This window comes from Oppia nitens, unplaced genomic scaffold (genome assembly GCF_028296485.1).
Source record: "Oppia nitens isolate AA-2021 unplaced genomic scaffold, nextdenovo-longstitch-racon4-pilon3 scaffold14_pilon_pilon_pilon, whole genome shotgun sequence".
Classification (NCBI taxonomy): Eukaryota; Metazoa; Arthropoda; class Arachnida; order Sarcoptiformes; family Oppiidae; genus Oppia; species Oppia nitens.
Window position 1 is genome coordinate 2,155,197 of NW_026533193.1, and position 144,179 is coordinate 2,299,375.

Here is a 144,179-nt window from a genome sequence, read left to right on the forward strand (position 1 = left end):
TGTAAGTAGTTTATTTTACAAAAAATAAAATGTACGATATTTTAAAAAAATAAAACAAAATACAATCTAGTGTTTTAGTTGATCGAAAAATTTAATAATTTATTATTATTATTATTATTATTATTATTAATATATACAATTGAATAGTATTACACTTAACTTCTACTAATAGTCAAATCTAATTTTGTATTTGATTTTCTTATTCATTAAGTTTATAATTAATATTTTCTTAAATACTATTAATTTTAAAAATGATTTTTAAATAATATATACATTTTTATTATTGATTCATATTATAGAAAAATATATAATTTGTTTATTATTATTTTTTTATAGTAATTATATGCAAAAACTAAATAAATTTTATAAAAAATGAATTTTATTAATGTTATATAATTTATTTACCAATTGATTTGTTATAAATAATTTCCAACAATAAAAATCCTATTATTTTTAGTTTTTATAATTAAATTATATTTAATATATAATATATTCTTTAATTAATAAATAATTTGTTGTGTCAATTTGTTTTTTACGTTTATATTATTTAATTATAATTTTATATTTTATAATCTAATATTTTAGGCACCAATTAATTTAATCTATGCTATGCTAACTTCTACTTGTTTTAACTCTAGTATAAGATTTACTGTTATTTAATTTTTTTTCAGAAAAAAAATAGTTTTCATAAAAATAAAATGTTTTTTTAATTCAAATAAATAAGTTTTAAATATTATTTCAATAAATATCAACAATTGTATTTAGAGTCTAATCTATACATTAAAATTTTTGAAAATATTTTTTGAAAAATTTACAATTATAATACTAAACAATAAACATTAACATAATTAATTATAACTTTACATGCTATTTAAAAAACTGCTATCAATTTTATAAGTTTTTATTATTAAAATGAAATTATTATTATTATTGATAATAATTCATAATTATTATTAATGGAAAAAATATTTACTGTATTATAAGTAAAAACAAAATAATAATTATAATAATAAATGCTTTCAATAATAGTTATAATATCGACAAAATAATTATTATAACTATTTTCGTCTATTTTTCAATATAAAATATTGATAATATATTATATTTAATAATTAGAAATAATAATAATTAAAAAGTATTATGCTTATTATTTTTTTAAAGTATAAGTATTAATTGTTTTTCAATAATTATACTAATATAGAAACTAATTAGTTTAATTAATAATTGTAAAGTATTCAAAAAATAGTTTATTAATTATTAGTTATAAATATACCGAGTATATTGTAATTTTATTATAATACATATGATGTTATTTGAATTTGAAAATTTATTCATAAATTTTAGAAACTAAAATATTTTATTTTAGTAAAAAAAATTTTAAAACAATGAAAATAAAAACATATGATATCCTATTGTATTTATTGGGCGAAAATTGTTATCGATTAGGATATCCTAAATATAATCCATACTATAAACATATATCAAATAGTAGTTCAAATATTATCTACAATTTATCGATATGTTTGGAATTTATGAAAATTTTATCATTTTATTTTATCGATAATCATAAATATCATATTTACCTTGGTGATTGGAGTAATACAATACAATTCAAGTTAATTAAATTGTGTCTACTATTTACATTGATATTTGTCTTAATTATAAAATATGATAGCAATTATAAGTTCAATAGATTTACAAATAATTTTAAAAAACTATTATATAATACTGATATTTGTATACCTAATCTATATGATTATAATTGTACTAGATACTATATGATAATTTCTAGACTAATAATAATATTTATCTATACATTATGTGGTTTATTACCATTCACTGGTATGTTATTATATTATTCATCATGGATTCAATTGATAACAATTGGCATAATTTGGTGTCTACTATATGTCAAACTATATGGTATCTCATCGATAGCTCAAATATATTATATGTTATATTTTACTATTATTTGTTTGTATCAAAACTATGATATACTAATACTTAATAGAAAAATCAAACAATTATTATTATTATTATTAGACAATAATAATAAAAAGTTTTCAAGATTAGCTATAACCAGAAAATTGCTATATTTTCATCAATTTTATAGTTTAATATTTATGAAAAATTTTACATTAAACCAGTTATGGTCGACAACATTGCTATTTAATTGCGTTTATTGTCTAATAGTTATTTCATGTGTTTTCATAACATTCATAAAATCTATGGATGATTATCAATATTTATCAATTGTATTGATCGGTATTTTTATAGTTTATGTCCTAATATTGACCGCATTGGTACAGTTTGCCAGTACTGTCCAAACCAGTGCTAAACAAACATATAAATTAATGTATAATTTAAATACAAAATTATTAAAACATAATTGTCAACAATTTTCCATAGTTAAAAAATTAAAGGTAATAATTATATTTAATATTTATAATATTTAAAAATTATTATATTATTCAATATATATATATATTTAAAATATTTAAAGTTTAATACATTGATTGAATTGACTGCAAAACCCCGAATTGGTTTCTATTGTTGGAAATTATTTATAATAAATCAATTCACTTATCAATTGGTAATTAAATTATATTAAAATATTTACAAAGAAAAATAATTATTAATAACAATTTTTTTTTTTATATATTTCTAGTTTCTGCAAATAATAACCAAAATTATATTTAAATTATATTTAATGTTGTAGTATACTGTATATATTAATAAATTAATAATTATCATAATATAACCAATTTATAATAAATTTAATAATAACCAATTTTTCATATATCAAATATAACAATATTTATTATTATTATTATTATTATAAAGTTTATTACAAAATTACTGATTAATAATAATAATACAAAACAAAAATTATGGCTTTACATGACTAATGAAAAACTGAGACATAGATAGATAGATAGATAGAGAGAGAGAGAGAGAGAGAGCGATAAATCAATTATTATTTACACATTATATCAAATTAAATACATTGAATTAAGACAATATTAATTAATTAACTAAAATAAAATAACTATTTACACGAAAAAAATTATTTTTTTAAAAACAGTATATAAATATGATATCAAATATAATTTGTTAATTATATATATATATATATATATACTATACAAGTATTAATAACGGCTAAGTATTAAACAGTGATTACAATAACTGTAACACAATTACAAATACAAGTTTATATACCGTATATATTATATATCCTATACATTAAACCCCCGCCACCGCCCCCACCAAAACCACCCCTCCCCGCACCCGGCATCAGGATCTTCATCAGGTGTTCATCAGTTGAGGCCAGTTATCTTCGTAGATAATATCGGTGGCCGTATTGTAGGCCATTATATCCAATTTCGGACCAAAATATTTGATAACATAGTGGGAACCGTCGGCCGGGCCGACAATTTGCAGTGCAATCAATATAATATCGACCAATTGGCCCAAAAACAGGAACCCGAGGGTACAAAACTTGAGTAGTCCGAGTCCGGGATAGCCTAAATAAAACCGATCGGCACCGAACATACCCAAAAAAATGGACAACAATAGTGCCGTTTCGTGCGAATAGCCGTTAGTATGTCGGCAGTCGATTGGCTGTTCAAACTCTGGCCGACCAGTTGCCCGGCATACCAGTCCATCAACTAGCGTACAATTAACGTATGCCCGATCGGATCGATTGCACGATACTGGCTGTTGAGTGTCCACATCAATCACCGGCGGCTTACAATCGTATTGGCCGATCATCAGCTGATTACAGTCGACGGCTATTACAGACAACATGTTATCTAAAAAAAGTGTTTGTCTTTAACTGGTATTACAAAATATAATACACTATTGATTGCATCAAATAAACTGTTAAACTGTAATAAAACACATATAATATATAAATTAATAAACTGTTTGTTTGTTTGTTTGTATTTTGAATGCAAATAAATATAATAATAATAATAAAATAAAGTATATGTAATGTGAGAAAAAAAAAATTATTTTTACATAAAGTACGTAAACTTTATATATTAATAAAATGTATAATGTACAAAATACATTTTTTTTAGTTTTTTTTTAAATTGTTGTTAAAATATACTGTTTTTTCTATATTTAAAAAATAGGTTTTTTAAACAGCTTTTTGTTTGTTTTAAAAAATATTAATAATAATAAAATAGAGGAGATAGTCATATAGATAAACAATTTTTACTGGTATTACAATAGTATTATTATTATTTATTAGTATTTTAATAAATATAAATTAATCATATATAATGATATACACAATGTAATTTGTTTAATATTTTATATTCAATAAATTTATTATTTAAAAAAAACTGTAATACTATAGTTAGCAAAAAGTAATAGAGCATTAATTTATACATATTTATATAATTAATAATAATTTTTAAAATAAAAATAAATTTTGACATTATCTATGAGTATCATAATCATACATACATACTGTACAAAAAATCTTTAAAAATATAGATAACATTTAGATTTATTAACTTTAGATTTGTATTAAATTATAATATTAAATATAAATTATTGTTTAAATAAATAAAACAAAAAATAATTGCTAACTTTTTGTTTAACTCATAATTATTTGCATTAATAAATTAGTTTAAATGTCAATGTATAGTACTTACCAAAATTTTTTTTTATAGTTTTATTATTAAAATAAGATAATAATAAAATATTTATTATAATCAATAATAATCAATAATAACAAAATTTATAATAAACAATATATTATTTATACAATATAACAAAATTATATTAATAATATATTAATATTATTAAATAATAGTATTTTTTTATTTAACAACAAAAAATATTGTTAGAAAATAATAATATGTCACAATTTCTATCATAAAAATAAATAAATTTTATTTTATTTTATTTTATTAAAATATTTTAATAATTAACACATATATAAATTATATATATATATATCTATACAATATAATTGAGCAACAAATAGAGTACATTGACACTTTTGAAAATAGACAAAAATAAATAAACTATTATTATTATTATTATTTTTTATACATTTTATTTTATTTTTTTGTTGATAAAATGTTAAGATAAGAAACTTTTATTTTTTTAATTTTATTTTTTTATATATATATATACAGTATAATTTTTTTTTGTAAAATCATGATGACATTTAATTATTATTATTATTATTTATACTTAAAGTATTACTTAAATTATTATTATTATTATTATTATTATTATTATTATTATTTATATTATAGCGATTTCTGCGATATAGTGCAGTAATTTCGTTCATACGAAATGAATAGATAAATGGGTCGATAATTGCCTTAAATATAATCAATGCATTGACAGTAAAGCCAATTAGTATACGGGTGTCGTCGGCCAGCGATAGTAGCGGAAATGGACAACCGTCCAGACAGGTCAGGGCCAGATAGGCAACTCCCGGCATCCAACATATAACATAAGTACCTGTTTTTTAATACAGTATTAAAAATGCAATAATAACAATAAAAACTAAAATTAATAAAAAAAAATTTTTTTTTTGGTTTAACTTATTCATACCTAATATAGACAGTGTTGTGACTACTGTTTTGCTTGAATATCGGCGCCGATGACCACTTAGCGACCGATTTGGCGATCGCCTAATGGCTAGTGTTTGTCGGCTTTTGACTATATGTAGGGATTTTCGGCTAACAATCTGGTCGTCGACATCAGCACTGCAGCCGATATCTAGCAAAACGTTACGATTAATGACTGCACCGATACTGTTGGTCGTCACTGAGGTCGTAGTAGTAGTAGTAGTTGAACCGGCGGCCCGACGGCGGCGGCAATGTATGATTGAAAATATACGCCAATACAGGACAGACATTACCAGCAGTGGTGCCAAAAAAATTACGGTCACTGTTGTCCTCAAGCGAAACGATAGCATAAAAATGTAGTCACAGTTTGCCGATTGAAAAGCTAATTAAATTGCAAACAAACAAAAAAACACACAATTTTTATCATATGTGGGATGAAATTGAATGAATTTAATAACTACAGCTATTTTTGTTATATTATACTATATTTATATCATATTAATAGTAATAATAATAATCTTAAATTTTATTTTAGATTTAATGTATTTTTCATTTCAATATTATTAGTAGTATCTTTATTAATAAAAAAATATTTTCATAAAACATAAGACAAGCTTATATAGACTTATATAATTTATAGTTTATTTTTTTGCAATTTATTATTATTATCGTTAAATAAGATGAAATTATTATGATAAAATAAAATAATAATAAAAAATTTATTTATTTATCTAGAATAAAAAATATATTAATATTAGTCTCTATATAATAGTATTTATGTTAACACCTAAATTATATCTATTTTTAGAGATTTAAAAAAATAAAATAAAATAATACTATTATATTAGTATTATATCATATTATTATATTGAATTTTGTGGAAAAAATTAAGGTTTATATATATATATATCATTTACTTAAATAATATCAGTATTATATTATACAACATATTTGTGTACTACAATACCGTATTATGAATCAGTGATTTGCGTCAAATAAATGAAAAATAAAAATTATTTTTATTTTTCTTGTAATTTTATATACAATATATATATATAATATATATTTAAAAATATAAAATATCTTTATTATATAAAATATTTCGTGATTTTTAAGACTATAAATATACTGTATGAAAAATTGTATGAAAACAATATAAAATAAAAATAAAAATAAAATTACATTTTGTTAATATTTTAATAATATAAGTAATTATAAGAGTATTGAAATAAATATTATGCAGAGTATTCACAATAGATTTTAAGTGTGATATAAATTATATAATAATAATAATATAAATTTTTTCAAAAAATATACTTTAAATATAGTCTATTAGATAAATATTTTAAATCCTCTATATATGACAAATTAATGAAATATTAAAATATAAATATAATACATATACATAATTTTTATATTTTTAGGCAAAATTACATACAAAAATATTATTATTTTTTAAAAATAAATAATTAAATAGCATTTATTTAATAAATGCTTCAATAAATAATCTAAAAAGATAAAAGATATATCAGTATCTGTAATATAGGTTTAAAACAAAATTCAATTTTGAATTTAATTTTTGAATATTATTAAATAAATGTAATCTTATTAATCTTATTATGACATAACTATTGAAACAATATATATATATATATAAACTGTATATACAGTATTTAAATACAGTATATTGTGATGTTTTTTAAAAAAAATTTTAACTAAATTAAAAATATTATTTGATATTCTTTTACAAAAAAAATCAAAAATGTTTGAAAATAATATATTTTTAAAGTTTGTCTATTTAAAAAAAAAAAAAAGATAACCCCAGAGTATAAAACAAATCAATATTTAAATATATTATATATTTTCCGTACAATATGTTGTTTTTTAAAAATGTAAAACACAAATGTTGTAATATTTGGTTACTATGCATTTTTTGGAAAATAATAATAATAATAAAGTTATATATTTGAACAAATTTTTGAATTTAATATTATACAATATCATAATACAGTACGTATTAGTTTATATTTTATATACTGTACTCTACTGTACAATAAAATGATAAATTATAAACTGAACTTCATTTGATGATTCAAAATGATGATTAAAATATAAATAAAAATAATAAATAATAATAATAATAATAATAGATCCGTGAATATGATATTTGCTATTTTTAATCATAAGTAGTAGTAAAGTTTATGTTTCATAATTAATTAGGTTTTTATATTATTTAATTTTAAGTTATTAAATAGATTTTTATAAATATATATACATTTATATATATATATACATTTATATATATATATATATATATAAATTTTAAAAATTATAAGCCTCTTATATGTAAAAATCCACTTGTTTAAAAGTAATTATTAATATAATACTATTTAATTGTTAGATTAGTTTTAAAATGTAAAAAGTAAAAAATTAATTTAATTTTTTTATCAATTATTTAATGAAGAGACTATTAACATAATATATAAATTGTCATAAATAACAACAATTTTTTATTTTAATAATATTATTCATAATGATTATATATGTATATAATTTATACTAATTAATAATTTAATTGTAAATCATATTGCTTGATGTATTAGTACAATCATTATTTAAATTATTTGGTTTTTTAAATATCTAAATAATTTAAATCAAATATATTAAATACCACTACTATTTCTATTATACTACTATAAATAATACTATTAACTAATCATTATTATAATATGTTGAATAGAGAAAAATATTTTATTTATTTTTTTAAATAAAAAATATTTGTACAATTCTATTGTAAAATAACTATTGAAACAATTTGCAATGTACATAAAAAATAAGTAAATTAACATAAATTATCTATTGATTTTTTTTTTATTTTCTCAGTTTAGTAAATTATTTTTCTATATAAATGCATTTTATTTACTTATCACCTTGTTAAAATCTAAAATTATTTTATTTTATTTTTTTCTAGTAATCAGATTATGTCACGTTTTCTCTCTCTCTCTCTCTCTCTTTCTTTCTCTCTCTCAATTTATTTATTTATTTATTTATTGACAATCTATTGTATAAAGCATTTACTATTGTATAGTGTTTTTTTTATTATTATTATTTTTTATGCTAAAAAAATTATAGTACACACAAAATCCTATATATTTATGTATTATATATAACTTATAATACTTATAATAACTATATATATATATATATAGAGTATTGTGGAAAAAAAGAAAGTTTAATATTTGACACTAAATTCTTTATCTATATTATATAAAAAATAGTTTTTATTACGGCTAACAAATTGTTCACTATTTGTTAAGTATCTATTTTTTATATTGATTTATTTTCTGATCATTAAATATAGTCCTATAAAAATGTGTTATATATTTTTTAACAAAAATATTCTGACACACATACACATACACACACTCGCAAACACACACACACACACACACATACACATACATACATACATACTATACAACACCTAAAATAATAAAATTTTTATATACAGTATAATTATGTCTATCAGTTGATGATTGTAACATTAAAACTAATTTTTAATATATATATATATCTAACATGACATTTTAATATCAAATTAATTGACAAATTTTGTTTAGATTTAAATATTTTCATACAAAATTTTTATTATTATAATAATAAAAATTAATTATTAATTTTTATCATAAAATTTTATAGAAATTTTCTAAAAATATTTATGTTTCTGATATAGTTACTGTTTCATAATAATAATAATAATTGATTATTATTATTATTATTATTATAGTCAAAATTTAATTTCATTTAAAATTTTTAAAATATATATTACATAATATATACTATTGATATCTATATATATATATATAATTTTATTAAAATACACATACCTTGACACGGGATACTGAAAAAATATAGACTAAATATTAGGACAGGTATTGTCCAACACATTAATGATACCAAATATAGACTACGCTTGAGATGTGTTGAACAAAATATAGTAAACCTTTTAAAAAAAAATAATTTTAAAAAAAATTTCAATTAAATAATTCAAATTTAAATAACATGTTTTACTTTCAAATTTTTTTTATTTTAATTAACTATACCTGTAATGCAATGGTTTGGTAACACCTCTGTAGTAGATGAAAGCCATAGCTAACAGATGCAGTGCCGATGCGACCAACGATGACAACCGAAATATTTCCAACACCAGTATTGTACAGTTGTTGCTGATGGACACGTTGAACACACGGGGCAAATAGGAGTTGACAAATAGGCCGGTTCCCACTATCAAGCTATTGACGGCATCGGTAGCCGCCAAGTTTAACGACAATCGGAAAATTGGCGACTGATTGCGACACCGCATGTTTGCAACAATTAGCAACAGTGTGTTCAATATGAGTCCAATAAAACAACCTGGATATAATTATTTTTTTTTTATTTAAATAGATAGCATTTATTATATACTGTAAATAGTATTTACTGTATATACATAGTATAATATAGCATAATATTTTTTAATGTAAATATTGTATTTAGCTATTATTAATAACTTGTTAGTCTAATGTTAATATAATAACCAAAAAAAAATCTAATCTGGGCAAATTATTAAACTAATATTTGATTTGATTTTATTTTTTATAAAAAAAAATCTACTGTGTCTACAATAAAAAAAATTTTTTAATAATTAATAAATTATTCTAAAAAATTATTTAATATAAATAGTTTATTACAACAAACAAACCAACAAAAAATTTATATTACCTATTAATAATATTGGAGTTAGATATTGATATAGATATGTAATGTTTTTATCATTAACAACACTACTATTGTTGATTTTGATTAAAAATTTATCGACAAAATTTTTGTCACAATAATTCATTATTTATAAATTTTATAATTATAACAATAAAATAAATAAATAACTGTTTGCATATACAATATTACAGGCTAGATTTTATTATTATTATTATTATTAGAAAATAAACATAGTTTAAATATTTATTTCAAATTTATATATTAGTATTTACAATATAGTATATAACTTTTTTTTTCAATCAAATAAAATAACAAAAAATTTCAGCTTTTTTTTAAAAAAAACTTATTGATATTTTTATTCAAACTATGAAAAAATCACTATATAGTTATATACCGACAAAATCACTGATACATAATATAAATATATATATTTAAAAATAAAATAAAAATCTTTTTTAACACAATGTATGCGATTATTTTATTTCTAGTAATATACAGTTTGATTCTATCTTTTATGTACAAAAATTCCGATTCTGCGCTAATTTTTATTACTATATTATAGTTGTATTGTATATAATGTATAAACAATATATACCGATATATATATATATACTATTAAAATACTATATATTAAAATATATACTACATTTGTATACAGAATATTCTGTAGTTATATATATATATATTCTGTAATATACATTATTCTAAAATTAAATATATAAATAGATGTGTGTGTGTGTGGAAATTAGATTATAAATTAGTTAATAGTTTTAATTAAACAAAACTCATTAAACATATACATTGTATACCTTATTATACAGTATGTTTAATTATGTTAACATTAAATTAGCTACACTGTATATATTGTATTATTTATTTATTTATTTATAAGCATTAATGTATTGACCTTTAATTCCAATATATCTTATAAATAATTAATATTTTTTGTAGTATTATTACTACTATTACCTAAAAAAGTACTATAAATAATTATTTTATTTTTGTATGTGTGTATGTGTGTATGTGTGTATGTGTGTATGTGTGTATGTGTGTATGTGTGTATGTGTGTATGTGTGTATGTGTGTATGTGTGTATGTGTGTATGTGTGTATGTGTGTATGTGTGTATGTGTGTATGTGTGTATGTGTGTATGTGTGTATGTGTGTATGTGTGTATGTGTGTATGTGTGTATGTGTGTATGTGTGTATGTGTGTATGTGTGTATGTGTGTATGTGTGTATGTGTGTATGTGTGTATGTGTGTATGTGTGTATGTGTGTATGTGTGTATGTGTGTATGTGTGTATGTGTGTATGTGTGTATGTGTGTATGTGTGTATGTGTGTATGTGTGTATGTGTGTATGTGTGTATGTGTGTATGTGTGTATGTGTGTATGTGTGTATGTGTGTATGTGTGTATGTGTGTATGTGTGTATATGTGTATGTGTGTATGTGTGTATGTGTGTATGTGTGTATGTGTGTATGTGTGTATGTGTGTATGTGTGTATGTGTGTATGTGTGTATGTGTGTATGTGTGTATGTGTGTRTGTGTGTATGTATGTATGTGTGTGTGTGTGTGTGTGTGTATGTATATATGATTATTATACTTGTACTAACAAGCAGTTTATATAATATATTGAATAATAGTAAAAATAATTGTATAATTTATTAATATATACACAGTATAATATAATCTGATAACTCAATAATAATTATCATATATAAACAACAACTCTATTATTTAATAATTTTTTTTAAATTTGAATAATTTTAAATATATAAATTAATTAATATTTTTCGTTATGTTATCTATGATATAATATACATGTATATACTCGTATATGAATTATTGTAGTTGACATTTACATACAGTATATCTTATAGTAAAAATTATATAATTATTTTAAACATAATTCACGTACCGATAATCATATATAAATAAATCATAAATTCTTAAATTACAGTAAATTAATTAAATTATGTTTTTTAAAAAAATAAATATATTAATATATTATATTTAATTTTCTACATTCCATAACAATTATATTGCACAATTATTTTATGGTAAATAACTATTATAATTTTTTTTAAAAAACTGTTTAATATTAAATAATTAATATAAGATAAAAAATTATTTATGTAAAAATTATTATTTTTTTAATTTATGTAACTTTATATTTTTACATTATGCAAATTATATAGTTTTATAGAGAAAAATAATCAATTTTATTGATATTTGATTACACAATACTGTTTTTTTACTAATATTGTTTGAAATAATATGTTTTAAACTATAATTTATCTTTTTTTTGAATATTTATAAAAAATTTTCAAAATTGCGAAATATGTCCTCTGGTTATGTTTTTTTTGGTGAACTTATAAAATACTGTATTAAATTTAACAATAACTTATAGTGTAGTGTATTTAAATATATATATATATATATATATATATATATATATATATATATATGATATATTTATTATAATTGAGTTATTTTTAATGTAAAAAAATACATTTTCCAACTAAACAGAAAATTTACTTATTATTACCGGTAATTAAAATGTTTTATTTATTTATTTTTTTTCGAATAATATATAATAATTAATATTTACTTAAAATAATATATACCCGTACAATAAGTCAATTAATTTATACATTTTATTATTGCCTGTATTTATTTATATATATACAGTATAATATGCTAATTATATCTACAGAAAAATATATTTACAATTGTTTTTTATTGCTAACAAATTTCAATAATTTTTTGTTTCAATTCAAACAAATGTAGATCTGGTGACCGATAGTCGGCATGTAATTCATCACTGGATATCTCATTAACAATAAATTTTGATTTAATTAACTAAAAAAAAAACAAATTAAAACAAACAAACAAAATAATTAACAAAACACACAAACAATTAGTGCTAACAAATCAAAAAATAAAAAAAACAAACTTTAAAAAACTTGTCGACCAGTGGCCGCTTGTCATCCCTGTCCTCGTATGACATCAAAACAGTTGCTCCCTTTGATGACAACCAGTCGACCGTATCGTACAGTTGTCTAACACTCTGTTAGTAATTTTAAAAAAAGTGATTTATTATTAGTAGTATTACAACAATAATAAAAAAAATTAAAGTTATTTATTTGACATACCTGTGCATAGTATAGACAATCGGAGATCAATATGTAGTTAATTTCGGTGATATTGTGACCAAAAAACAACTGTTCATCGGCTAGTTGTTGGTCACCACCAGCGGTTTGGGCCCAATCGTACTCGTGAACGGCTACCCGATCGCCGATTAGCAGGCGATTTTTGTTAACATTTCTGACCATTAGATCTACACAATCGGCCAGATCGGTAATAACGGCACGGGCGCCGAGTGCTGCAGCGCATAGGCCACAAAATCCGGTACCGGCGCCCAATTCGACCACCAGTGCTGGCCGACGTAGGCCAAGTCGACTGGATTGACGGTCCAAGTATTTGGCCAGAACTAGTGCCGCGTCCCATACAACACAGCCGACGTCGCCGATAAAGCGCTGGTCAACGGTCAGGTCAACAACGGTGGCGGTATCGGCGGCGGCGGCCAAACAATTGTCCAGTGATAGGTCGCGCGTAAAATATTGTTTTTCATTGACGGCCTCAGTGGCCGCCGCGTCATCGGTGGCCACAACAACAACAACACTGTCGCCGCCGGTAAATGACATAACAGTTAGTAATAATAATAATAATTAAAAAATAAAAAATAATTTTTTAAATAATAAAACAATATTTTATTTAAAACATTGTCATTCAATGGGTCATTCATAAACAAAGTGACGTTTATTTAGTATTATCGTAATATAAAATAAAGGGGTGTTTAATAAATAAATATATTGTAATTTTTTTTTTTAGTACAGTATATCAATGGGTGGAAAAGGGGAACATTTACTAATAATTAAATTATTTGTGTGTAACATTCTATTTGATACTTTTCTCACACTAATATGTACTGTAGAAAAATAAATTGATCAATGTAAGTTTTGTTTCTATTTAATTTTTTTAAATAATAATAAAATGTACATTGTATAAAGTATAATAATAATAATAATTTTATCAAATAGCCTTGATACTAATTATGTAATTGTTATGTATATAATAATATATATATATACTGTATATGCAATAATTAATTGTTTTATAATACTTTTTAGATATTGGGGGGTTACGCCACTTATGCACAGACAGTACTGTTTGTACAAAGTTTGTATGTGTTTGTACTACCGGTAGATACACTTATACATACTTAGACATACATACCTACACACATACACATACCTACACAGACACACACACACATACATACACACACACACACACACACACACACACACACACACACACACACACACACACATACATACACACATACATACACACACACATACATACACACATATACATACACACACACACATACACACACATACATACACACACACACACACACATACACACACACACACACACACACACACACACACAYACACACACACACACACACACACACACACACACACACACACACACACACACACACACACACACACACACACACACACATACATACACACACACACATACATACACACACATACATACACACACATACATACACACACACACACACACACATACACACACACATACATACACACACATACATACACACACACATACATACACACACACACACATACATACACACACACACATACATACACACACATACATACACACACACACACATACATACACACACACACATACATACACACACATACATACATACATACATACACACACAYACATACACACACACACACACACACACACACACATACATACACACACACACATATACATACACACACACACATACATATACACACACGTCTGTATAGTGTGACAGTCGTGTCGTTTAAGTATTGGCCACAAAACATATATATTAGTTATTAGTTGTTGGCTTTACTGTATGGCCACTGTATTAATATAAACTACAGTACAGTATTAATACAGTATATTATAATAACAACAACAATATCATATTATAATTATTAATAGTATTATTAATTTAAATACTATTTATTTACCAATAGTTTATTATATAACATATGTGTGTATAAATTGAATACATACTGTATTATTAATAATAATATATCATACAATATATATATATATACAATATATTCATTGACTAACTGACTGACTGGGCTTTACACTGAAGCCAACACAACAGGTGTTCAAACATTTTCAATACATTATTTACTGTACTGTCTATGTGTTTGTTTTAAACTACAGTATGTTTTTTATATACATTAGACATAAAAAAATAAAAACTATACACGTGTTTCACTAACAAAAATATTGTGTGATTTTACAAATAAAAATTTTATTATTTATTTTTTTTAAAACAAATTTAATTTAATTGTAATTTAGTGTAACAACTATTTGCTGCAATACAGACAGTCAGACATAGACACACACACACAATGGTTTCGATAATGGACACACTCGGTATCACCGAACTGACCAAAATGAACAAACGACAGGTATGAATATGAATGGCCAACAAAAAAATAATTATCATATAATTAAAACTTTTATTTACCGATCCAACCAACCCCCAACCCCCGTCCCCCACCAACTGGACACTGCAGTTGCTATACCAGGCCCTCAACTTCGGTATGATAGTGGCCACTGCCCTAATGATATGGAAAGGCCTGATCGTAATGACCGGCAGCGAGTCGCCCATTGTTGTAGTGCTCAGGTATGTACATCATTATATGGCACCCGTTTTAATGTCTAACCTAATCTACCCCCCAATCATACTATATATATCATCCATCTATACACCCGTCCATCCATCCATCCATTACAAAAACAGTGGTAGTATGGAGCCGGCCTTCTACCGTGGCGATCTACTATTTCTGACCAACAATCGCGAAGATCCCATACGTGTCGGCGATATTGTCGTATTCAAGATCAAAGACCGGGAGATACCTATTGTTCATCGGGTTCTCAATTTGCACGAAAAGTATATTGATTTCAGTATTTAAAAAAATGTTTTTTTTATACTTACCGTCTCTCTCTCTCTCTCTCTCTCCATCCCCGCGACCCAACACCCGATAGAGCCGACGGATCCATCAAAGTGTTGACCAAAGGCGACAACAATCAGGCCCACGACCGGGGCCTCTACGCTCCCGGTCAGCACTGGCTCGAACACAAAGATATCATCGGCAGAGCCAAAGGGTTAGTTAAGTCAAAGATAATAATAATGAAGTTTTTTTTGTTGAGATAAAATGTGAAACTTTTTTTTTTATTACTAAACATAGATACTGTCCATACGTTGGCTACGTTACGATACTGATGAATGATTATCCGAAACTCAAGGTATGTCTACTACTACCAAACAGTACATACCAGTGCTTATTATATATATATATATATATATATACTTTTGTTTATTTAGTATGCTGTCCTAGGATGTCTTGGATTGTTTGTTTTGGTGCACAGGGAGGGATAGTTGTAGCGGTGGTAATAATGATGATGATGTGGCGCTTATGTGGTTTGGCTAACAAAAATCAGCCAACAGTTTGCAACAATCACTCTCTCTCTCTCTCTCTATACTTGTTAACTGAAAACTAAATTAATTAATTTTATTTAATTTATTATAATTTTTATTTGTTATATATATCGTAAGTTTTATTTTCCGGGTGATCACTATATATAGATATCACTATATAAGTGAATCAAATTTGATTGTATTGTAATTTTTTTTAATCCCCCAAACCGTTTAACCCCCCCAAACAAAACACAAAGTCATTCCTCTCACTATATATTGTCTATACTTTTCCATTAAAAATAAATATATATATATATATAATATTACCGTAAATAGTATTTTCTAATAATTTTGTTTTGTTTTTAAAATTTAAATTTTTTTAAATAATTTATTTATATATATATATATACCGTATTTTTGTGACCCTATTTAAAAAAGAAGTGTAAAACCAATTTAATATTAGTGAAAATTTATTGTAATTTTTATATATTCAATATATATAGATATATATCATATTTCAAGCTATAAAACATTTTAAATATATATATAAATTTATATATTTTTCTATATAAAGTCTATTTCGTACAGTTTACTACTATATAGTATATTAATAATATTATTAAACAAAAATTTTTTAATAATTATTATTTAAAGTATTTTTTTGTTGAAAAAAAATTAATTGTATTAGAAAACGACATTTTTTTGTATGTATGTAACAATATTACAAGTTATTTGTATGCAATTTTTTCCCATGTATAAACAATTTTTTTCAAATATTTATCTAGTCTATTTTTAAATAAATAAATAAATAGTAAAAAAATAATTTACTGAAATGTTTTTTTTTTAAAGTTTTGTTTTGTTTTATTATCAATTAAGTGTTTGTAAAATTATGGTATATTATATAATCTGTATTAATAAACAATAATTAATATATTAATTAATATTGTGCACTAAAAAAATATTCTTTGAAAAAATTAATTACTAACTAAAACAGCTAAAAAAAGTTTTTAAAAAATTTAAAAATTATCAAAAATGTTAAAAAATTAATTGTAGCATAATACATTTAGATTTGTTAAAATTATTTTTTTTATTAAGTAAATTATTTATCAATTAACAAAATGAGACAAAAAAATCTATAATTGATTAGATTTTTTTCAACTAAAAACGTTAACTTAATTTTTTCACTCAAAAAAAACATGATAAAACTAATTAATTTTTAATTTATTATTTAATTTAGCATGTTAATTAAAAAAATTATATTTAAAATATTTAATTGTTGACGTACTTTATTGTATTACATCAGTTATAATAATAATTTTTAAAAAAAACTTGTTGTCCCGTGTGCCAATTTTGAATTTGGCTCGCATGGCCTAACATAAATTACGTTCATCGGGGGTGGGGTAGTAGCGTAGGGGATGAATAAAATTTTATATAATAAACTTAGAAAATAATAATAATAAATAAAAACATTGTATGACATTATTTATGTTTTATAATAATAAACTTTTATGGCATCACTTAAAAATACATTGAATACTACAGTATATTATTAATACATGTATTAATAATACATTTATTTTAGTGTATAGTAGTATGTATTCCCTCTCTATATTGATGTCAATACAGTATTACATAAGTGTTTGTATAATACAGTCTATTGTAGTGTTTATTGTATTTACTATTATTGTGTGCATTGTGTGTGTTGTCTATCGGTTGCGCACACAATATGACCAGCAATTTATCGGCACATCAACCGCCGACTGCGGCCAAACTTGCCACACACCCACTGTTGCCCGACTACGTACAGATCTATCGGCGACCAAAGTCAACAACAACAACGACGGCCACCACCACCACAAGCAACTGTGTTAGCGATGTCCCGAAGCTGATCGCATTGACCAATACGACACCGTCGGACCTGACACTGGCCGACCGCAAATTGCGCCGTTTCTACAAGTGTAGCAAATTCAATTTGCGATTAGGTCCGGCCAGTGGCCAACAATGTTTTGCCACCTATAACAGCGATATGGCTTTTGCCAGACACTGTCTGAATTGTCATCCGAAACAACTCGTCCACTGTATCTATTGCTACCCGAAGGCCAATCAGGACGATAATAAGGTACGTAGTGTTTGTCTGTTTATCGGTTAAAAAAAATCGGTCAAATCATTATCTGAGTTAATATTTATTTGTATTTTTTTCCCCACATTTACCGATAGATACTCGACAAGCGATTGCCCGACGATCTCATCGATCACATGCTGGCCGAACACTGTGGCCGCCAATATCAATGCAATCTATGCCTCTATCGGGCCATAACAGCCGATCATGTCTACGTTCATCAGTCGCTAATGCATCGGGACGTCTACGACTATACCGTACGAAATCGTCGCGAACTCAATGGCAAGCTATGCAAAGTCATTGAATGCGTACCACCCGTACGGGTGACCGCAACCGGCAAGTTGGCCACTGTTAGCGATGCCTATCAGCACTACGCAGCCCATCGATGGGAACGTCTCAATAATTCCGATCCGAAACATTCGCGCGACTATCAGTGCCTGTACTGCGACTACATGAGTCCCTACGGTAAACAAGTGGTCAGTCACTGTTGTCACGAACATCCCGATCGTCATATACTATACTATAAGGCATCGGTGGCTACGTCGACGGCACCTCCCGAACGAAAGACTCCCAAACTATTACAGGAGGTTAATATGTTTAAGACAAACAGTGGTCCGAGAGTTAGTAGGATAACCACAGAGAAACAGTTGAAACAGGCAACCGGATTGGCCAATCAGGCGGGCGGTCCTCGCAATGTTTGTCGCGGTGTACCGAATGTCCGGACGGCTACGAATGCATCGCGTACAGCGTTGGCACCGAAACCGGCCAATTGGCGACCAAATCAGGCAAAACCGTTGTCAAAGAGGACAGAAAATGATAGTTTGTTGGCCGATAGGTTGGAAATGGATCGCCGACTACAGGACCGAAGCGATAGGGAAACGCGCGGCTATGTATCCGAAGATAATTCGTCCGATGATGATATGCACGCCGCCAGTAGAGGAGGTCTTGGCCACTCACGGGATGAATTGTTTCGTAAACTAGAGCAACAAAAGACTGGAAGTTCAGCCAATGGACCAAATTATAGTAATAACAGTAATAATAATAATAGGTTACCATTAAAACAATTGTCATCAACTGGTCAACAACGAGGAGTACAGTCAAAATTAGTTCATAAACCCTCAAATCCCAGACCACTGTTCAAACCAAAGTCAACGACAACTGCCGGTCTCAGACATCCGACTGGACTAACACAGCGAAGCCTAGAAATGATGAAACGAATGAAATCGCGGACCAATTCGTCTGCACCGATGAGACCGAAATCATTATCTATAACTTCCTCACGTCTGGCGTCGTCGTCATCAAAGCCGTTACCAAAAGTATTACCAATGAGTCGTCAAAACTCGACACAACAACAACAACAACAAACTAAACCATCGCTGAAGAGACCATTACTGACAATGCTTGACGATAATGATTATCAAGAAATTTATAATATAAATAAACAACGAAAGCTTAGTGATGCGGCAGCGGCAGCAGCGACTACCAGCTATTCTTCGTCATCTTATTCAAAGACCAAGCCATCGACCGCTACTAGTGGTGGCCAGACTTCGTCTAAACAAAGTCTGGCCGATCAAAAACATAGTAAATATTTTGCAAAACGCAAATCACGGGACACTAGCGATAGCGATCAGTCCGATGTTGTTGTCGATGATGAGGATGACGAGCAGGAAGAGGAGGACCGATACAAATCAAGACGACAGGCCGCCAACAGTACTCCGGTATCGAAACCGCCGACACAGACCTCTTCGGAAAAGAAACGTTTGACGACAACCATCGAGAAGTTTATACCCGAATCGGATAACGACGACGACATTCAAGAAGTGCCAAAAGCCAGTCAACTGTTTGTCTGTCTGTTCTGCGACAGTGTTTCGGATAGCGAACGGTCGACAATGGACCACATGATGGTCCACTTTGACGATATCACTACGTGTTCCGATGACTACAACGTCACCCGTCCCATACACAAGTGGAGCAAACATTTTGTTGCCAAACAAATGGATCTGTTTCGACGGCGCACTACCGGCGACAACGATAACTATCGCTACGAGTGTCCTATTTGTGTTCGTATTGGACGCGCCAATCGATTGCGATCGAAAGGTTACAAAGAATTTTGGGCACTGAAGTCACACTTTTACGAACACAGTATGTGGACACCGGTCAGCTGTCGGCTTTGTCGACCGGAAACCGATTTACCAAACAATGACCACTTGATTGCCAATCATATGAACTCCCGACACTACAGCGATATACTGGATACTGATAATGACTATATCAACGAACTGATTGGCAATAAAGTGAAAAACGGTTTTTCGGCCGAACAACGAAAAGCATTGATACGTCTGGAGTTTGTTGTCTACAATCGATACGAACTGATTGACAAACATATTGAACAATGTCTGCAACAGATACGCAACGAAAATGAATATAATTTGGCCGAAGAGTTTGGCGTTTCGCCGTCAAAAGTATTGGTTCCCCGATTGCCGCCGATTAACTACGATGACGACCAAATGGTCGGCCATGTGTTGAACGAATTTCCCACTAGCGTTGGCAGTCTAAACAATTGGCGACATAGACAACGGGAACGACCTAATGGTCAGTTGATTGATACGCTTGTGTTGACCAGCGATGATGACGAGGAGGAGGAGACGGCGGAAGAAGAGATAGTGGAGGACAGCAATGGTAGCGGTGATGGCCCACAAAAGATGAATAATAATAATAATAAGTCAACAAAAAGAAAACGTATAGCTTTTATGGATGAAGTCGATGACAGTGATAGTGATAATTAATGCCAGACAATGAGTAGGAGGGGGAGGACAGGGATGTCGATGTCTCTCATTTTGATGATCTAAATAACAAAAATATGTTTCATTAACAAACAAAAAAGCATTTATTTCATAAAACTATTTCATTACTTAAAGATTTTTTTTTTAATTTTATTTGTTGTTAAATAATAATAATAATAAATATGTTATTAATTGTTTTTTATATATATATATTAAATTTATTATTATAAATCCAAAAAATGTCATTTGATAATACTATTTATAGTACGATAATAATAATAATAATAATAATAATAATAATAATAATAATAATAATAATAATAATAATAATAATAATAATAATAATTATGATAGCCATATTTAATGTAAATTATTGTAATATTTTTTTATAAGACAAAAATATTGTATAATACAGTATTTTTCATATTTATATAAATGCTATATTTTAAATGCATTTTAAAAGATTACTATTTATTATTATTATTATTATTATTATTATTAAAAAGTAGACTTATTTATAACACAATTAATTAATAAAATAAAGTTTAAAATATTTTTTCACTATTAATTAAATATTTGTAATTTTTTTACACTAAATTAGTGTTATTTGTAATAGATTTTATATTACTGTAAATGTGATTTAATTTTGAGTAATTATTGAGATTAATATTCAGATAATTAAAACTTAAGACTAAAAAAATAAATACTCTCATTAAGTAATGTATAATTTAAATATGAATTTATAAAAATTTAGTCAATTATTTTTTGTTTTTCAGATCCAATAGAAAATATATTTTATTTTTTTCAGATATTATTAATTAACTCTTTGTTTTTTCAACTGAAAAACCGATACCACTTTGACTGAAATGATAGGCATATCAATAGAGAAATCCTTCGTTTGTTCCCGACTTTGGTTTCTGGATTCGCTTCAGATTTTTGACAATCAGGTCATGAATTTGTAGATAATAGTTGCGAATCGATGCCAATATATAACAGAGTTGTTTGTGAAACAATTGATCCCTTTGGCCGATAGCCCGACGATAGTCATCACTGTCGGGATGTTTTGCAAGTTTGACGACCAGATCGGCTCGAATCGAGTAATAGCTATGAATTAAATTCATGCGACCAATCATTTCTTCCTCAACAGTAGTCAACAGTTCCAACACATCCTGTTGTACTTCGACACCAAAGTTGTTGCCATCTTCTATCTGAGGAATCATCAGATGAATGCCAGTCTTCAATGTCAGCACATCTGTGGTAAACTCGTCGAGTAGTGGTCTGACAATTGCCGTAAATTCAGTCAAAGTCGGGTTGCATTCAACGGTTCCGTTGGAAAACAAAACCACTTTCCTGTGGTTGGAGTTGTTGTCATCACTTGGGCTGTTGTATAGTATAGCTGCCACTTGTTGTTCACGCGATTAATATTTAATACAATTTTAAAGTTAAATATACGAATATCGCGTTAATTACAATAGATTTTATTAAATATAAATATATTATTATGAAATAATATTTTACATTGCAAATTAATATATATATACCTGTATATACTGTAATTAAAATTACATTAAAGGGTTGTATAATTGTTTTATACAATCAATAAAAAAAATAAAATTATCTAAATTGTTGTGAAGTACGTGTCGGCGCCAAAGATATTCGGCTAAATGTAGATAAAGGTTATCTTGTGGTATACCCCCTCTTAAAAGATTGCGTTTCATAGCTCTCCATTGAGATTCAATGGTCTGTGTGTTTGCACCGGTATGTGAATTGACAAACTCTTTCGAATGATTCACAGTAAAATGGACAAAACCTAAAAATTAAAAAATTAATTAACTTAATAATATGTTTTATCTATCATTTATACCATTGTCTGTTAGTCTATAATATCCAGCCCAACAGTCAGACACAATAGTTGTCCCAATTTTTACATGCTTACGTATCAAAGGTAAAAGAGTGTCGGCATCTCTTTTATTTAGGGGACATATTTCTAAACGAAATCTACCTCCACGTCGACAATTAGCTCCTATTTGAATCTCAACTAAACCTAAAATCCACGTCCCATCAACTAGTCGACCTCTATTGTACTTTCTTTTACCAACTTTTGTTTCGTCAATTTCTACGACAACTCCTGAATTAAAAGTTATCAAAATATTATCATTATAATTAGGTTTAGGTTGCGGTCGGAACTCCAGGTTAGGTAACAGAGCAAACACTAATACACTATCAGTTTGGTATTACCATTATAATTAGGTTTAGGTTGCGGTCGGAACTCCAGGTTAGGTAACAGAGCAAACACTAATACACTATCAGTTTGGTATTTCCATTATAATTAGGTTTAGGTTGCGGTCGGAACTCCAGGTTAGGTAACAGAGCAAACACTAATACACTATGAGTTTGGTATTACCATTATAATTAGGTTTAGGTTGCGGTCGGAACTCCAGGTTAGGTAACAGAGCAAACACTAATACACTATCAGTTTGGTATTACCATTATAATTAGGTTTAGGTTGCGGTCGGAACTCCAGGTTAGGTAACAGAGCAAACACTAATACACTATCAGTTTGGTATTACCATTATAATTAGGTTTAGGTTGCGGTCGGAACTCCAGGTTAGGTAACAGAGCAAACACTAATACACTATCAGTTTGGTATTACCATTATAATTAGGTTTAGGTAACGTGCATAATTAAATATGTATCATATACTACCTTCTCCTCCTAAGAGATCAACTGATTGATATTTTTCGACCCAATCAAATACCACTTCTCGACAAAAGTTAAGCCAATCACTTATAGTGTTATGAGATGTTGTTTTAGTTAAATCACTTGTTTCTCGTTTAATGTCCTCATATTTTGTTGTGCCGACCGAAAACAGGTACGTCAAGATTATTATGTTTTCAATGCTAAACTTTGATCCAGAAAACCACGTATTATTCAAAGCACTTAGTCTATAATCATGAGGTTGTCCATGCTTTTGGTGGCACCGGTACGATAATTGTTTGACAATTATCTTCTACGAAAATAATTTTTTAATGTATTTTTTTGCAAATTAATTATTTACCATTTCGTTGTCACAAATGGGACACTTTTTAGTTGCTAATAATAAACCCATTGTTATACACCAGTTAATCATTGTCTCCTGTGAGACAAGTATTAGTCTAAATAATGTCTTTAGATTAATCATTTTGTTCACTAAATTTAAGTCATAGCTTTCAAAAGAAACATAACTTTCAAGAAAAACTTAACAAAGAAAATATTCTCTAATTTACAATAAAATTAATAGTAATTCACGAGACATTCATATATTTATCTTTAAAATTGTATTAAATATTAATCGCGTGAACAACAAGTGGCAGCTATACTATACAATACCCGATGTCCATATTGTCGCCGATGGCATCTTCATTATTGTTTTCAATTTTGGTATCTTTACTATTGTTCATAATTTGATTCAAATAAATGGTTTTTTTTTTAAAAAAAAACTGATTGATATCTTCTGATCGACAATGAACTAACAAATCATATAATTTTTTTTAATTTTTTTTAATAAATTTTAAATCATGAATAGCAACAATATATTGATAAAAATTTATAATTTATTAATATTGTTGTCCAATTAATTTTTATTACAATTTATTGTAATCATATTTTTAGAAAGTGTATTATAATATTACAAAAAAACATTAAATTATTAATACATTAAACTAATTTTATTACTAAAATTATAATACAATAATAACTAATTAATTCAAATAAATAAAATTATTTTTAAAATGACTTTTGTAGTCGTATAAAGAAACTGTTTAAATGAAAAAATCAATTTTAAAAAAAAAATAGTTTATTAATTAATTTTATAATCAAATTTTCATATAAAATAAGTTTAAAATATAATTACTATTTGATAAGTAAATTGATTGATTAAAAATAATTTCCAACAATAGAAACCAATTTTCGGTTTTGCCATCAATTCAATTAATTTTAGCAACTAATTAACAATAATAATAATAATAATTATTATGTATTTTATATTATTATTTTGCAATATACTGTATATTATTTTTTAAATGAAATAATTTATATGAAAAAAAACTTACTTTAAATTTTCTAAGCAATGTATGACTTGTATTCAATTGAAACAATTTATTACTGTTTAAACTATTCATTAATTTATATGTATGTTTAGCTTCCGTATTGATATTACTGGCTAATAGTATTACTAATGTAATAGATGTAAAACATATTAATGAACCCAGGATCAATGTTATAAATGTAAATGTATTGCTTTTATATTTAGTTGCCTCAATAAATGCTATTATTGGACACGATGTCATTAAATAATAAAATAGCCAATAGTATAATAATATTAATGACCATAATTTATTGATCGTATAATTTCTAATATAAAATTTATTTAATTTTTTAAACAATATATTTCTAAATAACTGATTTTGTTTATTATTCGACAATATGTTTAGTTTATTTAATTTTTCAATTTTCCAATTCAATTGTTTCAATTGATATTTCAAATATAAACATATTGTCGAAAAATATATGATATTATAGGTTAATAGTAATTGTGATTTATAGCCACAAAACGCATAAAATACTGACCAAATTAAGCCAAATGTTATCAATTGATTGAATGTATAGTACAATGACATTGTTATCAATGGATATATTAGTACACAAAATAATATTAAACTTGTTATTAGTTTGTTAAATAATTTATAGTATCTTATAATAGACTTATATTTGGTATTTATATTTGGTATACCATTAATATTATATAATAAGTGTTTTTTATTATTAAAGTTGTGAAAACTTTTATTACTAATTGATTTGATTATATACGAACAAACTATTGATATAGTAAAACATTTTTTACCAAAATCAGGCCATTCACCCAAATAACTATTGTATTGATTATTATTTAGATAATAATAGTAAATTGTTTTCAATAGCTCAACAAAACAACATATATTAAATAATTTGTTTAATTTATTATTAGATATATGTTTATAGTTAGGATTATATTTAGGAAATCCCAATCGATAGCACTTTTCGCCCAATAAATACAATAGGATATCATATTTTGTTAAACGCATAGTTTATAATAAGTAGTTTAGAAATTAAAATATATTATAATTAGAAAAAAACAATTTCATAAAAATTTATTAAAAGTTAAAATATTACAATTATTTGTTACTATAAGCATAAAACAAATATTATATTTATTAATACATTTATAGAATATTGTAATTATTATTTTATTTATTTTTTAATTCATGTGATACTAATTAAAATAGTTGTTTTGAAACTAATTTTTAGAAATAATTATCTAATATATATAATTACAAAGAAATAATTAATAAATATATTAATAAAGATTATTACTGGGACTCAAATTTTACTGAAAAAAATGCAAAAATAATATTCATTGCAATAAATAATGATATTTTAATTTGGGACAATTATTAATATTATTTTCAAATAACATAATTTCTAATGTATATTAGATATAAAAATAATTAATGATAATTAATTTTTTAATTGATTATCTAATGATATTTAATACAACCTATAATTGAAATAAACATAATATAGTTATAGTTATTACTAATGAAATATTTATTTTTTATTAATTTTAGATAAGAGATCATTATTAAAAAACACCTATATTTATAAAAAATTTATATTATAACTTTATATGTAAAAAGATATAATAATAATTTTAGTATTTTTTTATATCAATAATATAAATATTTTGTTATGATAATTCATAATTTATATTTAACATAACTAAATATTGATAATTATAAATTTAAACAAACATATTAAATATATAAATGTAATTTATATTATATGTACTATTGTGTACAGCAAAATACTATCAATATATATATATATGTATATAAATTGATTTTTTAAATCTTAAAAAACAAAACAAAAATATTATAATAAGTCTATTGTGTTATTATTTGGTGCGATCGGCATCAGCACCACCACCAGCAGCAGCAACGGTATCATCTGATTTAGGTATCAATACTATCCGTTGGTCTTTTGACTTGACCTTTGGCGGTGTCGGAGGTGTCCTGTTTTGAAGTTTTGATCGCTGTATAACTAAAACAAACAAACAAACAAAAAGATAAAACATTTAAAATAAATTAATACTAATTTTATTTATTCCATATATGATTGCATGTATTTTACAGCGACAGATAAGTCCAAGGATAACACCCAATGCTATGACTATACAAACAATAGCCCAAAACAAAGTGGTCGGATGTCTTGATTTGGCGACTTTTGGTGGAATCAGTTCAACATTGTCACCAGTTTTTGTTGTTATCGTTGAATTTGCTGTTAAATATTATTTAGGTTTTTTATGGGAATAAAAAAATAAACATAAATCAAACAATATGAAAGTTTGTGTGTGTATGTGTGTGTATATATATGTGTGTGTGTGTGTGTGTGTGTGTGTGTGTGTGTGTGTGTGTGTGTGTGTGTGTGTGTGTGTGTGTATGTATGTATACCTATGGTGTCATCATCAGTTATAATCATAAATGATGTATTTGTGATACCATTACCATCACTGGTATCATTGACAATGGTTGAGACTGTTATAGTTGTTGTGGCATTAGGTTGCTCTGGACTGGCTTTACTAAGACTACTACTATTACTATTGATAGTATCAGCTAACACAAGATGATGATTATAGTGGTTAATGTCAAACGATATCAATTCAATTACAATAATAATGACCAACGGTATGGTACGGATAGTATTACTAAACGATGTCGATGTCATATACATTAATTTGATGGATCAGTTATACACACTGTATATTATTTATTTTTTAAAACTAAACAAATTTATAAACTATTTTAATAAATAAATATCAATATATATATATATAAAACTTTTACTTTAGTTTCTTTTATAACTGAAATTTATTTTTGTGTTTTTTTCAATACTAATAGTATTTTTTAAAAAATCAAGTTTCTTACAGATAACGTGAAGTAAATTAAAAGTTATTTTTTTTATTAATCAATTGTTTATAATAACAGTAAAATAATGTAGAATTATATGAAATAAATCTTCAATTTCAACTAAATAAACAATTAGTGGGTATTTTTTTTATTATATTTCATACATTTAAATGTTTAATAATGAAAGAGACAAAAAAACAAAACAAAAAAAATTTTAACAAAAACTAAATTAAACAAAAAAAAACATAAAACTATTGGACTTCTTATTAATAATATAATAATAATATAATTATTACTATATTATTATGGTTTCAATCAAATATTTGGTGGCTTTTTAAACACTAGGATTGGATTTTGATTGTACAGAAACAATAGACTCGTCGGATCCGAATGACTTGACAGCACCGGCCTCTACATCATTGGTGTCCAATGATTTACCGCCGGTGGCGGCGGCTTTCGTAGCATTTGGCGGCGATTTCATTGGCCTTTCCTTACCAGTCGACGGTGTCTTCGGTGGTGAACTGTGTTTGCGTTTTGGACTGCGTTTAGTCAGCAAACCTATTCGTGTAAACAAAAAAAATTAGGACAGAAAATAGTGGATCAAATTGGGTATTATGGTAGGTATAGTTGAAATTTGTTGTTGTTGTTGTTGATAGGACTTACAATAAGCTATGAGACCGATCAATATACCCAATCCGACAAATACAGCGGATATTATCCAAAACAACATGTGATTTGACTTTTTCTTTGATTTGGTTGTTGTCGCCGTCGGCGTAGTGGTCGTCATATTTGTCTTCGTTGTTGTTGTTGTTGGAGTGGTTTCTGTATAGAGAAGATTAGTATTATTATCTGTTTTTTAAACACTAAATCATTTTAAGACAAACACATACCAGTGCCAGAAGTGTCAGATGGTTTGTCATCACTATTCGATGTTGGAGCAGTTGTTTTGTCAGTTGTAGGAACATTATTACCATCGATGGTTGTACTGATTAAATCAATTGAATTAGTACCGTCTTCACCAGTAATACCTGTAGCCGTACCGTTACCACTACCATCAGTGCCTTCAACTCCAGTAGTAGTAATAATAGTTGTGTTGTCGTTGCCGGTAATATCAGTGTCACTAATAGTTGTAAAACTATTACCAGTATTTTCGTCATCGGGAATACCGGTGGCCTGACTGCTAGCAGTTATGTCGGCTTCATTGCCAGTAACGGTTGCAATACTATCACCGCCAGTTGGACTATCAGTTTCATCAATTGCCGTTGCAATGATACTACTGATGGTTACTACAGTGTTTTCATTGGTGCCATCATTGGTTTCACTGATGGTTTCAGCTTCTGTAAAAACACTATATCCATCATCACTACTACTACTAGTAGTAGTGGTGGTATCGTCATCGCCATTGCCACTATTGACAGTACTGGTATCATCAACAACAACATCACTATTAGTTTGAGTTTCTTCATCTGGTAATCGACTTGTTTGTGTAATGTCCCAGTTTGGCCATGTAATCTGGTCAGTGGTAACGATGCCAGTATTGATGGGATTTGTTAGGTTAAACACAGGCAACTGAATGCCAGTGGTATCGAAACCAGGAATACCGGGAATCCCAGTGTTGTCGATACCAGGAATACCGGGAATCCTAGTGGTGGCGATACCGGGAATCCCAGTGTTGTCGATACCAGGAATACCGGGAATCCTAGTGGTGGCGATACCGGGAATCCAAGTGTTGTCGATACCAGGAATACCGGGAATCCCAGTGGTGGCGATACCAGGAATACCGGGAATCCCAGTGTTGTCGATACCAGGAATACCGGGAATCCTAGTTGTTGCGATACCAGGAATACCGGGAAACCCAGGAAACCCACTAAAACCAGTAAATCCAGGAAACCCAGGAATCACTTGATTACTTAAGAATCCATTTTGTTGTTGATATCCATTAAACTGAATGATACATACAAGTGCTGCAAACACAACTGTGCCCATAATAATTGTTTTTTAAAAATACTATATAACAGTATACTACTTGTATGAATCAAATATAATATCAATTTTAACCGTCAATTATAATAAAGTTTTTTTTGAACTTAATTTTATTAATTTTGATTTTAATGGGTTATATTGTTGTTATATGTGTATTATAGTTTTTAACATTATTTTATAAATCAATGTATTTTTAAAAAAAAAGTATATTTAAACTATCATTTCGATGAAATTATTTTATGATTATTTTATTATTATTACTATTACTATATTAATACAGAAAATTAATTATATAATCTTAAAAACTACTGTAATTTTTTTTTAGAAATCAATAAATATTCAAATTTTTCAGATCCAATAGAAAGTATGTATTTTATTTATTCAATTCAGATATAATTATATTTTTATTATTTTTCTATATATTTGTAAATATGTTATAAATTTAATTTATAAATTATAAAGTAAAATATATTTTATGTTATTGTTTTGTATATTAAAAACTACTGTATATTTTTAGATATATCAAAATATTGATGGCATATCATCTCTAATATCTTTAAAACCCACTTTCGCCGACATTTCCCCATTGTTTCGCCTAATCTTCAACTTAATCACAGGTGTCATATCAAAGTCATCGTCAAAATCATCATCCAATCCGTATATAATATCCGGATCATTGATTATATCACTTAATTGCCGTATATTACTAAACATTTGGCCATTGATCTCAATAATCACATCATTTACTTGAAGTTCAAATCTGTGCAATTAATTTGTTTTGAAATTTTTTTTGCATACAATTTACAAATCAAAATAATAAAGTATTTTTTTTTAAATATACATATCACTGGTGTAATGGTGTAAAAAATCGGTAACAACAAAACCATTGATGCTATCATTGGCCAAAACAATGCCTATTATATTACTACTACCCGATACTACTACTACTGGTTTATAACGTTTTAAGCGCTCAGTTATCTGATTGTCTGCCGTCACCGAATTGGCATAATTGTAGCCATTATTCATAAACTCTATTTAAAAAGTAATTAAAAAAAATATGTTAATTGTATGGCCAGAAAAATAATAAAAATTTAATATATATTTAAAGTATACCGATAACACTGGCACCCGAAATAGTAACCTGCGGTTTGGATCCCAGTGCCAGTCCAGCAAAATGAATGCCAATAATATTATAGTCGTCGTCGGCGGCAGCGATCATAGGACTACCCGAAAAACCGGGAGCCGTATCGGGATAGTGTATGACAAACTGTTCGTCGGCTGACATCTGGTCGGCCAGCGGTACAAAACTGGTAAACGATATCCTATTCAATGGCGTAACTGTACTGACGATTCCTTCGCACATAGTATGCGGCAGACCGCGGGCTGTACCCATAAAAACTACCGGTTCGCCTAATTGTTGGCTACGATCTGATAATTGCATTGCCGGCAGTGCACCTGTAATCATATGCTGAAGCTGTATGAGTGCCAAATCCCTGTGCGGCTCAACGTATAGTACTTTAGCTATTGTTGTGTCAGTCGACTCCACCTTCCACTCTCCCTTCTCACTGGGAAAGTCTGTCCATTGGTCGACACGATAGGAAAAGTTGAAAACTGCCGACACGTTAACCAAACCGCGAACAACATGATAGTTAGTCAGTACAAGGTTTGCCCTATTGTCTACCAAAACACCCGTTCCGTGCGATAGATAATCGGTACTATTGTTTAGGCTAAACGTTTGTAATAAGAGTATTGATTTCATATGTCTGTCCCTTAATGTTTGAATGTCTATCTTATCAGTTGTCGTCATAGTCGTCATCATTGCCTTAGCTAAACACAGGTCAGGTATTTTAGATTTAATAATTGTTGTCCATATCATCGGTAACGGTTCAATCGGTCGACGACAACTATAGCAACGTTTGCTATACAATACTGTTGACAATAATCTATATAAATCAATATTATTGGCAATAATCACTAATAATTTTCTAGCCATTTAACTAACTAACTAACTAACTGTCAACATAATAATTTTAGTTAATAATCAATTAGTAATTATAGTTAATAATTAACTTGAAAATAGTATAACAATATAATGCGCGCATAAAAAATAATGCACTTTTTATTAAAAAAAAAAATAATAATATTAATACATGTAATATTAATAAATACATGTTATATAATATGACTTAAATATTACAAATTGAAATAAATAAATAAATAAAAATATATATTAAATATACAAGCGCGCGTGCTTTATATCACGTGTAAAATTTAATATTCAAATATAACTAAATTATATACATTTCATATTATTTTTGAATTTCTATGTCAACGTCAAATTAATCTTTTTTTTGAAAAAACATGAATCACTGCCATCACTGGTCACTATCGGCAACGGCGGCGCCGGTGACGACAATCACTGTTATCGTCTCATTGTTATCGCTAATATTGTCGGTCGTTAATGGCGGCGACGGGAGCGACAGTGGCGACAACAGCAGCCGATTATCGGCTAATGAATCGCTGGACAATTGTTCAAAACTTGTGAAACACGTTACTAACTGTGCACTCATACGGTGGAAACTAGTGCCGGATTCGCCCAACAATGATGACCAGATGTCGCCGAAAAAATGTTGCGCACTGGCCGAACTGTACTGTGCAATCAATGGTCAATTGGTATGTATTTTAAAACAGGTCGTCCGGGAGGACAGGGGGAGTGGGGTTTGGGTTTGGGGGTGAAGTTGAGGTTGGTGTTGAGGTTGGGGTTGAGGTTGGGGTTGAGGTTGGGATTGGGGTTGAGGTTGAGGTTGGGGTTGGGGTTGAGGTTGAGGTTGAGGTTGGGGTTGGGGTTGGGGTTGAGGTTGGGATTGGGGTTGAGGTTGGGGTTGGGGTTGAGGTTGAGGTTGAGGTTGGGGTTGGGGTTGAGGTTGAGGTTGGGGTTGGGGTTGAGGTTGAGGTTGGGGTTGGGGTTGGCGATGTATATAACTATTTGTTGTTATTGTTATTATATGTGACTCTTAACAGACAGACAACTGTCCCGAAGCTGTTCCATCGGCTGATGTAAAGGACGAAAATTTTCGTAACCTAATGACAAAGTGTTCAAAAATCAAGTTTCCGCCCAATCAGTCAAACTGTGGCCGATTGAAACCCAATCAACCGGATGGTAAACTTTGCAACGACTACTATCCGTGCAGTAATGTTGGCCATATGTCCGGATTGGTTTTTATCGGCGGCGGAGGCGTACGGCCACTGTTTGACTACCAACTGATGGCGGCCACATCGGCAATAATCTGCACCATCGGTTTTCGTAGCGGTTTAGATTTAGTATAATAACTATTATTTAGTAAACTATCTATTATAATATGATTACAACAACAAAAAAACTAAATTTTATTTTGATTTTACAGTATATTTATTGTATAATTTAAATAATGTTTGTTATTTTGTCAAATTATTTAGTTAGTTAACAGATTCATAATAATATTACTAAACAAATAAAATTTTTAAAAACAATATTTAGTATAATAAATTTTTATTATATTAAAATAATAGACAAACAGTTTTTTATTTGTTATAAATTATAATAATAATACAAAAATTATAATAAATTTGTTAATAATATCAGTTTATATTCATTAATATTCATTCATTCAATTCATATAACAACTGTATGTATAATACATTAATTTAATTAATTGTTTTTTTTTCGTCAAATCATGTTTATTAAAATGACTGAAAAAATAGTATTATATTTTCCTAAAAAAAAGTTTATGTGTCCTAAAAGTTTAATTATTTTCTATAATTTATATTAATTACATTCAGATATTTAATTAAATTTATGTGTATATTAAATAACAATTGATGATTGTTTTGATAGATCATCACTAATACTTAACGGTGTAATTGAATAATCCATATAATATCCGATATAATGCCAAACTTTTATTATAATATTTTTATTGACATCATTGGTACCATTGATAGCATCAGTCAATTGTTTCATATCAGTCAATGGCTGACCATTAATACTATGAATGCTATCATGTTTTGCAAAATTTCTATTTAAAAAAAAATATATCACAATTAAATAACTAAATTATAATAATATTAGTATTAGTAATATTAGTAGTATTGGTATTAAATTAGTAGTAATAGTAATATCAGTTCAATTACTTGAGCGGACAGTCAGGCAAAACTGTAATAATTTCAAATGTATTTGTCAATACCATTCCCATTAGTTTATCTGCCGGTGCTTTTGTATACCGTTTCATAAGTTTTTCACGTCTATTAATTGATAGTTGTTTATTGCGATAGATTTTTGATCGTTCAATGAAACCTTTATATACAGTAAAGTATTTATTTATTAATTTATTTTCTGTATAATTGTAATTATCTACTACTACTACTACTACTACTACTACTACTACTACTACTACTACTACTACTACTACTACTACTACTACTACTACTACTACTAACCTAACACATCACTGGTTGCCACTTCAAACGGTTCCTCGTATGCAAACTCTGTGGCCACTACTTTCGCCTGACTATCTATTAGTGGACAACCGGAATAACCGTTTTTAATATATCCATTATGATAGACAAGTTGTCTATTGTTGTCAATATCCAAACTAAATATTTGATATCCGTTGCTGAGTGTCGTCGGCAACGTTACACTCGTAACTATACCATCGTTTGGCGGAAATCTGGGATCACCGTTACCTAAAATAACTATCGGTTCACCTAATTCTGGTAAATCTTTAGCCAATTCGAGCTGAATTAAGGCACCGGGCAATACATCCTGGAGTTGTATGAGTGCCATATCGGTGTGTTGTTCAACGTATACGACATCACCGATAACCCGATCTATTTCGGCAATTCCCGACAATAGTGCCGATGGTTGCAATTGTTGTCCAAACAGTTCGTCCATTGAGAAGATATTGTAGAATTCAATCTCTATTTTAGCCGATCCTTCCGCCACATGACTATTGGTTATGATATAGTTGTTAGTATTGTCGGCAATATATCCCGATCCACGGATACCATAAAATCTATTGTTTTAAAAATCAAATGGCCGTACAACTACCGCAGCCTGAATTTCATACTGTTTCAAATATACAATCATATTAACAGCCTTTCCAACTTCACTACTACTACTACTACTACTATCACCACTACTATCGTCAATACCATAACTATCATCACTACTATTATCACTACTATTTATATTACTCGTATAAACCAGTTTTATAATACTATTATTCAATAATTGATTTAACAATTGATTTACTTGTGGTACACCATGTTTTGTGTAACAAATGGTTGATATTATTGGTAGTATCACTGATGATGATAATCTCAATAATCTAGAAGTATATGTAATGATTAAAGTTTTTTTTAAAAAAAAAATTGTCCGACAATTTTACAACAACAACAAAATAATTTAATTACTTATTTGATGCCATAGTAATAATCTAATGTTATATAAAAATTATATATGTTTAGTTGATGTTAACGGTTAATATGTTAATAATATCATTGACTATTTTTTACTGTATATTTATAATGATTGATTTAGATTTGAATTTAGATTGAATTAGAAAATTAAGGCTGTTCTTTACTATAGCTGCCACTTGTTGTTCACGCGATTAATATTTAATACAATTTTAACGATAAATATACTAATGTCGCGTGAATTACAATTAATTTTTATTGTAAATAAATGTTAAAAAAATAAAATTTTCTACATAACAAATAAGTTATTAATTTAATTAACAACTTTAGGTTAGGTTAAGTTAACATTTGTGTAATACCATTATAATTAGGTTAAGGTTGCGGATCGAACACCAGGTTAGGTAACGGAGCAAACACTAATACATTAGGTTAGGTTATGTTAACATTTGTGTAATACCATTATAATTAGGTTAGGTTGCGGATCGAACACCAGGTTAGGTAACGGAGCAAACACTAATACATTAAGTTAGGTTAGGTTAACATTTGTGTAATACCATTATAATTAGCTTAAGGTTGAGAGGCGAACACCAGGTTATGTAATGGGACAAACACTAATACTTAATAACCATAATACCAATACAGACATAACTTTCAAGACAGACATATGATAGAAAACATTCTCTAATTTAATGTATAATAAATTAATTGTAATTCACGCGATATTAGTATATTTATCATTAAAATTGTATTAAATATTAATCGCGTGAACAACAAGTGGCAGCTATAGTAAAGAACCCCCAAAATTAAATTTGATGCTTATTGATTAAAAATCAACAATTAGTTCACAAAATAATTTTTTTAAAAATCATAATAAATACTCAACAAGTGTTTAACTTAATTACTGAATAAGTATATATATTGACATAATATAATATTTCTATATTATAAAATGATAATAGATATATAAATGTGTCAACAAAAAAAGTAAACATATTTTATTTAATTTATATATATATACAATATAATTATTATTTAAAATTATTAAAATAAAGTATATATAATTTTAGTGTGTATTATAGTTTTTTAAAAAAAATAATATTTCATTTGTTAAATTGATAATTATTTAGTTAATTATTTATACATTAAATAAGAAGCGGTTGTTTTGATAGATCATCACTAATACTTAACGGTGTAATTGAATAATTCATATAATATCCGATAAAATGTCTAACTTTTATTTTAATATTTTTATTGACACCATTGGTACCATTGATAGCATCAGTCAATTGTTTCATATTAGTCAATAGCTGACCATTAATACTATGAATGCAATCATATTTTGCAAAATATCTATAAAATTAATTTAATTAAGAATATATATATATATATAGTATATAAATAACAAAATTATAATAATTAGTAGTAGTATTCATAATATAAGTTCAATTAATTAATTAGTTACTTGAGCGGACAGTCAGGCAAAACTGTAATAATTTCAAATGTATTTGTCAATACCATTCCCAATAGTTTATCTGCCGGTGCTTTTGCATACCGTTTCCTAAGTTTTTGACGTCTATTAACTGATAGTTGTTTATCGCGATAGAGTTTTGCCCGTTCAATGAAACCTTTATATAAAACAGTTCAGTAAATAATTTTGTTGTTGTATATAATTGTAATTATCTACTACTACTACTACTACTACTACTACTACTACTACTACTACTACTACTACTACTACTACTACTACTACTACTACTACTACTACTACTACTACTACTACTACTACTACTACTACTACTACTACTACTACTACTACTACTACTACTACTACTACTACTACTACTACTACTACTACTACTACTACTACTACTACTACTACTACTACTACTACTACTACTACTACTACTACTACTACTACTACTCTACTACTACTACTACTACTACTACTACTACTACTACTACTACTACTACTACTACTAACCTAACACATCATTAATTGCTACTTCAAACTCTCCAAACACGTATGCAAACTCTGTGCCGACCACTTGACTGGTTTGACTATCTATTACCGGACAACCGGAATAACCGGCCATAGCTTTGGCATTATGATAGACCAGTTGTTTATTGTTGTCAATATCCAAACCAAATATATCATATCCGTTATTGATTGTCGATACCGATACTCTCGTTATTATACCATCGATTGGTGTGAAGTGTATATCGCCGTTACCCAAAATAAATATCGGTTCACCTAATTCTGGTAAATCTGTAGCCAATTCAAGCTGATCTAATATACCGGGCAATACATCAACCAGTTGTATGAGTGCCATATCGGTGTGTTGTTCAACGTATACGACATCACCGATAACCCGCTCTATATCTGCATTTCCCGACACTAACGACACTACGGATTGTTGTCCAAACAGTTCATTCATTTTGTAGATATTGTAGAATTCAATCTCTATTTTAGCCGATCCTTCCGCCACATGACTATTGGTTACGATATAGTTGTTAGTATTGTCGGCCATATATCCCGTTCCATGGATAGGGAAAAATATATTGTCTTTAAAATTGAATGGTCTGACAGCTACTACTGATTGCATTTCAAGAACTTTCAAATATACTGTCATATTATTAGCTTCTCCAGCATACTGTCCACTATCACTCTCACAACTATCTCCACTACCATCACTACTAACATCACTGTCTATATTAGTCAAATAAACCGGTTTTATTGATATTATACTATTGTTCAATAATTTTATCAATTGATTCACTTGTGGTACACCATGTTTTGTGTACCAAATGGTGGATAGTATTGGTAATATAGCTGATGATCGTAACCACAATAATCTAGAAGTATATGTAATGATTAAAAAAAAATTAAATCAAATTGTCCGACAATTTTACAACAACAACGAAATAATTTAATTACTTATTTGATGCCATAAATGATCTAATTTTATACATGTTTAGTTGATGTTAACGGTTAATACATTAATATCATTATAACTAATTTTTTACTTTATATTTATGATGATTAAAAAATTTAAATTTAATTGATTTAAATGATTACAAATCAACAATTAAATTTGAAAAAAATAATTGAAAATCATAATAAATATACTCAACAATGATTATTGAAGTTTCTATCTTAATTAAATATCTAAATTGATACAATTGATATACTTTTTTATAATTGGTATATTTTTTAAATGATAATTGATATGTAAATGTGTCAACAAATTAAACATTATTTTATTTTTCATAAACTACAGTATAATTATTTAGTTATGTATTGAAAATAATATATATTTATACAGTAATATTGTCTATTAAACTGTATTATACTGTATCATACTTTTTAAATTTGTATTTAGATTTGTATATTAAATAAGTAGCGATTGTTTTGATAGATCATCACTAATACTAATCGGTATAATTTGATAATCCATATAATATCCGATATAATGCCAAACATTTATTGTGATATTTTTATTGACATCATTGCTACCATTGATAGCGTCAGTCAATTGTTTCATATCAGTCAATGGCTGACCATTAATACTACGAATGCAATCATATTTTGCAAAATTTCTATTAAAAAAAACAAATTATATCCACAAAAAAATATAACTAAATTATTAGTAATTAGTAGTAAAATACTAGTAATATCAGTTGAAATTACTTGATCGGACAGTCAGGCAAAACTGTAATAATTTCAAATGTATTTGTCAATACCATTCCCATTAGTTTATCTTCAGGTGCTTTTGCATACCGTTTCATAAGTTTTAGGCGTCTATTAACTGATAGTTGTTTATCGCGATAGAGTTTTGCCCGTTCAATGAAACCTTTATATACAGTATTACAGTATAAACAGTATATAATAAAAATTATTATTATATATATACTGTATATATTTTTTTTAAAATAAACAAATATATTATTTTCTAAATGACTACTAACCTAACGCATCATCGGTGGCCACATCAAACTCATCGGCCACATAACCAAAACCCGAGGCCACTACATGGGTTTGGCTATCTATCAGTGGACAACCAGAATAACCGGGTACAGTATAGGCCGTATGATAGACTAGCTGTACATTGTTGCCAATGTCCAGACTGTAACAGTTATACCAGTTGTTGATTGTCGGCACCGATACCATTGTCACTATGCCGTCAATTGGCGTAAAATCTGTATCACCGTTGCCCAAAGCAATTACCTGTTCACCACATTCAGGCAAATCGGTGGCCAACTCTAGCTGAGGTATGATACCGGGCAGTACATCTGGGAGATGTATGAGCGCCATATCGGTGTGTTGTTCAACATATACGACATCACCGAAAACTTTATCTATTTTTTCTGCCAACAGTTCTGGTGATGGTTGTTGTTGTTGTTGTTGTGGCGATTGTTGTCCAAATAATTTATCCATTGCGTAGACATTGTATAATTCAATTTCCATTTTAGCCGATCCTCTGACAACATGACAATTGGTTAGAATATAGTTATTGGTATTGTCGACCATATATCCCGTTCCCAATCCAAATGGTTTATTTGTTTCATAATTGAATGGTCGCACAATTACCACGGCTTGTATTTCATACTCTTTCAAAATTTGCATTAAATTATCCTTATTATCACCATTATTAGTGCCATCACTACTACCACTACCCCTATCACTACCCCTATCACTACCCCTATCACTACCCCTATCACTACCCCTATCACTACTACTATCACTGTTATATGTATTACTCATATAAACCGATTTTATAATACTATTGTCTGTTAATAATTTTATCGGTAATATTTTAATTGATTTCATCAATTGACTAATTAGTTGTTCACCACGTTTTGTATAACAAATAGTGGACAGTATTGGTAGTACAGCTAATAATCTAATTTTATACATTATTTTTTATTTTCTAACTCTATATTTCTATACTTAAAGGTTTTTTGTTGTTGAATCTATAAATTTAAATTTAATTCATGATAATCATTACATGTTAACAATTAATTAAATAAAAATCATTTTTAATGGTTATTGAAATGTCTATATAAAGCTATAGTCTATTTATTAATTTTTATTTTAAATATTTTATTTATTTATAAAATAATTTATTACAATTTTTCTATTAATTGATTTACTAAATAAATTGATACATATTTTTACAAAAGTTATCAGTAATCTAATATATAACAGTAAATATACAGTAGATTTTATTATTTAAATTTTTGTAATACTTATGTAATAATTTTTTTTAAAAAAAAAAGTCTATAAATTAAATGCTATACATTTTTATATATATTATTTTTATGAATATTTATAAATGTGTTTAAAAAAATAGTAAACAAATTTTATTTAATATATAAAAACTGCAATATTATTGTATGTAATAATACTGTATATAATACTGTATTATGTATTATACATAAAAAAATAATATAAATATTTACATTTAGTGTATAGTATTTAATAACATAACCATAGTATTTAATTATATATATATATCGATATATTAAATAACAATTGATTGATTTGTTAGATCATCATCATTGATACTAAATGTTGTAATTGTATAATCCTTATAAAAACCTAAATAATGCCAAACTTTTATTATAGGTATGATATTTCTATTGACATCAGTGACACTATTGATAGCGTCAGTCAATTGTTTGATATGAGTTAACTGATGGCCATTAATACTATAAATACAATCATATTTTGCATATTTGTATAATTTTCTATAATGAAAAAACAAAATAAAATTATTTCTTTTTATTAATATATCCTAAAAAAATTATTACTAATTTAATTAGTAATTAGTAGTAGTAGTAGTAGAAAATTACTTGAATTGACAGCCGGGTAAGATTGTAATAATTTCAAAACTATCTGACACTACAATTCCTATCATTTGAACTCCCGGTGCTTTTATATACTGTTCCACTAGTTTTTGACGTCTATTAACTGATAGTTGTTGATGGCTATAGAGTTTTGCTCGTTGAATGAAACCTTCATTTAATTATATGAAAAAAATGTATTTTTATTATCCAGTATTATACAGTATTTAACTTATTTATAATTTTTAAAAAATTGAATTGAATATTGAATCCAATAACTAACCTAAGACATCACCGGCGGCCACATCACGTTCGTAGGCCACGTGACAAAAACCAGTGGCCACTACTTTGGTTTGGCTATCTATTAGTGGACAACCAGAATAACCGGGTACAGTATAAGCCGTATGATAGACTAGTTGTACGTTGTCGCCAATGTCCATACTGTAACAGTTATACCAGTAGTTGATTGTCGGTACCGTTACCATCGACACTATACCGTCAATTGGCGTATAATCGGTGTGACCGCTACCCATAGCAACTACCGGTTCACCACATTCAGGCAAATCGGTGGCCAACTCGAGCTGCGGTACAACATCGGGCAGTACATCCCGGAGTTGTATGAACGCCATATCGGTGTGTTGTTCAACGTATACGACATCACCGAATACTTTATCAATTTTTTTTGCAAACATTTCTGATCCCGATTGTTGTCCAAACAGTTTGTCTATTGAGTAGAGATTGTATAATTCAATCTCCACTTTAACTGATCCTCTGACCACATGACTGTTGCTTACGATATAGTTGTTGATGTTGTCGGCTATATATCCCGTTCCTCTACCAAATGGTTTATTGGTTTCATAATTGAATGGTCGCACAATTACCATGGCTTGTATTTCATAATCTTTATATATTAAATAAAAAATTAACATTAAATTATTGTTATTTTAAGTATAATATTATTACTACTATCACTACTACTACCTCTGAGACCAATGGTAATACTGCTACCACTACTACCACCACTACTACCACCACTACTACCACCACTACTACCACCACTAATACCACCACTAATACCACCACTACTACCACCACTACTACCACCACCACTACCACCACTACTACTATCACTGTTTGTATTACTCATGTAAACAAGTTTTATAATACTATTATTCAATAATTTTTTAGGTAATAATTTAATTGATTTCATTTCACAACGTTTTGTATACCAATTAGTGGATAGTATGGGTACAGCTAGTGATGACGATAACCACAATAATCTATAAGTAGTATATATGTGATGATAAAAAAACAAACAAACAAAAAATTGGTAAACAATTTTACAAATTAAACAATAGAAAAAAAAACAATTCAAAAACTAAAATTTAATTCATTACTTATTTGATGCCATAAATAATCTAATTTTATACATCCTTTTATTTATCTATTTTTTGACAATATTAACGGTTAAGTTAATCATTATGTTATTTAATGTATAACTTAATACTGATTTATAAATATACAACTTTTTTAAATTAAATTCATTATAACTCAACAATTAATTTTTTTTAAAATATTCATAATTAGTGTTTAATAATTAATAATACCCTTGAAATGTCAATACACTAAATCAATACTTAATTTTAATATAATGCATAAAATAAAAACTAAATATCTGTAATAATTTATATTTAGTTATTTTTTTATACAACTTAATAGTGATAAATAAAAATTATTATAGAGATTGTTTACTATAAATAAAATTTTATTTATGATAATTAATTTAGCCATAAAATAGTTTCCTATAAAATTATTATAAAATAAATTAAATACAGTGATAGTATTATTTTTATTTATTAATTTATTTATTTTTAAAAAACTTAATCTATAGTAAATAGTTTATTAAGTTTAACTAAACTAATAAATTAAATATATATATATATACAATAGATAAATTTTAGTTAAAAAATTTGATAAATTTGTAAATTTTAGTTGAAAAAATTAATATTATATGTATTGAGTTATATTTAATTTTTTTTTGTTAATAAAAAACATTTTGAATCAATTTATATGATAATAATAACAAAACTTATAGTTGAAAAAACACAATAATAATAATTAATTTTTTGATAATAATTTCTGTTTGTTGTAGTAGTTGTGTATCGATTTTAATCACAGTATGAATCAGACTATTTCAGGAACCGTTAGATTTGTCGGCAGTGGGTTCGGCATCGATGTTGATCACTGTTTCATCCGATTTTGTGTCCGTCACCGTTGTTTGTGTTGTTTCCGATTCATGTGTCGGATCTTCATTACTCTCCTCAACAACAGTTGGCTGTCCATCTGAATTCGGTGCTACCGCTGTGTCCGACTCTTTTTCAACCGGTGGCGTCTTTTCAGTCGTTTTTGCCGATGATATTTCTGGAAGTGGTGGCGGCGGCGGAGGAGGAGGAGGAGGCGGAGGCGGAGGCGGAGGTTCCGACGTTCCGTCCAATTTGATCGGTGATTGTGGTCCTGATTTAATTGATCCAACCTTATCCGTGTTATCCGTCATTTTTGTCGGCAAAGCACTGGTTGACTGTGGTATCGATTTTTTTTCACTTGAATCGCGATTTTTTATTACTGATTATTTGGATGAAATATTATATAAATTATTTAACAAAATTTTGGTAAAAATGTTTAGAGAGAGAGAGAGAGAGAGAGAGAGAGAGAGAGAAATATACCACAAATGCAAAGTATAAGTATCAGAGCGACCACTACGACGACAATAACGGCTATCAAAATCCATGTCATTCCCGACGACTTTGGCTTTGGTTTCTCTGATGTTGTTTTTACTATAAAATATATATTTTTAAGCATTTTTATTAATAATCAGCAATTTGTTAACAAACAACCAGTCAGTCATTGAAATATCATAAAAAATAATGACAACACACACTCACACACACCCATACATACCACCAGAGCTCACAGACGGTGCTTGTGTTTGGCTTTGTGGGGTATTCTCATTGCTGGTAACACCAGTTGTATCGGCACCTGTATGTATGGCAGTTGTATCGCTTCCTGATTCGGATGTAGTGCTGTTAATATCTGAATCGGCAGTACTATTACCAACGGGTGGCTGTTGATCATCAGGATTAGCAGTACTGATAGCAGTATTATTATTGTTAGTATCGGTTTCTACTGAATTGCCGTCACCAGCCATACTAGTAGTAGTAGTAGTAGTAGTCATAGTGTCGGGGGTTTTAGTGCCGATATTTGTTATGTTAAACAAGTTGTTAGGAAAGGTTATGCCTTCTGGCAGCTGAAAATTAGTGAAGTCAAAGCCAGGAAGAAAAAAAGGAAACCCATTTCTATCAGAAACTGATTGGTGTTGATGTCCATTGAACTGACTAATGAATACAAGTGCTATAAACATAACTGTGCCGATGTTAAGTGTAAAATGCATTGTTTTTGTTTGTTTTAAATCACTGTATGAATCAACAAAGACTTTGTGTTTAATTTTTTTTTTAAAAAAATCTCTGATAATCTTTGAAAAAAGTTAACTGATTTCTAAAAACTGATCTATAATTTGTTTTTTTTTTTGAGACTAAAATTATTATTATTTAGTTTTCATTTATACAATTTTAAACTTCACGTACAATAATCCGAAATAACAATTATCACAATTATAACAATTAAAATGTAATAAATAATTTAAAATGTTTTTATGATTTTAGTTAATAATGGCGTGAATCTAAATATAATCAGTAATTATTAATTACAGTATTATTCTTGTTATATAATAATTTTGAGATCTCATTTAAATTATTACAATTTGTTTAAAAATTAGTAATATTAATAATTTAATAATTTTTATTATTGTTTTATAATACTTAATAGATATTTAATAGTTTTATATTAGTAGTATTAAACAACAAAAATATTTATTATTAAAAAACAAAAATATATATTATTAAAAATAATAAATAAGGCTAAAATCTATGTTGTAAGCTCCGCTTTTTGTATTATTTACACGCGCTATATTTTCAATAGATATAATTGAATATTTCACGTGCAATACGTGATACAGTAATCATATTTAACATTTGTGTAATACCATTATAATTAGGTTAAGGTTGCGGTCCGAACACCAGGTTAGGTAACGGAGCGAACACTAATACAATAGATTAGGTTAAGTTAACATTTATGTAATACCATTATAAAAAGGTTAGGTTTGATATTATTTTTGTTTAAACATATTTACATTTATTTTATTAATTATGAAAAATACGTGTAAATAGCGCGTAAACTACAATTAAATTGATTGTAACAATAGCGCGTGTAAATAATACAAAAAAAGGAGCTTACAACATAGATCGGCTCCATAAATAATGCACGTGTGTTATATAAATTTATGTGATTTATTTATTTAAAATTTTTTAAATATTAATAAACAGTTTAATATTAGATTTGATTATTTTTTTCAATACATACAATCTTAACAATTAATGTCGAAGAATATGGCTATTCAGCCGAAAGACTCGTTTGAACGCTTCGGTGACGATTTGACTGAAGTATTATTAGGTTATCTTGAGTTTGACGACAAATTCAAATACGAATCCATATCAAGACAATGGAAACGATTGGTTTACAACAATGTCTATGACGTCGAAGTCGTCGAAAAAGTGAACAATTCGTTTGATTTGTCAAAATGGCAGACAATCTTCAGAAAATGTCGAAACGTCACAAGAGTTTTGCTGAACATATATTATGAAAAGAAAGAGGAGTTCAATGACCATCACTTAGCGATGTCTGAAGACGACGAGACCACTGACGATGAAAATAGTTTTGATAGCAATGATAGTGAAGAAGAAGAAGATGAAATCAATGAAGACAATGGGAACAACAATAATATTATTATTATTACTTCGTTAAACATTTACAAACTCGTCAAACAAGCGATTACTAAAACTGTTGACATCATTACCACCGGTGCTGTCATTATCAAAGTATTTGTCTTTCGTCTCATTTCTAACAATATCGACAACAATGGTAATGATGATGAGGTCGACGATGATGTCGACAATATGGACAATGAGAGTACCGATGAAAGTGTCAGTAGTTATAATGGTTTTGACAAAATCGATCTGATCTACAATCAACTGAGCGAACTGATTGTCAATGAGTGTCGACATATCACTGAGATATTATGGATGTCCTATTCTTCAAGCGATTTAATGAATGAAACAGTTGGAAGAGCTGGTCGACAATATACGAGAACACCATTTCAATGGATTGAACTTTCGTGTCAACAAATCAAAGAAACCGTAACATTGAGACCATACTATCAACTGTCTAACGAACGGATAATTATCGATGACATTGTCAGCTCTACATCGGATGACAATCTGAATCCGATTATCGATAAACAAAACAATGATTCAGACAATCAATTGAATACAATTGACTCGAAAAATACGACCGACAGTTGTTATCGCAAACAACAGTCACCGAAATTGTGGCTAAAATTAAAGTTAGAACAGAAAGTCGTCGACAAAGTTATTGATAGTCAGACTAGTTTTGAATCGTTGACTAATCTATTAATTGTTTTTGACGGACAACACGCCAGTAGACAACAATTTCAACAATTGGTAAACAAATGTCCAAAACTTCGGCGATTTACATACAATTTCAAAAACATGTATTCAACGGCCGAACACATGATAATGATTGCCGATATCAATGAAGCGTTTGGCGGCACTCAAGTCACTCAACTAATTATTTCGGGTTTCGTATTCATATATTGTCATCTGACCAGTGATTTGTTCAACAAATGTCGACAATTGAGACTGTTATCCATCTGTTGTGCCCGAATTCGGGATCCGTTTTTTGTCGATCTGGCCATCAATTTGCCAAATCTTCGCAATTTGAGACTCATTGAAGTAGAGTTGACTGACCTATCACTTGAATCGTTGGCCAAATTGCAACGATTGGCTACATTAACGGTCCAATTGAGGTCGAAAAGTACATACAGTGAAACAGGTCTTATGAATCTCAAGACGAGACCAAAGTTTAGGCATTTTGTGATCAAAAAGTTAGAAAAGATTTAAATATTTTAATTAATTTACTTTTGTTTTGTTTAGTTATAGTTTTTATTAACAAACAAATGTAGAATTATTTTTCATATATATTAAAAAATGTATCGAAAATTATTAAATATTTAATAAAATTATTTTTATTCTTTATTTGATGCCATAAATAATTATAATTTTATCAACGCTTTTTTTATTGACAATGTTATTGAAAAATATTAAATTTAGTATTATTATTAGGTTTATATTAGAGTATTGATATAAGCATATTATAAAAATTATTTTTTAGTTATATATATATATTGTAATTAATTTAATCATAAGATAGTTATTAAGATTAAATAAATTAATTTCATTGATATGACATTAACCTAATAATATAAGTTTCTGGTTATATCTTTAAAAAAATCCAATGATAGGTCAGTATCAAACAAATCTATATGTATGTCTAATATTGATTGACTACTAATACTACAAATAATAAAAAATAATAAATTTTTATTACAATTACATATACAGTAAATATATATATATTAGGAAAGTCAGACATCCCAGAAATAAATTGGTGCTGATGTCTATTGAACTGACTACTGAATACAAGTGCCGAAAACATACAGGTGCCGATGTTAAGATAGTATAATACTATATGTATGTATGAATTAACAAAAAATTTGTGTTGAAATTTTTTACAAAAAAAAAATCTTTAATAATCTTTGAAAAAGTTAACTGATCTATAATTTGTTTATTTTTTTTTTGAAACTAAAATTATTATTTATTCGTGATGATAAAAATTACGGGAATATTAAAACACTTATTAGTTTCCAGAAATGGCTACATGTGTTATATTCAACCGATGGTTAGATAAATGATTTTTTTAATAATAATAATTTAATTAATTAATTGATTAATTATTTATTTTTAACAGACAACTAATTTCCGTGTTGTTTGCCGTTTCAATGTGTTTAATAAAAATCCTATACATTAACCAAACGAATACTTACGGCAAGTTTCTCACGATTAATAAATTTCTAATTCATAATCCCTAATAGCTATGACTATGACGACTACTATTTGGATAAAGTTTTGGTTGTATAGCCAGACCACTAGATATACTGTATATATAACTAGACTATCAATTGTGAACTACAATTAAATACTTAAAAAAGTTTCTAAAGTCTTGTTTATAAAAAATATAATACAAATAATAATAATACAAATCGACCCGATTTTCTAAATGGATCTAATGGACAGTCATATGTTTGGGGGAACAGTTGTTTCAGTTACCGATAATATTCATGAAATTTCTGGTAAATACTATATATATAATGGTTTCTGATCAATAATACTCAGGCCATGTATTGTATGGTCACCAGTAAATCAATTATCAAAAACAAGTATTTGTATTATTATTATTATAATTAACAAAAAAGTTATTAATTACTAATAATTTTTTTTAAATAGTGTAAATCAATTAAAACTTTGACACCATTTATGCCAAATTATCGGATCAGTATTGATGACCAAAAACACAGACGATCCGGATATAAATGATGAAAATTATCTAAAAATATTAGTAATAATACTAATTATTTTGATAATCATTGGTATAGTCAGCGCTGTACGTGACTTAGTATTGATCGGTAATAGACATCGACAACAAACACAAACAACAATTGTTGAAACCGTCTAGCACTTCAAATGCTTAAATTGTAATTGCTTAATTGGCTTAAATGTAATATTATTTCAAATTAATTAACAATAATTTTTTAACTAAATTGACAGTTAGTTTGAGGTTTTTTTAATGAGTTTTTAAACTAAAAAAACGCATTGTGTTATCAATTGTGTTGCTTATCGTACACTAAATAAAATGAGTTTTTACAGCAAAAGGTATGTTTAAACAAATCAAATGATTTTTTTTTGTTTATTTAATCATAAAATCTATTGATTATTAACTTCATTTGAAACTGATATTGAAATTTGATTGCTTGTTATATAAGAGATTAAAAAAACAATTCAATTATTATTTACTTTACCAAAAAAAAACTTGATTCAGAAATTTGCTGCTATTGTCGGCATCATTGTTAACGTCGTCGACAGTATATCTTAAGCGCCGAAAACTAGTTAAACAGTCACCGTCGCCACTGATTTGCCAGTCGGGCCAACAAATGTCTAACCGTTATAATAATAATAATAAGTCACTAATTAAATGGATAACTAAGGCTCACATGTTTGATGTGGACATTGAATACTTGAAAGACAACTACATGTATAGTGTGCTCTTGTTGGGAGGTCTCAGTTATGCCGACTACGATTCAATGACTTCATCTGCAACGGCAGTCATAGTGGACGCCGCCTGTAATATTGCCGTCACTAATGCTCATGTAGTGGCCGGCTATGACTACATGTTTGCCCGAACACTGTTCCCGGCGCCAACCATACAGTTACCGGAACAGTCGGCAATAGAAGAGACATATATATTGGTGGCTCGAGTATTGTACGTTGAATATCATCTGGATCTGGCAGTCATACAACTTGTAGAAATGCAAAATATTAGTAACGATCTTCCCGTTATGTCAGTGTCTAGACGTCAGCACGAACTGGGTGAACAGGTAGCCATTTTGGGTCACGGTAAAGGCCAGTATTGGACAGTCTATGTCGGCTATATTACTACAAATACATCATTTGATACCATATCGGAGACACAGTATGTACCGTTGTTTAGTAGATTAGACGAATCTGAATCGTTTTGTTGTCATAAATCAAATACAATTCCCGGTACGTCCGGTGCGCCTATGGTTGACGCCAATTATCAGATCATTGGAATCAATTTTGGTGCATTGGGTCCATTGGACAACAGTCCAAAAACCGGCACCCATACTAAAACTGTAAAGAGTATGTCACACATACATACATACATATATATATACCTATATTTATGTTATTGTAAATTATATATATATATATATATTTGTTATCATTAGATATCAAATTAGAAAAATTAATTTAAATACACATTTTTTTGTTGTTGTAATCATAGAGTTTATTGAAAGAGCCAATAGGTATCTCATGTCAAACGAATGGGAAACGGAAATATATAATCGATATAAACCTTATTTACCAAAATGTTGTAATCAATTGGGTATTGCTTTGTCCAACAATACTGATATTAACACCGATTTTATGGTCGTCGATGTTATTGACAAACGCATGTAATGTATTATATATTTCTGTTTATATAATCCAAAAAAAAACATCAAAATTTGATTATTTAATGAGTTTTAAAAAAAATAATATTTCAAACACTACTGTCGTATACGACTGATAGGACTGAACTTCAGATCAATGATATGATAGTTGAAATCAATGGCCAATCGTTTACAGATATCAGCCAAATGACTGATGCTATCGATAGTTTCGTTGATGACATTACTTTGATTATCAATCGTAACAATAATGTAATGACAGTGAATGTCAGTGGTTTTGATTACGATTGTATACCACTTGTGTTTTAATAGATATTTTTTAAAAAAAAATATTGTATTTTGTTTTTGTATTTATTTATTAAAAACTAAATTGTATTTATTTTATTACTAAATTAATTATTTGTTTTTCATAATAAAGTGTTCAATCAATACTTATTGTATTAAATGTATATTTATTTTAGATTATTTATAATAAACATAATACAAATGTTTGAAATAAAAAATATCTTATAATAATAATTATTAACTTATGATAATAATAAATTTATAACAAAAAATAAAAATAAATTCATACCTAATTTTTTTTGGTATTAATGTTGATTTGATGTTTTAAAATAAATTGATTCATCGATTACTACACATTAACAATTATATAACAGATAATAATAATAATTAATTACGTAAAAACAACAATTCAGTATAATCTGATTGACATTAATGTAATATTAATTTGAAATTAATTAACAAGAATTAATAATTTTAACTAAATTGGCAGTTAGTTTAAAGATTTTTTTTTTAATGAGTTTTTAAACTAAAAAAATGTCAATTGTGTTGTTCATAGTGTACTAAAAATATAATGAGTTTTTACAGTAAAAGGTATGTTCAAATAAATCTAATGATTTTTTTGTTTGTTTTGTTTATTCATTTATAAAAATCTATTGATTATTAACTTTATTTGAAACTGATATTGAAATTTGATTGCTTGTTATATAAGAGATTAAAAATTAAAATTATTATTTACTTTACTTTAAAAAAAATTTGAATCAGAAATTTGCTGCTATTGTCGGCATCATTGCTAACGTCGTCGACAGTATATCTTAAGCGCCGACAACAGGCCAAACATTTACCGCCGCCACTGATTTGCCAGTCGGGCCAACAAATGTCTAACCGTATTAGTAATAATAACTCAATAATTAAATGGATAACTAGGGCTCATATGTTTGATGTGGACATTGAATACTTGAATGACAACTACAAGAATAGTGTGCTTTTGTTGTTAGGTCTCGGCTATGATGACAACGAATCAATGAATTCATTTGGAACGGCAGTCATAGTGAACGCCGCCGAAAATATTGCCGTCACTAATGCTCATGTAGTGGCCGGCTATGGCTATATGTTAGCCCAAACACATTTCCCGGCCCAAACCAAACAGTTACCGGAACAGTCGGCCATAAAATTGACACATACATTGGTGGCTCGAGTATTGTACATTGAATATCATCTGGATCTGGCACTGATAAAACTAGTAGAAATGCAAGATTTTAGTAACAAACATCCCGTTATGCATGTATCGGATCGTCCACACGAACTGGGCGAACAGGTAGCCATTTTGGGTCACGGTGCTAGACAGTGGTGGACAGTCTATGTCGGCTATATTACTACAGACACACCATTTGATACCATATCGGAGACACAGTATAAACCGTTTGATTGTAGATTAGGCGAATCTGAATCGTTTTGTTTGCATCAATCAAATACAATTCCCGGTACGTCCGGTGCGCCTATGGTTGACGCCAATTATCAGATCATTGGTATCAATTTTGGTGCATTATCTTTATTAGCCAACATTCCAAAAACCTCTACCCATAGTAAATCTGTAAACGGTATGTCACACATACATACCTATATATATACCTATATTTATGTTATTGTAAATTAAATATATAAATATATATATATATATATATATATATTTGTTATCATTAGATATCAAATTAGAAAATTAATTTTTAAAACACATTTTTTGTTGTTGTTATAATCATAGAGTTTATTGAAAGAGCCGATAATTATGTCCAGTCAGACAAACGTGAAATGGAAAAATTCAATCGATATAAACCTTATTTACCAAAATGTTATCAACAATTGGGTATTGCTTTGTCCAAAAATACTGATATTAACACCAATTTTATGGTCGTCGATGTTATTGACAAACGCATGTAATGTATTATATATATTACTGTTTATATAATCCAAAAAAAACATAAAAATTTGATTATTTAATGAGTCTTTTTTTTAAATATTGCTAAAACACTACTGTTGTATACGTCTAATAGGACTGTACTTCAGATTAATGATAAGATACTTGAAATCAATGGCCAACCGTTTACCGATATCCAGCAAATAACTGATGCCATTAAAAATAGTTTCGATGATTACATTACTTTGAGTATCAATCGTATCAATAATGTAATGACAGTCAAAGTCAGTATTTTATATTACGATAGTATACCACTTTTGTTTTAATAGACATATATAAAAATACTTAAACTAATTATATTTATTTTATTACTAAAATATTTGTTTTTCATAATAAAATGTTCAATCAATACTTAATAATCGTATTAAATGTATATTTATTTTTACTTTAATTATAATATACAATGATATCTTATAATAATAATAATCATATGATAATAATAAATTTATAACAAAAAAAAATCAAATTTCATTTTTTTAATAAATTCATAAGTAATTTTTTGATATTAATGTTTGTTTGATTTTTTTTATAAATAAAATAATAATAAATTTTGATTCATCGATTGCTTCACATTAACAATTATATATATAAAAAAAAAATATTAATTACCTAAAAACAACAATACTATATAATCTTATAATGTAATATTAATTTGAAATTAATTAACAATAATTAATAATTTTAACTAAATTGGCAGTTAGTTTGAGGTTTTTTAATGAGTTTTTAAACTAAAAAATATCAATTGAGTTACTTATCACGAAATAAAATGAGTTTTTACAGTAAAAGGTATATTCAAACAAATCTAATGATTTTTTTATTCAATTATAAAATCTATTGATTATTATTGATGTTCATTTGAAAGTGTTATATAAGAGATTAAAAAACAATTCAATTATTAAATTTAATATTAATTTTGATTAAATTGACAGTTAGCTTATGGTTTTTTTAAAATGAGTTATTAAACTAAAAAATATCAATTGTGTTGCTTATCGTACACTAAATGGGGGTTCTTTACTATAGCTGCCACTTGTTGTTCATGCGATTAATATATAATACAATTTTAACGATAAATATACTAATATCGCGTGAATTACAATTAATTTATTATACATTAAATTAGAGAATGTTGTCTAACATTGATGAATCATATGTCTGTCTTGAAAGTTATGTGTGTATTGAAAGTTATGTCTGTATTGGTATTATGGTTATTAAGTATTAGTGTTTGTCCCATTACATAACCTGGTGTTCGCCTCTCAACCTTAAGCTAATTATAATGGTATTACACAAATGTTAACATAACCTAACCTAATGTATTAGTGTTCGCTCCGTTACCTAACCTGGTGTTCGATCCGCAACCTTAACCTAATTATAATGGTATTACACAAATGTTAACATAACCTAACCTAATGTATTAGTGTTCGCTCCGTTACCTAACCTGGTGTTCGATCCGCAACCTTAACCTAATTATAATGGTATTACACAAATGTTAACTTAACCTAATCTAATTAATTTAATAACATTTGTTATGTAGAAAATTTTATTTTTTTTAATTTAACATTTATTTACAATAAAAATTAATTGTAATTCACGCGACATTAGTATATTTATCATTAAAATTGTATTAAATATTAATCGCGTGAACAACAAGTGGCAGCTATAGTAAAGAACAGCCCACTAAATAAAATGAGTTTTTACAGTAAAAGGTATATTCAAACAAATCTAATGATTTCTTATTATATAAGAGATTAAAAAACAATTCAATTATTACTTTACCAAAAAAACTTGATTCAGAAATTTGTTGCTATTGTCGACATTATTGTTAACGTCGTCGACAGTATATCTTAAGCGCCAACAACTGGCAAAACAATCACCGCCGCCATTGATTTGCCAGTCGGGCCAACAAATGTCTAACCGTAATATTGATAATAAGTCACTAACTAAATGGATAACTAGGGCTCACATGTTTGATGTGGACATTGAATACTTGAAAAACAAATACAAAAATAGTTGCTTACAAATACAAATATGCTTTTGTTGGGATACTTTAGTAACAATTTATACTAATACTAATATAATTAGGAAAATTTAAAATAAATACATAAAAGTAACAATATATCCGACATTATATTGTAATATTGAAATTATTAAATAATATATAATTCAAAAATAATAAATAATAGTTTTTCTTTTTAAACATTAATTGACAATTAGTTTGTGTTTTTTAAGTTTTAACTAATACTGTATTATCAAAATTATTGTTCATATTATAACTAAACAATGATTCGCTATTATAGGAAAATGTATGACTAAACACAAATCATTAGATAAGTTAATATAGATATAAAATATTTGCAGATTATTTAGTATGTTATTCATACCATCATCGATGACTGTAATGGCATACAACGGGTGGCAAACAAATAGCTGTAATAATATCAAACTGTTTGGCAACTGGTTGTCCGACATCAATGGATTCACTGTAGCATCGGATCCGTGGCTAACAACACGATCGGCACAGACTATCAATGATAAGGACATCAATATTGAGGACATTAAGTCCGAGTTCGACCAAACAGTGGTCAAAGTTGTGATTCCGTCGTTTAAGGACAGCAATCAATTCATATCGTTCGGCAGCAGATTTCGGGTCATTGGCCACGAAATGATGATCATTACTAATGCACACGTAGTTCGTGGCAGTCATTTAGTCAAAGTAGAAATGTATTTTAATGGACAGTTAGATTCATATCAGGCCAGTGTGGCCTATGTTGAGCGGCACCGGGATCTGGCACTTTTGGAGCTTAAAAATCTAGACAGCGATCATTTTCTAGGCAAACCGTTTGACCGACGGATCGATATTTTTGGAAAACCAGTGGCCAGTATTGGTCATACAGAAACATTGGGTGAAAAATCATGTCAATCTGGTATTGTCCAGACGGTCGGTATTACTGTTGGCCAACATCGCAAATCCGGACGAATCATACCATTTAGTATTGACGACTTGTGTCCACTTGTAATGCATTCGGCACCCATATTACGGGGCTATTACGGTCCTAACATCTGAGGCCAATGTGATGGGTGTTCAGGTTTTGTATATACTTCGAGAAAATTTTTATTTTGCCATTCCTTGCAGTGAAATATTAGGTAATAATAATAATAATACATATAATTTATATATAAGGGGGGGGTATTACATGTATATTTATATGATATAAATATACATGTAATACCCCACTTATATCTATGCCTATACCTATTTGCATTTATATATATATATAATAATAATATTACGGTATATACTGTAATATAATTTAAATAATAATTGAAATTAAATCCAATTTTTTTTAAAATAGATTTTATTGAAAATAGTAAACAATATGCAAATAAATTCAATAATAGACAATTGAAACGCAAAAAGTACTATAAATTGAAACCGGGATATAAATTAGGACTTATTGTTTCCAATACCTATGAAAACAATACTGAGTTTAAAATTGAGAATATAATACCTGAATCGCCTAATGTGTAAGTAATATACATATATATAATATATTTTTGTTATTGTTGTAAATTATTATGATTTGTTTATTTGTATGTATAGTAAATATATTGGTCAACAAATTGGTAGTACAGATATCAAACAATTTTCAAGTAATCTCAAGTGTATTACAGCTAATAAAACTAATATTAAAGTTAGAATAAGGAATAAGACTAACAATCAATTGCAGATAAAATGGTTAAATGTTATCGATTATAATGAAACAAATTTACCCATTATTTTCTAATTTCTACTTTATTATCATAAAATTTCTCAAAAATATATGTTTTATTATTTTAAAAAAAAACTTAAATAATAATAATAATTTGCTTATTGTATACATAGATATAAATAATGATAAAGATATAGATAGTAAAAAATTATTGTATATTTATTTAATTTTTTTCGTACTAAATATATAGATTAATATATAAATAAAATACAATTTTACAGATTTATAGTTTAATTCATTATTTTGTTTTTAATTTAATAATTAGTAAGTTTAGTTTTAAAACAAATATGTAGTTAAATAGGTTTTTATTTTATGAACTAAAAAAATAGTAGATTATTAGTAGATATGTTTTTTTTGAAACAAATTACAAAAAAAATAATTTAGATTTTTTTGTTATAATTTATAGTTTGAAACTAAATATATTTGGATTGTATTCACAAAAATATAATTTTTTTCTAATCTAATCAAAACTTTTTCAGTTTTTTGTTGTTGACATTTTGTTTAGTATTATTTACTAAAATTATTAAAACTATTAAACTATTCTATCAATTAATTAATAGTAATAAAAAAAGTAAAACATGTTAACTGATGTTAATTATATAACACGTGTTAGTTTATATTATTATAATAAAACGCGCGACTCATTTTTTCATCTTTTTTGCTAATCCTAATCATTAGATATATATATATTTAATTTATCATTAGATTTTAATGTATATATTGTTATAATATTACAAATATTAAATCATAATTTTTTGAAAAAAATTAAGTTAATTATTATTGATTTATCATCAATTGACAGTTGTGTTAATGTTTTAATAATTTTTTGAATGCCTACTAAACTACTACTGTTTAATACTACTACTGTTAATACTTTCTATTAAAAAAAATCGATGTATTTAACTAAAAGGTATGTCCAGACAAATCAATTATTAATTTCTACTGTTATTGTTTCTAAGTATTTCTATTAATTTAAACAAAATTAATTAAAAAAATAAATAAAATTCCCAGAAATATTCTGTTATCGTCGGCTTCATTGCTAACATCATTGGCTTTATACACTAATCGCCGACAACTGGCCAACAAACAGCCACCACCACCACCACTGCCGACAATGATTTGGCAACAATCGGTCGGACAAATGTCTGACCACCGAAATAATGCCAATTCTAATAATAATAATAATAAGCCATCGATTGAATGGTTGAGTAGAAGGGCTCACATGTTTGACATAGACATTGAATACTTTAAAAACAATTACGAAGAAAATGTGATTGCATTGTATGGTTACCAATATGTCGACAATAAGATTATGGGAGTCGGAACAGCAGTCATGTTTAATGACGACCAAAATTTGGCCGTTACTAATGCTCATGTAGTGGCCGGCTTTCACCACATGTTAGGCAATACATGCTTCCCAGAGCCGACCAAAAAGTTAGATGAACAGCCGGACGTCGAAATGTCTACTGAATTCATTGCCCGAGTAGTATATGTTGAATGGCAACTGGATCTAGCACTGGTACATCTATATGAAATGGACATCTACGCAATGCAGTTGCATCCATTGTATCCGGCCGATCGTCAACTGGAACTGGGCGAATCGGTAGCCATTTTGGGTCACGGTTGGGGCCAGTTGTGGTCAATCAGTGTCGGCTACATAACTGCTTATACAATCATTGATACTATAAGTGCGACAAATCATGAACCGACTTCCGATAGGTTAGACAAACGGGAACTGTTTGTCGTACATAAGTCCTCTAGTATTTCGGGAACATCGGGTTCACCTATAATTGATGCCAACTTTAACATTATTGGCATTCATTTTGGTGGAGTAATATCCAATGATCGCCTTAAACTTGACACTCATTATAAAAGTGTAAAAGGCATGTATACATATACAAACATATATAGATATATAATTAATATTTAATAATTACTACAATATTACTATATTTACTATTATTTTTTGAAACACAGAATTTATGCGAAGAGGCATTAATTACATGCAATCTGAGGACAGGTTAGACGATGAAGACTATCGTATTTATTGTTATGCATCTGTTATGACCAATCAATTGGGTATAGTTTTAGCCAAAACTACTGATGATATTGACATCAGTTTTACGATAGTCGATGTCATCAACAATCGACAGTAAGTTGTTTTTTATAACATTATAATACTAACAACAATATAAACAACAACTAAGCAATGATTTGATATTTTTAGCAATGATTTATACTATTCACTACTAATTTATTTATTTATTTAAGTTAATTAAAATATGTACTACTAATACTAATAATTTATTATTTAATATATAAAATAATAATAATAATAATTATAGGTCTGAACTGAAAATCAATGATATAATACTTGAAATCAATGGCCAGCCGTTTACCGATATCAGCCAAATGACTTATGCCATTATATATAGTAATATAATTGTTTTGACGATCAGTCGTAACAATGATGTAAGTCAACAGTCAGTTCATAGTTTTGACGATATTAAGCTACAAGTGTTTTAAAATATTAAATCTAAAAAAAATTATATATAATATTCAATTGAATTCAATTGAATTCAATTATTATTAAAATTAAATTTCATACTAAATATATAAAAATTTTGTATAAATAATTATATATAAATTTATTCTCAACTAATAGTATTTTTCGTGTTTTTCATATACTATATAATAATTTGTAACTTTTTAATATTAAATTGTATTTTCATAATATAATATTAAATACATATTTCTATATAAAAATAGCTTATTTTTTAATAAAGTTATTTAATTAATGAATAATTTAAACTTATAAATTTTTACTTTTAAATCAGAAATTGCTTATTAATGTCTTCAACACTGATATTAAATAAAACAATTAAAATACGCGACATTAATAACTTATAAGTTAGAAATTGTTTTAAATATTAATATCGTTACAGCAAATGTATGCTATAATATATAATAATTATTGATTAATTGGCAGTTAATTAGTGTTTCAAATTGAAACTTTTAATACGTTATTCAATAACTGTTTAGTTCATAATCTACTATACAATGATTTTCTATTATACTAAAAGGTATATCAAATCAAATTAAATATATTATTAATAACTTTATAAACAAATCAATTTCACTCTAACTGTAATACAGAAATTTTCTGCTTTCGTCGGCTTCAATGCTAACATCATTGGCTTTATATACTAATCGGCGACAACTGGCCCACTACTGGCCCAATACTACTATTGTTAATACTTTCTATAAAAAATCGATGTATTTAACTAAAAGGTATGTCCAGACAAATCAATTATTAATTTCTACTGTTATTGTTTCTAAGTATTTCTATTAATTTAAACAAAATTAATTAAAAAAAAATAAATAAAATTCCCAGAAATATTCTGTTATCGTCGGCTTCATTGCTAACATCATTGGCTTTATACACTAATCGCCGACAACTGGCCAACAAACAGCCACCACCACCACCATTGCCGACAATGATTTGGCAACAATCGGTCGGACAAATGTATGACCACCGAAATAATGCCAATTCTACTAATAATAATAAGCCATCGATTGAATGGTTGAGTAGAAGGGCTCACATGTTTGACATAGACATTGAATACTTTAAAAACAATTACGAAGAAAATGTGATTGCATTGTATGGTTACCGATATGTCGACAATGAGATAATGGAAATCGGAACAGCAGTCATTTTTAATGACGACCAAAATTTGGCCGTTACTAATGCTCATGTAGTGGCCGGTTTTCACCACATGGTAGCCGATACATGCTTCCCAGAGCCGACCATAAAGTTAGACGAACAGCCGGCCGCCAAAATGTCTACTGAATTCATTGCCCAAGTTGTATATGTTGAACATCACCTGGATCTGGCACTGGTACATCTATATGAAATGGACATCACCGCAATGCAGTTTCATCCATTGAATCCGGCCGATCGTCAACTGGAACTGGGCGAATCGGTAGCCATTTTGGGTCACGGTTTGGGCCAGTTGTGGTCAATCAGTGTCGGCTACATAACTGCTTATACAATCATTGATACTATAAGTGCGACAAACTATGAACCGTTATCCGATACGTTAGACAAACGGGAACTGTTTGTCGTACATAAGTCCTCTTGTATTCCGGGAACATCGGGTGCACCTATAATTGATGCCAACTTTAACATTATTGGCATTCATTTTGGTGGAGTAATATCCAATGATCGCCTTAAACTTGACACTCGTTATAAAAGTGTAAGAGGTATGTATGCATATACAAACATATATATATATATATATATATATATATACTATATATATATAGTAAATTATTTATTAAAAACAATATTATTATTATTACTATATTTATTATTTTATTTTTTTTTTGAAACACAGAATTTATGCAAAGAGGCATTAATTATATGCAATCTGATGACAGGTTAGACGATAAAGACTATCGTTTGAATTGTTATGCATCTGTTATGACCAATCAATTGGGTATAGTTTTAGCCAAAACTACTGACGATATTGACATCAGTTTTACGATAGTCGATGTCATCAACAATCGACAGTAAGTTGTTTTTTATAACACTATAATACTAACAACAATAACAACAACTAAGCAATGATTTGATATTTTTAGCAATGATTTATACTATTCACTACTAATTTATGTGATTTATTTAAGTTAATTAAAATATGTACTACTAATACTAATAATTAGGTATAAAATTGAAACTAATGATATAATACTTGAAATCAATGGCCAGCCGTTTACCGATATCAGCCAAATGACTTATGCCATTATATATAGTAATATAATTGTTTTGACGATCAGTCGTAACAATGATTTTAGTCAACAGTCAGTCCATAGTTTTGATGACGATATTAAGCTACAAGTGTTTTAAAATATTAAATATAAAAATATATATATATAATATTCAATTGAATTCAATTATTATTATTAAAATTAAATTTCATACTAAATATATAAAAAATTTTGTATAATATAAATAATTATATATAAATTTATTTTCAACTAATATTATTTTTCATGTACTATATAATAATTTGTAACTTTTTAATAATAAATGGTATTTTCATAATATAATATTAAATAAATATTTCTATATAAAAATAGCTTATTTTTAATAAAATTATTTAATTAATGATTATTTAAACTTAAAAATTTTTACTATTAAATCATAAATTTTTTGTTATTATCAGGCAACACAGATATTAAATAAAACAATTAAAATACGCGACATTAATAACTTTTAAGTTACAAATTGTTTTAAATATTAATATCGTTACAGCAAATGTATGCAATAATATATAATAATTATTGATTAATTGACAGTTAATTAGTGTTTCAAATTGAAACTTTCAATACGTTATTCAACAAATGTTTAGTTCATAATCTACTATACAATGATTTTCTATTATACTGAAAGGTATGTCAAATCAAATTAAATATATTAATAACTTTATAAACAACAAATCAATTTCACTCACAACTATTAATACAGAAATTTTCTTCTATCGTCGGCTTCAATGTTAACATCATTGGTTGTATATTATACTAATCGCCGACAACTGGCCAAACAATCGCCGCCAATAATTAGACGTCAAGTAGGGCTAGAAATGCTTAACCAGCAAAATAAAGCCAATAATACTAATAAGCCATGGATTGAATGGTTAAGTAGAGCTCACATGAAGTTTGAAGTTGACTTAAAAAAATTGAAACAGGACTACAAGTTTAGTGTAATCGTGTTGATGGGTGTCATATATGAGGACAACGAATCTATCGAAACAATCGGTACAGGTCTCATAATTGATAACAACCGTAATCTAGCCATCACCAATGCTCATGTAGTGGCCGGCTATAACTTTATGTTTGCCCAAACATGTTTTATGGCCAAAACCGTACAATTAGCGGAACAGTCGACCGTCGAGACGACATGTATGACAATAGCACGGGTTGTATATAGTGAGGACAATCTGGATCTGGCAATAGTACAGTTGGCTGAACTACGGGCTTGTCAACAGTTGCCGATTATGTGGCCAAAGTTTTGTCCACCAGAACTGGGCGAACCGGTAGTCATTTTGGGTAACGGCGAACAACAATATTGGACAATCTATGTCGGCTATGTTAACGTTATTCATCCATTGGCTTATCAATCAGTCATAGAGTCTAATAAATCGCAACTTTTTGTAGTACATAATTCAAATGTAACTCCTGGTACGTCCGGTTCGCCTATAATTAACGCCAACTACGATATTATTGGCATTAATTTTGCTGAAATTGATATGACTGACAAATCTAAACTGGGAACCCATAGTCAATGTACAGTTGGTATGATTTAATACAATCAATTTTTTTTAATTAAGTCATTAAACCAATATTTAATATAATTTATTTGAAATGAAATTATTATTATTAATTTATAATAGAGTTTATTCAAAGAGCTATGAAATACGATCAGTCTATGGATAGACTAAACGAAAAACACAATCGTTTCATATATTATACTGAATTTTTGTACAACAAATTAGGTATTATTTTGGCTAAAACTACTGATATTAATAAAACTGGTTTTGTGGTCATCGATATCATAGACAATCGCAGGTTTATAACTATTTATATAATGCTAACAACATAGCAATGATATGATTAGAAATTATATTTAGTTATTTTCAATGCAAATAATAATAATTTATTAATAAAAAATATACCAAATAATAACAATTAGGTTTAAACTACAAATCAATGATATAATAGTCAAAGTCAATGGCCAGCCGTTTGCCGATATCAGCCAAATCACTGATGCCATCAATAGATCTGAGGGTAATATTGATTTGATGGTCAATCGCAACGAAAACATACTACCCGTGAAAGCCAGTAGATTAATTGACATACTTTCGCCAACAATGTTTTAATTAATATTAAAATTAATATCAAAATTAAATCATTAGATTATAAATAATAGTTTATATATTTATGATAATAAAAATTTATAAATTATTCATTTTTTTCATTAAACACAATTATTTAAAAATTAAAATAACATAAATATAAAATACAAGTGTAATTTTATCTTTATTTTTTTTATAAAATTAAAATATGACATTTTATAATAATTAATTTATATAATAGTTATTTGTGTTTTTTTTTTGCTAAATTTCACTTTTTCTAACTAAACATTAAAAAACATTAATTGTTAGAATAGAATATTAATTGTAAAAAAAGTTAAAATAATTACATAATAGCGAGAATATATATACAGTATTTACAAAAAAAAACACAAACATTAAAATTTGAAATTATTAACAATTCATAAGTAATAATTCATAAATAATTATTTTCATTAATTGACAGTTAGTGTTAATTAGTTTGTGTTTCAATTAGTTTTTAAACTATATTATTAATACTGTATTATCAACTGTATTGTTCATAATCTACTGTCCAATACAATGAATTATTTTTATTATACAAAAACGTATGTCTGTCCATACATTTGAATTGATTATATTATTTACTTTGTAATTATAATTAAATTTATCAGAAATTTTCTGTTAGGTATGGCTTCAATGCTATCATCATTGGCTGTATATAATACTAAACGCCGACAATTGACCAAACAATCATCGATAATGATTAGTCAATCGGCCGGACAAATGTCTAACAACCGAAATAATACCAATAATAAGCCATGGATTGAATGTTTAAGTAGAGCTCACATGAAGTTTGAAATTGACTTAAAAAAATTGAAACAGGACTACAAGTTTAGTATAATCGTGTTGTTGAGTATCAAATACGAGGACAACCAATCAATCAATACAATCAGTACAGGTGTCATATTTAATAACAACTATAATCTAGCCATCACCAATGCTCATGTAGTGGCCGGCTATAACTTTATGTTTGCCCAAACATATTTTCAGGCAACAACCGTACAATTAGCGGAACAGTCGACCCTCGAGATGACAATTATGTCAATTGCACGGATTGTATATATTGAGCATAATCTTGATCTGGCAATATTACAGTTGGTTGAACTGGCAGTTGGCCACCAGTTGCCGATTGAATCGCCAATGTTTAGTCCACCAGAACTGGGCGAACCGGTAGTCATTTTGGGTAACGGCGATGAACAAAATTGGACAATCTATGTCGGCTATGTTAACATTGTTTTCCCATTGGCTTATCGATCAATCATAGGGTCGGATAAATCCCAACTCTTTCTAATACATGATTCAAATGTAATTAAAGGTACGTCCGGTTCGCCTATAATTAACGCCAACTACGATATTATTGGTATTAATTTTGCTATAAGAGATATGACTGACAAATCTAAACTGGGAACCCATAGTCAATGTATAATTGGTATGATTTAATACAATCAATTTTTTTTAATTAAGCCATTAAAGCCAATATTTAATATAATTTATTTGAAACACAATTATTTATTATATACTAGACTTTATTCAAAGAGCTATGAAATACGATCAGTCTATGGATAGACTGAACGAAAAGCTCAATCGTTTAAGAAATTATACTGAAGTTTTGAACAACAAATTGGGTATTATTTTGGCAAAAACTACTGATATTAATATCACTGGTTTTGTGGTCCTCGATATCATCCAATATCGCAGGTTTGTTACAATTTATATAATGTCTAACAACAACACATAGCAATGATCTGATTAGAAATAATATTTAGTTATTTTTAATGCAAACAATACTAATTTATTATTTAAAACATACCAAATAATAACAATTAGGTCTAAACTGCAAATCAATGATATAATACTTGAAATCAATGGCCAGCCGTTGACCGATATCAGTCAAATCACTGATGCCGTCAATAGATCTCAGGCTGACATTGATTTGTTGGTCAATCGCAACACAAATATACTACCCGTGAAAGTCAGTAAATTTAAGGACATACTTTCGCCAGCAGTGTTTTAATTAAAATTAAAATCAGTATCAAAATTAAATCATTAGATTATTAATAATAGTTTATAAATTTATGTTAATAAAAATTTATAAATTATTATTTTTTTTCTTTAAACACAATTATTTAAAAATTAAAATCACATAAATATAAAATACAAGTGTAATATTTTACTGTTTAATACAATACTTTATTTATAACAATTTTATCTTTATTTTTTATAAAAAGTAATTTATATAATTGTTATTTATTTTGTTTTTTTTTCATATGCTAAATTTCACTTTTTCTAAATAATTTAGAAAAACATTAATTTTTAGAGCACTGATAGTATAGAATATTAATAGTAAAAAAAAGTTAAAATAATTACATAATAGCGAGAATATATATATACAGTATATCCAAAAAACACAAAGATTAAAATTTGAAATTATTAACAATTCATAATAAATAATTCATAAATAATTATTTTCATTAATTTACAGTTAGTTAATTAGTTAGTGTTTAATTAGTTTTTAAACTATATTATTAATACTATTATTCACAATCTTTTATTGACAATGAATTATTTTTATTATACAAAAAGGTATGTCTGTTCATACATTAAATTGAATTGATTATATTATTTACTTTTAAGCGATTTTTGTGCATTAAATCAATTTTGACTCTAACTATAATAATTAAATTTATCAGAAATTTTCTGTTAGCTATGGCTTCAATGCTAACATCATTGGCTTTATATAATCATAAGCGCCGACAACTGACCAAACAATCATCGATAATGATTAGTCAATCGGCCGGACAAATGTCTAACAACCGAAATAATGCCAATAATAATACTAATAAGCCATGGATTGAATGGTTAAGTAGAGCTCATATGAAGTTTGAAGTCGACATAAAAAAATTGAAACAGGACTACAAGTTTAGTGTAATCGTGTTGTTGGGTATCAAATACGAGGACAACCAATCAATTCATTCAATCAGTACAGGTGTCATAGTTGATAACGACCATAATCTAGCCATTACCAATGCTCATGTAGTGGCCGGCTATACCTTTTTGTTAGCCCAAACATATTTTAAGGCGACAACCGTACAATTAGCGGAACAGTCGACCGTCGAAACGACAATTATGTCAATAGCCCGGGTTGTATATAGTGAACAATATCTGGATCTGGCAATAGTACAGTTGGTTGAACTGGAGTTTGGCCACCAGTTACCGATTGAATCGCCACTGTTTAGTCCACCAGAACTCGGTGAAGCGGTAGCCATTTTAGGTCACGGCGATGACCAAAATTGGACAATCTATGTCGGCTTTGTTACATTAATTACACAAATGTCTGATGAAGTAATTATACAGTCGGATAAATCACAATACATGTGTCTAATACATGAATCCAATTCAATTGAAGGTACGTCCGGTTCACCGATAATTAATGCCAACTACGAGATTGTTGGCATTGATTTTGCTGACATAGATAAGACTGGCATATTTAAAATTGGCACCCATGGTCAAAGTGTTATGGGTATGTTTGATGTGCACACACACACATAAACACATACACACACACACACACATATTTATATATATATATATATATATATTTAAGACAACTTAAAACAATAATATAAAATATTTAAAATTTTATTTATTAAGATTAAGATTTATTAAGATATTATTTTTTAATAATTTGAAATATTTTAATATTTGTTATAGAATTTATTAATAGATGTTTTAACTACAATCAGTCTAATGATAGGCTTATGGATAAATTTAATCGTAAAAAAAAGTTTACTTCAATTATGAACAACAAGTTAGGTATTGTTTTGGCTAAAAATACTGACAGTAGTAATACAACTAGTTTTGTGGTCATTTATGTCATCAACTATCGCAAGTATGTTACTGTACTTTATATTTGATATTTGACTTTATGTTTGATATGATAATAAATTATTTTTTTTTTGTATATATGTGTGCAAACACTGCTAATTTATTGTCTGATTAATCTATAATAATTAGGTCTGAACTGCAAATCAATGATATGATACTTGAAATCAATGGCCAGCCGTTTGCCGATATCAGCCAAATCACTGATGCCATCAATAGATCTGAGACTAACATTAATTTGATGGTCAGTCGTAATAAAAATATAATACCAGTGAAAGTCAGTAAATTTGTTGACAAACCTATGCCACTAATGTTTTAAATAACATATATATTTTATTATACAGATATTTATTTTATTTTTTATAATTTATAATAAGTTGTTTTTTCATATAAAGTTATAAACTGTATTAAATTTGTATTAATTTTATTTATTTACTAATGTTTAAAACCATAGCATAATAATTATTTTTATTATAAATCAATTTTATATATTATAACCTTATTATAACCATTTTTTGTTTTATATAATAAAGTGATGTTCAAATTGAAAATTTTTAAATACAGTAATAATTATTGTATTAAATTTATTTTAGTTTTCATTATTCAAAAATGATTATCAATTTACTTTAATTTTTGGCTGTTGTATAGTATAGCTGCCACTTGTTGTTCACGCGATTAATATTTAATACAATTTTAAAGTTAAATATACGAATATCGCGTTAATTACAATAGATTTTATTAAATATAAATATATTATTATGAAATAATATTTTACATTGCAAATTAATATATATATACCTGTATATACTGTAATTAAAATTACATTAAAGGGTTGTATAATTGTTTTATACAATCAATAAAAAAATAAAATTATCTAAATTGTTGTGAAGTACGTGTCGGCGCCAAAGATATTCGGCTAAATGTAGATAAAGGTTATCTTGTGGTATACCCCCTCTTAAAAGATTGCGTTTCATAGCTCTCCATTGAGATTCAATGGTCTGTGTGTTTGCACCGGTATGTGAATTGACAAACTCTTTCGAATGATTCACAGTAAAATGGACAAAACCTAAAAATTAAAAAATTAATTAACTTAATAATATGTTTTATCTATCATTTATACCATTGTCTGTTAGTCTATAATATCCAGCCCAACAGTCAGACACAATAGTTGTCCCAATTTTTACATGCTTACGTATCAAAGGTAAAAGAGTGTCGGCATCTCTTTTATTTAGGGGACATATTTCTAAACGAAATCTACCTCCACGTCGACAATTAGCTCCTATTTGAATCTCAACTAAACCTAAAATCCACGTCCCATCAACTAGTCGACCTCTATTGTACTTTCTTTTACCAACTTTTGTTTCGTCAATTTCTACGACAACTCCTGAATTAAAAGTTATCAAAATATTATCATTATAATTAGGTTTAGGTTGCGGTCGGAACTCCAGGTTAGGTAACAGAGCAAACACTAATACACTATGAGTTTGGTATTACCATTATAATTAGGTTTAGGTTGCGGTCGGAACTCCAGGTTAGGTAACAGAGCAAACACTAATACACTATCAGTTTGGTATTTCCATTATAATTAGGTTTAGGTTGCGGTCGGAACTCCAGGTTAGGTAACAGAGCAAACACTAATACACTATGAGTTTGGTATTACCATTATAATTAGGTTTAGGTTGCGGTCGGAACTCCAGGTTAGGTAACAGAGCAAACACTAATACACTATCAGTTTGGTATTACCATTATAATTAGGTTTAGGTTGCGGTCGGAACTCCAGGTTAGGTAACAGAGCAAACACTAATACACTATCAGTTTGGTATTACCATTATAATTAGGTTTAGGTTGCGGTCGGAACTCCAGGTTAGGTAACAGAGCAAACACTAATACACTATCAGTTTGGTATTACCATTATAATTAGGTTTAGGTAACGTGCATAATTAAATATGTATCATATACTACCTTCTCCTCCTAAGAGATCAACTGATTGATATTTTTCGACCCAATCAAATACCACTTCTCGACAAAAGTTAAGCCAATCACTTATAGTGTTATGAGATGTTGTTTTAGTTAAATCACTTGTTTCTCGTTTAATGTCCTCATATTTTGTTGTGCCGACCGAAAACAGGTACGTCAAGATTATTATGTTTTCAATGCTAAACTTTGATCCAGAAAACCACGTATTATTCAAAGCACTTAGTCTATAATCATGAGGTTGTCCATGCTTTTGGTGGCACCGGTACGATAATTGTTTGACAATTATCTTCTACGAAAATAATTTTTTAATGTATTTTTTTGCAAATTAATTATTTACCATTTCGTTGTCACAAATGGGACACTTTTTAGTTGCTAATAATAAACCCATTGTTATACACCAGTTAATCATTGTCTCCTGTGAGACAAGTATTAGTCTAAATAATGTCTTTAGATTAATCATTTTGTTCACTAAATTTAAGTCATAGCTTTCAAAAGAAACATAACTTTCAAGAAAAACTTAACAAAGAAAATATTCTCTAATTTACAATAAAATTAATAGTAATTCACGAGACATTCATATATTTATCTTTAAAATTGTATTAAATATTAATCGCGTGAACAACAAGTGGCAGCTATACTATACAATACCCTAATTTTTAATACAGTAATTCACGGGGCAATAAGCTTTTAATAACAACAATTAGTATCATTTATTATTCAAAAATTAGTCGAAATTGTAATTACATGAAATGTTTTGAAATAAAATTATTTATATTTAAAAAAATTTTGTTAATATTCTGTACAATGATTTACTTTTATACTAAAAGGTATGTTTACAAACAAAAAATCAATTAAAAAATACAGTTTATAATTCATAATTAAATTGGTTTATTTGACTATACAATTGATAATAATAATTATTATTAATTTTATTGTAAAAAACACAGATATTATTTTTTGAGATTATTATTATTAACAATAATTAATAATTATTATTATTTATTAATAATCAGCAATTTGACAGTTAGTAAAAATTTTTAAGTATTGATAATTACTGTATACAATGATTGGGTATATTATTAAAAGGTATATTCAATATAAAATTTAAAAAAATTATTACTAATTTGTAATCACTTTTATATATCTCTCAATGAAAATTCAGAAGTTTTCTGTTATCGTCGGCTTCATTGATAATATCGTTGAGTTTATATACTAAAAGCCGACAACTGACCAAACAGTTACCGTCGCATATGATTTGGCGATCGGGCCGACAAACAGAAATGTCTAACAGAAATGATAATAATAGTTATAATAATAATAATAATACTAAAAAGTCATGGATTGAATGGTTAAGTAGGGCTCATATGTTTGACGTCGACATTGAATACTTCAAAGACAACTACAAGTATAATGTGATTGCGTTGTTGGGTATCAGCTATGAAGATAATCATACTATTTGTTCGATGGGAACGGCAGTCATTGTGGACACCGTCTCAAATATGGCCGTTACCAATGCTCATGTAGTAGCCGGTCATGACTATATGATTGCCAGAATATGCTTTAATGTGCCGACCAAACTGTTACCGGAACAGTCGTTCATCAAACAGACAGATAGATTGATAGCCCGAGTTATTTATATCGAACCGAACCTGGATCTGGCACTGGTATGTCTAGTAGAAATGGACGATATTAGCAACCGGTTGCTGGATCTGCCGATAGCTTATCGTCGGCACGAACTGGGCGAACAGATAGCCATTTTGGGTCACGGCCATGGCCAGTTATGGACAGTCTATGTCGGCTATATTATTGCAAACACACCAATTGATTGTATAGGGGAAACACATTTTCAACCGTTGGCCGGAAAGTATGACAAATGCGAATCGTTTGTATTACACAAATCAAATATAATTCCCGGAACATCCGGTGCGGCTCTGATTGATGACAACTTAGAGATTGTTGCCATAAATTTTGCTACTTTACATATGACTGACAAACCATCGTTGGCCACTCATAGTATAACTGTAAACGGTATGATACACCACCGTTCACACATATATATATATATACATATTTTAAATCATTGATAAAACATATATTTATATGAATCCCATATATATATATATATATATATATATATACAGACACACAGACAATGATAAAACATATAATGCTATTATCTGTATTACCATATTATATGTTATTTATTTCAATCCTATATAGACTTTCTCGATAGAGCCGCTAATTACGTGCAAACAAGTGATAGGATTAATGAAAATTTCAATCGTTTTAGACACCATTATCAAGAAAGTGGTAATAAATTAGGTATTGTTTTGGCCAAAAGTACTGATAATATTAACACCAATTTTATTGTCATTGATATCATCGACAATCGCATGTATGTTACCCGTATTGTATAAAATACTGTACCTCAAGCTATGATTTAATTAATTAATTATTATTTATTTTTTTTTTGGTTTATAATCACAACTTTATTATAACATAAAAATATCAATAATAGGTCTAAACTCGAGATCGATGATATCATACTCGAAGTCAATGACCAATCATTTACCGAAATCAGTCAATTAACAGATATCATCGATAGATACGGTGAAGACGTTGTTTGGATTAGTCGTAACAATAATTTAATGCAAGTGAGAGTCAATTGTTATGATTACGATTGTATACCACAAGTGTTTTAGAAATATAAATAATAATTTCAATGGAAATTATTTTATTATTCAATAAATATTATTTACAGTATTATTTTAATAATCAAATCTTTTAATACTAAAAATTTAATTGATATTTATAATAATTTTATTTATAATTTTTTTCATTGAAAATCAATAATAATTTATGTTTTAAATCTATTTATTATTAATAATAAATATTAATATATAAAAGTAGTATTGTGATAAATGTTAGTGATATATGTTATAAATTGGAAATTATTTTTTTTAATTATTTAAACAATTTATTTTTTTTATATGGTTTCATTGAGTTTGAACTATTTTTTTGTGTTAATACTGTACTAACATTAGTAGATAAAAATAGTTTGTAATTAGTAATACTAATACATACTACAAGTTTAACCAACAGTTTAACCAACGATTAGATGGATTTAAAAAAAAATTTTTTTACCTAAAAGTGATTATCAATTGGGTATTGTCTTATCAAAAAATATTGATATTAACATTGATTTTATTATTTCGATGTAATCGACTCTGTATAACTTAATGTTATATATCGGTATATTATTTTAATAGCACAAGTAGTAGTAATATCAATAATCAATATAATAAAAGACAAATTTAATAATAATAATAATAATTATATGTAATAATCAACAATAGTTTATATGTGAACAGAGACAACAGTAAAATTTAAAATTATTAACATTAAAATTTTTGTCAGTTAGTGAAATAAAAAAAATTTAATTAAGTTTTATTTAACTAAAATTATATTTTTAGTTTATACAGTTAATACTGTACTATACGATGATTGGGTACATTACTAAAAGGTATGTCCAGACAAATACAAACAAATTAATTATTTATAATCTCTTTTGTTTATATACTGTATATACCTCTCAATGAAAATTACAGAAATTTTCTGTTATCGTCGGTTTCATTGCTAACATCGCTGTCTGTATATACTAAGCGTCGACAACTACTGGCCAAACAGTCGCCGCCACCGCCGCCGCCGCAAATGATTTGGCAATCGGGTCGGCAAATGTTTAACCACCGAAATAATGCCATTACTAATAATACTAATACTAATAACCTATGGATTAGAGACGCCCACATGTTTGACGTGGACATTGAAAACTTGAAAAACACCTACAAATATAATGTAGTTATTTTGGTTGGTTTCAGCTATACGGACAACTCGTTTCAGTCGACCGGAACGGGTGTCATAGTGGACGTCGACGAAAATATAGTCGTCACCAATGCTCACGTAGTGGCCGGCTATTACTATATGCATGCCTATACAAAATTCCCGTCACCGACCATACAATTGCCGGAACAAACGCGAATCGAAAAAACCAATATATTGGTAGCCCATGTATTATATATTGAGGAGCACCTGGATCTGGCACTGGTAAAGCTAGTCGAAATGGACTTAACTGGCATACCGTTACCATTTATGCAGCTGTCGGATCGTCCGTACGTACTGGGTGAACAGGTAGCTTTCTTGGGTCACGGTGATGGACAGTTATGGACAATCTATGTCGGCTATATAACAGCAAACACACCGTTTGATACGATATGGGAAACACATTTTATACCACTGGCCAGTCAGTATGATAAGTCCGAATCGTTTTGTTTGCATCAATCAAATATAATAACCGGAACGTCCGGTTCGCCAATGGTTGACTCAAACTTTGAAATTATTGGCATTAATTTTGCAACATTACAATTGTCTAACAGTCCCAGTACTGCCACACATAGTAAAACTGTAAACGGTATGATACACATACACATACACATACACATACACATACACATACACATACACATACACATACACATACACATACACATACACATACACATACACATACACATACACATACACATACACATACACATACACATACACATACACATACACATACACATACACATACACATACACATACACATACACATACACATACACATACACATACACATACACATACACATACACATACACATACACATACACATACACATACACATACACATACACATACACATACACATACACATACACATACACATACACATACACATACACATACACATACACATACACATACACATACACATACACATACACATACACATACACATACACATACACATACACATACACATACACATACACATACACATACACATACACATACACATACACATACACATACACATACACATACACATACACATACACATACACATACACATACACATACACATACACATACACATACACATAAAAACAAACACATTTATGCCAATAAATTATTTTTATTTTATTTATTAAAAGACTTTATTGAAAGAGCCGGCGAATTCATTGAGTCAGATGAACGACGTGACCAACAATTAGATCAATTGAAACAACAATTTCATCCAAAATCAGACAACCAATTGGGTATTGTTTTAGTTAAAAATATTATTGATAATATCACTACTGGTTTTATGGTCACCGATATCATCGACAATCGCACGTATGTTACTGTACTATAATATTATAATAATGCAAAAATATATATTAAAGTCAATGATTGCATTAGAAATATTTTTTTATTGTTGTTATTTTTGTTTACAATCAATACTTTATTAATAATATATCCAATAATAATAATAACAGGACTGAACTGGTTATCAATGATTTGATACTTGAAATCAATGGCCAACCGTTTACCGATATTAGCCAATTGACTGAATTGACTATCGCTAGTTTTGGTATCGATATTGAATTGAAGATCAATCGTAACAGTAATATAATGACAGTTATTGCCAATAGTTTTCAATACGATATTATACCACTAGTCGTATAAAAACAAAATAAAAAAAAAGATATTCAATTGAAATAAAATATTCAGTATTTAATTTTTTTATTGATTTAATTATTGAATCACTTTTGAATTACAAAATTGACTTATTTTAATATATATAAGTAGTAGTTATATAATAGCAATAATTATTTTTAAAAAATTATAATTACATAATTATCAACAATAGACACAACAGAGATTGTAATTTAAAAGTTATATATTAAAAGTTATATGAATTATTTATTTATTTTTGATTAACCATTAATTGACAGTTAGTTTAGTGCCAATAATTTTTAGTTTTTAATTACATTTGATATTATCAAATGTGTTTTATTTATACACTACTAAAAAATGATTTGTTATTATACTAAAAGGTATATACAGTACACAAACTGTTAGATTAGATAATTAACATTTTTATTTGATTGACTATACATTTATGATAATATTAATAATAATTATTTACTATAATAATTGCTTTACATCTAATGATTTTACTCTAAATATAATTTTTTTAAAATTACAGAAATTTTCTTTTATCGTCGGCTTTATTGCTATCATCGTTGTCTGTATATACTGTCTGTATGTCTGTATAAGTCGGGTTGCTTTCAACGGTTCCGTTGGAAAACAAAACCACTTTCTTGTGATTGGAGTTGTTGTCATCACTTGTGTCATCTGATTCAGTAGTGATACAATTGATGGCAATTGATTTGTGAGACAATTTGAGTCAATTAGTGGCTAACTGTTGCTGTCCTTGTTTTTGCACTCAATTTCATTTGTACTCAACAGTTGGCCATTGGTTTAGACGCCCGGGATATTGATGTCGACACCGAAATCATTGTATGAAAACTGAATCTTTTTGTTTTTCATCAGTGAATCGACATTTCTGGCATTTTTTGTGTGGAATTTCTTGACCACCAAATCAATGGCTGATTGTTTGAACTCCTGTTTCACTTGTTTGATGACATCATCACTAATGTCCATATTGTAGACGACTACTACTACTACGGCATCTTTATTGCTGTCCATCATTGATCAAATCAGTGATGACCTAAATAATTGGTGGTAACTCTTTGACAGTCAACTTGTTATTATAATTATAACAAAAATTATAATTGATTTAAAACTTTACTGAAATTTATTATTAATACAGTAATTACTGATTATATTTTGATTCACGCCTTTATTATTAACTGTATTATAAAATTATTAGATAAAAACATTATTTTAATTATTTATTAGATTTTAATTGTTAGTGTGATTATTGTATGTGAAGTTTAAAATTAATTATAGTCTCACAAAAAAACCAAACAAACAAATTATAGATCAGTTTTTTTAGAGATCAGTTAACTTTTTTTTCAAAGATTATCATAGATTTTTAGAAAAACAAAATTAACACAAAGTTTTGTTGATTCATACATACATACAGTAGTATTTAAATTTTTTTTTAATAAAATGCATTTTACGCTTAACATCGGCACAGTTATGTTTGCGGCACTTGTATTCAGTAGTCAATTCAATGGACATCACCAGCAATCAGTTCCTGAGATTCCTGGTTTTTACTCCACTGGGATTCAGTTGCCGGGAGGTATGAGATTTCTTAATAACTTGATTAGCATAACAACTATCGCCACTAAAACCCCAGACACTATGATTAATACTACGACTATGGCTGGTGAAGGCAATTCAGTAGAAACCGATACTAACAATAATAATACTGCTATCAGTACTGCTAATCCTGATGATCAACAGCCACCCGTTGGTAATAGTACTGCCGATTCAGATATTAACAGCACTACACCCGAACCAGGAAGCGATACAACTACCATACATACAGGTGCCGATACAACTGGTGTTACCAGCAATGAGAATACCCAACAAAGCCAAACACAAGCACCGTCTGTAAGCTCTGGCGGTATGTAATACTGTATATGTGTGTGTGTGTTGTCATTGTTTTTTATGACATTTCAATGACTATTTGGTTGTTTGTTAACAAATTGATAATCATTAATAAAACTGCTTAAAAATATATATGTTTTATAGTAATAACAACATCAGCGAAACCAAAGTCAATGTCATCGGGAATGACATGGATTTTGATAGCCGTTATTGTCGTCGGAGTAATCGCTCTGATACTTGTGCTCTGCTTATGTGGTAAATCTCTCTCTCTCTCTCTCTCTCTCTCTCTCTCTCTCTCTCTCTCTCTCTCTCTTTATAAACATTTTTTATAATCAAAATTTTGATAAATAATTTGTATATATATTTTCATCCAAAAAAAATAATCAGTAATGAAAAATCGTGATTCAAGTGATCACAAAAAATTGTCGAAATCACAGCCAACTAGTGTAAGAACTATGCCTAATAAGGTTGGTTCGGTTAAATCGGGACCACAGTCGCCGCCGAACAAATTGGGCGGACCGCCGGCACCACCTCCTCCACCGCCGCCGCCGCCGCCGCCAGAAAAAGTGTCCAAATCAGAGTCAGAAGCGAAGTCAGATGGACAGCCAGTTGCTGGTCAGGTGAGTACAGAGCAGACACAAAAATCGGAACCAATAGCCGATCCGACAGTGGATGACACAACAACAACAACATCGGATGAAAGTCTTATTAATATCGATGCCGAACCCATTGCTGTCAAATCTAACGGTCCTGAAGTGGTCTGATTCATATGATTTTGTATTGAGATTATAAAAAGTTTGATACATAACAACTACACCAAAAAAAAATTATTTTATATTTTTTTTTAATTATAACTATTAGTTTTGTTATTTTATATATCAATTGATTGAAAATGTTGATTGAATTTTTCATTATTAGTATAAATTATTGTTTTTTCATATACAGTATATTATATTTATAAATAAATCTCAATACATATAATAATAATACTATTTTTTTTGAATATAAATATGTATATTATTTTAATTCAATTTATTAAACTATTAAATAATAAATATTGTCTAAATAGCTTTTAATAATAACACTATCTAGATAGGTCTAGACAGGTAGGCAGGTGCTGTCTAACTACATTTTGCTATATTGTATGACTCACAGGGCACCGGGAGGATAGCTACCTGTGCTAAATTTTTGTAAAATTTTTTCAAACGCAGTTTTTTCGAAAATTCATCATTATCAATTTTTATTAAAATTATTTAAATATATTTTAAAAATCTAAAATATCTTAAAAGTTTAGACGAATTAATGTCTATTGGTTCTGTGTTTTTGTTACATTAGGTTATTTAGTAGTTGTATAGACAAATTAAGTCTCATTCAAATTATTAATAATCAAGATTTTAAAATTAGTAAAATAATTGCTCGGCTATATATATATATATATATATATATATATATATATATGTTGCGCGGGACAAACTAGATTTCTTAATGGACATCAACTAAGTTAACAATCAATTTACTATAAATAAGTAATAAATATAACAAATATAATAATTCCCCGGTAAAAACTAGGCAGTTCCACGTAGTACTATAATAAATAATAAAATATATTATATAATCGAATGAATTTACTATCAATCAAACAGTGCTCTCATATAACAGTCGTCATCACATAGCAGTCGTTCTATAGCTATCGTATGCGTTGATGCTGTCAATCAAATTTATAAAAAATTAAAAATAAATAGACATAATTCTCGGCTTTTTAAATATAATTATTTGCCCTAAAAAGGGCCGTTTGTGGCTCTCAAAAGAACCGTTTGTAGCCTAAATTTAGTGTTTTATTACACTAAATTTGCGAGAAAGAGTCCTATCACTCGACCACAGACGACACAATTGGTGGTAATTGTTGTGATACAGTCACCACAATATTTGACATCACAGTCTTTACATTTGTATAAGACAGTGAATGAGTGGTGACGACATCCAAAGCATTGTGTATTGTGTGGGAAATCCTTAATATTAGTATATGAGGACATGTTAACTGAAGGATAACAATACACAAAATGAATAAAAAAATGAATTCTATTGTATTAAATGAGTTGTATTATAATGGGTGACATCAGTGCTACAGTTTAGCACTATTCATAAATACTGTTTAAGACAGACTGTAATAGTAATAGTAATAGTAATAGTAATAGTAATAGTAATAGTAATAGTAATAGTAATAGTAATAGTAATAGTAATAGTAATAGTAATAGTAATAGTAATAGTAATAGTAATAGTAATAGTAATAGTAATAGTAATAGTAATAGTAATAGTAATAGTAATAGTAATAGTAATAGTAATAGTAATAGTAATAGTAATAGTAATAGTAATAGTAATAGTAATAGTAATAGTAAGTGTATGCGTATGTATGCGTATGTATGTGTATGTATGCGTATGTATGCGTATGTATGCGTATGTATGCGTATGTATGCGTAGTGTGGATATATTTGTTTTATAAATTTAATAAAATTTATAAGTAAATACAAACGATTTTTATACTTATCATACACATTGTAGTTACAACATTGAAATATAAATAATTATTTATTATAATATATATTAATATAAAATTTTTATTGACTGAATTTTTTAAAAAGAAAAATAATTTAAAATGACAAAAATTAAATATAATAATTGATAATTTATGAAAATATTAAGTAATCTAATATAAGGAAATGTATTGTTCTTTAATCAGAATTTATTGTCTCAATTATCTGCGACAATGTCATCATTAATCAGCTGATGGTATGGCAATTGTGACACCAAAAAGGATCAAACTCTTCTTCATTGTCGAAACCAATGCTACATTCATTGTTCATATCGATAGAAATCTTATTTTTTTGTTTGGCATATATCAGACAAAACTTCAATACAGACATACTCTGGTATCATCTCATCAAATGAATGGCGGTTTAATTGATTGATTGTTGTTGTCATTGAAGTCGACATCAATTAAGTCATTAAGAATTCAATGATATTATATATATATATATGTCATTGCAATCTAATTAATTATTTAGTCATTATTACTAGACTATTAGTTATTAATTTTGTAACAGGTACAAATTTGTTATTACAAATTATTATACTTATACATTAGTATAACTTAATTATTAAAATATAAACTATATTATTATTATTATTTTGTAACTGCTACAATTTTGTTATTAAATTTATTATACTTATTCATTAGTATACCTTAATTATTAAAATATAAACTATATTGTTATTATAATTTTGTAACAGGTACAAATTTGTTATTATAAATTATAAATTATTTTTTATTTATTTTTTTAAATCAATCAATATATTTAATAATTTTTGATGCATTTTTTAATAAATATAAAAAATAATTCTACATTTGTTTGTTAATAAAACTATAGCTAAACAAAACAAAAGTAAATTAAATAAAATATTTAAATCTTTCAAACTTTTTGATCACAAAATGTCTAAACTTTGGTCTCGTCTTGAGATTCATAAGACCTGTTTCACTGTATGTACTTTTAGACCTCAATTGAACCGTCAATGTAGCCAATCGTTGCAATTTAGCCAACGATTCAAGTGATAGGTCAGTCAACTCTACTTCAATGAGCTTTAATTTGCGAAGATTTGGCAAATTGATGGCCAAATCGACAAAAAACGGATCCCGAATTCGGGCGCAACCGATGGATAACAGTCTCAATTGTCGACATTTGTTGAACAAATCACTGGTTAGATGACAATATATGAATACGAAACCCGAAATAATTAGTTGAGTGACATGAGTGCCACCAAACGCTTCATTAATATCGGCAATCATTATCATGTGTTCGGCCGTTGAATACATGTTTCTGAAATTGTAAGTAAATCGCCGAAGTTTTGGACAGTTGTTAACCAATTGTTGAAACTGTTGTCTACTGGCGTGTTGTCCGTCAAAAACAATTAATAGATTAGTCAACGATTCAAAACATATCTGACTATCAATGACTTTGTCGACGACTTTCTGATCTAACTGTAATTTTAGCCACAATTTCGGTGACTGTTGTTTGCCATAACAACTGTCGGCCGTATTTTTCGAGTCAATTGTATTCAATTGATTGTCTGAATCATTGTTTTGTTTATCGATAATCGGATTCAGATTGTCATCCGATGTAGAGCTGACAATGTCATCGATAATTATCCGTTCATTGGATAGTTGATAGTATGGTCTCAATGTTACGGTTTCTTTGATTTGTTGACACGAAAGTTCAATCCATTGAAATGGTGTTATCGTATATTGTCGACCAGCCCTTCCAACTTTTCCACTCATATAATCGCTTGAAAAATAGGACATCCATAATATCTCAGTGATATGTCGACACTCATTGACAATCAGTTCGCTCAGTTGGTTGTAGATCAGATCGATTTTGTCAAAACCATTATAACTACTGACACTTTCATTGGTACTCTCATTGTCCATATTATCGACATCATCATCGTTGACCTCATCATTACCATTGTTGTCGATATTGTAAATGTTAGAAATGAGACGAAAGGCAAATACTTTGATAATGACAGCACCGGTGGTAATGATGTCAACAGTTTTAGCAATCGCTTGTTTGACGAGTTTGTAAATGTTTAACGAAGTAATAATAATAATATTATTGTTGTTTCCGTTGTCTTCATTGTTCACTTGAACTACCTCTTCATTGACTTCATCTTCTTCTTCATCGTCATTGCTATCAAAACTATTGTCAATTTCTGAGTCATTTTCATCGTCAGTGGTCTCGTAGTCTTCAGAAGTTGCTAAGTGATGGTCATTGAACTCCTCTTTCTTTTCATAATATATTTTCAGCAAAACTCTTGTGACGTTTCGACACTTTCTGAAGATTGTCTGCCATTTTGACAAATCAAACGAATTGTTCACTTTTTCGACGACTTTGACGGCATAGACATTGTTGTAAACCAATCGTTGCCATTGTCTGGAAGTGGACTCGTATTTGAATTTGTCGTCAAACTCAAGATAACCTAACAATACTTCAGTCAAATCGTCACCGAATCGTTCAAACGAGTCTTTCGGCTGAATAGCCATATTCTTCGACATTAATTGTTAAGATTGTATGTATTGAAAAAAATAATCAAATCTAATATCTAACTGTTTATTATTATTTTTAAAAATTTTAAATAAATAAATCTCACACTTAACTAGACTGACCACCCATACAGGTGCCGCCTGTATTATACAGGAATCAAGGGTCTAATACAGGTGACAGGAAAGGGCTAACCTGTATAATAAAATATACAGTTTTAAAATATGTAAAACTAATTGATTAATAAAAGTATAAAATAACTATGAATTAAGTTTTGTTAGTAAAAAATTGCTTGTATTTTTAATCTACAGTTTTAATATTTCAAATATTTTTTTAAATATAAAAAATTTATAAATATTTCTAAAATAGTTCATGTTCAATATAAAATAATTTCAACTTTTTATATAATTATAGCATCTAAATTAAATTTATTAATTAAAATTATAAATTTATACGAATATATTGTTATTTAAGTACAGGTTAACATACAGGAATATAATATTTAATATACAGGAAAATACAGGTGAAAATAATAATTTTATACTATTATACAGGTTTACTAATAAATTGGGTGGTCAGTCTACACTTAACACATAAATTGTGGCTGTTCTTTACTATAGCTGCCACGTGTTGGCACGCGATTAATATTTTTATATATTTTAGTTAAGTTTAGGTTAGGTTAGGTCGCGCGACAATAAATATTTACCGTAAAATATATAGAAATATTAATCGCGTGCCAACACGTGGCAGCTATAGTAAAGAACACCCTATAAAACTATTAAATATCTTGATAATAATAATAATAATAATATAAAACAATAATAACAATTATTAAATGTATCACTAATTTTAAAATAATTGTAATAATTTGTCAAAATTATTATATAACAAGAATAATACTCTAATTACTGATTGTATTTTGATTCACGCCATTGTTAACTAAAATTATAAAATTATAGATAAAAACATTATTTAAATTATTTAATAGATTTTAATTGTTAGTGTGATAATTGTTATTTCGGATTATTGTACGTGAAGTTTAAAATTGTCTAAAAATAATTAATTTTAGTCTCAAAAAAACAAACAAACAAATTATAGATCAGTTTTTTTTAGAGATCAGTTAACTTTTTTCAAAGATTATCAGAGATTATTGAAATTTTTAACATAAAGTCTTTGTTGATTCAAACATACAGTAGTATTGAGTATTTAAATTAAAATGCATTTTACACTTAACATCGGCACCTGTATGTTTGCGGCACTTGTATTCAGTAGTCAGTTCAATGGATATCAGCACCAATTTATTCATGGGATGACTGGCATTCCTTTACTTCCTCCTGGTTTTCTGGAAGGTATCTCATTTTTACCTAACAATGTGCTTAACATAACAAGTATCGGCACTAAAACCCCAGACACTATGACTACTATTACTACGACTATGGCTGGTGACGGCAATTCAGTAGAAACCGATACTAACAATAATAATACTGTTATCAGTACTGTTAGTCCTGATGATCAACAGCCACCCGTTGGTAATAGTACTGCCGATTCAGATATTAACAGCACTACATCCGAATCAGGAAGCGATACAACTTCCATACATACAGGTGCCGATACAACTGGTGTTACCAGCAATGAGAATACCCAACAAAGCCAAACACAAGCACCTTCTGTGAGCTCTGGTGGTATGTATGGGTGTGTGTGTTGTCATTGTTTTTTTAATGACATTTCAATGACTGTTTGGTTGTTTGTTAACAAATTGCTGACAATTTAAAAAAACTGCTTAAAAATATATATTTTATAGTAAAAACAACATCAGAGAAACCAAAGTCAAAGTCATCGGGAATGACATGGATTTTGATAGCCGTTATTGTCGTCGTAGTGGTCGCTCTGATACTTATACTTTGCATTTGTGGTAATTCTCTCTCTCTCTCTCTCTCTCTCTCTCTCTCTCTCTCTCTCTCTCTCTCTCTCTCTCTCTCTCTCTCTCTCTCTCTCTCTCTCTCTCTCTCTAAACATTTTAATCAAAATTTTGATAAATAATTTGTATATTATTTCATCCAAAAAAATCAGTAATAAAAAATCGCGATTCAAGTGAGAAAAAATCGATACCACAGTCAACCAGTGAAAGAGCTTTGCCAACAAAAATGACTGATAACACGAATAAGGTTGGATCAATTAAATCAGGACCACAATCACCGATCAAATTGGACGGAAAGTCTGAACCTCCGCCTCCTCCTCCTCCGCCGCCGCCACCACTTCCAGAAATATCATCGGCAAAAACGACTGAAAAGACGCCACCGGTTGAAAAAGAGTCGGACACAGCGCTGGCGCCGAAGTCAGCCAATGGACAGCCAATTGTTGTTGAGGAGAGTAATGAAGATCCGACACATGAATCGGAAACAACGGTGACGGATACAAAATCGGATGAAACAGTGATCAACATCGATGCCGAACCCACTGCCGAACCCACTGCCGCCAAATCTAACGGTCCCTGAAATAGTCTGATTCATACTGTGATTAAAATCGATACACAACTACTACAACAAACAGAAATTATTATCAAAAAATTAATTATTATTATTGTGTTTGTGTTTTTTCAACTATAAGTTTTGTTATTATTATTATTATATAAATTGATTCAAAATGCTTTTTATTAACAAAAAAAATTTAATATAACTCAATACATATAATATTAATTTTTTTCAACTAAAGTTTACAAATTTATCAAATTTTTTAACTAATATTTATCTATTGTGTATATACCAGTAGTAGTAGTAGTAGTAGTAGTAGTAGTAGTAGTAGTAGTAGTAGTAGTAGTAGTAGTAGTAGTAGTAGTAGTAGTAGTAGTAGTAGTAGTAGTAGTAGTAGTAGTAGTAGTAGTAGTAGTAGTAGTAGTAGTAGTAGTAGTAGTAGTAGTAGTAGTAGTAGTAGTAGTAGTAGTAGTAGTAGTAGTAGTAGTAGTAGTAGTAGTAGTAGTAGTAGTAGTAGTAGTAGTAGTAGTAGTAGTAGTAGTAGTAGTAGTAGTAGTAGTAGTAGTAGTAGTAGTAGTAGTAGTAGTAGTAGTAGTAGTAGTAGTAGTAGTAGTAGTAGTAATATAATAGGCATTGTTTTGACCAATGATAACACTAATGGTTTTGTTGTTACCGATGTTTTACACGATTACCCCAGTGATATGTATATTTAAAAAATGTTTTTATGATATTATTTTTATTTGTAAATTGTATTCAAAAAAAAAATTCCAAACAAATTAATTGCACAGATTTGAACTTCAAGTAAATGATGTGATTATTGAGATAAATGGCCAAATGTTTAGTAATATACGGCAATTAAGTGATACAATCAATGATCCGGATATCATATACGGATTGGACGATGATTTTGACGATGACTTTGACGATGACTTTGATATGACACCTGTGATTAAGTTGAAGATTAGGCGAAACAATGGGGAGATGTCGGCTAAAGTAGGTTTTAGAGATATTAGAGATGATATGCCATCAATATTTTGATATATCTAAAAACATACAGTAGTTTTTTTTAATATACAAAACAATAACATAAAATATATTTTACTTTATAATTTATAAATTAATTTATAACAATATTTACAAATATTTACAGAATACAGGGTTTTTTTCATTGATAGTTTGTAGCTTTGCAACACTAGTTTGTAGTTTATAACATGAAACTACAAACTATTGTTACAAAACTACAACCTATTTAAATAAAAATTAATTATAGCTGAATAAATAAAATATACTTTCTATTAGATCGGAAAAATTTGAATATTTATTGATTTCGAAAAAATAAATAAAAATAAATTACAGTATTTTATAAAATGATATAATTAAAATTCTGTATTAATATAGTAATAATAATAATAAAATAGTAAAATAGTAGAGAATAATTTGGCTTAAATCTATATTATAGTAGAATTTAAATATAGTTTTTAAAAAAATAATGTTAAAAACTATAATACACATATAACAACAATATAACCCATTAAAATCAAAATTAATAAAATTATGTTCAAAAAAAACTTTATTATAATTGACGGTTAAAATTAATAGTATATTTGATTCATACAAGTATACTGTTTTATAGTATTTTTTAAAAAAAATAAAAAACAATTATTATGGGCACAGTTGTGTTTGCAGCACTTGTGTGCATCATTCAGTTCAATGGATATCAACAACAAAATGGATTCTTGAGTGACCAACTGATTCCTGGGTTTCCTGGATTTACTGGTTTTACTGGGTTTCCTGGGTTTCCCGGTATTCCTGGTATTGCCACCACTGAGATTCCCGGTATTCCTGGTATCGACAACACTGGGATTCCTGGTTTCGCCACCACTGGGATTCCCGGTGATGATGGATATAGTGTTTCTACAGAAGCTGAAACCATTAGTGAAACCAATGATGGCACCAATGAAAACACTGTAGTCACCATCAGTAGTACCATTGCAACGGCAATTGATGAAACTGATAGTCCAACTGATGGTGATAGTATTGCAACCGTTACTGGCTATGAAACCGACATAACTGCTGGCAGTCAGACCACCGGTATTCCCGATGACGAAAATACTGGTAATAGTTTTACAACTATTAGTTACACTGATATTACCGGCAACGACAACACAACTATTATTACTACTACTGGAGTTGAAGGAACTGATGGTAGTGGTAACGGTACGGCTACAGGTATTACTGGTGAAGGCGGTGCTAATTCAACTGATTTAATCAGTACAACCATCGATGGTAATGATGTTACAACAACTGACAAAACAACTACTCCAACATCGAGTAGTGATGGCAAACCATCTGACACTTCTGGCACTGGTATGTGTGTGTGTCTTAAAAATTGATTTAGTGTTTAAAAAAACAGATAATAATAATAATAATAATCTTCTCTATACAGAAACCACTTCAACAACAACAACGAAGACAAATATGACGACCACTACACCGACGACGACAACAATCAAATCAAAGAAAAATTCAAATCACATGTTGTTTTGGATAATATCCGCTATATTTGTCGGATTAGGTGTATTGATCGGTCTCATGGCTTATTGTAAGTCCTATCAACAACAACAACAACAAAATTCAACTATACCTACCATAACACCCAATTTGATCCACTATTTTCTGTCCTAATATTTTGTTTCCACGAATAGGTTTGTTGACTAAACGCAGTCCAAAACGCAAACACAATTCAACACCGAAGACACCGTCGACTGGTAAGGAAAGGCCAATGAAATCGCCGCCAAATGCTACGAAAGCCGCCGCCGGCGGTAAAGCATTGGACACCAATGATGTAGAGGCCGGTGCTGTCAAGTCATTCGGATCCGACGAGTCTATTGTTTCTGTACAATCAAAATCCAATCCTAGTGTTTAAAAAACCAACAAATATTTGATTGAAACCATAATAATATAGTAATATTATGTCCAATTGTTTTATGTTTTTTTTGTTTAATTTAATTTTTGTTAAAATTTTTTTGTTTTGTTTTTTTGTCTCTTTCATTATCAAAACATTTAAATTTATGAAATATAATAAAAAAATACCAACTATTTGTTTATTTAGTTGAAATTGAAGTTTTATTTCATATAATTCTACACTATTTTACTATTATTATAAACAATTGATTAATAAAAAAATAACTTTTAATTTACTGCACGTTATCTGTAAGAAACTTGATTTTTTAAAAAAAATAATAGTATTGAAAAAAAACACAAAAATAAATTTCAGTTATAAAATAAACTAGATTTAAAGTTTCATATATATATATTGATATATATTTATAAATACTAGTTTATAGATTCATTTTTTTAAAAATTACATAATATACAGTGTGTATAACTGATCCATCAATTTAATGTATATGACATCGTTTAGTAATACTATCCGTACCATACCGTTGGTCATTATTATTGTAATTGAATTGATATCGTTTGACATTAATCACTATCACTATCATCATCATTGTCTTGTGTTAGCTGATACTATCAATAGTAGTGGTAGTCTTAGTAAAGCCAGTCCAGAGCAACCTAATGCCACAACAACTATAACAGTCTCAGCCATTGTCAATGATACCAGTGGTGGTAATGGTATCACAAATACATCATCTTTGATTATAACTGATGATCACACCATAGGTATACATACACACATAAACAAACAAAGTTAATTAGATAAGACACACACATACACACACATACACACACATACACAAACTTTCCTATTGTTTGATTTATGTTTATTTTTTTATTTCCATAAAATTAAAAATAATATTTATTAGTAAATTCAACGACAACACCAAAAACTGGTAATAATGTTGAACTGATTCCACCAAAAGTCGCCAAATCTAGACATCCGACCACTTTGTTTTGGGCTATTGTTTGTATAGTCATAGCACTGGGTGTTATCCTTGGACTTATCTGTCGCTGTAAAATACATATATGATATATGCAATAAAAAAATTAGTATTAATTAATTTTAAATGTTTTATCTTTTTTGTTTGTTTGTTTGTTTTAGTTATACAGCACTCGAAACTTCAAAACAGGACACCTCCGACACCGCCAAAGGTTAAGTCAAAAGACCAACGGATAATACAGATACCTAAATCAGATGATACCGTTGCTGCTGCTACTGGTGCTGATGTCAATCGCACCTAATAATAACACAATAGACTTATTATAATATTTTTGTTTTGTTTTTTTTAAGATTTAAAAAATCAATTTATATACATATATATACTGTATACAGTATATTGATAGTATTATACTGTACACAATAGTACATACAATATATATTTGTTTAATATGTTTGTTTAAATTTATAATTATCATAACAAAATACTAAATTATTATTATATTTTTTACATATAAAGTTATAATATAAATGTTTTTATAAATATAGGTGCTTTTTAATAATGATGTCTTATCTAAAATCAATAAAAAATTATTTCAATAGTAATAACTATAACTATATTATGTTAATTCAATTGAAGGTTGTATTAAATAACATTGACATTCAATTAAAAATTATGTTAATTGAAAATAATAATAATAATTGTCTCAAATTAAAATATCATTATTTATTGCAATGAATATAATTTTTGCATTTTTTTCAATAAAATTTGAGTACAAAGTAATAAATAGTAATCTATATTAATATATTTATTAATTATTTCTTAATAATTATAAAAATTAGATAATTATTTCTAAAAATTTGTTTCAAAACAACTATTTTAATTAGTATCACATGAATTAATAAAAAAAGAAATAAAATAATAATTATAATATTCTATAAATGTATTAATAAATATAATATTTCTTTTATGCTTATAGTGACAAATAATTGTAATATTTTAACTTTTAATAAATTTTTATGAGTGTTTTTTTTTGTTTATAATAATATATTTAAATTTATAAACTATGCGTTTAACAAAATATGATATCCTATTGTGTTTATTGGGCGAAAAGTGCTATCGATTGGGATTTCCTAAATATAATCAAAATTATAAACACATATCTGATAATAAACTAAACAATTTATTTAATATATGTTGTTTTGTTGAGCTATTGAAAACAATTTTCTATTATTATCTAAATAATAATAATAATCAATACAATAGTTATTTGGGTGAATGGCCTGATTTTGGTAAAAAATGTTTTACTATATCAATAATTTGTTCGTATATTATCAAATCAATTAGTAATAAAAGTTTTCACAAATTTAATAATAAAAAACATTTATTATATAATATTAATCGTATACCAAATATAAATACACATAAGTCTATTGTCAGATATTATAAAATACTTAACAAACTAATAACAAGTTTAATATTATTTTGTGTACTAATATATCCATTGTTAACAATGTCATTGTACTATACATTCAATCAATTGATAACATTTGGCTTAATTTGGTCAGTATTTTATGCGTTTTGTGGCTATAAATCACAATTACTATTAGCCTATAATATGCTATATTTTTCGACAATATGTTTATATTTGAAATATCAATTGAAACAATTGAATTGGAAAATTGAAAAATTAAATAAACTAAAAATATTGTCGACTAAACAAAATCATTTATTTAGAAAAATATTGTTTAAAAAATTGAATGAATTTTATATTAGAAATTATACACTCAATAAATTATGGTCATTAATATTGCTATACTATTGCCTATTTTATTATTTAATGATATCGTGTCCAATAATAGCACTTATTGAGGCAATTAAATATAAAAGCAATACATTTACATTTATAACATTGATCCTGGGTTCATTAATATGTTTTACATCTATTACATCAGTAATACTATTAGCCAGTAATATCAATACGGAAGCTAAACATACGTATAAATTAATTAATAGTTTAAATTGTAATAAATTGTTTCAAATGAATACAAGTCATACATTGCTTAGAAAATTTAAAGTAAGTTTTTATAAAAAAATATCTCATTTAAAAAATAATATACAGTATATTGAAAATAATAATATAAAATACATAATAATTATTATTGTTAATTAGTTGCTTAAATTAATTGAATTGATGGCAAAACCGAAAATTGGTTTCTATTGTTGGAAATTATTTTTAATCAATCAATTTACTTATCAAATAGTAATTATATTTTAAACTAATTTGATTTGAAAATTTGCTTATAAAATTAATTAATAAATTATTTTTTTTAAATTGATTTTTTCATTTAAACAGTTTCTTTATACGGTTACAAAAGTCATTTTAAAAATAATTTTATTTATTTAAATTAGTTAGTTATTATTGTAATTTTAGTAATAAAATTAGTTTAATGTATTAATAATTTAGTGTTTTTTTGTAATACTACAAAACACTTTCTAAAAATGTAATAAATTGTAATAAAAATTAATAGGATAACAATATTAATAAATTATAAATTTTTATCAATATATTGTTGCTATTCATAATTTAAAATTTATTTAAAAATTTTAAAAAATATAGTATTTGTTAGTTCATTGTCGATCAGAAGATATCAATCAGTTTTTTAAAAAAACCATTTATTTGAATCAAATTATGAACAATAGTAAAGATACCAAAATTGAAAACAGTAATGAAGATGCCATCGGCGACAATATGGACATCAGTGATGATGCCATCAAACAATTGAAACAAGATTTCAAACAATCGGCCATTGATTTGGTGGTCAAGAAATTCCACAAAAAGGCCAGAAATGTCGATTCACTGATGAAAGACAAAAAGTTTCAGTTTTCATACAATGATTTTGGTGTCGACATCAATATCCCGGCGACTAAACCAATGGCCAACAGTTGCACAAATGAAATTGAGTGCCAAAACAAGGACAGCAATAGTGGTGAACCGTTAGCCACTAAAAGACTTAAATTGTCTCACAATTCAATTGCCATCAATTGTATATCCACTGAATCAGACGACTCAAGTGATGACAAGAACTCCAACCACAAGAAAGTGGTTTTGTTTTCCAACGGAACCGTTGAATGCAACCCGACTTTGACTGAATTGACGGCAATTATCAGACCACTACTCGACGAGTTTATAGCCGATTTGGTGACATTGAAGACTGGTATTCATCTGATGATTCCGCAGATAGAAGATGGCAACAACTTTGGTGTCGAAGTACAACAGGATGTGTTGGAACTGTTGACTACTGTTGAGGAAGAAATGATTGGTCGCATGAATTCATTTCATGTCTATTACTCGATTAGAGCCGATCTGGTCGTCAAACTTGCAGAACATCCCGACAGTGATGACTATCGTCGGGCTATCGGCCAAAGGGATCAATTGTTTCATAAACAACTCTGTTATATATTGGCATCGATTCGCAACTATTATCTACAAATTCATGACCTGATTGTCAAAAATCTGAAACGAATTCAGAAACCAAAGTCGGGAACAAACGAAGGTTTGCTTTATTGAAATCCCAATCAAATTCAATGTCAAAGTGGTGTCAGTAGTCTATTAGTTGGATAAACAACAGTTAGTTGTTATTAATATCTGAAAAAATAAATGTTATTTTGAAGTTTAATGATTTGTTAATTTTATTTTTTTAAATATAATTTTTATTAAATGTTAATTAATTAGTATTTTTATGAGTAAAAGTCTTAGTATATATATTTATATATATATAAACTAGTTATTGATATAAATCTGTGATTTTTATTAAATAGTTTAAAAAAACAATTAAAAATGTTGTTTTAGTTACAAATGTTCTATAAATTATAAAGTTTTCTTACAAAATAAATTATTATTTTAATAAAATTTTATTAATATATAAAATAGATTAGTAATAAAATGATATATATATATAAACTTATAACTCTAATAGATACAACTGTAAAATTTTTTTTATTAAACCATTTGTGGCATACGTGTACTTTCGTAATCAAAACTATTGACTATCACTGGCATTACATTATTGATGCGATTGATATTCAAAATAATTTCAACACCAAAACTATTGATGGCATCAGTCATTTGGTTAATATCGGTAAACGGTTGGCCATTGATTTCAAGTATCATATCATTGATCTGAAGTACAGTCCTATTAGTCGTATACAGGAGTAGTGTTTGCAACAACAACAACAAAAATCATTAAACAATAAAAACATAGTTTGAAAAAAATATTTGTTTGCATTTTTTTAATAAAAAAAAAATAATAACATTACATGCGTTTGTCAATAACATCGACGACCATAAAATCGGTGTTAATATCAGTATTTTTTGATAAAACAATACCCAATTGATAATCACTTTTTGGATAATAGTGTTGATTTCGATTGAATTTTTCGATATCCCGTTCATATGACCGAACATAAGAACCGGCTCTTCCGAGAAATGCTTTTAAATTAAAAAGAAATTTGTTTTTTTTAAATTAATTTATAATAATAATAAAAAAAATGATTTATTATGACTTTTAAATATATGTAAATTTATTTATTTGTATGTGACATACCGTTTACAGTTTTACTATGGGTACCGATTTTAGGTTTGTTAGACAACTCTAATATTCCCGAATTAATTCCAATAATCCTGTGTTTGGCGTCAACTATAGGCGCACCGGACGTACCGGGAATTGTATTTGATTGATGCAAAACAAACGATTCAGATTTATCTAATATACTACCCAACGGTACATACTGTGTCTCCGATATCGTATCAAATGGTGTGTTTGTAGTAATATAGCCGACAATGACTATCCACCATTGGCCAGCACCGTGACCCAAAATGGCTACCTGTTCGCCCAGTTCGTGTGGACGGTCGACTAGCGGCATAATTGGCAAAAGTTGGCTAAGATCGGCCAACTCTATTAGCTGTAAAAGTGCCAGATCCAGGTGATTCTCAATATATATCACTTGGGCCACCAACATATCTGTCTTTTCGACGGTCGACTGTTCCGGCAATTGTTTGGTCTGCGCCTGAAAACATGTATAGGCAAACATATGATCATAACCGGCCACTACGTGAGCATTGGTTACGGCAATATTTGCTTCAGTATCCACAATGACTGCCGCACCGGACGAATTAATTTCCTGATTGTCGGCATAGTTGATACCCAACAAAAAAATACAACTATACTTATATCTTTGTTTCAAGTATTCAATGTCCACATCAAACATGTGAGCCCTAGTTATCCATTGAATACATGATTTTCTATTAGTATTAGACTTTCGGTTAGATATTTCTATCCGCGATTGATGTCTAATCGTTGACTGTTTGGCCAGTAGTTGTCGGCGCTTAGTATATACAGACAACGATGATAGCAATAAAGCCGACGATAATAGAAATTTTCTGTAATTTAAAAAATATATATATATTTAGAGTTAAATGATTAGATGTAAAGCAATTATACAGTAAATAATAATTATTAATATTATCATAAATGTATAGTCAATCAAATAAATGTTAATTATCTAATCTAACAGTTTGTGTACTGTATATACCTTTTAGTATAATAACAAATCATTTTTTTAGTAGTGTATAAACAAAACACATTTGATAATATCAAATGTAATTAAAAACTAAAAATTATTGGCATTAAACTAACTGTCAATTAATGGTTAATAAAAAATAAATAAATAATTCATATAACTTTTAAATTACAATCACAGTTGTGTGCATCTATTGTTGCTAATTATGTAATTATAATTTTTATAATAATTATTGCTATTATATAACTACTACATGTACTTACTTAGTATATATTAAAATAAGATAATTTAATAACTCAATAGTGATTCAATAATTAAATCAATAAAAAAATTAAATACTGAATGTGTATGTGTATGTGTATGTGTATGTGTATGTGTATGTGTATGTGTATGTGTATGTGTATGTGTATGTGTATGTGTATGTGTATGTGTATGTGTATGTGTATGTGTATGTGTATGTGTATGTGTATGTGTATGTGTATGTGTATGTGTATGTGTATGTGTATGTGTATGTGTATGTGTATGTGTATGTGTATGTGTATGTGTATGTGTATGTGTATGTGTATGTGTATGTGTATGTGTATGTGTATGTGTATGTGTATGTGTATGTGTATGTGTATGTGTATGTGTATGTGTATGTGTATGTGTATGTGTATGTGTATGTGTATGTGTATGTGTATGTGTATGTGTATGTGTATGTGTATGTGTATGTGTATGTGTATGTGTATGTGTATGTGTATGTGTATGTGTATGTGTATGTGTATGTGTATGTGTATGTGTATGTGTATGTGTATGTGTATGTGTATGTGTATGTGTATGTGTATGTGTATGTGTATGTGTATGTGTATGTGTATGTGTATGTGTATGTGTATGTGTATGTGTATGTGTATGTGTATGTGTATGTGTATGTGTATGTGTATGTGTATGTGTATGTGTATGTGTATGTGTATGTGTATGTGTATGTGTATGTGTATGTGTATGTGTATGTGTATGTGTATGTGTATGTGTATGTGTATGTGTATGTGTATGTGTATGTGTATGTGTATGTGTATGTGTATGTGTATGTGTATGTGTATGTGTATGTGTATGTGTATGTGTATGTGTATGTGTATGTGTATGTGTATGTGTATGTGTATGTGTATGTGTATGTGTATGTGTATTAGTTTCATGACATAATTAAAAAAAATTAGATTGTATTAAATCATACCAACTGTACATTGACTATGGGTTCCCAGTTTAGATTTGTCAGTCATATCATTCTCAGCAAAATTAATGCCAATAATATCGTAATTGGCGTTAATTATAGGCGAACCGGACGTACCTTTAGTTACATTTGAATTATGTACTACAAAAAGTTGCAACTTATTAGACTGTCTGACTGATTGATAAGTCAATGGATAAATAACGTTAACATAGCCGACATAGATTGTCCAAAATTGTTGTTCACCGTTACCTAAAATGACTACCGGTTCACCCAGTTCTGGTGGCTTATATATATGGCCTAACCAAAGTTTAGGCCCGTACGAGAAAATTAATTTTTTTCAACAGAAAACAATTAATTAGGTCCTAATAAACATTTATTGATAAAAATTATTGCGCGGAAAATCCTAAAACCCAACTAAAACTAAATCTAAATACCTGAGCTCACATAACAAAATAATACACTAAATATTATAAAAATTAATATCAATAAACATAAAGCCCGTGAATATTGTTATCAATGTCTATACCTGTATAATAAACAATATTATTCTCTATACGACTATAAAAGTTAAAAATGTTTGTATGTATGTATGAATTTATGTGTCAATGTCCTCGCAACCTAACCTAATTTTCAAAGTAAACCTAATCTAATCTATACAGTACTGGGTTACCGAATCAATGTTTGTAATGTTACCTAACCTTCATATATTGGATTTATGTTTTGAAATCATATTATTGTGGTTAAATTAATTTATAAATTCTATAAAATTAGATGGTTATGTTCCGCGTGGACAACTAGTTGTTTTTTTGAAAGTATTATAAAGAAATGACAACAATACTATTTTATTAGCAATGTTATAAATGTTAATTATATTCACGCGCTTTATGTTTATTAATATTAATTTTTTTTATAATTAGTATATAATTACATTATGTGAGCTCAGGTATTTAGGTTAGGTTTTAGTTGGGTTTTATGTGTTTCCGCGCAATTATTTTGATGGATATATGTTTTTTAGGTCATAATTAAATATTTTCTGTTGAAAAAACTAAATTTTCTTTTACGGGCTTAAACTTTGTTTTAACCCTACAACTGTATACGACTAATAGGATTGTACTTCAGATTAATGGTATAATACTTAAAATCAATGGCCAACTGTTTACCGATATCAGCCAAATAACTGATGCCATTAAAAATAGTTTCAATGATGACATTACTTTGATTATCTATCGTAACAATAATATAATGCCAGTCAATGTCGGTATTTTAGCTTACGATAGGATACCACTTGTGTTTTAATAGACATTTATAAAAATACTTAAATATATTGTTATTATAATTAATTTGTTTTTCATAATAATTATGTTCAATCAATATTTAATAATTGTATTAAATGTATATTTATTATTTTTACATTACTTATAATATAAATAAATAATACAAATGTTTGAAATATAAAAATTTTCTAATGTGAATACAAATCGAGTGATTTCACGTGCAATGAGTAGTATTATTAATACATTTAATACAGTGTTGTAATGCACGCGCAAACAATATATAATAAAACGAAGCTCTCTCCCTCTCTCTCTCTCTCTCTCTCTCTCTCTCTCTCTCTCTCTCTCTCTCTCTCTCTCTCTCTCTCTCTCTCTCTCTCTCTCTCTCTCTCTCTCTCTCTCTCTCTCTCTCTCTCTCTCTTTCTCTCTAAGGTAAGCGTTGCCATATTTAAACATAATTTGTAAAATTTGTAAAATTTAGTTAATTATTATTATTTATCATCAAATTGACAGTTAGTTAACATTTTTTCATAATTTTTGAATTCCTACTGAACTACTATTGACTACTACTACTACTGAACTATTGTTAATACTTTCTACAAAACAATGATTTTGTATTTTATTAACAAAAGGTATGTCCAGACAAATCAATTATTAAATTACTACTGTTATTGTTTCAAAGCATTTCTATCAAAATAAATTTTAAATAAATTAAAAAAAAAAAATTTCCAGAAATATTCTGTTATCGTCGGCTTCATTGCTAACATCATTGGCTATATATAATACTAATCGACGACAACTGGTCCACAAACAGTCATCACTACCGACAATGATTTGGCAACAATCGGTCGGACAAATGTCTGACCACCGAAATAATGCCAATTCAACTAATAATAAGCAATCGATTGAATGGTTGAGTAGAAGGGCTCACATGTTTGACATAGACATTGAATACTTAAAAAACAGTTACGAAAAAAATGTGATTGTATTGTATAGTTACCGAAATGAGGACAGTCTGCGAGCATTCACCTACGGAACGGCAGTCATGTTTAATGACAACCAAAATTTGGCCGTTACTAATGCTCATGTAGTGGCCGGCTTTCACTATATGGTAGGCCATACACGCTTCTCAGGGCCGACCATAAAGTTAGAGGAACAGTCGGCCGTCGAAATGATTAATAAATTCATTGCCAAAGTTGTATATGTTGAAAAGCATCTGGATCTGGCACTGGTACATCTATATGAAATGGACATCGCAGAAATCCAGTTGCTGCCATTGAATCTGGCCAATCGTTCACTGGAATTGGGCGAATCGGTAGCCATTTTGGGTCACGGTGCTAGCCAAATGTGGACAATCCGTGTCGGCTACATAACTGCTTATACAACCATTGATACTATAAGTGCAACAAATTATATACCGTTATCCGATAAGTTAGACAAATCGGAACTGTTTGTCGTACATAAGACCTATACTATTCCCGGAAATTCGGGTTCACCTATAATTGATGCCAACTATAACATTATTGGCATTCATTTTGGTTCAGTAATATCCAAGGAATACCTAAAAGTTGGCATCCATTATAAAAGTTTAAAAAGTATTTATACAAATACAAACATATAATTTATATATATAGTAAATAAGTTATTAAAAACAATTTTATTATTTATTATATACTAAATTATTTATGATTTTTATTTTTTTTAAACACAGATTTTTATAAAAGAGGCATTAAGTATATGGAATCTGAGGAAAGGCGTATCGAAAGAGACAATCGTTGTGATTATTATACATCAGATATGACCGACCAATTGGGTATAGTTTTAGCCAAAACTACTGATGATATTGGTATCAGATTTACGATAGTCGATGTCTTCAACATTCGCCAGTAAGTTGTTGTTATATATATAATGCTAACAACAATAACAATAACTAAGCAATGATCCGATTAGAAATTATATATATATATATTTAATGATTATACTAATCACTACTAAGTTATTTAATTAATTTAATTAAAATATGTACTAATAATACTAATAATTAGGTTTGAAATTGATACTTATGATATAATACTTGAAATCAATGGCAAGCCTTTTACCGATATCAGCCAAATGACTGATGCCATTAAAAATAGTTTCGGTAATGAAATAGTTTTGACGATCAATACTAACAATTATGTTAGTCCAGTGTATGTCGTTAGTTATGATACCGATATTAAACTACAAGTGTTTTAAAGATAATAAATTAAAAAAAATTATATATAATATTCAATTGAATTTAATTATTATAATTAAAATTCATACTAAATATATAAAAATTTTGTATAAATTTATTATCAATTAATATTATCGTAATTTATGTTTTTCATGCATAGAATAATAATAAATGGTATTTTTATAATATATTGTTAATTACAAGTTTCTTTATAAAAATATATATAATGTTAACAACAAATAATAACAACTAAGCAATGATTTGATTAGAAATTATATATATATATATAAATTTATATTTATGATTACTATTATGATGACTAATTTTAATATGTCAATAGTTATATATATTGTTGTAATATTACAAAAAATAAATCATAATTTTTAAATAAAATTAATAATTTTTTTATTTATCAGCAATTGACAGTTGTGTTAATGTTTTCATAATTTTATAATGACTACTACTGTACTATTGTTAATACTTTCTATAAACCTATAAAAACAACAATACTGAATAATCTGATTGGCATTAATGTTAATGCTTTTTAATATTAATTTGAAATTAATTAACAATAATTAATAATTTTAACTAAATTGGCAGTTATTTTGAGTTTTTTAATGAGTTTTTTTAATGAGTTTTTAAACTAAAAAATATCAATTGTATTGCTTATTGTATAACTAAATATAATGAGTTTTTACAGTAAAAGGTATATTCAAATAAATCTAATGATTTTTTGTTTTGTTTATTCATTTATAAAAGCTATTAAAGATTATTAACTTTATTTGAAACTGACATTGAAATTGATTGGGCTTTAGTTACCTTAGGGGGGCTTCTCTTTTAATATTGGTTTTATATGCTATTCAAATTAATGCTAATTTTATTTATATCAAAAAGTCATGTAATATAATACAATTATTTGAACAATTTTAATAAATTTATACTATTTTATAATTATTATTGTTTATAATAAATAATATTTAAATAATTTAGTTTAATCGTTATATAATTTTTATATTGTTTTAAATGGTAATTATTATCATTTCATGAGATTTATATACATAAATATATATATTAATTAATAAATTTATCAAAATATAGATTATATTAATGATAATAAAATGATTTTTTTTAATTAGTATAAATTATATATTAAATTTGTTAATAAAAGAAAATAAGATTAGATTGAAAAATAAACAAAAATTTTAAAATAATTAATCAAAAAATAAATAAATAATATAATTAATTAATTTATTTATAAAATTATATATTAATATTATCTATAATTTTGATGATTTATTACTAATATTTCTAATTGAATTCAATTCCCGGCTATTAATTTTCTGTTCATTAGAAGTGCCAAACGGTTTCAACAATTGTTGTCCCGTTTGTCGATGTTTTTTACTGACCAATACTAAGTCAATGACAATAAATACTAAACCAATGAATATCAAAATAATTAGTATTATTACTAATATTTTCATATAATTTTCATCATTTATATCCGGATTGTTTGAGTTTTGATCATCAATACTGATCCGACAATTTGGCATAAATGGTGTCAAAGTTTTAATTGATTTACACTATTTAAATTTTTTTTTAAATTTATATTATAATATGTTAATAATAATAATACAAATACCTGTTTTGATAATTGATTTTCTGGTGACACACAATACATGGCCTGAGTATTGTTGATCAGAAACCATAGTATATAGTATTTACCAGAAATTTTATGGTAAGTGTCGGTCACCGAAACTAACTGTCCCAACAATTCATAGTCTAACTGATCGATGAGCAAAGATATCAATTTTCCCAAACAATAGAAATAAGTGGCATATCTAGTGGTCAGACTATACAACCAATAATTTATGTGGTAATCGATATCATCGGAAATTATTGAATTAAATACAATAAATTTATTGTCCGGAAATTTTCTATTATTATTATTACCCCTAATAATAGTAGTTTTTTCATATTTTTTAAACGGATAAATAGTACAATCAATAACTATAATAGTTTCCTTAATAAAAAAAAAATTTAATATTTAAAAATTAAAAAAAAATTAATTTTATACAAACAATGCCATTACCATTGGTTTTATATAGCAATTATAAACATCTTGGATAACATAATCAAAAATTCCCGAAAATTTTCTATTAATTATTTTATTATTATTTCCTAATATTGACTGATTTCTTGTACTTTGAATTAACGATATGTTACTAATAATTGTTTGTCGATTGTTTTCAGTGTAATAATCCAATCGGACTGTCCATTCAACTATTGTATTATCATTTCTAATTGTTATCAATTGAATGGTTGAATTAAATTTAGGTACTCTATAGTTGTCCAACCAATACCATTGTCTATAGACATAATAGCTATTGAATCGGCCGTTTGGTGCCAACTCTTGACATACATTGTCGATGTTGTCGTTACCATTGCTTACGACATCACCAGTGATTATGACGACTGTCATCGACAACAACAGTGTTATTATTATCAACCATATGATTACCACCGATGATGACCACAAACTTTGTAAACGATTACATAAATAGTTGTTATTATTGTAATACATATTTAATTTTAAAGACTAAATTGAATATTTTAATAAATATTTAAGTTTATTAAACTTTTTTTTAAATATAATATAATGAGATAATTAGATATTATTATAATTATTATGTTTTAATTGTTGATTTGAAAGTTTAAAATATTTTTATTTCATGAAATAGTTTTATTGTTTAAAATATGTATGATTTGTATTGTAATACATATTCATATTTGATGTCAAAAAAATCAATTAATTGCTATTAAGTTTATTTGCTAACTAAAAAATTGTTGTAATATAATAACAAGTATTAAAATATTTTTTTTTTAATATACCGGTAAATGTTTGAAACATTTGAATTTCAATTATTATTATTATAAATAATGTTTTTTAAACAATTTTATGTAGTTTTTAATCGCTATAATAATAATTGTTGTAAATTTAATTGAAAAGTTTGTTAAAGCAATAGATTATTGAAAGTTAAAAAAAACAAATTAATTCAATAAATACTAGTTTAACCCCTAAAAACTAAAATATATAACAAACAAAAAAATAATTGCTTAAATAGTTAACAATAATAATGGATTTTTTATATAAAAAAAATTACTGAAATTAAAAATATAATTTTGATGTTTTACTACGAGTTTTATATTTAATTGAATCCAATTCTCGGGTATTAATCGTCGGTTCAATAGTAGTGCCAAACGGTTTCAAAATTGTTTGTTGTTTTTGTTGTCGATATCTTTTATTATTATTATTACAAACAAATACTATAATAACAATAATAGCGATGAAAATAGCAATTAATAGCAAAATACTTATAAGTATTATAACTAATATTTTAATATAGTTTTCATCATTAGTTTCCGGACTATTGATCGGACAGTTTGGCAAAAACGGTGTCAATGTTTGAATTGATTTGCACTTTAAATATATTTATTAAAAAAACAATATATTATAATTATAACTAAAAAATTAATTTAAAAATTAATAGTTAATTAAAACAAATAGTTAATTAAATAACATATCCATACCTTTACCGATAATTTAGTTTCCGGTGACACACAATACATAGCCTTACTATTATTGATCAGAAACCATAGTATATAGTATTTGCCATACAATTCATGGCTAATGTCGGTCACCGAAACTAACTGTCCCAACAATTCATGGTCTAATTGATCTATCAGAAATGCGGGCCGATTTGAACCATTTTCATAGCAATCCAATTGAATAATAAATAATATACCCGGATACAATATTTTACAATTGATAGCCGTAGAGTATCTAGTGGTTGGACTGTACAGCCAGTAAGCGGCCGAATAATCAGTATCGGCATAAACCCCGGGACTCAATACAATGTATGTATTATTATCGGGAAACTTATTGTCCGAATTGGTAATGTTTACAATAGTTTTGATATCATTGTATTGGCAGTGGATATGTATAATAAATTTCTGGGTTTGAAAAACAAAACAAAATAAATATATCATATAATTATTAGTCCAATAATACAATATATACGGAATATATATTTATTAATTTTAATTTTAATTTTAGTATTTATATTATACTTATTAACTAACCGTTGATTGAATATAACAATTATAGACATCTTTTCTATTGAATAAAATTCCCGAAAACTTTTTGGTTTTATTATTATTTGTCTCAACTCTTGTACTTTGAATTAACGATAAGTTGCCGATAATTTGGTCTGTGTTTAACGGGTTATAATCCAAACGGACTGTCCATTCAGCTACTGTACTATCATTTATAGTTGATATCAATTGTATGGATGTATTAAATTTGGGCACTTTATGTGTGCCCAACTGATACCACTGTCTGTAGACATAGTAGCTATTGAATCGGCCGTTTGGTGCCAACACTTGACACACATTGTTGTCGTTACCATTGCTTATGACATAATCACCAGTGATTATGACTGTCATCAACAATGACTGTATTACTATCATCAACCATATGATGACCACCGATGATGTCGATAACCACAAACTTTGTAAACGATAAAAATATGTATGATTTGTATTGTAATACATATTTATATTTGATGTTAAAAAATCAATTAATTGCTATTAATTTTATTTGCTAAATAAAAAATTGTTGTAATATAATGACAAGTATTTAAATAAAAAATTGTTGTTTTATGATATACCGGTAAATGTTTGAAACATTTGAATTTCAATTATTATTATTATCATCATAAATAATGTTTTTTTAAACTATTTATATATTGTTTTAACCGCTATAATAATAATTGTTGTAAATTTAAATAAAAAAAAAAGTTTGTTAAAGCAATAGATTATTGAAAGTTAAAAAAACAATCTTTGAATAAATGTTTTATAATTCCCGAAAACTTTTTGACGGTTTTATTATTATGTTTTCTCTCATCTCTTATACTTTGAATTAACGATAAGTTGCCGATAATTTGGTCGGCGATTAGTATATAAAGCTAATGATGTTAGCAATGAAGCCGACGAAAGCAGAAAATTTCTGTATTAATAGTTAGAGTGAAATTGATTTGTTGTTTATAAAGTTATTATTAATAATATATATTTAATTTGATTTGACATACCTTTTAGTATAATAGAAAATCATTATATAGTAGATTATGAACTAAACTGTTGTTGAATAACGTATTGAAAGTTTCAATTTGAAACACTAATTAACTGCCAATTAATCAATTGTTGAAGATATACAGCTATACTTCAATTTTAGCTATATTTTAATTATCTATTTTTGTATTTAATCTCATTTACCTATTTTAGTGCATTTATGATACCTTATATTTACTTTTAATATTATTTTTGACCGTTTTATGACCGTTACCTGGATATCCTGGTCAGTGACACCAATCACTGGCACCTCAATGACCAGTATATCACATATCCAACCGTTTTATATTCAAATAGCCCAATGACTACCCTTCCCTCACATACTTTACCTGTACTTCCTATTGACTATAAATACTGTATAACTACTGTATTCATTAGTCAGTGCATTCATTACCACAGTCACAGTCACTACTACTGTACTATTCATACCTGAGTCCTATCTCACCATTACATTCACTGCACTCAAACCACACGTGTTTTATACCGATTTTTATACCGATTATTATACCGATTATTATACCGATTATTATACCGATTCTTATACCGATTTTAACCATAGTTTTAATCGTTGTTTTAACTGTTTTGCTGTTTTGATAATAAAGTGTTTAACTTAATACCAGTGTATTATCATTCATATCATTGCCATACTTGAAGTCTTGACTGAACTAACTAATTGCCTATCAATTAGTTAGCCATTGTCTTACCGGTAGATAACTCCCTGAACGTTGTGTACAAGGATTTGGATCACCCATTTGGACACCACTTGGACACCACAACTGCAGATCAGCTAATCATCTGAGAAGTCCTTAAAGACCTATTGGGTGATAATCTATAGTCAATCATTAAGTGGTTGACTCTGTGTATTGGATATTAATAGTCTGGTATTGGTCTCATACCGACCCACGCTGCATACCTGACCGGTTAATCGATACCGTTATTGATTTACCGATAGTTAATTACCGATACATAACTAATAGGGTACAGTCGACAGTATCTTTAATCGGATCCCTGTCTAACTATACCCACCAAACACAACACAATAATTATTAAAAATTATAGCTCACACTTTGTTGTAACGATATTAATATTTAATACAATTTTTAACTAAAAAGTTATTAGTATAGTATATTTTTATTGTTTTATTTAATTACAGTTATGCCGACAATAACAACTAATTTCTGATATAGCAAAAGTTAAAAAAAATAAATAATAATAAAAGTTAAATAATAAGTAGATAATAATAAATATAGTTAAAAATAATAAAATTTATAATTTATAAGTTTAAATAATTATAGATTAAATAATTTTATTAAAAAATAAGCTATTTTTATATAGAAATATGTATCTAACATTATATTATGAAAATACCATTTATTATTAAAAAAGTTACAAACAATTCTATAGTATATGAAAAACACATATTATAATATTAGTTGAAAATAAATTTATATATAATTATTAATACAAAATTTTTATATATTTTGTATGAAATTTAATTCTAATTTAATTGAATATTATATATATATATATATATATATATATATTAAATTTATTATTTTTAAAACACTTGTTTCATACTATCGTTATCATAACAAACGACATGCACTGGACTAACATAATTGTTACGATTGATCGTCAAAACAATTTCATTAACTAAACTATTTTCAATGCCATCAATCATTTGGCTGATATCGGTAAACGGCTGGCCATTGATTTCGACTATTATATCATTGATTTGCAGTTTAGACCTAAGTATTAGTACATAATTTAATTTAATTAAATAAATAAATAAATAAATTAGTAGTTATTATTGTATAATCATTAATATATATAATTTCTAATCAGATCATTGCTTAGTTGTTATTATTTAATATTGCATATCTAATATTATTTGTTGTTAGCATTATATATATAACAACAACTTACTGGCGATTGTTGAAGACATCGACTATAGTAAAACTGATACCAATATCATCAGTAGTTTTGACTAAAACTATACCCAATTGGTCGGTCATATCTGATGTATAATAATGAAAACGATTGTCTCTATCGATACGCCTTTCCTCAGATTCCATATACTTAATGCCTCTTTTATAAAAATCTGTGTTTAAAAAAAAATAAAAATTATAAATTAATTAGTATATAATAAGTATAGTAATAATAATATTGTTTTTAATAACTTACTTACTATATATATATATATCTACTATTTGGTATATATTATATGTTTTTATTTGTATACATACTTTTTACACTTTTAGATTGAGTGCCAACGTTAAGGTGATCACTGGATAATACTCCACCAAAATGAATGCCTATAATTTTATAGTTGGCATCAATTATAGGTGAACCCGATGTTCCGACAATACAATTGGACTTATGTACGACAAACAGTTCCGATTTGTCTAACCCATCGGATAACGGTTCATAATTTGTCACATTTATACTATCAATAGGTGTATATGTAGTTATGTAGCCGACATTGATTGTCCAATGATGAAAATTGCCGTGACCTAAAATGGCTACCGATTCGCCCAATTCCAGTAGACTATTGGCCGGATTCAATGGCAGCAACTGGATTCCGGTGATGTCCATTGCATATAGTTGTACCAGTGCCAGATCCAGATGCCGTTCAACATATACAACTCGGGCAATGAATTCAATAGACATTTCGACGGCCGACTGTTCATCTAACTTTATGGTCGGCGCTGAGAAGCATGTATAGCCTACCATGTGGTGATAGCCGGCCACTATATGACCATTAGTAACGACCAAATTTCGGTTGTTAGTAAACATGACTCCCGTTCCGAGTGTTTGCATTCGCAGGTTGTCGTCATTTCCGTAACCATACAATGCGATCACATTTTTTTTGTAATTGTTTTTTAAGTATTCAATGTCTATATCAAACATGTGAGCCCTACTCAACCATTCAATCGATGGCTTATTATTATTAGTAGAATTAGCATTATTTCGGTGATTAGACATTTGTCCGACCGATTGTTGCCAAATCATTGTCGGCAGTGGTGACTGTTTGTTGGCCAGTTGTCGGCGGCGATTAGTATATAAAGCCAATGATGTTAGCAATGAAGCCGACGATAACAAAATATTTCTGGAAATTTTTTTATTTAATAATTGATTTGTCTGGACATAAATTTTGTTAGTAAAATACAAAATCATTTTTTTAGACAATAGTACAGTAGTAAATAGTTGATTAGTAGGAATTCAAAAATTATAAAAACATGTCAACTAACTATCAATTGATGATAAATAATATTTATTAAATATAAAATAATTAACTTTCTTTAAATATTATGATTTAATATATTTGTAATATTACAACAATATATATATATATATATATATATATATATATATATATATATATATATCTAATTATTAAATAAAAAATTAATTAAACTGTAAATCTGTAAAATTGTATTATTATAATTATATTAACTGCCATTTAATCAATAATTATTATATTGTATAGTATAGCTCCCACTTATTGTAATGAGATTAATATTTTAATACAATTTTCAATTAAAAAGTTATTAGTATCGTATATTTTTATTGTTTTATTTAATAACAGTTATGCCGACAATAACAACAAATTTCTGATATAGCAAAATAAATAATAATAAAAGTTAAATAATAAATAGTTAATAATAAATATAGTTAAAAATAATAAAATTTATAATTTATAATTGATTAAATAATTTTATTAAAAAATAAGCTATTTTTATATAGAAATATGTATATTATGAAAATACCATTTATTATTAAAAAATCACAAATTATTCTATAGTAAATGAAAAACACATATTATACAAAATTTTTATATATTTTAGTATGAAATTTAATTGTAATTTTAATAATTGAATTCAATTGAATATTATATATAATTTTTTTTAATTTATTATTTTTAAAACACTTGTAGCTTATTATCGTTATCTAAACAAATGACATTCACTGGACTAACATTATTGTTACGATTGATCGTCAAAACAATTTCATTATCGAAACTATTTTTAATGGCATCAGTCATTTGGCTGATATCTGTAAACGGCTGGCCATTGATTTTGACTATTTTATCATTATTTTGAATGTTAAACCTAATTATTTGTATTATTAGTACATATTTTAATTAAATAAATAAATAAATTAGTAGTGATTATTGTATAATCATAAAAATATATATAATTTCTAATCAGATTATTTGCTTAGTATTTGTTAGCATTATATAACAACAACTTACTGGCGATTGTTGAAGACATCGACTGTCGTAAAACTGATGCCAATATCATCAATAGTTTTGACTAAAACAATACCCAATTGGTTGGCCATATCTGATGTATAATAATGAAAACGATTGTCTCTATCGATACGCCTTTCCTCAGATTCCTTATACTTAATGCCTCTTTTAAAAAAATCTGTGTTTAAAAAAATAAATAAATAATTATATAATAAATATAGTAATAATAATATTGTTTTTAATAATTTATTTACGAAATACATAATATACATAATAAGTGTAAATATATATATATATATATTATATGTCAGTATTTGTATACAAACTTTTTACAGATTTATAATGAGTGCCAACTTTAAGGTTTTCATTGGATAATACTGAACCAAAATGAATGCCAATAATGTTATAGTTGGCATCAAATATAGGTGCACCCGATGTTCCCGGAATATTATGGGACTTATGTAAGACAAACAGTTCCCGTTTGTCTAACCTATCGTATAACGGTCGAAAATTTGTCATATTTATAGTATCAATGGTTGTATAAGCAGTTATGTAGCCGACACTGATTGTCCAATGTTGGAAATTGCCGTGACCATAAATGGCTACCGATTCGCCCAATTCCAGTGTACGATTGGCCATATTCAATGGTTGCAACTCGATTCCAGTTATGTCCATTTCGTATAGTTCTACCAGTGCCAGATCCAGATGACTTTCCACATATACAACTCGGGCAATGAACTGAATAGACATTTCGACGGCCGACTGTTCCGGTAACTGTATGGTCGGCGCCGAAAAGCATGTAAAGCCTAGCATGTGGTGAGAGCCGGCCACTACATGTGCATTAGTAACGGCCAAATTTCTGGAGTCATTAAACATGACTGCCGTTCCGATTCTTTTTATTAGCTGATGGTCGACATTTCGGTAAGCATACAATGCGATCACATTTTTTTTGTAATTGTTTTTTAAGTATTCAATGTCTATGTCAAACATGTGAGCCCTTCTACTCAACCATTCAATCGATGGCTTATTATTATTAGTAGAATTGGCATTATTTCGGTGGTCAGACATTTGTCCGACCGATTGTTGCCAAATCAGTGTCGGCAGTGGTGACTGTTTGTGGGCCAGTTGTCGGCAATTAGTATTATATATAGCCAATGATGTTAGCAATGAAGCCGACGATAACAGAATATTTCTAGAAATTTTATTTATTTATTTTTTAAAAAAATTAATTTTGATAGAAATGCTTTGAAACAATAACAGTAGTAATTTAATAATTGATTTGTCTGGACATACCTTTTGTTAGTAAAATACAAAATCATTGTTTTGTAGAAAGTATTAACAATAGTAGTCATTATAAAATTATGAAAACATTAACACATCTGTCAATTGATTATAAATAAAAAAATTATGATTTATTTTTTGTAATATACCAACAATATATATATATATATATATAACTATGACATATTAAAATTATATATCTAATTAATAATTAATAAGTAAAAAAATATTATAATAATATAAACTATAACGAGATGCATAATTAATAATAATTACAGCTGGCCATTGATTTCAACTATCATATCATTGATCTGAAGTTTAGTCCTATTAGTTGTTTGCAGTATTAAAAAAAAATCCCATTAAATAATCAAATTTTGATGTTTTTTTGGATTATATAAACAGAAATACATTACATGCGTTTGTCAATAACATCGACGACCATAAAATCGGTGTTAATATCAGTATTTTTTGATAAAACAATACCCAATTGATAATCACTTCTGGGATAATAGTGTTGATATCGTATGAATTTTTCCATTTTGAGTTTGTTTGAGTGGACATAATTGTCGGCTCTTTTAATAAACTCTATGATTATAACAACAACAGAAAATGTTTATTTAAATTAATTTTCTAATTTGATATCTAATGATAACAAATATATTTTTAAGTATAATATGAAATACTCTATGATATGATATATTCTAAAATTAATTATTTAGAGTTAATTAATAGTTATTTCTGACAATTTTATTAATATAATTAAGATGTTATAATTAATACAGTTCTATATCATTATTTTTTTTAAAAAAATAAATAATTTTATTTTTAATTAATTATTATAAATAGTTAAATAAATTTATGCAATTTTTTTCAAACAAATTTTTAAAATTTGTTTTATGGATTCTATGTCTGTGTGTGTGTTTGTGTGTGTGTGTGTTGGTTTTCGAACTTCGAATTTTGAAATTCTGATTTCAGATTCGGTTAGATCATCAAAAATAAGGTATAGGGGATCAACATTAAAATTTTGATATCTCTTCAAGAACATAGAAAAAATGGCGGCCAAAGTACAAAAAAATTAGTAAAAAAATTTTAAAGTTTAAATTTGAATAAAGCATCAAAAGTAAGTTATAGGAATAAGAAATAAAATTTTGATATCTCTTAAGGAACAGATAAATTAAAAAAAACTAAGGTTTAGTTGTCAAAATGTAAGTTAAACATCTTAATGCAGTTAATTACAATGTTAAGTTATAACAATAATTTTTTTATAAAATGGTGGATAAATATCCATTAATATTGCATCATATATATTCCATAACGACAAATATTGCATCTTAAATATTGCATCACTAAAAATATTGCATCATAAAAATTGTCACTTAATAGTTTAGTAATATGACTCATATGGTCTAATGGTTATCATGAGTAAATATTTTGTTTATATGATAATAAAAAGTAATTTGCGTAATAAAAATTTGTTTTAGATAATGCTTTCTAGCATTTTCAACTTGTTTATTTTTTAAATTTATGTAAAAATGAATATTAATTTTAGAAAAGATTTTTTATTGACAAATTAAGTTGGGAATATTTTTATTAGTTAATTTATAGATAATTTAGTGGGAATTTATTAAAAATTTATAGGGAATTTAATGGGAATTTAGTGGAAATTTAGTGGGAATTTAGTGGGAATTTAGTGGGAATTTAGTGGGAATTTAGTGGGAATTTAGTGGGAATTTAGTGGGAATTTAGCGGGAATTTAGTGGGAATTTAGTGGGAATTTAGTGGGAATTTAGTGGGAATTTAGTGGGAATTTAGTGGGAATTTAGTGGGAATTTAGTGGGAATTTAGTGGGAATTTAGTGGGAATTTAGTGGGAATTTAGTGGGAATTGTTGTGAATTGAATTGTGGGAACCATAGGCGCACCGGACGTACCGGGAATTGTATTTGATTGATGCAAACAAATCGATGCAGATTTGTCTAATAGCCAACCAAACTGTCGATTCTGTGTCTCCGATATAGTATCAAATGGTGTGTTTGTAGTAATATAGCCAAAAGAGAATGTCCAACCCTGGCCATGACCGTGACCCAAAATGGCTACCTGTTCGCCCAGTTCAGGTGAACGATCCGATACAATCATAACGTTAAGAAGGTTTCTAATATCTAGCATTTCTACAAGTTGTATGACTGCCAGATCCAGATGCGATTCAATGTACAATACACGGGCCATCAATTCTGTTATCAATTTCATGGTCGACTGTTCCGGTAACTGTATGGCTGGCGCCCAAAAATGTGTTTTGGCAATCATGTAGTCATAGCCGGCCACTACATGAGCATTAGTGACGGCAATATTTTCGGCGGCGTTCACTATGACTGCCGTTCCTATCGAATTCATTGATTAGTTGTCGGCATAACTGAGACCTGATAATAAAAGCACACTAAACTTGTAGTTGTTTTTCAAGTATTCAATGTCCACATCAAACATATGAGCCCTAGTTATCCATTTAATTAGTGACTTATTATTATTACGGTTAGACATTTGTTGGCCCGACTGGCAATTCAGTGACTGTTTGGTCAGTTATCGGCGCTTAAGATATACTGTCGACGACGTTAGCAATGATGCCGACAATAGCAGCAAATTTCTGAATCAAGTTTTTTTTTGGTAAAGTAAAGTAAAGCAATAATTGAATTGTTTTTTTAATCTCTTATATAACAAGCAATCAAATTTCAATATCAGTTTCAAATGAAGTTAATAATCAATAGATTTTATAAGTGAATAAACAAATCAAAAATCATTAGATTTGTTTGAACATACCTTTTGCTGTAAAAACTCATTTTATTTAGTGTACGATAATCAACTCAATTGATATTTTTTAGTTTAAAAACTCATTAAAAAAACCATAAGCTAACTGTCAATTTAGTCATAATTATTAATTATTGTTAATTAATTTCAAATTAATATTACATCATATTATACAGTATTGTTGTTTTTACGTAATTAATAATTATTTATTTTTTTTTTGTTATATAATTGTTAATGTTCAGCAATCGATGAATCAAAATTTATTATTATTTAAAAAAACATCAAATCAACATTAATACCAAAAAATTAGTTATGAATTTAATTTTTCTGTTAGAAATTTATTATTATAAGATTAAGTTTTTTTTTTGGTAAGTTAAGTAAAGGAATGATTGAATTGTTTTTTTTTAATTTCAATATCAATTTCAATATCAGTTTCAAATGAAGTTAATAATCAATAGATTTTTATAAATGAATAAACAAAACAAACAAACAAATTATTAGATTTATTTGAACATACCTTTTGCTGTAAAAACTCATTATATTTAGTATACGATAAGCAATACAATTGATATTTTTTTTAGTTTAAAAACTCATTAAAAATAACCTAAAAATAACTACCAATTAAAATTAAAATTATTAATTCTTGTTAATTAATTTCAAATTAATATTACATTAATGTCAATCAGATTATACTGAATTGTTGTTTTTACGTAATTAATTATTATTATTTTTTGTTATACAATTGTTAATGTGTAGTAATAGATGAATCAAAATTTATTTTTTTAAAAAAAAAACATCAAATCAACTTATATACCAAAAAATTAGTTATGAATTTATTTTAAAAAATTGAATTTTTTTTTGTTATAAATTTATTATTATCATATGGTAATTATTAATATAAGATTTTTTTATTTAAAACATTTGTATTATGTATATTATAAATAAAGTAAAAATAAATATACATTTAATACAAATATTAAGTATTGTTTGAATACTTTATTATGAAAAACAAATAAGTATTTTAGTAATAAAATAAATACAATTTAGTTTTTAATAAATAAATACAATAACAAAATAAAATGTTGTTTTTAAAAAATGTCTATTAAAATACAAGTGGTATACAATCGTAATTAAAACCAATGACATTCACTGGCATTACATTATTGTTACGATTGATAGTCAAAACAATTACTTTACGGAAACTATTTTCAATGGCATCAATCATTTGGCTGATATCGGTAAACGGTTGGCCATTGATTTTAACTATCATATCATTGATCTGAAGTTCAGTCCTATTAGTCGTATACGACAGTAGTGTTTGCAATATAATTATTTATAAAAAAAACTCATTAAATAATCAAATTTTGATGTTTTTTTTGGATTATATAATCAGAAATATAATACATTACATGCGTTTGTCAATAACATCGACGACCATAAAATCGGTGTTAATATCAGTATTGTTGGACAAAGCAATACCCAATTGTTGATAACATTTTGGTAAATAAGGTTTATATCGATTGAATTTTTCCATTTCACGTTTGTTTGAGTGGACATAATTAACGGCTCTTTCAATAAACTCTATGATTATAACAACAACAAAATGTGTTTTAAAAATTAATTTTCTAATTTGATATCTAATAATAACAAATATATACCGGTATATAATTTACAATAACATAAATATAGGTATATATGTATGTATGTGACATACCGTTTACAGATTTACCACGGGTACCGGTTTTTGGTTGGTTGACTAATGCAAGCAATGCACCAAAATTGATACCAATGATCGCATAATTGGCGTCAACCATAGGTGCACCGGACGTACCGGGACTTGTATTTGAGTGATGCAAACAAAACGATTCAGATTCGTCTGATGTACAACTAAACGGTTTAAACTGTGTCTCCGATATGGTATCAAATGGTGTGCCTGTAGTAATATAGCCGACACAGACTGTCCACAACTGGCCATTACCGTGACCCAAAATGGCTACCTGTTCGCCCAGTTCATGCGAACGATCCGATAAAAGCATAACGGGAAGATCGTTACTAATATCTTGCATTTCTTCTAGTTGTATGATTGCCAGATCCAAATGATATTCAACATACAATACTCGAGCCACCAATTTCTTTGTCACTTCTATGGCCGACTGTTCCCGTAATCGTATGGTTGGCGCCGGGAACAGTGTTCGGGCAAACATGTAGTCATAGCCGGCCACTACATGAGCATTAGTGACGGCAATTTTACTGACGGCGTCCACTATGACTGCCGTTCCTATCGAATTCATTGAATCGTTGTCGACATAGCTGAGACCTACCAACAAAAGCACACTATTCTTGTAGTTGTAATCCAAGTATTCAATGTTCACATCAAACATATGAGCCTTAGTTATCCATTTAGTTTTTGACTTATTATTATTATTATAACGGTTAGACATTTGTAGGCCTGACTGGCAAATCAGTGGCGGCTGTGACTGTTTGACCAGTTTTCGGCGCTGAAGATATACTGTCGACGACGTTAGCAATGATGCCGACAATAGCAGCAAATTTCTGATTCAATTTTTTTTTGTAAAGTAAAGTAAATAATAATTGATCTGTTTTTTAATCTCTTATATAACAAGCAATCAAATTTCAAATGAAGTTAATAATCAATAGATTTTCATCATTTGATTTGTTTAAACATACTTTTTACTGTAAAAACTCATTTTATTTAGTGTACGATAAGTAACACAATTGATAACTTTGACACAATTGACAACACAATTTAGATTTTTTAGTTTAAAAACTAATTAAAAAAAAACTCAAACAAACTGCCAATTTAGTTAAAAATTATTGTTAATTAATTTCAAATAATATTACATTTAAGCCAATCAAATTATACAGTATTGTTGTTTTTACGTAATTAATAATTATTTATTAATTTTTTGTTATACAATTGTTAATGTGTAGCAATCGATGAATCAAAATTTATTTATTTTTTAAACATCAACATTAATACCAAAAAATTAGTTATGAATTTCTTTAAAAAAAAAATTGAAATTTATTTTTTTTTCTTATAAATTTACTATTAATGATAATTGATAATTATTTTTATAAGATTTTTTTTTTATATTTCAAACATTTGTATTATGTATATTATAAATAAAATAAAAATAAATATACATTTAATACAACTATTAAATATTGATTGAACACTTTATTATGAAAAATAAATAAGTATTTTAGTAATAAAATAAATACAATTTATTTAAGTATTATTTTTTTAAAAAATAATAATTTCTATTAAACCACTTGTGGTATACTTTTGTAATCAAATCTTCTAACTTTTACTGTCATTACATTATTGTTACGATTGATAGTCAAAGTTATGTCATCATCGAAACTATCGATAGCATCAGTTATTTGGCTGATATCGGTAAACGGTTGGCCATTGATTTCAAGTATCATATCATCGATCAGAAGTATAGTCCTATTAGTTTGCAGTAAATAAAAAAACCCATTAAATAATCAGTTTTGTTGTTTGAATTATAAAGAGTAATATAAGAGACATTACATGCGTTTGTCAATAACATCGACGACCATAAAATCGGTATTAATATCAGTATTTTTTGATAAAATAATACCCAATTGATAATCACTTTTGGGATAATAGTGTTGATTTTGATTGAATTTTTCGATATCTCTTTCGTATGACTGGACATAATCAGCGGCTCTTAGAAGAAAGTCTATCATTTAAGAAAAATATTTATTTATATTATTTTTCTAATTTATTTAATGATTACAAATTACAGTTTATAATCTACAATAACATATATATATATATATATATATATATATATATACAACATATATATGTGTATGTCATACCGTTTACAGTTTTACTATGGGTACCGGTTTTTGGTTTGTTAGCCAATGTACACCAAAATTGATTCCAATGATCTCATGATTGGCGTCAACCATAGGCGCACCGGACGTACCGGGAATTGTATTTGATTGATGCAAACAAAACGATTCAGATTTGTCTAATATACTACCCAACGGTACATACTTTGTCTCCGATATGGTATCAAATGGTGTGTTTGTAGTAATATAGCCGACATAGACTGTCCACCACTGGCCAGCACCGTGACCCAAAATGGCTACCTGTTCACCCAGTTCGTGCTGACGATCCGATACAAACATAATGGGAAGTTCGTTACTAATGTCGTCCATTTCTGTTAGTTTTATTAGCGCCAGATCCAGATGCTTTTCAATGTACATTACTCGGGCCACCAATGTTGTTGTCTTTTCCATGGCCGACTGTTCCGGCAACTTTATGGTCGGCGCCGGGAACTGAGTTTGGGCAATCATGTAGTCATAGCCGGCCACTACATGAGCATTAGTGACGGCGACATTTTCGATCGTATCCACTATGACTGCCGTTCCCATCGAATTCATTGAATCGTGTCGGCATAGCTCAGACCTAACAACAATAGCACACTATATATGTAGTTGTCTTTCAAGTCTTCAATATCCACATCAAACATGTGTGCCTTAGTTAACCATTTAATTAGTGACTTATTATTATTATTAATATTACGGTTAGACATCAGTGGCGGCGGTGATTGTTTGGCCAGTTGTCGGCGCTTAAGATATACTGTCGACGACGTTAGCAATGATGCCGACAATAGCAGCAAATTTCTGAATCAAGTTTTTTTATTTGGTAAAGTAATGTAAATAATAATTGAATTGTTATTTTTTAAATCTCTTATATAACAAGCAATCAATTTCAATATCAGTTTCAAATGAAGTTAATAACCAATATATTAGTTAATAAACAGACCAAAAAAAAATCATTAGATTTGTTTGAACATACCTTTTACTGTAAAAACTCATTAATGAACAACAAAATTGATATTATTTAGTTTAAAAACTCATTTAAAAAAAACCACAAACTAACTGCCAATTTAATGAAAAAAATTATTAATTATTGTTAATTAATTTCAAATTATTATTACATATATTTCAGATTCAGATTATACAGTATTGTTATTTTTACATAATTGATAATTTTGTTTAGTTCAAAAATACCTAACATATACTAACTGTCAATTTAATTTTGAATTAAAATTAATTTTATAGTTAATTAATTTCAAATTTAAATTTGACTCATCTCAATATACAGTATTGTTGTTTTTACGTAATTAATAATTTTTATATTACTAAACTTTAATAAAATAGCAACTATCATGTATTATTATTAGAAAGTGATAGATTAGATTAAATGATAATTAGTTTTTTATAATATATATATCAATTTATAATTAAATTAAATATTTAATTGATTACAATGGCAACAATATTTTTAACTGAATCTTTATAAACTATATATTAATATAAACTAAATAATATAATTTTTATTTAATTGTATATTTCTTTATCATTAGGTATTCAAAGTTGAATAATTATTTAACATATTTATAAATAAGAAAATTTTTAAACATTTAAATGATTAGATTTTTTTTAAATCAACACAATTTATCATTATTTGATAATTATTAATATATATTTTATAATTTTCATAGATTTTAAAATTATAAAATAATTTATAATATTAACTATTAATTCAAATAAAATTATAAATTATCTTTTTTAATGTGTTTTCTTATATAATAGTGAAAATGTAAAAAATATATATAATTTATCTGTTTATTTTTTAATTGATAATAACTATTACTATTTTGTTTTATTACTAAATATTATTTTTTTGAAAAGTTTATTATTTTATAATAACAATAGTAATTATAAGAGTAATAGTTGGTAACAACTTGTTATAATTGTTATAATTTCATAATAATTATTTCAATTTTAATAATAATACTTAATTGCAAAATTGATAATCAATAATTATGTTTATAAATTTAATTTAATTTTTATATTAATTTAGTTATATTTTGTATAATATATAATGACTTAGTTTATTATACTCATATATTACATATGTATTATACTATGTAATATAATTATATTAATACAGTAATACTGTATATAATATCTACTATAAAATAATATACTTTTTTCTAAATAGAAAATATTATTTTTTATAGATAATAAAATAATTTTAATAATAATTTTATAAATTTAGTAAATATTTAAAATTATATTGTTTCAAAACTATGTATTTAATAAAATATGATATATTATTGTATTTATTGGGCGAAAAATGTTATAAATGGGGATTTAGTAAATATAATTCAAACTATAAACAATTTATTTCTAAATTAAACAGTTTATTTAATCTATGTTGTTTTGTTGAATGTTTCAAATTAATCATAACTTATTATCTAGATGATAATCAATACAATTGTTATCTAGGTGAATGGCCAGATTTTGGTAAAAAATCATGTACAATTACTATATTGAGTGCCTATTTAATTAAATATTATAGTAATCAAACATTTAACAAATTTAATAGAAATCAATTGAAATTATTATACAATGCTAGCGCTATATTAGATATACATCAATATAGTTATACTAAATATTTTAAAATATTCAGTAAATTAATAACAATTTTAATAGTATTATGTGGACTATTTTATCCAATTATAGCCATGTCATTGTACTATTCATGGCATCAATTGATAACATTTGGCATAATTTGGTCACAATTTTATTTGTTTGCCACTCCAAGCTCTCAACTAATGTTAACCTATCATATACTATATTTTTCCACAATATGTTTATACTTGAAATTTGAATTGAAAATTATAAATGTAAAAATTAAAAAATTAATTATGTCCACAGCTTTGAATAATAAATTTTTAACACACATACATATGAAAAAAATTCATAAAGTATTAAATAATTATTATATTAAAAATTATACGCTTAACAAGTTATGGTCATTGAGTTTATTATATTATTGGCTATTTTATTCACTATTAATATCGTGTTTAGTATTAACTGTTATACAATCAAAAAACAATATTTTTGCAACAATTATTTTTATATTTGGTGCAGTACTATGTTTTTTATGTATTACATCAGTAATACTATTAGCCAGTAATATCAATACGGAAGCTAAACATACGTATAAATTAATAAATAATTTAAATAATACTAAACTGCGTAAACAAAATACAATTCAATCATTGCATACAAAGCTTAAGGTTAGTGTTTAAATATTTTAAAAAAAAAATTAATTTACTATATATATATTATAAAAATCTAATTATTAAGTTTATTTTTGTCTATAATATTATAGTTACACACATTGATTGAATTGATGGCTAAACCAAAAATTGGTTTTTATTGTTGGAAATTATTTTTAATTAAACAATTGGCCTATCAATTTGTAATTATAATATACTATATTAGATATTATGTTAAATATTAATTAATATTTTTATTCACATTCATAACAGTTTCTCTATATAACCACAAAAACAATTTTAAAAATTATTTTATTACTTTAATTTTCAATTCAATTTATGATAGACTTGTTTATACCGGTATTAACAAATAAATTATAGATATTATTTTAATTGATAATTGTAAGAAACAATATTTTTTTACATTAAATTGTAAATATAATTGTAATAAAATAATTACTGTATTTAATGATCAATTAATATTTTATTTGTTAGTATTCTTAATTTTAAAAACAAAATTAATATATAAATATTTTGTAATAATAAATATAATTTCTAAATTAATAAGTGCAAAAAATTATAATTAGTTAACAAATACATTAATAAAATTAGTACATTTAATTAATTATGTTAATAATTAATGAAATAATTATAGTTTTAGTATATTATATTGTATAACAGTTTTAATAAAATAAAATTGATATAAGCGTCAAACTAATAAAAATAAAATATTTTAATATTACTGGTAGTCATAAAATTGAAATTACATAATAATCCTTAATATTAATTACTTTTTCAAATAAGTTTTTAGTACAATATATTATACTGTGATAAAAGTTTTATAAATTATTTTAATAAAAACTATTGTTTCAAATAAAACTTAATATAACTAATATAAAACAAAATAATAATAATAATAATTATTATTATTATTATTTTGTGCGAAGTCTAACTAAAACTAGAATAAGAAAATCTATAATAAATTTTTGTTAAAAATTAAAAATTATTTTTACAAACTTATAATTTATCTTCTATTTTTTATACATAAAAAATACTTTTAAATATATAATAAACAATGTATTTAACAAAATATGATATATTATTGTATTTATTGGGCGAAAAGTGCTATCGATTGGGTTTTCCTAAATATAATCAAAATTATAAACAGACAATCACTATACAAAACTTTTTATTTAATAAATGTTGTTTTGTTGAGCTATTGAAAACAATTTTATGTTATTATGTAAATAATAATCAATACGATTGTTATTTAGGTGAATGGCCTGACTTTGGCAAAACAGTTATAACTATTTCAATATTGTGTTCGTATTTAATAAAATTTGATACTAATTATAGATTTAAAACTATTGGTATAAAACAATCAAAATTATTATATAATATTAATGCTTTAGTAAACATAAATAATTATGACTATACTAGATATTTTAAAATATTTAGTAAACTGTTAACAATTTTTATAGTATTATGTGGACTATTTTATCCATTTACAGCAATGTCATTATACTATTCATGGCATCAATTGATAACATTTGGCATAATTTGGTCACTATTTTATTTGTTTATCTGTCCCAGCTCTCAACTAATTTTAACTTATCATATGCTATATTTTTCGACAATATGTTTATATCAAAAATTTCAATTGAAAAATATTAATTTAAAAATCAGAAAATTAATTAAATTAACAATACCTTCAATTAAAATGAATATATTATTTATGAAACATTTTCATAAAATATTGAATAAATTTTACATTAAAAATCATACGCTTAACAAGTTATGGTCACCAACTTTGCTATACTATTGGCTATTTTATTCACTATTGATATCATGTGTAGTATTAACTATTATACAATCAAAAAATAATAGTTTAATTACTATAATATTTACTTTTGGTGCAATACTAAGTTTTTTATGTATAACATCGATAATACTATTAGCCAGTAATGTCAATACGGAAGCCAAACAAACATATAAATTAATTAATAATTTTAATAGCATTAAAGTATATCAACTCAAATCAACTAATACATTACATGCAAAACTCAAAGTAATTATTTAATTTTTTAATTAAATTATTATTATTATTAAATTTTTTATTTTTTACAAATAGTTAGTAACATTGATAGAATTGATGGCTAAACCAAAAATTGGTTTTCATTGTTGGAAAATATTTTTAATCAATCAATTCACATATCAATTGGTAAATATACTATAAATCAAAATTATTTCAAATCTAATGAATAAAAAAATATATTAAAAATTGATATTTTAATTAACAGTTTCTTTATATAACAACAAAAACTATTTTGAAACTTATTTTATTGATATAAATAAAGAAAACTATAAATGTATAACAATATGCAATTACTTTATATATATATATACGGTATTGTATTAATTATTAAATTTTTATTATATTAATTTTTTTGTAAATTTTATTTAAGCATTTTATGTTATTATTAGTATTATTTAATATTATCTGTATTCTTAAAATTTATATAACAAAATAAATATAAAATATTATTAATTTAGTTATAAAATAAAAAATTATTAAGAAAAACTAATTTTTTTATAATAAAAATAATCATTGATTCATAAATTTTTGTTTTGATTACAAGTAATGTATATTTGATTTCTTAAGTTTTATTATAATATATTGTAAAATTTAATTCAAAATTTAAAAATGAAAATATTTAACAAAATATAATATCTAATTGTATTTATTGGGCGAAAAGTTTTTAATTAAACAAATGGTCTATTAATTTGTAATTATAATATAAATATTAATATATAGTTTACTATTAATTAATATTTTTAAAAATAATTTTATTCCTTTAATTTTCAATTCAATTAAATTTACGATAAACTTGTATATACAGGTATTACAATTAAATTATAGATATTATTTTAATATATAATTGATATAATTGTAAGAAACAATATTTTTATATATAACTGCAATATAATTATTAAACTATTAATAATTACTATTTTTATTGGTATTTTTAGTCATACCTAAGTAATACTAATATTTCAAAATAATAAATTTAATTTTTCTTTATGTTATTTTTAGTTATACACAACTTATTACATTAATATTAATTATAAAATTATTATATTAGTTAAAAAAAACATATTATTAAAAATTGGTGCATTTAAATAATTATATTGAAAGTTATGAAATAATTACAATTTCGGTTTATTATATGTTATTAACAGTTTTAATAAAAAAAATTAAATAAATGTAATATACGTCATACTGACATAATATAACAAATATTTTGCAATAACAATATAATAATTATCATATACAGTATATCTTAATTTAATGGACTTAATGATTGACTTATCTTTTAATAATAATAATAATTATTATTTATATTTAATAGTAATTATAAAAATTAACCTATTATACAACTAAAAGTATAAAATAAAGTCAAATATTTTTTTTAGTACAGCATCTTATAAGTAGTCAGATATTTTAATATTTTAACTATTATTTCAAAATAAAAATTAAAGTAACATAATAGTCAAAATAATAATAATTATACTTTTTGTGTGTTGTTTAACTATAATTAATTTCTAGTCATTACAGTTAATATCAAAATAATACAATTAATTTACTTTTACTATTAAAAATTTTATATATAATATAATAATGTATTTAAGAAAATATGATATCTTATTGTATTTATTGGGCGAAAAGTGTTATCGATTGGGATTTCCTAAATATAATCCATACTATAAACAAACTATAATTAAACAAAATTGTTTATTTAATATATGTTGTTTTGTTGAGTTATTTAAAACAATGATATCTCATTATTTAAATAATAATCAATATAATTGTTATTTAGGTGAATGGCATGATTTTGGTAAAACAGTTTTAAGTATTTCAATATTGTGTTCGTATTTAATAAAATTGGATACTAATTATAGATTTAAAACTATTGACATAAAACAATCAAAATATAATATTAATGCAATACCAAATATAAATGATTATAACTATACTAAATATTTTAAAATATTTAGCAAACTATTACCAATTTTTTATTTAGTATTAGCATTAATATATTCATTTACAGCAATGTCATTATACTATTCATGGCATCAATTGATGACATTTGGCATAATTTGGACACTATTTTATTTGTTTGTTTGTCAAAGATCTCAATTAATGTTAACCTATAATATGTTATATTTTTCGATAATATGTTTGTATCTAAAATATCGGTTGAAAAAAATTAATTTTAAAATTAGAAAATTAATTAAATTAAATATATTGACAAATAGACAGAATATGTTAGTTGTTAAACATTTACATAAAACATTGAACATATTTTACATTAAAAATTATACGCTTAACAAACTATGGTCACTAACATTTAGACTGACCACCCAATTAATTTGTAAACCTGTATAATAATATAAAATATATGATTTTCACCTGTATTTTCCTGTATATTAAATAATTTATTCCTGTATGTTAACATGTACTTAAATAACTATATATTTATAATATTAATTAAGAAAAATTTAATTTAGATACTATAATTATATTGTAATAAATGACTAGATTTTATCACAGATAAATTATTTATAATAGTAAATAAAAATTATTAAAATATATATACAAAATAAAACATACTTATATCACAAGGTCACCGGTAATCAAATAATAATAAACAGATTGGCTAACATATGTTAGCCAACTATCGGGTAGTTTGGTCACCGGGTTCAATACAACCACTTTAAAAGGTTAGGCCTTGATGTGGCCTAACTTTTAAAATAAATAAAAAATTATGCCTTGAAGTGACCTAACCTTTAGGACCACTTATCACATATGAAAAATATCACAGATAGTTGTAACAATAAATAAAACAAAATAAAAATATACAATATAATATAGTCGCCGTTGACTAGTATTCAGACTAGTATTGGTAGTGACCACAGGTCTATCACAAATAAAAATATCACAATTAAAAATATCACATATGTATTACATATATATATATCACATAAAAAGTTATAATATACAATAAATAAATAGAGTGTAGAAAATAAATAAATAAATATATATAGAAATAAATACTGACCAAAATAAGTTGACCGGAAGTTGACTAGAAAGAAATGCTGATATATACAATAAGTTAAGACTGATTTTATTGATGACTAGAAAAATTAGATTTAAAAAAATAGATAATAAATAAAAATTATATATCACAGCAAAAAATACTAATATTGTAGCAAAAATTTATGTACACAGGGAAAATTTTAGCACACATCATCACAGAAAATAAAATATCACAAAATAATCACATTTTAAGTTACACAGAAAATAGTTAGACATAATTTTAAAAAATTAAATAATAATCAAAAAATTGAAAAAAAATAAAATAAAATCATACTTACCCTTGAAAACAGGAAATGAAAATCATATATAAATCGAGTCAAATTATGTTAAAAATCACTTCAGTTTGAAGAGTTGTAATAACTTTTTAACTATTAATAAAACTTACCTTTTAAATACTTTACGTAATTTCTGGACGTGATTAATTAACGTAAGTTTTTTTAAGTAGTAGTACCGTAGGTATTGGCCACCGTAGTCGGCGGTAGCCGACTACGGGGGCCAATAGACACCCTCCCGGTTAGACCGGCATAGTGAACCCCCCTCCCCCCTTCGGACGTGTATATGATGGACCGGCAGTAATAAACGTGTGACGGCACTGGTGGCGGAAAAAACGGTTTGGTGGCGCTAATTGGGACCAAGACGTGTCAATATATGGTGCCAAAAAGTACCAAGCTCCGTCGATCCATAACAATATCAAAAATTATATTAAAAGTTGAAATTTATTTTTTTATTTTAAACATGAACAATTTTATAAAAATTATTTATTTTATATATTTAAACTGTATATTAAAAATATAAGCAATTTTTACTAACAAAATGAATTAAATTTTCATAAAAATAGTCATTTTATACTTTTATTATTCAATTAGTTTCACATATTTTAAAACTGTATATATTTATTATACAGGTTAGCCCCTTTCCTGTCACCTGTATCAGACCCTAGATTCCTGTATAATACAGGCGGCACCTGTATGGGTGGTCAGTCTACTAACATTGCTAATTTATTGGCTATTTTATTCAGTATTAATATCATGTCTAGTATTGATTATTACAATCTATTATACAATCAAAAAACAATATGTTTATTATTATAGCATTCACTTTTGGTATAATAATATGTTTTATATGTATTACATCACTAATACTATTAGCCAGTAATATCAATACGGAAGCTAAACAAACATATAAATTAATTAATAATATTAATAGCAATAAATTATATCAACTCAAACCAAGCCATTCATTACATACACAACTTAAAGTAATTAAATTTTTAAATTAATTTAAAATATTGTAATTATAATTATATTGATTTTATTTTTATAAATAGTTGCTAACATTGATAGAATTGATGGCAAAACCGAAAATTGGTTTCTATTGTTGGAAATTATATTTAATCAATCAATTCACATATCAATTGGTAAATACTATAAAATAATATATATTAGTGATATATAAAAATTATTTAATTAAATAATTATTTTAATTAACAGTTTCTTTATATGACAACAAAAACTATTTTCAAACTTATTTCATTTGCTTTAAATTAAACACATTATAAACTAATAATGTATAATAAACAACTATTTTAATTTAATATAATAATTACATCAAATATAGTTATTGTTTATATTAATAATATATAATTCTATATTTAAATTATTATCTGTTTTTATTTATGTTTTATAAAAACAAATTTAATTTCATTATTGTTTTTAAACTTAATGTTCAATATATTAAACACATTGTAAGTTTAACTTAATTTGTTTAACACTTATAAAACAATTATCTGATTATTAAGTTTACATGTCTATAATAGTATAGTAACTATACTAATATAGTTGCTAATATTGATTGAATAGATAGTTAAATCTAAAATTGGTTTTTATTGTTAAAAATTATTTTTATTTAAACAATTGGTCTCAATTTGTAGTTATAATAATATACTTTATTAAGATTATGTTAAATATTAATTAATATTCAAATTCATAGTTTCTGTGTATAACAACAAATATTATTTAATAACCTTAATTTACGATAAACTTGTATAAACTGGTTTTACAATTAATTTATGAATATTAATTTTTATAGATAATAATAAGATACTATTATTATTATTACTACTTTTAATTGATATTTTCACTCATATTTTAGTAATATTTATGAAATAATACAAATTAATATTTTGTTTGTTTTTTTATTCATAACTTATTACATTAATATTAATTACAAAATTAGTAAATTAGTTTTAAAAAAACACATTAATAAAATTGGGACATTTAAATAATTATATTGAAAGTTAAAAAAATAATTACAATTTCGGTTTATTAAATATTATAAGAGTTTTAATAAAATTAATGTAATATACGTCATATATATATTGATAAAACAAATAAAAAATAATTTATATTGTTATTAAAATTATTATAATTAAATTGACGAGAAAAAACAATTATTTATTTAAATTACAATAATTTATTATTATTAATATTTAATAATAGTTTTAAAATTGAAATTATGTAAAAATTATCATAAGATACTGTCAGAAAATTTTTTCATATTTTTATTATTAATCAGTTATCTACATCATAATAAAATAATATAAATGTTATACAATTTTGTAATAATATTATACAGTAAAAGTAAATATTTTTATACAATAATAGTAAATATTATTACAAACAATTCATTACTGTAATTAATTTGTTAATTAAAAATAAATATACCAATTAATTATTAAATATTTAATGAAAGTAATATATATATATAATTTAAATAATATATATTTACTAAAAATAAACTATAATTATTTAAGTGTAAAATACTTAGTTTAGAAAAACCAATAATTATTGAATAAGTAATTATGTTGTTTTTAATCTACAATTTACTTTAATTTATAATTTTATAAACATAAGTAATTATTATTAAGTACTTTATTAATAAGTGATGCTAATTAATAATAATTAAGAAAAAATTTATAAGATATATTTTTATATAAATAAATATAATATTGACATTTTACAAAGTTACAATAAAATTATTACTTTAAACTAAAACATTTAGTTAAAAAAATTTTTTTATTAAAATTGTATTACTATAGTATTAATCTATACATATATTATTTATAATATATAATTTAATTATATATACAATAACTATATAGATTAATTTAATTTTAATAATGTCAAAATTGACAAAATATAATATCCTATTGTATTTATTGGGCGATAAGTGTTATCGATTGGGATTTCCTAAATATAATCCATACTATAAACATATATCTAATAAATCAAATATTATATTTAATACAATCTTATTGTTTGAATTTAATAAATTTTTATTAACATTTTATATTAAAAATAATCAATATCATATCTACATTGGCAATTTTTATTATTTTACAACATTTAGCGCCTTAAAATTGACTATATTATTTTTATCAATATTTACATTAATTATCAAATTGGATGCTAACTATCGATTCAATAGTTTGAATGTTAGACAAATTAATTTAATATACAATAGATATAGTATACCCAATATAAATGATTATTTATATACTAAATATTTTAAAATATTTAGCAAATTTCTAATAATACAGTCATCAGTGTTTTGTTTTTCAATGCCATTTATATCGACATCACTGTATTATTCAATACTAAATTTTTGGACATTTGGTTTACTATGGAGTCTATTATATCTATTTATTCACAGATTAATTGAAATGGTTTTTGTCTATAATATATTGTATTTTCTAGTAATATGTTTGTATTATAAATTAAAAATAAGTTTATTCAATAATAAAATTAATTATTTAACACTTAAACTATTAAATAATAATAATAATAAGAAAAGTCAACAACAATTATTATTATTCAAATCATTAAAGTATTTTAATAATAAATATAATTTATTTTTAATTAAAAACAATACACTAAACAATTTATGGTCGACAACATTGCTATACTATCTCATAGTTAGTATGCTATGGATATCGACATTATTCATAGCATACATACAACTAAACTACAATAATAATCAATATAATAGTAAATTTATTTTATTTTTATTGATTAGTTCAATGATAATGATATTTATAAGTATAACCATATTAATACTGTTGGCCAGTAGTATCAATACTAAAGCTAAACAATCCTATAAATTAGTTTACGGTTTGAAAACAATATTGTTTTGTCAAAAATCAAAACTATCATTTGATTTACAGTTAAAGGTTTAGATAATTTATATATATATATTTAATTAATAATGATTTATTATGTTTATTGATTAATAATTTTTGTTTAAAGTTGCACTCAATGTGTGAACAAATGGCAAAACCTAGAATTGGTTTCTATTGTTGGAAACTATTTCTAATCAATCAATTTACATATCAATTGGTAATGTATAACATTTTAAAACTGTTTATTTTTATAATTAATTTAATAATAATAATAAAAAAATTACATATTTAATTTAATTAGAAAAATTTATTGAAATATATATTTTATTTTATTTTTTGTATTTTGCAGTTTCTACATATAACAACCAAAATAATATTTAAATTATTTACAATTATTTATAATATTTAAAATAAATACAGATAAATAAAATTCTAATAAATTTTAATAGATGTCTAGAATTATAGGTTGAAAAAAAATATAATTATAATTTCATAAAAATACTTAAAATTATTAATTTATACAATTTATAAAATATATGTAAATATATTTATTTTTTTAAAAATCATTGTTTAGTAATATCATTGAAAAAAATTTAAGGTACAAAAAGTTATCCTAAATATCATTTAATTGTTATCAATTGATGTAATATTGTGTAAGTGTTGATATTATTAACGATATATAAATATACAATATATATATAATTAACATAATTACAGTATTATTGCCACATCTAACTGTTATAATTAAATTATGAAATATAAATTGTTAATTAATTTATAATTTATTTTAAATTCATTTATTATAGTAGTAGATAAAACCGATATTTATATAAACAATAATTATTTTTTCCAACTTATAATACTATTATTATAAATTATAATTATATAATTATGTTGATGTACCATAAATAATAATTGACTAATGTTAAATTGTAGTTTAGGTGCATGCAAAAATACATTAGTAATAAATTAATTTCTATAATAATAATAATAATTAATAGACTATATCTATGATTAATAGACGCAATAAAATTTATAATATCATATTTATTTTACTAGTATTAATATTACCCACAAAAAAACAATTTTGAAATTATGATCAATATTTAGATATATTATACAGTTTTAATAAGTATATTAAATTATAATTATTGTATATTAAATGTGATTCAGTATAATAATAATAATATTATTATGTATTATACAAAATGGATAAATTAGCAAAATATAATATCCTATTGTATTTATTTGGTGAAAAATGTTATCGATTAGGATATCCTAAATATAATCCATACTATAAACATATATCAACTAAAACAAGTTATCTAATAAATATTTATTTAATTAGTGAATTTATTAAATCAATTTCAACATTTTTTATCAAAAGTGACCAATATCATATTTGTGTTGGCAATTTTTACTATAGTACACCGTTTAGTATGTTAAGATTGCCAGTATTATTTTATTCAATATTTTTATTACTAATTAAATTTGATGCAAACAATCAGTTTAATAGTTTAAATATAAAACAAATTCAATTATTATACAATAGAAATAGTATACCGGATCTAAATCAATCATTATTTAGTAAATATTTTAAAATATTTAGCATTGGTCTAACATTTCAATCATTAGTATTTGGTTTTTTAATAACATTTATGTCGACATTAATATATTATTCATCAATAAATTTTTGGACATTTGGATTGCTATGGAGTCTATTAAATCAATTTATTTACGGTACAAATGAACTAATGTTTGTCTATCATATATCATATTTTTTGCTAATATGTTTGTCTAGAAAATTGGAAATAAATTTAATGAATAATAAAATTATTGATTTATTAAATAATAAAAAGAAAATTCAATATAAATTACTAACAAAATGGATAAAAGATTTTCATATTAAGTATAATTCAAATGTTATTAAAAACAATACCATAAATAAGTTATGGTCGACAACATTACTATACTATCTATTAAGTGGTATGACATGGATATCATCAATATTTATAGCATATATTCAAGTAAATAATAATCAATTTATATCATTATTATTGATATCAACTATAATATTGTTATTTGCAATCATATCATCATTAATACTGTTGGCCAGTAGTGTCAATACAGAAGCCAAACAAACATATAAATTACTTCACAATTTGAAAGTAAAATTGTTTTGTCAAAAGTCAAAACATTCATTCAAATTACAATTAAAGGTTTTTATTTATCTATTTTTTAATTAATTATTTTTATGTTTATTGATTAATAATTTTTGTTTAACTATATTATTTTTAGTTGCATTTAATGTGTGAACAAATGGCAAAATCAAATATTGGTTTCTATTGTTGGAAACTATTTCTAATAAATCAATTCACATATCAATTGGTATTGTATTAAACATTATGTTTTAATATTCAAATAAATTTAAACATTAAAATATCCAAAATTATTAATAACTAATTTTTTCTTTATTTAATTTATATTTATTATATAACAGTTTCTACATTTAACAACTAAAATTACAATAAAACTATTTAGTATGCTGTAGATAAATATAATTTTTAAAAAATAAATTTGTTAATCAATAATATAGTACATTAATCTATCAATTGATATTTTTGTATTATTTTGTTTTAAAAAAATGTAACTTTTGTAATTTATTTTATAAACAATTATTAAATACATAAACATTAAGATAGTGTACAAGTAGATTGTTTTTTTTTTTTTTGATAAAATGTTATTATTATCTCAAAATTATCATCAAATATAGGATATTATGTTTTACTAAACATATATTATAAGTCAATATAATGACTTTCTTAATGAATGAATTCAAACAATTTTTTCCCATTTCATAAATAGTTTTACATATAATTCAATCAATTAATAATTAATTCAATACTATTATATTTTTTATTAGTGAATACAAATAATTAATACGATTTGTTTTTCTCTCTATCTTTAATAAAATTGTTACAAATAATCATAATATAAAAAATCTAATGTATAGATATCACTGGATATTAAATTATTAGTGATTTAGAGGAGGACTGGTATTCATCCATCCGTTTCCTATCTGTCTTTACAGTTGTTTTTCTTTCTCTGTCCTAACCTTTTGATTACTGTTCGTCTTCTTCTTCTTGTTTCTGTCTTTCATTTCGATCATATGGTCCGCGTCTTCGCTTTAGTGAAGCTGTCTTGAGAGCCGAACTCATTTGTCGGAATCTGTTTCTGCGACCACTAGTACTACTACTACCACCACCTCTTGCACTGCCCGACCACTGATCACTTGGTCCGGGAAACGGCGATCGACTCGAAGATGGAATTGGTTTGTATTCCGGACGAATATACTTCTGATTTTCTGTCCAATTGGTTGGCAATCGATTTGATTGGCGACCAGACTCACCGGTCTGACCAAATGATGACTTACCCGATCTGGACGGTTGGATCTTCTGTGGTACATCTTCGAATATGTCATAATAGCCTACTCCCTGCTGTGGTGCCGATTGTCCGGGTGATGGTATCGATGATCTGGACGAACGGTTTTTCAGATTATGTGGCAACGGATAGTATCTGGTGGGCTCCGTAGACCACGGCGGCGCACATACAGGCATACCGTTTGGCCATTGTTCCTCTTCAGACAAAACTGGTACCAACTCTAGTTGTCTTGGTTTTGGATTTTGCTGATCCATATCTACCGTTGCTTTGTTGTGTCGGTGTCGTCCAAATTAATACTTGAAATGATTTAATATGTCTTAATACTAATCAATTGTCTGTAACTTATCTAACCTTTTGTATCCTCTGACTAGTCTTTAATTTCTTTTTTTTTTGTGTTTTAAATTTAGTTTAATTGTTAATTTTAGATTTAAATTGAAAATAACAATAACAAATGTATTAAATATCATAACTAGTTTTTAAAAAATATATAAAAAATTTATTTAATTATTTAATTAATTTTTCTATTTACAAAAATATATTTTTAAGAAAAATTAAAAAAAATATAAAAAAAATAGCAACGATTACCTAACAGAGTTAAAACAGATCTTAAGTGTTACCAAACAGATTCAGTAGTCAAAAGATACCGATATGTCATATAAAGGTAACAACAGTAGTAGTAGTGATGATGATGACGACGAAATGGAAACGGATCCACAAATTCCACCTCTTTATGGTCCGCCGTCGTCTAATCGGGGAATACGACAGATAATAGATCCAAATAGCGTACAAATGCCACAATTGTATCGCCGAACTGAACCAACTGAAAGACCATCACTACGATCTCAATTTCCATCTCCAGGATCATCAGCACCGGTTTCGGGTCTCAAAAGAAGTCTAAAATCAGATCTACCGCATCCTAAACGAAGACTACGACCACTATCACAACCAACATCACAGATCACCGGTCAGAGAGAAACACCGCAGTCGACAATCACACGGAATAAATGGGATTACACGAGACCTAGTGATCAGTTACCCGATATTGTACAGAAATATCGCAACCCTTATACTTGTGAACCCGATTTAAATGTAATGCGAAAAGACATTGATATTGAAAAAGGACAGTTAGAATACAAGTCCCGTCCATTGCATGAAACTTTGTCACTCAGACACAAACGAAGAACATTAGATATTAAAAAAGAAATCGATGGTAAAAGGGATCGACAAAAACAGCAAATGAAGAATATGGGCTATAATTTAGACCAAAAGACAGGTAGATATATCAAAGAAGGTGGTGGTACTACAGGTTCACAAATAACTACTACACCGACAGCTACTACGGGACGACAGACACCAAGGCTAGAGCGCAGTCAAAGTATGCCAGATCTGTCCGCATTGGGCGAAGTGAGCGGTAAGATCTCTGAAATGGGTAGTCAGAGACGATCACAGATTATGCCAACCGGCCGTTTGGGATACGGTATGCGATGGTCTCCTGAGTTAAGTCGTAGGTTCAGTGCTGACGATTCGAGTCTAACAACCGGTAAATTTTTCGGCGAAGACTTGTCATACTATACACCAAAGGAACGGGCGTTCAGTACACGTCTTAAAAATCGTTCCGTAGATGAACTGAAAATATACAAACACTACCGCAATATGGCTGATCCGATGCACAAAGATCAGGCAGTGGCCAGAAAACGTATGCATCGGATATCGTCACCGTTTGGCCAATACGAGGCCGACTCTGCCCGAGTGAAAAACATACAGGACATACAGTCAAAGATATTGCGATCAGAAAAACCTCCGCCCAATGTTCCCGTAAAAGATATGCGCGATTTTAGAAGATTTATGTCAAGATATCAGCGATTAGTTCCGTCGACGCGAATCCAAGACAACGGTAAACTCATGCGATTGCAACCGATTCTTGAATCACGTTTTGATACATTACAGCCGTCGGCGGCTATGGAAACAAAACAATTACAGAGTTATGACCAGAGATTTCAACAAGAAATTCGTAAAATTAAAGAAAGAAGTACTCCGAGTATGTTTGGACAGATCCATGAAGAAGTAGATGATGAAGCAGAAGAAGAAGAAGAACCGATGGAAACTGAAATCGAAGAGCCGAAGAGTGATTACGAACAGTGGCTTAAAAACTATCAGCAAAGACAGCATCCGCCGAAAGGCGGTCCGCGCGACAAATCACCCGAACCGCCGACAAAACCAGATTCGTGTTCAACACAGTAGTAGTAGTTGTAGTAATCCATTGCTAGTATAGTACCACTAATTCATAGACGTTATACATATTTTATCAATAAATATATTGTTTTATAATTCAAATTTTTTTTGACCAAATATCGCCTAAACTTTTGTCTCGTCTAGAGATTCATAAGACCCTAATCAGTGTATATGTGCTTTTCGGGACATAAGTGCCGCCAAACGCTTCATTGATTTCGGCAATCATTATCATGTGTTCGGCCGTTGAATACATATTTCTGAAATTGTATTTAAGTTTTGGACAGTTGTTTGCCAATTGTTGTCTACTGGCGTGTTGTCCGTCAAAAAAGAAACAATTAATAGATTAGTCAACGAAACAAAACATGTCTGACTATCAATGACTTTGTCGACTACTATCTGAACTAATTGTAACTTTATGTCCACAATTTCGGTGTCTATTGTCTGCGACAACTATCGGTCATATTTTTTTTATAAATCAAAATGTATTCAATTGATTGTCCGAATCATTGTTTTGTTTATCGGTAATCGGATTCAGATTGTCATCCTATGTAGAGCTGACAATGTCAAGCAATTGAACAAACAATTTAATTTTTTGTAATTTATTTTTTATCTACAATTATTAAAAATACATAAACATTAACATTCATTATTGTTAACTGTAAAACATATTTGTTTATTTAATATCAATAGTTTCTACATATAATGTCTATTAAAATTATTCACTATAATATAGATGAATATTACAATATTTTCTAATTATAATAATTAAATAATTGATGTAAAATATACATTAGTGATGAAATAATTTTTATTATAACAATTATTTGTTTCATTATTCAGGCTATATGTTATCTACAATACAAGTAGATGTAATACAATGTATAATTAATTAATTCAATATCATATTTACTTGATTAGTACTAATGTTATACAAAGTAAATGTAAAATTATGTGTAAATAACTATTGTTTTAAATAATTAAAAAAAAATAAGTTAATAAGTTTATATTAATTATAATTTCAGTTTCTATTCAAACAATTTTAGACATTAGTATAAAGTAATTCAAGTAATTATTATTTTCAAATAGTTTCCACATATAACCAGAAAAATTATCATTAAATCATTTATTAAATATTAATATATATATATATATCAATAAAAATTATGGTTATACAGAATAACAAAAATTAATACAACATAATTTTAATTAGCATTTATTTAATCAATAATTTTATACAAATAAGTCCAGTTCCTGTATATGTGTTCAACATTGGACAGGTATGTTAGCAAAGTCACCGCAAAACACGGCAAACGTTATCCGAAATGTCATTAATGCCATCAATTGGTCGTATTGTGTGATTGTCGGCATCTGACATATCATTCGTATGTTTTTGTCCACAGAGTCGCACACCATTCGACGGGTCGTACACTCGGTTCCGGTCAGATCGGCACTAAATGTTTGGCCGAGTTGTTGGATGGCCGGCGATAGTCCGCTGACAATTCGGGCCAATAGTCTAGCTATGCTATCCTTATCGAGACATTCGGTATTGTCGGCACCTGTATCACCACTACTAACAGCAACAGCAGCAGCACCTGTAGACTCGGTAGTTGACACACCAAATGCCGTTGCCATTGCTTGTATAGCGTGATTGATAATCGGTAACAAAATACCCGGTTTGTTTTGGCCAGACAATTGATAATAGTTGTCATCACTAGATATTACAAATAAATTATTATTATTATACATTACGCACATTAAAATAAAATAAGTCAATAGTTTCATCATATACTTTATATTAAATTAGTTTTTTTTCTAATATACTATACAAGTATATTTAATTGTTTTTGTTTTTTATGATTATATTTATTTATTTATTAATTAATTTTTTGTTGAATACTATTCAAAATTTTTTATGTATATATTTTTGAAGTTAACTAAATAATAGATCAAATATTTATAACCCGTATATAGTATATATTACATAATTTATAAACAAATTGAAAAGTTATTGGCATATATTATATTTAACAAAAATTAGTTTTAACATTAAGCCCATTTGATATGATTTAAACTAATTTAATATTTTATTAGATTATCAACAACAAAAATTATTATTGTATTATTATTTAGTATATTTTTCTGTCATTATCATAGATTATTATAGATATCACTAATTATTCACTGAATTATATCTACAAATTGTCTAATATTTTTTTAAATAACTTTTAAATAACTTTTAGTTAACATCTATAAATAGAGGATTAAAAAAAACTTTAATTATTAATAATTATTAAAAGTTATATACAATATATATCATAATTAACTGATTTGAAATGAGATTAAGATTTATAATTACATTAAATGCAGAAATATTACTTTTATTTGTTTTGTTTAAAAATCTAAGATAAAATTTAAATCACTGATAACCTATCACTGATAAGACTTAAAATAGTAATCATATTTTCATAACTCACATGACTTATACCGGTATATAATAATTATTATATACTTATTAAATACAGTATAAAAAAAAATAATTGATTAGTTATATACATTTTAGTTAAATAACTTGTATTAATAATGCAAACCAGATAAATACAGTATAGACAGGTAAGTGTTCATTAAAAATAAAAATTTTTAATAAAAACAATGTCATAATTGAAGTATCATATTATTAAAGATTATCTATTAAAGAGAAAGTTTTTTAATTTAATAAATTATTCAGTGATTGATTTCAAAGACAACAATGACTACAACAACGACTGCGACCAGAGATTCATTTGATCGTTTCGGCGATGATTTAACACAACTATTGCTAAGTTATCTGAAGATTGACGACAAACTTCATTATCAATTGGTGGCCAAACAATGGAAAAGACTTGTGTTCAGTACACAGACAGATCTTATAGTTAATAATGACTATAATATCACATACTTTCTGATAATGATCGAAAAATGTCCAAACATTAGAACAGTTGTCTTCAGTAACATTGGATCCGATGAACAACTCTATCAACGTTTGGATGCTATCAATCAATATTGTCCACAATTAACACATCTTAACATTCATGTTAACCACAATCGTATCCAAATTAGATCGTTTGATATACTATTTGGAAATTTAGTTAAAAAATTGAAAACATTTAAAACTAATTCCAGTCGATTGATGATATCGTTTCTCAATTGTTTGATGGAAATGGATGGACAATGTGTTACGAAACTGCAGACAATTGGATTCAATGGCTATACATTATTCAGTACTACTACTAGTCAATTGGTTTTACCAAAAACTATCAAATCGGTGACATCAACCATATGGATGACCGCAAATGTTATGCCATTGTTTAAGACATTTGTCGACAACTATAAGCAAATTATTCAAACACTTTATTTGCGTATTGTTTACGACTCTAACTATACTGTCGTCCAATCATTGACACAAATTTTGCCACAAATAACACAATTGAAACAATTGGTCATCGATGGACAACTAATGATCTGGAACGACAATAATCTCAATCAGTATCTAATTCATATGTTGGCCACTGTTGGCAACAATTGTCGCCAATTGAAATCGTTGGCCATTCATCCGCGTTGTGGTGTCAAAGATGAGTCAACTTTTGATGCAATGATAGCAACAATCAACACTCGTATGAGACAATTGAAGAGATTGTCACTGAAATTGAATTTAGACAAAAGTTTTGATAATAAAAGACTGAATATAAATTCATTAAAACAGATGAAACAATTGACACATTTATCGGTTAACTATTTGACACCGATTGTTATCGGCGATGAATTTTTCGCTAATATTGACCGTCATTTACCGAAACTTCGTGTACTGATCGCTCACAAACTGGACATCACTAATGATTCACTTAATTATATCTACAAATTATCGCATTTTCAACTGAAATCACATATATCTATCATCGATGGYCATCGTTTTAAAAACAATAATATATTATTGCGCCAACAAATTGATGGCCAACTAAGATATATTCATTTAATAAAATTGCCGGCAATTGTCGACTAAAAGTGTTGATTATTATTTTAATTTAATAATAAAAATCATAATCATAAACTACTAAAGTATTAATTGATTAAATGTATCTCATAATTAACTAATGTTTTTTTGTGTTTAATTAGTAATTAATAATTACAKATAATAAATTGAAATTAAAATAAGTTTGTTGTAATAATTTATTATTTATCTAATWTTTCTATTGTTTAGCCCCTCTATAATTATAGAGTAACTGAATATAAAAATAAATAATTAATTAAAACCTGAAAATAGTTATTGAAAAATATATCATTCTATAAATATTTCCAAAAATTAAATTAATTGTGTTTTTCTTTGGACATTATAAATAAATATTATATTATTTATTGCAATTTAATTTTACTATTGTCTACTCATTGTTTAAWCATTTAGTAGTTTAGTAACCGATTTAAGTAGTTTAACTTTATTTAAAAAAATAAATAAATAAAATATTTTTACGTTATTTTAAAATTTTTCACTAAACTAACGAATAGTTTAATTGTTTTTGTTAATTAAGAAAATTTTAAAAAATAAGTTTTTTTTTAAGTTTTTGTTGTTAACAATAATTATTTTCAATTAAAAGAGAAAACCAAAGTAAAAACACATCAACAAAATAATCCATAAGTTATCTAAACACTAGAAAGACCGCCAAAACAACAGCTGATCCATCAAACAAAAGAGAAAAATCATCGGAAAATAAAGATAATGGCAGACAATCAACAACAACAACAAGTAGAAGAACAACAAGTTTTGATTTACGGACAGACTGTTCAAGAGATTGTACAAGAAATCACTGATACTGTCAATASACCAGTAGTAAGTGTACGGGAAGAGACAGATGATGGACATCCATGGATTAATTTTGAAAATAATGATCCACTACTTGTGGCAATCGCGGGTAGGATTGTGCCTATATATATCCAAGATCATTTTTACCGTAACATCAACTACAGATATGCCCAAATTGGTGAAGGCTATAAAGTCCTACCCCGAACAGTCGATTACGACAATGATGGCCGTCAGAGATATATGATTGAAACATCATTTCCGGATACTCGCTATAGAGCGCTATTCACGTTCGGCATAACCGGCTGCACCGGCGGACAGGCCCAGTTGGATATCACTGCTGAGGGTTGGTTTCTATATATCATCGACGAGCCAACGGCCTTAGGTTTGCGCAATCAGTGTGTGACTCGGGGTAATCAGAAATCACTTGTCTACCAATTAGTCAGATCTGCCTATAAAATCTCAATAATGGCCAATCTTCTGTATCAATGGATTTTAGGCGTCGGCACCGATGAATTAGTGATCAATCTTAGACGCGAAGTATTTGAATTCGGTGAACAATTCTTTATACAAATGCGTAGAGCTCTCAGAGCACAAACTATCTACAAGAAGGCAATCGTAGTGGTAGAAGCCATGGACTACTTAGTCGTAGATGACCCTCAGCCACCACTTGTGGAACCGCTTCCAGCAGTGGTCAACCAGCCTCCAGATATTAACGATCTTAATGTTGAGCAAGTATTGAACAGAGTCATTGAATTCGTACAACAACTCGTCGCTAATGAACTATTTACCCGTAATTGGCAGCAAATATTCAACGAGTTGGCTAATCAGCAGACATCGGTACCGATTGGTTTAGAGGACCCTAATCTGGAAATCACATATAATGTCCGACTCGTTAATTATCATATATTTCCGGTAAGAATTACATTATATGTCAATGAACCGAATGATTGGAAATATGTCTTAAATTCTGCGTCATTTCACCATCCATTTGAAGATATTTATGAGTTGATACCGGTTGAAGATTGGGAACCAGTGGTAGCAATGAGAAATACACGACAACGTGGAAAATATCCATTGCACAGCCATGGTTTAGCAGGAAGCTATCATGCAAACATCATCCAGGGTGGACTCAACGGCTGCCAAGTTATGACACTTAACTTTCCCGAAGTTGAAGGACTCAATGAATGGCGATTGTATTTCGTCAACCGGGCAATGGCTCAACAATTGAAAGGCTACTTTGAGTCCGAGAATCCAGTTATGGATCAATACCATCAATGGTTTAGCCAACTCGTTGAACGGTCGCGTGATGTCTGCGATCTAATACTATGGCATCGACAGTATGTCCAACAAACAGGCAATGCTCATCCATTGCTGCCAATCATACAACAATGGACTCAGAATATGTTTGAGCTTTCTGTACAACTTTACACAAACTACCAGATTATTGAACGACTCGAACAGGTCTGGAATTTCAGTCTACTTGTGGCCAATAGACAAAATGGTGAACAAGAAGTACAAAATCTTGAAACACTTCCGGGAGTGTATTCGGGAAAGAAATCAACGTTAAAACTCAAACAATACGGACAACCAAAGGGAAACACATAGTGAAGAATGGGAATCAACGAAGAAATACAAAAAAAAGAAGAAGTAAAGAAGTATTGATCCAAAAATATTTGATGGATTCAATCAACAACAAAAAATATCAGTCAAAAATAGTAAAGTTATGTACAGTATAACCCATTTGTTGTCTTTTAAACGCTTTTAAAATTACAATTTAACAAGTTTTAGATACCAGCCCTTACCTCCCGTTCCTTTCCTAATCCATATAAACACTATCTAACCTTCTATACCCATACCAGACAAGAAACATTTTGCTTGGAAAATTATTATTATTTTATAAAAAAAAACTTAAAAAACTTTTAAAAATTAAATAAAATAATTATACAATAGAGAGAACAGTTATCAAAACAACTGCAGATCTTTCAAACAAAAGACAAAAAATCATCGGAAAATAAAGACAATGGCAGACAATCGACAACAAGTAGAAGAACAACATATAATTTTGATCGACAGTCTATTCAAGAGATTTTACAACAAATCACTGACACTGTCAATACACCAGTAGTTGTTGTACGGGAAGAGATAAAATGGTTGACATCCATGGATTGATATTGAAAATGTTGGTCCAATAGTTGTGACAATTGCGGGTAATATTGTATCCGTAAATGTCGTCGATATTGCGTTCCGTGACATTCGTCTACAGATACGCCGAAATTGGTGAAGAATATAGAGTCCGGAACGGAACAGTCGATTACGACATTGATGGCCATTAAAGATATATGATTGAAACATCATTTCCAGATACTCGCTATAAAGCCCTATTCACGTTCGGCATAACCGGCTGCTCTGGACGACAGGCCCAGTTGGATATCACTGCTGAGGATTGGCATTTATATGTCATCGACGAGCCAACGGCCTCAGGTTTGCGCAATCAGTACGTGACTCGCGTTAATCAGAAATCACTTGTCTACCAATTGGTCAGATATGGCTATAAAATCTCAATACTGGCCAGTCTTTAGTATCAATGGATTTTAGGCGACGGTACCGATGAATTAGTGATCAATTTTAGACACGAAGTATTTGAACAATTCTTTATTGGTGACACTTAATATCTGTTTTTTCCTCTTTTAGGTAATCGTTGCTATTTTGCTATATTTTTTTTCATAAAAAAAATATTTTTGTAAATAGAAAAATTAATTAAATAAATTTTTTATATATTTTTTAAAAACTAGTTATGATATTTATTGCATTTGTTATTGTTATTTTCAATTAAAATCTAAAATTAACAATTAAACTAAATTTAAAACACAAAAAAAGAAACAGAAGACTAGTCAGGACATAAAATGTTAGATAAGATACAGACAATTGATTAGTATTAAGACATATTAAATCATTTCAAGTATTAATTAGGACGACACCGACACAACAAAGCACTGGTAGATATGGATCAGCAAAATCCAAAACCAAGACAACTAGAGTTGGTACCAGTTTTGTCTGAAGAGGAACAATGGCCAAACGGTATGCCTGTATGTGCACCGCCGTGGTCTACGGAGCCCACCAGATACTATCCGTTGCCTCATAATCGGAAAAACCGGTCGTCCAGATCATCGATACCATCACCCGGACAACCGGCACCACAGCAGGGAGTTGGCTATTATGACATATTCGAAGATGTACCACAGAAGATCCAACCGACCAGATCGGGTAAGTCATCATTTGGTCAGACCAGTGAGTCTGGTCGCCAATCAAATCGATTGCCAACCAATTGGACAGAAAATCAGAGGTATATTCGTCCGGAATACAAACCAATTCCATCTTCGAGTCGATCGCCGTTTCCCGGACCAAGTGATCAGTGGTCAGGCAATGCAAGAGGTGGTGGTAGTAGTAGTACTAGTGGTCGCAGAAACAGATTCCGACAAATGAGTTCGGCTCTCAAGACAGCTTCGCTTATGCGAAGACGCGAACCGTATGATCGAAATGAAAGACAGAAACAACAAGAAGAAGACGAACAGTAATCAAAAGGTTAGGACAGAGAAAGAAAAACAACTGTAAAGACAGATAGGAAACGGATGGATGAATACCAGTCCTCCTTTAAATCACTAATAATTTAATATTCAGTGATATTTATAAATAGTTTTTTTATATTATGATTATTTGTAACAATTTTATTAAAGATAGAGAGAAAAACTAATCATATTAATTATTTGTATTCAATAATAAAAAATAATTGTATTAATTGAATTAATTATTGATTGATTCCATTGAATTATATGTAAAACTATTAATATAATGGGAGAAAAATTATTTAAATTAATTCATTAATAAAAGTCATTATATTGACTTATAATATATGTTCAGTAAAATATAGTATCCTATATTTGATGATAATTTTGAGATAATAATAACATTTTAACAAAAAAAAACAATCTACTTGTACACTATCTTAATGTTATAAACAAAAATAATTTATTTAATCAATAATTTTTTACAAATAAGTCATTTGCTGTATGTATTATACAATAATTGTATCAATTGTAACAATTATTATGGCATTTATACGCTTTATGGATTTTGTATAAATAAAATTATTATTTAATGCATTTGTATAAACATTAATACAATTAATAATCAATTTTATAGACATATTGTTCAACAACAAAAATATATATTAATTTCCAATAACTTACCGGTCATATTGTCCTAT

The 144,179-nt window shown here is 27.1% G+C and overlaps 23 protein-coding genes and 1 long non-coding RNA gene across 27 annotated transcripts; 12 read left to right on the forward strand and 12 right to left on the reverse strand.

Annotated features, from left to right (window-relative positions):
• Window positions 1–3,142: 3,142 nt before the first annotated feature.
• Window positions 3,143–3,907, reverse strand: LOC128961282 (TM2 domain-containing protein CG10795-like). The gene has a single exon (XM_054307503.1). It carries the CDS (start codon window positions 3,808–3,810, stop codon window positions 3,310–3,312), a length of 501 nt encoding a protein of 166 aa, XP_054163478.1. The 5' UTR covers window positions 3,811–3,907; the 3' UTR covers window positions 3,143–3,309.
• LOC128962810 (5-hydroxytryptamine receptor 1A-alpha-like) lies at window positions 3,886–9,963 on the reverse strand. Its single transcript, XM_054309214.1, has 5 exons — window positions 9,704–9,963; window positions 9,488–9,603; window positions 5,584–5,982; window positions 5,281–5,490; window positions 3,886–3,890 (listed from the first exon to the last, which is right to left on the reverse strand). The coding sequence occupies exons 1-5, from the start codon at window positions 9,961–9,963 to the stop codon at window positions 3,886–3,888; spliced, it is 990 nt and encodes a 329-aa protein (XP_054165189.1).
• Window positions 9,964–13,057: 3,094 nt separating this feature from the next.
• LOC128962820 (protein N-lysine methyltransferase METTL21D-like) lies at window positions 13,058–14,151 on the reverse strand. Its single transcript, XM_054309224.1, has 4 exons — window positions 13,513–14,151; window positions 13,314–13,427; window positions 13,140–13,219; window positions 13,058–13,067 (listed from the first exon to the last, which is right to left on the reverse strand). The coding sequence occupies exons 1-4, from the start codon at window positions 14,062–14,064 to the stop codon at window positions 13,058–13,060; spliced, it is 756 nt and encodes a 251-aa protein (XP_054165199.1). The 5' UTR covers window positions 14,065–14,151.
• A 1,528-nt stretch (window positions 14,152–15,679) lies between these two features.
• LOC128961670 (signal peptidase complex catalytic subunit SEC11A-like) lies at window positions 15,680–17,292 on the forward strand. Of its 2 annotated transcripts, XM_054307940.1 has the most exons (7): window positions 15,680–15,696; window positions 15,836–15,948; window positions 16,057–16,166; window positions 16,284–16,433; window positions 16,529–16,648; window positions 16,732–16,789; window positions 16,869–17,292. In XM_054307940.1, exons 2-7 carry the CDS (start codon window positions 15,889–15,891, stop codon window positions 16,920–16,922), a joined length of 552 nt encoding a protein of 183 aa, XP_054163915.1. In that variant the 5' UTR covers window positions 15,680–15,696; window positions 15,836–15,888; the 3' UTR covers window positions 16,923–17,292. The 2 variants fall into 2 exon arrangements, with proteins under 2 accessions (XP_054163915.1, XP_054163907.1); XM_054307932.1 differs by lacking the exon at window positions 15,680–15,696 and having other exon boundaries at window positions 15,723–15,948.
• A 1,255-nt stretch (window positions 17,293–18,547) lies between these two features.
• LOC128961121 (uncharacterized) lies at window positions 18,548–21,887 on the forward strand. Its single transcript, XM_054307329.1, has 2 exons — window positions 18,548–19,080; window positions 19,179–21,887. Exons 1-2 carry the CDS (start codon window positions 18,688–18,690, stop codon window positions 21,864–21,866), a joined length of 3,081 nt encoding a protein of 1,026 aa, XP_054163304.1. The 5' UTR covers window positions 18,548–18,687; the 3' UTR covers window positions 21,867–21,887.
• A 5,947-nt stretch (window positions 21,888–27,834) lies between these two features.
• LOC128962830 (uncharacterized) lies at window positions 27,835–28,670 on the reverse strand. Its single transcript, XM_054309235.1, has 3 exons — window positions 28,391–28,670; window positions 28,071–28,217; window positions 27,835–27,980 (listed from the first exon to the last, which is right to left on the reverse strand). Exons 1-3 carry the CDS (start codon window positions 28,668–28,670, stop codon window positions 27,835–27,837), a joined length of 573 nt encoding a protein of 190 aa, XP_054165210.1.
• Window positions 28,671–29,130: 460 nt separating this feature from the next.
• On the reverse strand, window positions 29,131–30,895 carry LOC128961361 (mucin-2-like). The gene is made up of 3 exons (XM_054307596.1): window positions 29,737–30,895; window positions 29,510–29,668; window positions 29,131–29,404 (listed from the first exon to the last, which is right to left on the reverse strand). Exons 1-3 carry the CDS (start codon window positions 30,830–30,832, stop codon window positions 29,181–29,183), a joined length of 1,479 nt encoding a protein of 492 aa, XP_054163571.1. The 5' UTR covers window positions 30,833–30,895; the 3' UTR covers window positions 29,131–29,180.
• Window positions 30,896–31,351: 456 nt separating this feature from the next.
• LOC128961428 (uncharacterized) lies at window positions 31,352–32,767 on the reverse strand. Its single transcript, XM_054307668.1, has 3 exons — window positions 31,943–32,767; window positions 31,671–31,860; window positions 31,352–31,589 (listed from the first exon to the last, which is right to left on the reverse strand). The coding sequence occupies exons 1-3, from the start codon at window positions 32,703–32,705 to the stop codon at window positions 31,352–31,354; spliced, it is 1,191 nt and encodes a 396-aa protein (XP_054163643.1). The 5' UTR covers window positions 32,706–32,767.
• A 374-nt stretch (window positions 32,768–33,141) lies between these two features.
• Window positions 33,142–34,156, forward strand: LOC128962841 (uncharacterized). The gene is made up of 2 exons (XM_054309242.1): window positions 33,142–33,502; window positions 33,851–34,156. The coding sequence occupies exons 1-2, from the start codon at window positions 33,191–33,193 to the stop codon at window positions 34,154–34,156; spliced, it is 618 nt and encodes a 205-aa protein (XP_054165217.1). The 5' UTR covers window positions 33,142–33,190.
• Window positions 34,157–37,741: 3,585 nt separating this feature from the next.
• LOC128962848 (uncharacterized) lies at window positions 37,742–43,299 on the reverse strand. The gene is made up of 7 exons (XM_054309251.1): window positions 43,109–43,299; window positions 42,411–43,028; window positions 42,177–42,299; window positions 40,250–41,071; window positions 39,972–40,134; window positions 38,265–39,136; window positions 37,742–37,908 (listed from the first exon to the last, which is right to left on the reverse strand). The coding sequence occupies exons 1-7, from the start codon at window positions 43,272–43,274 to the stop codon at window positions 37,742–37,744; spliced, it is 2,931 nt and encodes a 976-aa protein (XP_054165226.1). The 5' UTR covers window positions 43,275–43,299.
• A 980-nt stretch (window positions 43,300–44,279) lies between these two features.
• Window positions 44,280–45,675, reverse strand: LOC128961436 (probable transport accessory protein MmpS3). The gene is made up of 3 exons (XM_054307680.1): window positions 45,086–45,675; window positions 44,851–44,961; window positions 44,280–44,749 (listed from the first exon to the last, which is right to left on the reverse strand). Exons 1-3 carry the CDS (start codon window positions 45,573–45,575, stop codon window positions 44,322–44,324), a joined length of 1,029 nt encoding a protein of 342 aa, XP_054163655.1. The 5' UTR covers window positions 45,576–45,675; the 3' UTR covers window positions 44,280–44,321.
• Window positions 45,676–62,807: 17,132 nt separating this feature from the next.
• LOC128961382 (serine protease HTRA3-like) lies at window positions 62,808–64,370 on the forward strand. Of its 2 annotated transcripts, none has more exons than XM_054307618.1 (4): window positions 62,808–62,883; window positions 62,959–63,785; window positions 63,884–64,058; window positions 64,183–64,370. In XM_054307618.1, the coding sequence occupies exons 1-4, from the start codon at window positions 62,861–62,863 to the stop codon at window positions 64,367–64,369; spliced, it is 1,212 nt and encodes a 403-aa protein (XP_054163593.1). In that variant the 5' UTR covers window positions 62,808–62,860; the 3' UTR covers window position 64,370. The 2 variants fall into 2 exon arrangements, with proteins under 2 accessions (XP_054163593.1, XP_054163601.1); XM_054307626.1 differs by having other exon boundaries at window positions 63,055–63,785.
• Window positions 64,371–65,011: 641 nt separating this feature from the next.
• LOC128962859 (serine protease HTR4-like) lies at window positions 65,012–66,398 on the forward strand. Its single transcript, XM_054309262.1, has 3 exons — window positions 65,012–65,813; window positions 65,908–66,082; window positions 66,212–66,398. Exons 1-3 carry the CDS (start codon window positions 65,012–65,014, stop codon window positions 66,396–66,398), a joined length of 1,164 nt encoding a protein of 387 aa, XP_054165237.1.
• A 4,897-nt stretch (window positions 66,399–71,295) lies between these two features.
• Window positions 71,296–72,945, forward strand: LOC128962870 (uncharacterized). The gene is made up of 4 exons (XM_054309274.1): window positions 71,296–71,329; window positions 71,406–72,271; window positions 72,464–72,638; window positions 72,762–72,945. The coding sequence occupies exons 1-4, from the start codon at window positions 71,307–71,309 to the stop codon at window positions 72,943–72,945; spliced, it is 1,248 nt and encodes a 415-aa protein (XP_054165249.1). The 5' UTR covers window positions 71,296–71,306.
• A 761-nt stretch (window positions 72,946–73,706) lies between these two features.
• Window positions 73,707–75,794, forward strand: LOC128962878 (uncharacterized). The gene is made up of 4 exons (XM_054309286.1): window positions 73,707–73,766; window positions 73,852–74,711; window positions 75,281–75,461; window positions 75,605–75,794. Exons 1-4 carry the CDS (start codon window positions 73,744–73,746, stop codon window positions 75,792–75,794), a joined length of 1,254 nt encoding a protein of 417 aa, XP_054165261.1. The 5' UTR covers window positions 73,707–73,743.
• A 1,331-nt stretch (window positions 75,795–77,125) lies between these two features.
• LOC128961410 (uncharacterized) lies at window positions 77,126–78,501 on the forward strand. 2 transcript variants are annotated; one of them, XM_054307655.1, is made up of 4 exons: window positions 77,126–77,379; window positions 77,437–77,706; window positions 77,835–77,945; window positions 78,078–78,501. In XM_054307655.1, exons 1-4 carry the CDS (start codon window positions 77,247–77,249, stop codon window positions 78,452–78,454), a joined length of 891 nt encoding a protein of 296 aa, XP_054163630.1. In that variant the 5' UTR covers window positions 77,126–77,246; the 3' UTR covers window positions 78,455–78,501. The 2 variants fall into 2 exon arrangements, with proteins under 2 accessions (XP_054163630.1, XP_054163623.1); XM_054307648.1 differs by having other exon boundaries at window positions 77,126–77,706.
• A 5,352-nt stretch (window positions 78,502–83,853) lies between these two features.
• Window positions 83,854–85,383, forward strand: LOC128961399 (integrator complex subunit 6 homolog). The gene is made up of 3 exons (XM_054307637.1): window positions 83,854–84,462; window positions 84,582–84,692; window positions 84,851–85,383. The coding sequence occupies exons 1-3, from the start codon at window positions 83,997–83,999 to the stop codon at window positions 85,273–85,275; spliced, it is 1,002 nt and encodes a 333-aa protein (XP_054163612.1). The 5' UTR covers window positions 83,854–83,996; the 3' UTR covers window positions 85,276–85,383.
• Window positions 85,384–86,907: 1,524 nt separating this feature from the next.
• LOC128962889 (uncharacterized) lies at window positions 86,908–88,177 on the forward strand. The gene is made up of 3 exons (XM_054309297.1): window positions 86,908–87,618; window positions 87,698–87,853; window positions 87,957–88,177. The coding sequence occupies exons 1-3, from the start codon at window positions 86,916–86,918 to the stop codon at window positions 88,175–88,177; spliced, it is 1,080 nt and encodes a 359-aa protein (XP_054165272.1). The 5' UTR covers window positions 86,908–86,915.
• Window positions 88,178–88,724: 547 nt separating this feature from the next.
• LOC128961611 (uncharacterized) lies at window positions 88,725–89,361 on the forward strand. Its single transcript, XR_008484614.1, has 3 exons — window positions 88,725–88,935; window positions 89,079–89,225; window positions 89,315–89,361. It is a non-coding gene; the product is annotated as an uncharacterized LOC128961611 (long non-coding RNA).
• A 2,481-nt stretch (window positions 89,362–91,842) lies between these two features.
• Window positions 91,843–92,721, forward strand: LOC128962900 (proteasome activator complex subunit 3-like). The gene has a single exon (XM_054309309.1). The coding sequence runs from the start codon at window positions 91,843–91,845 to the stop codon at window positions 92,719–92,721; it is 879 nt and encodes a 292-aa protein (XP_054165284.1).
• A 432-nt stretch (window positions 92,722–93,153) lies between these two features.
• Window positions 93,154–94,560, reverse strand: LOC128962910 (serine protease HTR4-like). Its single transcript, XM_054309320.1, has 3 exons — window positions 93,758–94,560; window positions 93,471–93,642; window positions 93,154–93,346 (listed from the first exon to the last, which is right to left on the reverse strand). The coding sequence occupies exons 1-3, from the start codon at window positions 94,419–94,421 to the stop codon at window positions 93,154–93,156; spliced, it is 1,029 nt and encodes a 342-aa protein (XP_054165295.1). The 5' UTR covers window positions 94,422–94,560.
• A 7,316-nt stretch (window positions 94,561–101,876) lies between these two features.
• LOC128962918 (uncharacterized) lies at window positions 101,877–104,034 on the reverse strand. Its single transcript, XM_054309335.1, has 3 exons — window positions 103,564–104,034; window positions 103,012–103,434; window positions 101,877–101,960 (listed from the first exon to the last, which is right to left on the reverse strand). The coding sequence occupies exons 1-3, from the start codon at window positions 104,032–104,034 to the stop codon at window positions 101,877–101,879; spliced, it is 978 nt and encodes a 325-aa protein (XP_054165310.1).
• A 10,008-nt stretch (window positions 104,035–114,042) lies between these two features.
• On the reverse strand, window positions 114,043–115,381 carry LOC128962924 (serine protease HTR4-like). Its single transcript, XM_054309348.1, has 3 exons — window positions 114,655–115,381; window positions 114,350–114,521; window positions 114,043–114,232 (listed from the first exon to the last, which is right to left on the reverse strand). Exons 1-3 carry the CDS (start codon window positions 115,379–115,381, stop codon window positions 114,043–114,045), a joined length of 1,089 nt encoding a protein of 362 aa, XP_054165323.1.
• A 1,240-nt stretch (window positions 115,382–116,621) lies between these two features.
• On the reverse strand, window positions 116,622–117,435 carry LOC128961467 (putative serine protease HhoB). The gene is made up of 2 exons (XM_054307712.1): window positions 116,811–117,435; window positions 116,622–116,668 (listed from the first exon to the last, which is right to left on the reverse strand). The coding sequence occupies exon 1, from the start codon at window positions 117,378–117,380 to the stop codon at window positions 116,814–116,816; it is 567 nt and encodes a 188-aa protein (XP_054163687.1). The 5' UTR covers window positions 117,381–117,435; the 3' UTR covers window positions 116,622–116,668; window positions 116,811–116,813.
• Window positions 117,436–144,179: the final 26,744 nt, after the last annotated feature.

Coding starts and splice junctions, on each gene's coding strand:
- LOC128961282 (XM_054307503.1), bottom strand. CDS start 3,810: ATGTTGTCTGTAATAGCCGTCGACTGTAATCAGCTGATGATCGGCCAA.
- LOC128962810 (XM_054309214.1), bottom strand. CDS start 9,963: ATGCGGTGTCGCAATCAGTCGCCAATTTTCCGATTGTCGTTAAACTTG. Junction 9,604..9,703: donor ACCAAACCATTGCATTACAG/GTATAGTTAATT, acceptor TTTTTTTAAAAG/GTTTACTATATTTTGTTCAA. Junction 5,491..5,583: donor CACAACACTGTCTATATTAG/GTATGAATAAGT, acceptor ATTAAAAAACAG/GTACTTATGTTATATGTTGG.
- LOC128962820 (XM_054309224.1), bottom strand. CDS start 14,064: ATGTCATTTACCGGCGGCGACAGTGTTGTTGTTGTTGTGGCCACCGAT. Junction 13,428..13,512: donor ATTGTCTATACTATGCACAG/GTATGTCAAATA, acceptor AATTACTAACAG/AGTGTTAGACAACTGTACGA. Junction 13,220..13,313: donor TGGTCGACAAGTTTTTTAAA/GTTTGTTTTTTT, acceptor TTTTTTTTTTAG/TTAATTAAATCAAAATTTAT.
- LOC128961670 (XM_054307940.1), top strand. CDS start 15,889: ATGGTTTCGATAATGGACACACTCGGTATCACCGAACTGACCAAAATG. Junction 15,949..16,056: donor CCAAAATGAACAAACGACAG/GTATGAATATGA, acceptor TGGACACTGCAG/TTGCTATACCAGGCCCTCAA. Junction 16,649..16,731: donor ATCATCGGCAGAGCCAAAGG/GTTAGTTAAGTC, acceptor TACTAAACATAG/ATACTGTCCATACGTTGGCT.
- LOC128961121 (XM_054307329.1), top strand. CDS start 18,688: ATGACCAGCAATTTATCGGCACATCAACCGCCGACTGCGGCCAAACTT. Junction 19,081..19,178: donor CCAATCAGGACGATAATAAG/GTACGTAGTGTT, acceptor ATTTACCGATAG/ATACTCGACAAGCGATTGCC.
- LOC128962830 (XM_054309235.1), bottom strand. CDS start 28,670: ATGTATATGACATCGACATCGTTTAGTAATACTATCCGTACCATACCG. Junction 28,218..28,390: donor AACTGATGATGACACCATAG/GTATACATACAT, acceptor AATATTTAACAG/CAAATTCAACGATAACAACA. Junction 27,981..28,070: donor CCTTGGACTTATCTGTCGCT/GTAAAATACATG, acceptor TGTTTGTTTTAG/TTATACAGCGATCAAAACTT.
- LOC128961361 (XM_054307596.1), bottom strand. CDS start 30,832: ATGGGCACAGTTGTGTTTGCAGCACTTGTATGTATCATTCAGTTTAAT. Junction 29,669..29,736: donor ATCTGACACTTCTGGCACTG/GTATGTGTTTGT, acceptor TTCTCTATACAG/AAACCACTCCAACAACAACA. Junction 29,405..29,509: donor GATCGGTCTCATAGCTTATT/GTAAGTCCTATC, acceptor TTACACGAATAG/GTTTGCTGACTAAACGCAGT.
- LOC128961428 (XM_054307668.1), bottom strand. CDS start 32,705: ATGATATGGACAACAATTATTAAATCTAAAATACCTGACCTGTGTTTA. Junction 31,861..31,942: donor TTCGGGTGCCAGTGTTATCG/GTATACTTTAAA, acceptor CTTTTTAAATAG/AGTTTATGAATAATGGCTAC. Junction 31,590..31,670: donor CACCATTACACCAGTGATAT/GTATATTTAAAA, acceptor TTAATTGCACAG/ATTTGAACTTCAAGTAAATG.
- LOC128962841 (XM_054309242.1), top strand. CDS start 33,191: ATGAATCACTGCCATCACTGGTCACTATCGGCAACGGCGGCGCCGGTG. Junction 33,503..33,850: donor GTGCAATCAATGGTCAATTG/GTATGTATTTTA, acceptor GACTCTTAACAG/ACAGACAACTGTCCCGAAGC.
- LOC128962848 (XM_054309251.1), bottom strand. CDS start 43,274: ATGAGTAATACAAACAGTGATAGTAGTAGTGGTGGTAGTGGTGGTGGT. Junction 43,029..43,108: donor TATTACCATTGGTCTCAGAG/GTAGTAGTAGTG, acceptor TAATATATAAAG/ATTATGAAATACAAGCCATG. Junction 37,909..38,264: donor AGCAATTAATGATGTGTTAG/GTTAGTAGTAGT, acceptor TTTTATATAAAG/GTTTCATTGAACGGGCAAAA.
- LOC128961436 (XM_054307680.1), bottom strand. CDS start 45,575: ATGCATTTTACACTTAACATCGGCACAGTTATGTTTATAGCACTTGTA. Junction 44,962..45,085: donor ACCGTCTGTGAGCTCTGGTG/GTATGTATGGGT, acceptor TATATTTTATAG/TAAAAACAACATCAGAGAAA. Junction 44,750..44,850: donor ACTTATACTTTGCATTTGTG/GTATATTTCTCT, acceptor CCAAATAATCAG/TAATAAAAAATCGCGATTCA.
- LOC128961382 (XM_054307618.1), top strand. CDS start 62,861: ATGATTTTCTATTATACTGAAAG. Junction 62,884..62,958: donor ATTTTCTATTATACTGAAAG/GTATGTCAAATC, acceptor CTATTAATACAG/AAATTTTCTTCTATCGTCGG. Junction 63,786..63,883: donor CCATAGTCAATGTACAGTTG/GTATGATTTAAT, acceptor AATTTATAATAG/AGTTTATTCAAAGAGCTATG.
- LOC128962859 (XM_054309262.1), top strand. CDS start 65,012: ATGGCTTCAATGCTATCATCATTGGCTGTATATAATACTAAACGCCGA. Junction 65,814..65,907: donor CCATAGTCAATGTATAATTG/GTATGATTTAAT, acceptor ATTATATACTAG/ACTTTATTCAAAGAGCTATG. Junction 66,083..66,211: donor GATATCATCCAATATCGCAG/GTTTGTTACAAT, acceptor AATAACAATTAG/GTCTAAACTGCAAATCAATG.
- LOC128962870 (XM_054309274.1), top strand. CDS start 71,307: ATGATTGGGTATATTATTAAAAG. Junction 72,272..72,463: donor TCATAGTATAACTGTAAACG/GTATGATACACC, acceptor AATCCTATATAG/ACTTTCTCGATAGAGCCGCT. Junction 72,639..72,761: donor GATATCATCGACAATCGCAT/GTATGTTACCCG, acceptor TATCAATAATAG/GTCTAAACTCGAGATCGATG.
- LOC128962878 (XM_054309286.1), top strand. CDS start 73,744: ATGATTGGGTACATTACTAAAAG. Junction 74,712..75,280: donor ACATAGTAAAACTGTAAACG/GTATGATACACA, acceptor ATTTATTAAAAG/ACTTTATTGAAAGAGCCGGC. Junction 75,462..75,604: donor GATATCATCGACAATCGCAC/GTATGTTACTGT, acceptor TAATAATAACAG/GACTGAACTGGTTATCAATG.
- LOC128961410 (XM_054307648.1), top strand. CDS start 77,247: ATGCATTTTACGCTTAACATCGGCACAGTTATGTTTGCGGCACTTGTA. Junction 77,707..77,834: donor ACCGTCTGTAAGCTCTGGCG/GTATGTAATACT, acceptor TATGTTTTATAG/TAATAACAACATCAGCGAAA. Junction 77,946..78,077: donor ACTTGTGCTCTGCTTATGTG/GTAAATCTCTCT, acceptor AAAAATAATCAG/TAATGAAAAATCGTGATTCA.
- LOC128961399 (XM_054307637.1), top strand. CDS start 83,997: ATGCATTTTACACTTAACATCGGCACCTGTATGTTTGCGGCACTTGTA. Junction 84,463..84,581: donor ACCTTCTGTGAGCTCTGGTG/GTATGTATGGGT, acceptor TATATTTTATAG/TAAAAACAACATCAGAGAAA. Junction 84,693..84,850: donor ACTTATACTTTGCATTTGTG/GTAATTCTCTCT, acceptor CAAAAAAATCAG/TAATAAAAAATCGCGATTCA.
- LOC128962889 (XM_054309297.1), top strand. CDS start 86,916: ATGGGCACAGTTGTGTTTGCAGCACTTGTGTGCATCATTCAGTTCAAT. Junction 87,619..87,697: donor ATCTGACACTTCTGGCACTG/GTATGTGTGTGT, acceptor TTCTCTATACAG/AAACCACTTCAACAACAACA. Junction 87,854..87,956: donor GATCGGTCTCATGGCTTATT/GTAAGTCCTATC, acceptor TTCCACGAATAG/GTTTGTTGACTAAACGCAGT.
- LOC128962900 (XM_054309309.1), top strand. CDS start 91,843: ATGAACAATAGTAAAGATACCAAAATTGAAAACAGTAATGAAGATGCC.
- LOC128962910 (XM_054309320.1), bottom strand. CDS start 94,421: ATGTTTGATGTGGACATTGAATACTTGAAACAAAGATATAAGTATAGT. Junction 93,643..93,757: donor CCATAGTAAAACTGTAAACG/GTATGTCACATA, acceptor TTAATTTAAAAG/CATTTCTCGGAAGAGCCGGT. Junction 93,347..93,470: donor GATGTTATTGACAAACGCAT/GTAATGTTATTA, acceptor TACGACTAATAG/GACTGTACTTCAGATCAATG.
- LOC128962918 (XM_054309335.1), bottom strand. CDS start 104,034: ATGTATTACAATACAAATCATACATATTTTTATCGTTTACAAAGTTTG. Junction 103,435..103,563: donor ATTGTTATATTCAATCAACG/GTTAGTTAATAA, acceptor TTTCAAACCCAG/AAATTTATTATACATATCCA. Junction 101,961..103,011: donor AAACTAAATTATCGGTAAAG/GTATGGATATGT, acceptor TCGTTTACAAAG/TTTGTGGTCATCATCGGTGG.
- LOC128962924 (XM_054309348.1), bottom strand. CDS start 115,381: ATGTCTAACCGTTATAATAATAATAATAAGTCAAAAACTAAATGGATA. Junction 114,522..114,654: donor CCGTGGTAAATCTGTAAACG/GTATGTCACATA, acceptor TTATAATCATAG/AGTTTATTGAAAGAGCCGTT. Junction 114,233..114,349: donor GATGTTATTGACAAACGCAT/GTAATGTATTAT, acceptor TACGACTAATAG/GACTGAACTTCAGATCAATG.
- LOC128961467 (XM_054307712.1), bottom strand. CDS start 117,380: ATGAATTCGATGGGAACGGCAGTCATAGTGGATACGATCGAAAATGTC.